The 144,179-nt window shown below is 40.6% G+C and overlaps 8 protein-coding genes and 2 long non-coding RNA genes across 15 annotated transcripts; 6 read left to right on the plus strand and 4 right to left on the minus strand.

The window, feature by feature from the left end:
• The first annotated feature begins 7,388 nt into the window (after positions 1–7,388).
• On the plus strand, positions 7,389–66,968 carry LOC309505708 (uncharacterized protein). 6 transcript variants are annotated; one of them, XM_082179165.1, is made up of 5 exons: positions 7,389–7,942; positions 8,524–8,595; positions 63,671–63,742; positions 63,844–63,909; positions 64,120–66,968. In XM_082179165.1, the coding sequence occupies exons 1-5, from the start codon at positions 7,919–7,921 to the stop codon at positions 66,553–66,555; spliced, it is 2,670 nt and encodes an 889-aa protein (XP_082035291.1). In that variant the 5' UTR covers positions 7,389–7,918; the 3' UTR covers positions 66,556–66,968. The 6 variants fall into 6 exon arrangements, 5 of the variants coding, with proteins under 5 accessions (XP_082035291.1, XP_082035292.1, XP_082035294.1 ...); XM_082179166.1 differs by having other exon boundaries at positions 63,847–63,909; XM_082179168.1 differs by having other exon boundaries at positions 63,674–63,742.
• LOC309505852 (uncharacterized protein) lies at positions 41,514–44,059 on the minus strand (the record flags this gene model as incomplete). The annotated part of the gene is made up of 5 exons (XM_082179316.1): positions 41,514–42,101; positions 42,644–42,863; positions 42,956–43,135; positions 43,511–43,705; positions 43,931–44,059. 5 exons carry the CDS (start codon positions 44,057–44,059, stop codon positions 41,989–41,991), a joined length of 837 nt encoding a protein of 278 aa, XP_082035442.1. The 3' UTR covers positions 41,514–41,988.
• Positions 45,676–47,534, plus strand: LOC309505853 (uncharacterized protein; the record flags this gene model as incomplete). Its single annotated transcript, XM_082179317.1, has 6 exons — positions 45,676–45,703; positions 45,805–45,846; positions 45,958–46,026; positions 46,107–46,193; positions 46,408–46,645; positions 47,343–47,534. The coding sequence occupies exons 3-6, from the start codon at positions 45,959–45,961 to the stop codon at positions 47,532–47,534; spliced, it is 585 nt and encodes a 194-aa protein (XP_082035443.1). The 5' UTR covers positions 45,676–45,703; positions 45,805–45,846; position 45,958.
• On the plus strand, positions 47,817–48,466 carry LOC309505463. Its single transcript, XR_014208448.1, has 3 exons — positions 47,817–47,921; positions 48,018–48,211; positions 48,308–48,466. It is a non-coding gene; the product is annotated as an uncharacterized lncRNA (long non-coding RNA).
• On the plus strand, positions 55,299–61,166 carry LOC309505703 (uncharacterized protein). The gene is made up of 11 exons (XM_082179160.1): positions 55,299–55,512; positions 55,668–56,635; positions 57,471–58,425; positions 58,671–58,729; positions 58,811–58,915; positions 59,006–59,137; positions 59,688–59,908; positions 60,040–60,119; positions 60,196–60,280; positions 60,361–60,456; positions 60,708–61,166. Exons 2-7 carry the CDS (start codon positions 56,573–56,575, stop codon positions 59,760–59,762), a joined length of 1,389 nt encoding a protein of 462 aa, XP_082035286.1. The 5' UTR covers positions 55,299–55,512; positions 55,668–56,572; the 3' UTR covers positions 59,763–59,908; positions 60,040–60,119; positions 60,196–60,280; positions 60,361–60,456; positions 60,708–61,166.
• Positions 66,969–67,980: 1,012 nt separating the features above from the next.
• On the minus strand, positions 67,981–81,781 carry LOC309506591 (uncharacterized protein). Its single transcript, XM_082180435.1, has 6 exons — positions 81,452–81,781; positions 76,746–76,799; positions 74,797–74,866; positions 74,466–74,590; positions 73,877–74,081; positions 67,981–68,227 (listed from the first exon to the last, which is right to left on the minus strand). Exons 1-6 carry the CDS (start codon positions 81,452–81,454, stop codon positions 68,130–68,132), a joined length of 555 nt encoding a protein of 184 aa, XP_082036561.1. The 5' UTR covers positions 81,455–81,781; the 3' UTR covers positions 67,981–68,129.
• Positions 81,782–91,389: 9,608 nt separating this feature from the next.
• Positions 91,390–93,349, plus strand: LOC309505854 (uncharacterized protein; the record flags this gene model as incomplete). Its single annotated transcript, XM_082179318.1, has 2 exons — positions 91,390–91,953; positions 92,109–93,349. The coding sequence occupies 2 exons, from the start codon at positions 91,390–91,392 to the stop codon at positions 93,300–93,302; spliced, it is 1,758 nt and encodes a 585-aa protein (XP_082035444.1). The 3' UTR covers positions 93,303–93,349.
• A 1,215-nt stretch (positions 93,350–94,564) lies between these two features.
• On the plus strand, positions 94,565–97,081 carry LOC309505471 (uncharacterized protein). Its single transcript, XM_082178844.1, has 3 exons — positions 94,565–95,930; positions 96,006–96,072; positions 96,471–97,081. The coding sequence occupies exon 1, from the start codon at positions 94,571–94,573 to the stop codon at positions 95,708–95,710; it is 1,140 nt and encodes a 379-aa protein (XP_082034970.1). The 5' UTR covers positions 94,565–94,570; the 3' UTR covers positions 95,711–95,930; positions 96,006–96,072; positions 96,471–97,081.
• An 8,232-nt stretch (positions 97,082–105,313) lies between these two features.
• Positions 105,314–110,788, minus strand: LOC309505522. Its single transcript, XR_014208471.1, has 2 exons — positions 110,564–110,788; positions 105,314–106,315 (listed from the first exon to the last, which is right to left on the minus strand). It is a non-coding gene; the product is annotated as an uncharacterized lncRNA (long non-coding RNA).
• Positions 110,789–120,075: 9,287 nt separating this feature from the next.
• LOC309505855 (uncharacterized protein) lies at positions 120,076–121,121 on the minus strand (the record flags this gene model as incomplete). Its single annotated transcript, XM_082179319.1, has 3 exons — positions 120,076–120,340; positions 120,467–120,621; positions 120,738–121,121. 3 exons carry the CDS (start codon positions 121,119–121,121, stop codon positions 120,076–120,078), a joined length of 804 nt encoding a protein of 267 aa, XP_082035445.1.
• Between the last annotated feature and the right edge of the window lie 23,058 nt (positions 121,122–144,179).

Raw genomic sequence — 144,179 nt, forward strand, 5'->3', positions numbered from 1 at the left:
TGAAGCCCCTGTAAACACACACACAGGTATCTGATGCACACGTTACTCAGTTAGGACAGGTATCTTGCATGAAGCCCCTGTAAACACACACACAGGTATCTGATGCACACGTTACTCAGTTAGGACAGGTATCTCGCATGAAGCCCCTGTAAACACACACACAGGTATCTGACGCACACGTTACTCAGTTAGGACAGGTATCTCGCATGAAGCCCCTGTAAACACACACACAGGTATCTGATGCACACGTTACTCAGTTAGGACAGGTATCTTGCATGAAGCCCCTGTAAACACACACACAGGTATCTGATGCACACGTTACTCAGTTAGGACAGGTATCTCGCATGAAGCCCCTGTAAACACACACACAGGTATCTGATGCACATGTTACTCAGTTAGGACAGGTATCTCGCATGAAGCCCCTGTAAACACACACACACACAGGTATCTGATGCACATGTTACTCAGTTAGGACAGGTATCTCGTATGAAGCCCCTGTAAACACACACACAGGTATCTGACGCACACGTTACTCAGTTAGGACAGGTATCTCGCATGAAGCCCCTGTAAACACACACACAGGTATCTGATGCACACATTACTCAGTTAGGACAGGTATCTCGCATGAAGCCCCTGTAAACACACACACAGGTATCTGACGCACACGTTACTCAGTTAGGACAGGTATCTCGCATGAAGCCCCTGTAAACACACACACAGGTATCTGACGCACACGTTACTCAGTTAGGACAGGTATCTCGCATGAAGCCCCTGTAAACACACACACAGGTATCTGACGCACACGTTACTCAGTTAGGACAGGTATCTCGCATGAAGCCCCTGTAAACACACACACAGGTATCTGATGCACACGTTACTCAGTTAGGACAGGTATCTTGCATGAAGCCCCTGTAAACACACACACAGGTATCTGATGCACACGTTACTCAGTTAGGACAGGTATCTCGCATGAAGCCCCTGTAAACACACACACAGGTATCTGACGCACACGTTACTCAGTTAGGACAGGTATCTCGCATGAAGCCCCTGTAAACACACACACAGGTATCTGATGCACACGTTACTCAGTTAGGACAGGTATCTTGCATGAAGCCCCTGTAAACACACACACAGGTATCTGATGCACACGTTACTCAGTTAGGACAGGTATCTTGCATGAAGCCCCTAAACACACACACAGGTATCTGACGCACACATTACTCAGTTAGGACAGGTATCTCGTATGAAGCCCCTGTAAACACACACACAGGTATCTGACGCACATATTACTCAGTTAGGACAGGTATCTCGTATGAAGCCCCTGTAAACACACACACACACACACACACACACACACACACACACACACACAGGTATCTGATGCACACGTTACTCAGTTAGGACAGGTATCTTGCATGAAGCCCCTGTAAACACACACACAGGTATCTGATGCACACGTTACTCAGTTAGGACAGGTATCTCGTATGAAGCCCCCGTAAACACACACACAGGTATCTGATGCACACATTACTCAGTTAGGACAGGTATCTCGTATGAAGCCCCTGTAAACACACACACAGGTATCTGATGCACACGTTACTCAGTTAGGACAGGTATCTTGCATGAAGCCCCTGTAAACACACACACAGGTATCTGATGCACACGTTACTCAGTTAGGACAGGTATCTCGCATGAAGCCCCTGTAAACACACACACAGGTATCTGACGCACATGTTACTCAGTTAGGACAGGTATCTCGCATGAAGCCCCTGTAAACACACACACAGGTATCTGACGCACATGTTACTCAGTTAGGACAGGTATCTCGCATGAAGCCCCTGTAAACACACACACAGGTATCTGATGCACACGTTACTCAGTTAGGACAGGTATCTCGCATGAAGCCCCTGTAAACACACACACAGGTATCTGATGCACACGTTACTCAGTTAGGACAGGTATCTTGCATGAAGCCCCTGTAAACACACACACACACAGGTATCTGATGCACATGTTACTCAGTTAGGACAGGTATCTCGCATGAAGCCCCTGTAAACACACACACAGGTATCTGATGCACATGTTACTCAGTTAGGACAGGTATCTTGCATGAAGCCCCTGTAAACACACACACACACAGGTATCTGATGCACATGTTACTCAGTTAGGACAGGTATCTCGCATGAAGCCCCTGTAAACACACACACACACACAGGTATCTGATGCACATGTTACTCAGTTAGGACAGGTATCTCGCATGAAGCCCCTGTAAACACACACACAGGTATCTGATGCACATGTTACTCAGTTAGGACAGGTATCTTGCATGAAGCCCCTGTAAACACACACACACACAGGTATCTGATGAACATGTTACTCAGTTAGGACAGGTATCTCGCATGAAGCCCCTGTAAACACACACACAGGTATCTGACGCACACATTACTCAGTTAGGACAGGTATCTCGCATGAAGCCCCTGTAAACACACACACACACACACACACACACACACACACACACACACACACACAGGTATCTGATGCACATGTTACTCAGTTAGGACAGGTATCTTGCATGAAGCCCCTGTAAACACACACACAGGTATCTGACACACATGTTACTCAGTTAGGACAGGTATCTTGCATGAAGCCCCTGTAAACACACACACAGGTATCTGATGCACATGTTACTCAGTTAGGACAGGTATCTTGCATGAAGCCCCTGTAAACACACACACACACACACACACACACACACACACACACACACACACACACACACACACACACACACAGGTATCTGATGAACATGTTACTCAGTTAGGACAGGTATCTCGCATGAAGCCCCTGTAAACACACACACAGGTATCTGACGCACACATTACTCAGTTAGGACAGGTATCTCGCATGAAGCCCCTGTAAACACACACACACACACACACACACACACACACACACACACACACACACACACAGGTATCTGATGCACATGTTACTCAGTTAGGACAGGTATCTCGCATGAAGCCCCTGTTAACACACACACACACACACACACAGGTATCTGACACACACGTTACTCAGTTAGGACAGGTATCTCGCATGAAGCCCCTGTAAACACACACACACACACACACGTTACTCAGTTAGGACAGGTATCTCGCATGAAGCCCCTGTAAACACACACACAGGTATCTGATGCACATGTTACTCAGTTAGGACAGGTATCTCGCATGAAGCCCCTGTAAACACACACACACACACACACGTTACTCAGTTAGGACAGGTATCTCGCATGAAGCCCCTGTAAACACACACACACACACACACGTTACTCAGTTAGGGCAGGTATCTCACGTGAAACCCCTGTTTACAGGTATCTGATGCACATGTAATATGCCATTTTAATAACTGACAGTAGCCTACATTATAGGTTTATAAGAATCATGCAATGAGTGTAAACAAGTGCAGTTCTTTTATTCATATTGTTAATAGATGGGTTGACAAATATTTCTGGTCAGTAGAGAAAGGTTAAGTTCATCCACTTTTCCTTTACTATAAGTTACAAAACAGTTTATTTTATATTTTTGTTAAAAGTGTGACCGGGGATTTTGTTAAAAGTGTGACCATGGTGTATTCCAATATTTCAGATTGATTTAATGGCGCCATTGTGTAATACATTAGCGTGTGACTTTGAAATAATTCACTTTGACATGACATAAATACTCAATTTGAACCTTGTTTCTATTAGCGGCAAAAAAGAAAACACCGACCGTTGGTGTATCCATAGAGACAGTGGGTGTTTCTCAAAACCAAGAATGCAAAGAACGGACTTGTGTTCTTGAGGAGAACGCTCTTGCTAGTTGTTCTTGGAAGAATGAACTCACAAGGTGACGAGCACACAGAACGCCGCTGACAGTTTGAGACGATGTGTTCTTGCTGGTATTGCGCAATAACACCCCCGCACAGACGCCGTCTGCTGTGCCCAAACATAACGAGAATTATTGACGATAACAGCCAGGCTTTATCGCCCAAGCCTACCCCTCAGCTCAAGGGATTACTCTACAACTGTACACTATGTAATGTATATTCATAACAATAAAGCTACCTACGCTGAAGATTCTCACTTCCGAAAACGTTTGAGCGCATTTTCGAAAAATGCCAATATTTGAAATCTACACAGTTGATTTCTCGCATCAAATGTTCTCAGAAGTGAATTTAGCGATGAAATTGTAGAAAAACGACTTGCTGTATTGACCTCTCGTTCCTCGAATGCCGAAATGAATGCTGGGATATTTCTGCCGTCAAGTTCACACAAGTTACCAACCAATGCATCCTCGGTAAAATGGGCGTGTCAAGAACACTTCCGGGATTTTTAACCGTTCTTGCCAAAATGCAAACTTGTGTATTGGGACGGTACTTGGGCAGCGACTGATGACGTTTCACAAGTCCACAAGAACGCAAGTACAGACAAGAACGCATATTGAGAAACGGCCAGTATATACACAATGTATCCTCGTACACTTAGTGCGCATGACCAGTGACCTATGCAAATTCGGAATTAGAGAAACGCCTACTCTACAACGTCACAATTTTTACGCTGTACTGAAACCCCTGGAAATAAGTGACAGTGGTACCGACATCGAGGGTTCCGTTCCAGAAGAAGAGAGGCATGGACGGAAGGAGAAGAAAATACACTGCACCTGGTTCAGAATATGAGATTCCATCAAGAACAAGGAGATACTGGAAAAGGAGGTTTGTGTTTTACTCCAGCCTAGTTAAGTTAACGTTACGTTATTAAACAGTTGTTCTGTATTTACTGTTGTAGTTTCGTGGATTGTGTGGGTTTTTACAAGCTTGCGGCTTAGCTAAACGTAGCTAGCATGTAGCACTCTGGCTCGCAAATAGGGTTGTGCCGATGGACGATATCAACGTCGATATCACCCGATGACACGAGAGGTGAACTAACTTAGGCCTAATCTGCATAGCCTGAAGACCCAGCCAATTTTTAAATATAATATAATATATAATATAATATAAAATATAATAAACATTTGCATAGGTAGGTACTAGATGTGTTGGGGCATGTATCATGTAACATTTTATTTATATTTATATTCAGCTATAATGAATGAAATGACTTGAAAAAGATTCGTTCATTTTGCTGAACGAGATTCAAAGATCCGAGTCAATAAAATGATCCGAACCAATCACTGATTGTGCTGTAGTGACTGACACCCGTAAGAGCCAATAGCAGTGGCGCATTCAGATCGCGCCGACGCCGCTGTCAGTGTGAGCAGGGGAGAGAGAGTCAGATGAGAGCAGATCTGATGAAACAGCAGGCAGCAGCACGGAGCATTTCTCCATTTCTTCTCTTAACAAAAACTGTGATTGAGTGCACTTGGAAAGTTGGACTTTGGATGCGTTATCTGGAGTGTTGTTGTCGGAGAGAGAGAAGTGAAGTGAAAGTCAGAGGAAGCGCCGTGAACAATCTTCCTTAAAGGAACACTCCACCGTTTTTTGAAATAGGGCTTATTTACTTTCTTTCCTACATTTAGATAGGTGGGCAAATGCATTTTTGTCTCAGTGCATGCATTGTTTTAGTTTGACAGGGTCGGCGCTAGCTTAGCTTAGCACAATGAATGGAATCCTTTGTTGCCAGCTAGCATGTCCTTAGTAAAAGTGATATAAAAAAATTTAAAAACCCACCTAATTACTTCTTGTGGCCTGCGTATTCACAACAAGTACAAATAGTGATGCAGATTAACACTAGGCGATTTCCTAGGCAGATATTGACTTATATATTAAGGACTATATTAGGGGGAAGCACAGGCGAAGCACTGCTACTTGGGCGTGATATCTCTGCGCCCAAGTAGCAGTGCTTCACCTGTGCTTCCCCCTAATATAGTCCCAAGTCAATATCTGCATAGGAAATCGTCTAGTGTTAATCTGCATCGCTATTTGTACTTGTTGTGAATACGCAGGCCACAAGAAGTAATTAGGTGGGTTTTTAAAAAAAAAATTATCACTTTTACTCAGGACATGCTAGCTGGCAACAAAGGATTCCATTCATTATGCTAAGCTAAGCTAGCGCCGACCCTGTCAAACTAAAACAATGCATGCACTGAGACAAAAATGCATTTGCCCACCTATCTAAATGTAGGAAAGAAGGTGAATAAGCCCTATTTCAAAAAACGGTGGAGTGTTCCTTTAAAGGCAGGGTAGGTAAAAAATGTATAAAAAAACTTTCTTCCAAATTTGTTTAAACTTTATATATCAATGCATAATTCAAATCTAAGTACTCTGAAAAAGAAAGTATAAAAATCGAGTGTCTGTAGACCTCTCACGACTGTTTTAAAGACAGCTCATTATTTCCATTCACTCCACCCCCTCCCTTCTGGGCTCCTTCCAAAGCCACGCCCCCAAAACACATGAACGCGCGACTCCGACCGCTGAGCTGGAAGACGCATTATTTACCTGAGACGAGCGGAGAGGAGCGCAGTGCATGTAGTGACATCATGTCAGAATCAAATGTAATAAAAAAATTGAACTTTATCATTATGAATATAAACAAATAAGATGTATTTTAGTACTCACTATCAAGCTAGCATATTGATATTGGTAAAGTTTAAAATATATATTTTTTGATTCGCTAACAAGCTAGTTATCTATAAGGCAAAGCTAAAAACAGGTTGCATGATACACGTTTTTCCATTACCATCAGTTACACTGTGATGAAGATGAATTTCGTGTAAGATTCATAACATATATGGTGTTCTGCATGTAAGAGTTTCCATGATGAAAACATTGTTGACTCTTGATGAGGACTAACGTACACTCCAGAGACAAGTACCGCATCGTCAGCTCGAGGACAGGTCCGGGGTCGAGGGCGAAGCAGAGGAGGTCGTGCAACTAGGGTCCGAGGATATTGACACGCGTTTTATTTCTTTGTTTATCCAAAGACTTTTTGTTCATTACCTTTTCTAGTACTGTCTTCCTTTTTTGCCTTGTTTGCCTTCGCTAACTGCATATGCCGGTAATGTGAATTTTGATTGCTCTTTCTCTGCCATTGTTTTGCTATTCCTAGGTTCCGTGCCTCTTGAATTCCTCAAATCAAACGGGTGCGCGCAAGTGGGCAGATCCTGTGTGGCAAAAGGGTGGTTGCCATGGTTGCGAGAGAATGACAGTCGCCTAAGCCAATCCTTTGTTTCGTCCCGAATGGAAATAATGAGCTGTGTTTAATGCAGATTAAACGGTCTAGAGTCACTCGATTTTTATACTCTTTTTTTTCAGAGTACTAACATTTTAATTATGTATTGATATATAGAGAAAGTTTAAACAAATTTGGAAAAAAGTTTTTTATAAAATTCCTACCTACCCTACCTTTAAAGGGATAGTTCACTTTAAAATGAAAATGCTGTTATCCTCACCCTCATGTTGTTTCAAACCTGTATGAGTTTCAAACCTGTAGGAATGCTATGGAAGTCAATGGGACAGAAACTGTCTGGTTACTGATATTCTTCTAAATATCTTCCTTTCTGTTCAGCAGAAGAAATAAATTCATACAGGATTGAAACAACATGAGGGTGAGTATATGATGTCAGAATTTTCATTTTAAAGTGAACTATCCCTTTAAGTGACTATGATAATGTCGCTTTGGTGAGTGAAATTTCAGATATTATTCTGATGTCATTTGGGAAACATGTCAAAGTCTCTGAAACGATTCAGTACAAGCTGAGTTTGAGTATGTCACGAAATAAAATAACGAAATTATAGTTTTTAAGAAGAAAAAATATATATTTATGTAAATTAAAAAGTGCTTACCACACCCTACGCCCTGGACAGCCTCTGACAATAGATATTATTTAAAATAAGGACATTTTTTCATTCTTATCGCAGGAAACTGACTGAGGCCATCAACATGCATCAGTCAAACCAGGAAACGGTGAGTCATGAACATGACCTTTTGTGTGTGTTTTGTAGACATTAGACAGTATGCTGCACTAAATGGCCACATTTTATAACCAGTTAATTGAAATGTAATCCTTCTTGATTACTATCTGTTAAGAAAATTGAGCAAATAAGTAGTCCTGGGTCAGACCAGATGTTGAGTGGGATAATTGGAAAGCCCTCCATTTGAGGCATTTGGTGGAAAAATCTTATCTTGCCATCCACTTTGCAGGTGGTCAGCATTGGACACTTATCGTCCTCCCTTTTTTAAGAGAGTTCCTTTGAGTACATTTTTTGCTAGGATTTATTAAATATTGATATATGAAATACAGCCTAATTATAATGCATATCAAACATACACCAGCAGAATATATATATATATATATATATACATACATACAGGAAGAGTTCTTTTCCAAAACACTATATTTCCATTTTCAAAAATATTCCAAAATGATGTTTTTTTTGTGTGTGTGCTTCTCAGTAAATATCAGTTAAAGCAAAGTTTTGTTGTCTGAATTGGGTAAGGACAAATCAGATAACATTAACCTAATTGCAATTGCTATTCTTACACAGCAGAACCTGGATTCCTCTGACCACGACTCTGACAGTGGCTCAGAAGACACACATGATGGTGGTGGGATTACTGTAAGTAATCTACTAATATCTACTACTACTACTAATCTACTGTTTTCTATGTTTGACTATTTCACTGAAAGCACTTCCTCTAAGACTTTATTCTCACACAGCAGAACCTGGATCAGGATTCCTCTGACAACAGATCTGAAAATGCACATGATGTTGATGACATTACAGTAAGTAATTTATCTCACATCTGATCTTCGTGTCTTCAAACTTTAACTATTTTGCTTGCCTAGCCTTTTTTTAAATTAACCTAAGCCTTATTTTTACCCTGTATACAACAATGCCACATGTTTAATATTTGTGTCAAGTTTTAATTTTGTGCAAAATTCCTAGTGTTTATGCTTGTCAAGGGCCTTACTTACTGTATTTTCCCATTACAGAGCCTGCACGCAGACCCTGAATCCAATGAACTACCACCAAATTTGAGCCAAACAACAGAGTCATCAATCTTCAGTTTTGAGGACAGTGTTGATTTTGGTGTGTTTGACCCACTATGGCAGTCTTTTACTGACTCTGAATCCATTGGCAGTGGAGAAGAATTTCCCATGGAAGACAGCACTGACAAGTCAGTAAATGAAGAATCACATTTGGGAGTAGGCATTAATGAAAGGTTTCCTCCAGTAAATGATGAGCCACTTTACACAGGCTCACAACTAACCAAAGCTCAGAGTTTTTTACTTATCCTTTCGTATGCTTTGAGACACTCACTTACTGGTGTGGCCCTGTCTGATCTTTTAGATTTGATTAATATCCACTGTCCAGAAAATGTTCTGACTTCAAAGCATCTGTTCTTAAAAGAGCTTAAACCAATACAAGGTCACCTAGAATGTCACATATACTGTCCCAACTGTGAATATTACATCGGCGACCAAGTCACTGAAGGGCAGTGTTCTGTATGTAACTCTACATGGGATAGAAACAGCTCACTGAAGAATGGAAATTTCTTCCTATACTTGCCCATCCAAACGCAACTGTAAAAACGCACAATAAAAACAAAGTGTTGTGCTTTTTGCCAAATAAAGAAAAATAAACACGAAGCGAGTTCTGCCTTCTCTCTGCCAGTGAAGTCCATTCTGAAACGCGTCCGAAAATGAACAATAACTGAGCGAATACTCAGTCAAACAGGCATACAGACACACAGGCATGAAGCTTGAATTCTCTTCTTTTAAATGAAGTAATTTATATAAAAAACTAATATTCTCATCTTGTGAAATCTGTATTAAAAGAGAGCGATTCCAGTCGAGCTCATCTCATCTCATTACGTTTTAATCTGCCCCGCCCACGGAGAGCGCGCGCTATTCAAACGCAAATGACTGAGGCGATCCCATACAAACTGTGAACGCCCACATATCAGCTCGAGAAAACACATCAAGTTTATTCAGATAAGTGTACTTGTCTACACTGTCTCGCAGCGCTGTGAGGAATAATAATAATGGAAAATGTACCTCAGAAGTGCTGGTATTTCGAGGAGCGGATGGAATACGTTTTTTTTTTCATTCTCAAGTAAATCGCGTTTCTGTGTGAATGAATGATCGGCAGAGATGCGCTGTTTACCACAACTCGCAAAAAGACAGTTTAAATTTGAATTGCGTTTCTGTGTGTGAATAAATGATCTGCTTTTAGCAAACTATTTTGAAAAATCGACTGAAATATGTTGAAATAAAATGTATTTGTATAAGCAACGTATTAAACTGCAAATTAACATTTATATTCCTTATAATAAAAACGAAAGACCTATGTTACAGACAAATGAAAGACAACATTTCGTTGATTAGTTTTGGATAGATTACACATTTTTACTGTAAAATATCTGCCACCTCAAATAAGCTTTTGTTTGCCAATTTTTGCTAATATGTTAAATATAGTATGTTTTGTCAATGTAGGCTATATTCGAAGTAATGAATCCTTAACTTTGAAATATGTATGATAAAATGTATACTTAGTTTTTACAAAGAAAGATTACACTTCAATTGTTGTTGTAATTGTAACTTTTTTAATGAAAAAATATATATTTACAAGGTAGATGTAAACAAATTTTAAAAGGTAAATATAAGCCTTTTATTTAAATAATTTTTATTGTGTTTTGTTATTGATAAATTTGGGGAGAGGATACATATTCCAAAACTGAAAATACAGTATGAGAATTAACTGCACAATTACTAGACATGTTTTCCTTGGATATTATACAATTTGCAAGCAAAATTTGTAAAAAAATGCTTCCAACTGTGAACCAATTTGGTAGAATATATATATATATATATATATATATATATATATATATATATATATATATATATATATATATATTGCTCTTGCATTCTTTCTTGTGGCTATAGGTGACACACCTGAATGAATGGCTCATTAAGTATGCGGGCCCCATTGTCTCCTCAGGTGTGAACCACTACATATGCATGATGCTGTTGAATGGTTGACGCCCCTTGCGCATATTGCCTTTACAAACAAAAAGTGTTTTACAAGATTTAAATCAATGTATTGTGTTATGTGAATGATAAGGGCAGGATGATTTTCACATCATTTTGAAGAAAAAACTCTAGGCAACAACATCCATTAGTCAAAAGTCTTATTGACACGTATTTAGTATGTGTTTTGTGGCCTTATTTCAGAAACTTTAGTTTTTAGTTTTTTCAATAACCATGCATAAACATTATTCTCTCAAAAATACAAACATGTACATGCATGTTGCTCACATATTATGGTAGCCCTGTTTGTGCTAAATAGAGTGTAATTATACCTTTGCCATTAATATGTTTATAAGCAACTGAAAAAAGCACAAATGTCAGGGCATGTCAGAACATCTCAAGGACCCCAAAAACCCCTCAGACCCCAGAGGGTTAAGTAGTTCAAGAGTCGTTTCCCCTTCAGATCCACATTCCGGGAGAAAGTTTCTATAAGCCCAGTTCCGGCTAGTTCCTTGAAGTGGACCGCCATGCCAAGTTCGTTGAACCTACGGCCACTCTTCCAGGAGGCATTTTATATCTCCGTCCTGGTTCACTTGTTTACGCTGTGTGTTGAAAGGTAACTTCATTAGACGTTTAACCTCCTCTAGATTTGCATCAGTTTGCTGGGACATCATCTTCAGTTTCTCTTTCTTTTCTCTCTGGCTCTCTGGGGACTCTCCAATGGGCAGGAATTCTAAATCCCAGTTAATACACCCATAAGTGTCCTGCATGGTTGCTCTCTGTTCTGGGGCCCGTTCTTCGTACGTCGCTAACTCAGTTAGCTGGATTTGATTGTTGACGATTTGGCATGATCTTGGATTGTTTGGTTCTTCGACGCTCATCCTGGACTTGCTGTCATAGCAACAGGTGCGCAAACTTGAACCTGCTCGTGAGCAGCTTATTTCATGTTAACAGGATTAGACTGCGGCTTCATAAGCGGAGCTGATATGGGAAGTCCAGCGCAGCGCGATAGTGCACTTTCTGAGATGTATATATTTTTTCGTGACTCGTGAGATTGTCGTTTACATTATAAAATTGTTGGAAACGCACATTTATTTTCGACTTGTCGGAGTCGGGCTTTAACTGCAGCACAAACTGTTTGCATTGCCCTAAGATTATTTGCGAGTGGCTCTTTCCTTTACACTATTGGAGATGCGGAGAACTTGATGGAAAGTGCTGTCTGTCGTGTCATTCGGAGTTTACCTGGCGCTTTTAGGTTTAAAAAACAGTTTTAGGTTTTTTTGTGGCATTTCCAAGCCACTTAAGACCCAATGTTGTAAAGCAGTTTTTTTTTTTTAGGCTATCATAATTTTTTATGAAGATCATGCAATCATGACCATGCCGATTACAGTAGCCTATGTGTCACTCAGGCTTCACTAACGTGATTGGTACCATAGACTATAGGCTACCATAGACCATCAAGGCCTCAATGAAGGGGATTATGTGAACAGAAAGGGGGTTCACAATGTAAATGTGCAGCCCAGTTACTATTGGGATTCTTAATATTCCAGATTAATAATATTATATCAAATGTAAAAAAGGCAGTTGACTAAAATCTTCCATATCACAAATGTGAAAGCAAAATGGCCAGGATCTGTGTATGACTTAAGCATTTTCAGAAATTCACATTTATGCACATTATTTGAAAGTGGTAAGGAAAGTTCCACAATTAAATATCAAGCTCACTGTATTACATACACTTATGCTGATCCTAACAGAACTGCATTTTTTCATAGGTGATTATGACATGTTCCTGCCTGCAGACCCCATTCCCTGACCCAAACCAGTTACAATGCAGCTCTAGCCAGGACAAGGCAACACAATGAAATGAACTTTGGCTAACTAAAGGGAAGATTTCAGTGTCTGATAAGTCTGAGGGTTGCACACCTGACAGGGCCTGTGACATTGTTGCATGTGCCATATTACACAACATTGAAAAAAAAAAAAAAAAAAAAAAACACTTTTCATTAAATGTTTCATAAAAGACAAATATGCTTAGTTCCTTGAGTTTTATTTCAATTGTTCTTTGTAAAGAAAAGCCAGTGGTCAAGTGCCTGCAACAAGAGATATTAGACACATGCCTCATGCAACAAATAAAAAGGAAAAGTTGTCTATCCACTGCCCACCTGTAGGCCTATGTCTCCTCTGTCTGTGCAGACTCTTCTGTAGGCCTTTCTGTAGATGTGGAATCCTGCAACTTATATTGCTGCCATAAAGCATACAAGTATAAATTAAGTAAAGTTATTTATGCACTTGCAGGTAGGCTAGTTCCTCCATATGACAGTTATCTGAGAGGGTTTATTCACTGTCCAGTACAATGGAAACAAATGGACATTACAAAGTCTTATACTTTCTTTCCTTTGGAAAGTTAGAAAATGTCCACTTACTGCACATATTTCAGCACCACTTTCTTGGGAACAGATACAAGTGTTGGTGTATTATGTAAAGGTGCACAAAAGAGGAAAACACAATGTCATTACAATGAACTACACTCGGGAAAAATGTGATCAATAACTCATGGCAAAATATTTTTACATTAACATAAGTTTATCAGTTTTCACTTTCACAAGTCAAAGCAATTCATCATTACTCAAGATTTAACAGTTGAAATGACTATACAACTAAGATCTTTTCTTTTTTTCCAGCCTTTTTCTTGGTTGCTTTTATAAACAGACAACCATTTATTTAACAGTTCCTTTTATAGAAGAGACTATAATAACTAAAAATTACCATTATGTAGAATATTTTTGTACTTCACTTTTATTTGTTTCCATGTTCTAGTGTGGTGACTCTGACATTACAATGAACAAAGTAATTATGCAATTATTAAAATACAAAAATATAGGCTAATAAGTGATAAAAACATCTAACATGGCCACTTCTAACGGATTTAAATTGTCTGCTACTTTTTGCCAGCCCTCTCTCCTGGCTTTTGCAGACTTTGAGGTGTTCCCTGGCGTTTTAATTAAACATTAAGATTCCGAATAAACTTTGACTATTAGTTCTTGCTCTGCTGCGGAGAAAAACTGTGCCCGCTCTTTGGCCACGCTGAGCACCCAATAGCAGCGTTGCTGATCAATGTTTCTACTATCGATACATATCCCCTTTTCAACCAGCGCATGAACGCGCAATTATCTCACTAACTCAATCCAGCTATACTAATCATAAACAACAGGTGTGTTCGAAGAACCGAGTTAGCCAGATCATGATTAGCACGATGATATCATCTTGGATGTGTCATTTGATCTCGGATGTAATAAGCAACGTACGAAGAACGAGCCCCTGGAGGGACTTTGTCTGAGTCAGACTCATCAGTGCGATGCTTTCCTTTCTTATTTTTGGGGTCGTAGAGCGCTTCGCATTATCAATCCTATATTACAGTTGCTTTACCAAAGAGTGGTACCCTGGCCCAATCACATCTCCCTCGATTACGTCTCGCAGAGATTTGGGATAATCCGCCACCATCATTTTAGCAACTTTGGTAGAACTCTTTTTACTTGGGCAAGGATTTTTTCGCATCATCTCACAAACCACAATCTGGACCATCTCTCTTCTTGTCCGTGGATGTTTTCCTCTCTCCAATAACTGCATCAGTTCCTCTGGTAACTTATCCCATGGTATCAGAAAGGTGTCCACCCAGTCTGGATTAGGGCTTTGGGAGTGGGCGGAAGAGGTTGACTGTGAACTTCTTGATAGAGACTCTAAGGTTGTGGGAGGTCTTGGCGAGGCATCAACAGATGAGCTGCTTCTTTCAGGAGTCTGGCCTACACACACACACACACACACACACACACACACACACACACACACACACACACACACACACACACACACACACACACACACACACACACAAAAATGCTGGTTTAAAAACAACCAAATTTGGGTTATGTGGCAACCCAGCGCTGGGTAAATATTGGACAGAACACATGCTGGGTTATTTTGACCCAGGAGGTTGGGTTTTATACATTAACCCATTTGCTGGGTTGTTTTTTAATCAGTGCTGGGTCAAACAACCCCATGTTACAGGTTATTCATTTTAGATGATAATAATAATAATAATAATAATAATAAAAATAAAATTTTTTTTAAAATATTAATAACAATAACACTACTGTTTATTGATTCAATTAAAGTTTATTCCCAGGAAATTAATATAATCATACATACATTCATGTGTAATCAACAATTAGTAAACTGCAGCATAAAACTCTGCATATAAACTGTATAAAATAGCTAAAGATTCTCTTCACACAAAGATACAATAAAAAAAACATTAATATATATCATTGCAATTCATTTAAATAAACATTCAATTAGTCCTGCACATTTTTCAATGAGGCACTCAAGATTCCAGTTGATGAGTTTTTGTTGAACAAAAACGTCCATTGCTGTAAAAGAACAGAAGGAAACATCTGATTAGTAATATATTTAGAAAGTCTTATACCTGCCATTAAAATTTATTTTTGTGCTTGTGTGACAGTATTAGTTAAGTGATTGACAGTTGTGGTGTCCTATCAGGGGAGAGTATGGTCTATTTAATGCGGGTTGGCTGTATCCTGAGATGCGTCACGTCTTTGCTCCGCCCCCTCGTGCGTCATCCACTAGCGCCTCAGCGTTTCATTTAAGCGCTTTTCCGACGGTGCATTTCATCAGCTCAGAATAGGTGTCTGCGCACCCTTCAGTTAATCGGTGGTTATGATGAGCGCGGTAAACAGTAGCCTGTGGGGATTATATGTGGGGTGATGTCATCTTTTGGCGTTCGTGAGGCGCGGGTCCTCCCTTTCGTCCTCGGGACCATTTTGCTGGTTCCCTGCAAAATTTCCTTTTCGTTCTTCCGTGTTTCTATGAACTTGAGTTCAGCCGGATAACCACGGTGCTTGCGCTGCCCCCCGTGTCGCGCTGATCGCGCCGGCGGGAGTTCATAAGGGCACAGGATTTGTATCGTCTACTTCCTTTCCCTCTTTTAGTGTGATAGAAATGTTGTGATTAATAATAATTGCCTGTTATTTGTACGAGAACCAGTGTGTGTGCACGCGCGAGTGCGTGTATGTGTGTGTGTGCTGCACCAGCTCTATTCTTTTGTTATTCATTTCTTTAGTTCAACTTTGTGTATTTTGTTTAGATTTATTTTGTTATCTAAGTGCGTGTGTCATTGTTTATCTTGATTATTGTATGTGTAATTTGGCTGTGATATTTTCTCTGGTTATTATTTTGGGGTTTTACTAAACTCAATTACTTTCTTTTTTGTCTATTCATTTTGTTTCTTCCAGGAACTGAGGTGGCCAGGCGGAAGGACCTTCTCTTGCAGTGTTGTAGTGATGGTGTTGCAGTGGGTGACACTTTTGAAGTGCTTGCATGTGTGATCCAAGTGCACGGTGACGTGTGTGTGTGTGAGTAGGATTGCGCTTTTGGAAAAGCCATTAAGTGGTCCTTCCGCTGGTCGACTCAGCCTGGTTGTTTTGTTTTATTTTTTTGTGTTTGGCTGAAACTCCTCCTACCCTCGTGGGTAGAGGACTATGTTGGTGTGTGCCATTCATATTGTCCCCTGCGAGCACCTGTTTTTGTCCTTTGATATTTGTGCATTGAGCGCTGAGCGCCCTTGTTTTAAGAAGATGTAAACCTGGAGATATTTCATAGAATATTTTTTTATTCATTCCAATGTATTAGTTTATTCATATAACGATTGCCTGAGGCGCCCATTGACTTATTTGATTGCAGTTTCAAGATAGTAAAAATAAAAAATAAATTTAATGATTGTGTACCAAAATGCATGACAAACCAAAATAATAAATTGTATTATTTAATATATAAGCCTGTTCTCTTACGAGAGGTTCTCTCGTATTGCGTAAGTAGCTTACGCTGCGGGAAAAGTCATCTTTCTCGAGATATGAAGCCAGAAAATTATCCTTAATTTTCTAAACTTGTTAACGCAGTGCAGCAGCACGCAGACCTAGAGCAGGCTATCTAGCGTGCTCATTGGCTGCCCTGCCGCAACTGCAGCAGCCTACCAGTGAGCCTGGCGTGACGTCACGCCCAATGGGAGCGCACAGCGCCCCAGCGCGTCACGGCCCGTAAGAGGGGCGTGGCTTTAGCTTATAAAAGGAGGCTCGGAGGCTGCTTTCTCTGATTTTTGTCTCTTCAGCGAAGCTCTCCGCATCGCTGGACTCTGAGGAAGCCGCCGTCGAAACAAGCGACCAGCAAGCCGAGGATCTCAGACTGAGGAAGTCGGCCGCATTCGCCGCCTTCAGCTTTCCCTGCCTGCTTCGCTATCCGGCGAATATATCCTTTATTTGCTCTATGTGTGTGTGTTGTGTGCTCGCCCCGCGACACACTTTGCATCTAAAAGAGCGCGAGGCGTTGTTTCAAATGCCTCGCTCATCCTGTGGCTCGTGCAGAGCCACGCTCAGCGACGGAGACCGCCTTGTGATCTGCGCTCTCTGCCTGGGCTTCTACCCGGGCGGCTGCGTACAGCGAGCCGGGTATGACAGCTGAGCGCTCGCCGGAGCCCCTCCCGCGAGCCTCGCTCTCTCCTTCTCCCCCGCCCTTCACCGACGCGCAGCGGCCGGCCATTGCCCGCACTGCCGTCGCCTCAGGGGACGAAGCAGATGATGCCGCTGACAGCTGCTCTCTGCTTGCTTCAGACCCCTCTGTCAAGCCGCGCAAACGGCGCCGCTCACAAGGGATGTCAGAAACGGACGGTCTCGGGCTATAGCTTCCTTTACGTTACAAGAAAGCTTACCCCCCCCCCGTCACTGGCTAAAGGAGAGAAGAGTGTTAGCCCCACCCAGGTCGGACTAACCTCCATTCCTGACATATTTCTCAGTCCCCTCCTAAGCTCAGGCGACTGGAAATACATATATTGCAGTAACGAGCCTGTTTTTACGCACGCACGCCTGCAAACAAACGCTGACGCAAAACATGACGACGCTCGCCCCTTCCTGCGCTCTCCCCCTCTGTTCGAGCCGCGCAAACGCGCCGCTCACAAGGGATGTCAGAAGTAGACGGTCACGGGCTGGCTTCCTTTACGTTATAAGAAAGCTACCCCGCGTCTCCTACCGGCCACCTCCATTTCTCAGTCCCCTCCTAAGCTCAGGCGACTAGAAATATCTATGTTGCAGTAAACGAGCCTGTTTTTATACACGCACGTCTGCAAACTAACGATGTCACAGCACATGATGACATCTTCCCGCTCTCTCTCCCTTTGTCCGAGCTGCGCAACTGCGCCGTTCTCAAGGGTTATCAGAGCGGACGTCACGAGCACCGGCGAAAAGAGGAAGTCCCACCCAGGTCGGACTAACCTCCATTCCTGACATATTTCTCAGTCCCCTCTAAGTTCAGGCGGCTGGAAATACTAATACTGCAGTAAACGAGCCTGTTTAATACACGCGCGCCTGCAAACAAACGCCGAAACGAAACACGACGCTCTGTCATATGCTCGCGCTAACTGAGAGCTTATGTGTGCCCCTGTGGCTCAGTGGCAGAACACTAGGCTTTCGCGCGGGAGACCCGAGTTCAAATCCGACTCTGGCGGCAGATAAATATATTTTTTCTGCTGGCTTCTCCGAGCTCGCGGCCAGCTTTCTTACATACAGAAAGCGAACCCGCATCTCGCACCCTCCCGCTCACAGGATGGTGCTTGAGTATTTATGAGCGTCTAAACATATGAGCCATCAAAGCATTTCGCTCTATCAGTTTCCTATAACGCCAATGGTGTTATAAGTGTAGAATATGTGCCCACTCCCACGTGCTCACTGCTACACACAAACACGGTCTCCCCGGTAACGCTCACAGAGCGCACTCTCATAGAGCGGGCATGCGCCGCTCGAGTGCTAAGCATAGAGAATGTGCCCACAATTCTGTGCCCACACCTACCCACTGCCCGCTCTGTTACACAGTTACCCCGGGTTGCAGATCCTCCAAAGCTCACAAACATTCCGGCTCTGGCCGAAGGTGTCATAAGTGTATAAAATGTGCTCACCACTACACACAAACACTATCCCCATGGTAACGCGCTCAGAGCACACTCTCATAAAGCGGACACACGCTCGAGTACTAAGTGTAGTAAATGTGCCCACAACCCTGTGCTCACAACTACCCGCTGCTCGCTCTGCCACTCAGTTACCTCGGGTTACAAAGCTCCCAAACACTGGCCGTGTTATAAGTGTAAACTCTGCGCCCGCTCACGAGCATGCGCACGCGCACTCACTTTCAGACATGATAACCCCCACGCCGCTCTCGCGCCAGGGGTGTTTAGCAGCAAAACGCGCTCCATCCGTAGCGATCGAGCCATCATATGCTGTACAGCCAGTCAGCACTGTTTTCCAGCCCCCGTGTTCGAGCACTGGCGGCGCGTCGCCGCCCCATCCTCTCTGATACAGGTTCCCCATCCCGCTCAGCGCGGCGATCTGAACCCAGAGACCATTCGACCCCTAGCTATGCGTGCAAAAGCATGGGAAGCTATTCAGGGCGCGTCAGAATGGGTGCTGAATACTATTTAACACGGCTATTCGCTTCAATTCGCTCGTCGCCCCACGCGCTTTCTAGCGCAGACGGAGACAAAAGTGACTTTAGAAGCAGCGCACCTGCTTCAAGCAGAAATAGCGAAGCTGCTGCGCAAAGGGGCTATAGAACAGGTTCATCCTTCTCTGAGCGAGTCGGGCTTTTACAGCCGTTACTTCCTCGTACCCAAGAAGGACGGAGCTCTAAGACCTATTTTAGATCTGAGACACTTGAACAAAGCCCTCGTGAGACGGCCGTTCAAAATGATTACAACCAGACAATCCTCGCGCAAATTCGCCCAGGAGACTGGTTTATCTCTCTCGATCTGAAGGATGCATACTTCCAGATACAGATAATTCGCCGTCACAGGCCATTCTTGAGATTCGCCTTCGACGGTCGAGTATATCAATACACAGTCCTGCCGTTCGGCCTGTCTTTAGCACCCCGTACGTTTACGAAGTGCATGGACACGGCTCTCGCTCCCCTGAGAAGCAGGGCATGCGGATACTGAACTATCTGGACGATTGGCTTATTCTAGCGCAGTCAGAGACAGAACTTGTGTCTCACAGAACAGCGCTTCTCAGCCATCTGGAAAGTCTGGGTCTCTCGGTCAACTGGACCAAGAGCTCGCCATCACCCCGTCAGTCAATTTCCTTTCTGGGAATAGAACTGGACTCGGTGGCTATGACGGCCAGATTGTCGGAGCAGCGCGCGCGCCGCATCCGTCACCTCGCCGCGTCCTTCGAAGTAGGCAGCCAGGTTCTGCTGAGGACATTCCAGCGTATCCTGGGGCATATGGCCTCAGCTGCAGCGGTGCTCCAGCTGGGCTTACCGCGCATGCGCCGCTTCAACGCTGGCTGAAAGCGCGCGTGCCCCGCCGAGCCTGGGAAACCGGCGGCTCGCGAGTCAGAGTGAATCAGGGCTGCATTTCAGCCCTGCAGCCCTGGCTGGCAGCCGAATGGTATCACACTGGAGTGACTATGGGAGTGATTTCACACCGGAAAGTTAAACTGTCTAGAGATGCTCGCGGTCAAGAAAGTGCTCAAACACTTCCTCCCATTCCTCCCAGGTCACCATGTTCTAGTCCGCACGGACAACACATCGGTAGTGGCCTATGTGAATCGCCAGGGCGGTGTCAGATCGAAGTCGCTCTGCACCCTGGCGGAACGCCTCCTCGTGTGGGCTCAGCACTCTCTGCGCTCGATGAGAGCCGCGCATGTGCCTGGCCACCTGAACGAGGGCCCCGACAGACTGTCCAGGGACAACGTTCCCCTGGGGGAGTGGTCTTTGCATCCCCAATCAGTCCAGTCACTGTGGCGCCGTTTCGGCAGAGCGAAAGTCGACCTCTTTGCGTCAATAGACAACGCGCACTGCCCAAGGTTCTTTTCAAAGAGCGAGGACGCGCTGGCCCAAGCCTGGCCCAGCGGCCCGCTATACGCTTTTCCCCCGGTCTCTCTGTTGCCACAAGTCATCAGGAGAATCAGGGAAGCGCGCCACATGGTGCTCCACATAGCCCCGTATTGGGAGAATCAGACATGGTTCCCGGATTTAATACGGCTGGCAGACACAGCTCCCTGGCCGATACCGGTGAGAAGAGACCTTCTCTCTCAAGCCCGCGGCTCGATCTTGCATCCTCATCCAGAGCGCTGGTCTCTGCATGCATGGACTCTCAACGGATACCCGTTGACTTGCCAACAGGGGTTGTGAACACGATCACACAGTCTAGAGCTCCCTCTACGAGGCGGCTCTACGCGTCTAAATGGTCTGTGTTCAATAAATGGTGCACCGCCAATAGGCTGGATCCACAAGCATGTGGGGTGTCACGTGTGCTTTGTTTCCTCCAAGAGCTGCTGGACTTGGGCAGGTCCCCATCCACGCTCAAAGTATATGTTGCGGCCATCTCAGCTTTCGCCGACTCGGCGCTGGGCCGCGCATTAGAGAGAAACGAATACATCATCCGCTTCCTGAGAGGAGCTAGGAGGATGAACCCCCCGCGACCCCCTTCGGTTCCTATTTGGGATCTTTCCCTGGTCTTAGAGGCCATGAAAGCGCATCCCTTTGAACCCATGGAAACTGTGGATATGAAATACCTTACGCTCAGAACCGTTTTTCTGATAGCTCTGTCTTCAGTCAAACGTGTGGGTGACCTTCATGCGTTATCAGTTAACGCCTCATGCCTGGAGTTCGGACCTAATGACTCTAAAGTCATTCTCAGACCAAGGCATGGTTACGTCCCCAAAGTTTTGGACACACCCTTCAGAGCACAGGTCATTTCTCTCTCAGCTTTGCCGGCAACCGGCAGCGAGGTTGACAGTAACCTCCTTTGCCCTGTCAGAGCACTGAGATATTACATTATGCGCTCCGCCGCCGCCAGGCGCTCGGAGCAGCTTTTCGTTTCGTTTGGTGGGCGCACTAAGGGTCTCGCCGCCTCGAAACACAGTCTGTCCAGATGGATAGTGGACGCTATCGCAGCTGCTTATGCGTCTAAAGACCTGCTGTGCCCCCTGGGCATCAGGGCCCACTATACTAGAGGCATGGCCTCGTCGTGGGCTTGGTCTAGTGGAATTTCCATTCATGACATTTGTACGGCGGCGGGCTGGGCCTCCCCCTCTACATTTGTTAGATTTTACAATCTGAAAGTTCCCGCCCTGCAGGCTAAACTTTTATCAGTCTAAATCTTGCATAGGCCGGCCCACTTCTGTGCGCGGGCTACTGCTGTTGATTTAGCTCTCCTGGTTGAGCTGTACCATACAAGGGTTTGTCAGTCAGACCGGCCGCGCCGCTCTGTATGCCCTATTGTGTGCTTGTGTACTCGCGCTAGCCATCGTATTGGCCGCCTAGCTCACACTCTTGTGTTCCCCGGACTTCCCTGGGACTCATTTAGTGGATGCCGGGCGCGCACGGCGTTGACAAAGGGGTTCCCGCAGCGTAAGCTACTTACGCAATACGAGAGAACCTCTCGTAAGAGAACGTATCGGTTACCTAACGTAACCTCTGTTCTCTCTAGAAGAGGGAACGAGTATTGCGTAACCTGCTGTGCTCGCGCCACGAGCTCATTCGCTTCAAGCGACAAAAACCAGAGAAAGCAGCCTCCGAGCCTCCTTTTATAAGCTAAAGCCACGCCCCTCTTACGGGCCGTGACGCGCTGGGGCGCTGTGCGCTCCCATTGGGCGTGACGTCATGCCAGGCTCACTGGTAGGCTGCTGCAGTTGCGGCAGGGCAGCCAATGAGCACGCTAGATAGCCTGCTCTAGGTCTGTGTGCTGCTGCACTGCGTTGACAAGTTAAAAAAATTAAGGATAATTTTCTGGCTTCATATCTCGAGAAAGATGACTTTTCCCGCAGCGTAAACTACTTTACTACTCCCTCTTCTAGAGAGAACAGAGGTTACGTTAGGTAACCGATACGGTTTCTCCTAAGGTTTCTTTTTCTCTCCATTCTGTCACCTGATGGAGTGTGGGTTCCTTGCCACTGTTGTCTCTGGCTTGCTTAGTCAGGGGCACTTAATATTCAACAATATTATTGATTTGATTGCACAGACCATATCAGATGAGAACTGAACTGAATGACTTTTTTTCAGAGCCGCCTTAAGACCAAATTGAACTACAGTTACTACTTCATAATTAAGCATCTTTACACAGTTTTTGAACGGAAATGAAGCAACACTGAACTGACTTCCGCTTAACAATGACCGTTTTTGATGAAAATTGTACAAGCTGGACGATGACTTTCTACAGAGCTGCTTTAAGTTCAAGTTCAAGTTCATTTATTTATATAGCACATTTAAACAGCCGCTAGACAGACCAAAGTGCTTTACAGAACAAGCATATAAAAATAAAAGCAGCAAAAACAACACAGACACACCTAAAGAACAACTAAGCTAAGATTAATTTTAAAACAAAGAAACAAATGTAAAATAGTAAAAACAGCCCAAGAAAAGTAATCAATATGCTAACGAGAATAGGTATGTTTTGACCAGAGACTTAAAAACAGAGAGGTTGGGAGCCGTTCTGATCTCTAGAGGCAGGGTGTTCCACAGACGAGGCCCTGCCACCGCAAAAGCACGCTCCCCTCTACGCTTCAGTCTGACACGAGGGACTACCAGCAGCGTCTGGTCGTGGGATCTGAGACTTCTGGACGGAATGTACGGATGAATAAGTTCAGAAAGATAAACCGGTGCTATGTTGTGTAAAGATTTGAAGACAAAGAGAAGGATTTTAAAATCTATTCTCTGCCGAACTGGTAACCAATGTAAAGATCTGAGGATGGGAGAGATATGATCATATTTGCGACAATTATGGATGAGTCTGGCCGCAGCATTTTGGACTAACTGAAGACGGGAAATTTGAGAATCTGAAATACCGCAATATAGTGAGTTGCAATAATCCAGCCGACACGTGATGAAAGCATGAACCGCCATTTCCAGGGTTATTGGAGTGAGAAAGCCTTTGATTTTAGATAGTAAGCGAAGTTGGTAGAAACCAGAACTGATTACAGATGAGATGTGTTTATCAAACTTTAAAGACTGGTCAACAAGAACACCTAAGTTCCGCACTCCTGTAGATTTAAAGGGAGATAGACTCCCCAAGTCTGGGCATGTGCACTGGGACCTTTCACTCGGGCTAAAAACAATGACCTCGGTCTTATCATCATTAAGAGATAGGACATTTTGAGCCAGCCATGCCTTCACCTCCTCTAAGCATAGCAGAAGAGAATTTAATGCTGCAGGATTATTGCGCTTGATTGGAATGTAAATTTGGGTGTCGTCTGCATAAAGGTGAAATGATACACAGTGTTTCCTAAAAATTGTGCCCAGCGGTAGCATGTAGAGAGAAAATAAAGAGGGAGCCAAAATGGAGCCCTGTGGAAGACCACAGCTCAGAGGTGCCATGGAGCTGGAGAAGTTTCCCATCTTTACTAAAAACTTTCTGTCAGAAAGGTAGGACTGGAACCATGACAAGACAGAGCCTTTTATACCCACCCATGTCTCCAGTCTAGCTAACAGAGTAGGGTGGTCAATGGTGTCAAAAGCCGCCGACAGATCTAGGAGAACTAGAACCACAGTGTCTCCAGAGTCAGTAGAGATATAAATGTCATTTAGCACTCGCAGGAGAGCGGACTCAGTGCTGTGGGCAGTCCTAAACCCAGATTGAAAGACCTCATATATACAGTTATTTGACAAAAAGTGTTGGAGTTGATCCAACACGATTTTCTCCAATAACTTGGAAATGAAAGGTAGGACAGAGATGGGCCGGTAATTTGTTAAAAGAGAAGGATCCAGTGAAGGCTTCTTGAGCATAGGAGTGACCGTAGCCACTTTAAGATTGGCCGGAACAGAGCCCGTGTTTAGACACTTGTTGATAAGGGACACCATACCTGGGCCCACCGAGTTGATGATTAATTTTAAAAATCTCGGGTGAATGATATCATTTGGGCAGAATGAAGGTTTGAGCTTGGCGCTCACATCCTTCAGTGTCTGGAGGTTAATGGGATCAAAAGCCTCCCAAACACAGGAGGTACGCGGCATAATAGGGGGGAGAGTTAATATAGGGCAAATACTGATCCTTAATTTAGTGATTTTGTTAATAAAAAATCTCTGGAAGTCTTCACATAGAGCATCTGAGGCAACAGACAATTTAACAGATGGATTTAAAACAGAATGAATGACAGAAAACAAGACCTTAGGGTTAGAGTGATTGGACTCAATTAAGTTTGAGAAGTATGCGGCTTTAGCTGATTTAGCCGCGTTCTGGTATGCTGTAAGAGAGTCTTTGAACATGCGGAAGGAGACAATTAGCCTGTCCCGTTTCCATTTGCGTTCGGCCTTTCTACATATTTGTCTTTGGTGACGAGTATCAGAATTTTGCCACATATCTGATTTTGGTTTGGGTTTGTGAGGCTTAAGAGGAGCAGTCACATTTGCTACTTTAAGCCAAGCAGAATTTAAAAGACTAAGATGCTGATCTGCATCCAGGTCAGATAAAGGTTGGTCCAAGTGCAAGTGAGAGCATAGTTCAGCAAAGCACAAGTCGAAGTTAGTGTTGAACTGTGGAGAATAGAACCGCGACATAACAGGAGCAATAGTGGGTTGAGAAAGCTCCAGAAGAGACAGTGAGAATAAAATAGGCTTATGATCAGAGAGAGGAAAATCAGAGACTACAATATCAGTGACATCAATCCCATAAGATAACACAAGGTCCAATGTGTGGCCCTGAATGTGGGTAGAGTTTTTGACCCACTGCAGTAGGTTAAAAGCATCTATTAAGTCAAGAAACTCCTGCGACAGGGAATTTGAATGACAGCAGACATGAATATTGAAATCGCCCACCAGAAGGAAGCGATCATAGTTTGTGGCAATGTTGCCAATGAACTCAGTAAGTTGCTGTATAAAATCCTTAGTGGAGAATGGAGGGCGGTATATCACCCCTATACAGATGGGACCATTCCAATCAAGGTGGATAAGCTGAGTTTCAAAGCTTTGGAAGGCCGTTGCAGGGACCAGCCGGCAGCGAGAGGAGAGAGAGTTATTTAAAATAGTTATAATCCCACCCCCGCGTCCATTAGGACGAGGAGAGTTAAAAAATGAACAGTTTGCTGGAACCAGTTCTGAGAAGGGAGTTAAATCACCGACCTTTGTCCATGATTCTGTGCTGAACATAAAATCCAAGTTGTGTGAGGAGTAGAAGTTGTTTAATAGAAAGGTCTTATTCACCACGGAGCGGGCGTTTATTAGCGCCAACTTAGATGGAGGAATAGTCACGTGAGATGACGGCGCTTTTCTCAATGAGCGCAGATTTCCGTGATTTGCTCCGTTCCGCCGGGCGCGGCGGCCAACACTACGGAGATCAACCTGAGTGACATGACTCAGATGTAGAGGGAAAACAGGACGAAGACATCGGTAAACCGCGTTCCGCGGGTGCCATACTGCAGACCTGCGTCCAAACGAAATGTCAGCTTGTAAATAAGCTTTCAGTTTCGTCATGTAACCTCCGCGGCTTCCTCGTTTCCTCCTTCGCTTTCTCCGCACGGTGTTTAGCGGCCACCGGCAGATATCGTGCAGGAAGATGGTTCGGGGAGGCTCGTACGGTTTGTGAAGTGGGCATTCCACGTCCATGGTGTGAAAGTTCGCGAGTGAATCCCCAACAGAGATGCGAATGTCTAGGAGAGCTTGACGGGCGTACACCAGCCGCATACAGCAGGTAAACGACACATCAGACAGACAGAGAAGAAAACACGAAAGCAGCAGACGGCAAGCCAAACACACAGGCGCCATCTTTTTCCACCAGATAATTGATAATTAATTATAATCAAGGCTTTATAGCCAAATTTAACTAAGGCCCACACACCCAAACACAGAGAACATAATGCAACATAATCAAATATTTATGTAAAGCTACCTTTCGAAAATGACTAACAAAAACAGATAAATAATAGGTAGACTTACAGCTTCTTTAGCTTGTGCAGCCGCTAGCCACTAGCCAGTGCCGTTACACTGCAATCCAACACCGAGTCAGTCAGTCAGTAGCCTCATGAGTAGCCTAGTCTGTTTCAAGTACAAGAAACCAGCGCACAAAATTTCTGGAGATAACCAACAACTGTATTTAGACATTGTGTGACCGTGTTATAAGTGGAATAATTGACAGACCGTGTAAAAATAATGAATGTTATGTGTAGCCTAACGGTCGCTAGTTCGACAGACGCAAAATCTAGAGCATTCGTGTTAAATAATGTAAGGGTCCGTCGTCAATAATTCACAGTTAATTTCAACATAACTTCTTATTGACTTGCCGACTACTTAACGTTAGGATAGTTTTAATAAAACAGTGTTACTCACCTTTACACTCGCTCCTGCTTGAACCTCTCGTCCTCCTGTTGATGTTGTGATTTGGACAAAAGCGCGCGTAGAGGTAAGCGCTGGGTCAAAGTTTCCAAAACAAACCCAAATGCTGGGTCATTGTCAGCTGATTACGGGGAAAATAACCCAGCAACATAGTCAAAATGCTCAACCCAGCATTTGGGTTTAAAAATAACCCAGCATTTTTTAGAGTACACACACACACACACACACACACACACACATCTGTCTCTAAGGTGGGAATTCCTCTTGGTGCAAAAGACCATTAGTTGTGTAGTTGGTCATGGTTTCTGAATCTGAGAACAGCTCATTCTGAGACAGTGCTTATGATTTATTGAGATTGTAAAAAAAACACTGTGTGGATTTTTATCATTCTAGGGTGGTTTTGCTCACACACTGCCAACACACATTTATGTTCAAACACCATGTAAAAGTGAATTTTGAATAATAGGTGCCCTTTAATTATATTAATGATAGAAAAGAGAGAATACAGGACAGTCTCTGACTCGATATGAAACACTTCTATAAAGACACAACAATATTACAAATAACTCTCTTCTGATTTCCATGCAAGCTCTGGTTAATATGTGTATATAAACTTAGTACTCTTCTAATATATTCTGTGCACTTTAAATCAAGTCTTTTTAGGGATAGTTCACCCGAAACTGTCCACTGACTTCTAATATATGGACAAAGAAATCTCTAAATATTGTCTTTTATGTTCCACAGAAGAAAGAAAGTTATCCAGCTTTGGGTCGACATGAGGGCATATGAACATTATATCAGTTTTCATTTTTGAGTGAACCATCTTTTTAATACATTTACATTGAATTATTCAGCAGACGCTTTAATCCAAAGCGATTTACAAATGAGGAGAACAATAGAAGTGAAACTAACAATATTCAAGTGCTGTGAATAATAGTGTGAATAGTAGTTATTTGGTAAAAGAGTATAATGTACATGCATTAGGAACACAAGCAAGACTATGCCATTAAACTACTTGATGTTGTTGATCTGTCAGTCTATCGGGGGAATTAATGAGAATAAACCGTGCTTTATACAACCCTCCTCTCCATCGTATGATAAAGTCCTGCTGATACAGAACGTCAGCAGAAGCATCAACGGCACATCAATACATCTTTAATAAAACTCTGTTTACCGTATGTGTTTAATGGAGCGCAAACAGAGCAATTGAGTTTTGAGTTTTATGAGTCAAGAGTTATCTCTAATAACCCTAAATGTCACAGAAAGGAAGGGTGTGTGCAGTGAGAAGAAGGACATTGACTTCATTTATTGAGTGCAGATGTTTAAACTGAACTGCAGGCGGTCTGTGAATGAGACGCAGGCTTTTGCATTGAAACACAGCAGGCAAACGCTGCACTACTGTCTGGAGAGTGTTCGTCCCGGCTGTGTGTCGAACTCTGATGTGTGTCAGTTCTACAACAGCAGTGAACAGACTTCATTAACCCTCCAACATCAGTTCTACAACAGCAGTGAACAGACTTCATTAACCCTCCAACATCAGTTCTACAACAGCAGTGAACAGACTTCATTAACCCTCCAACATCAGTTCTACAACAGCAGTGAACAGACTTCATTAACCCTCCAACATCAGGCCTCAAGAACATGTACAATACACAGTCAGCCAGTGGGTTCAGAAACACGAGATATCTAGACAAATGCACAAATATATAAAACAAAGCACTGTGTAGCTGTGTATTGTAGTACCTGTAAAAATGATCTATAATAAACCTCAGGATTACATAGGGGAGAATGAGAAAAGTGTAAGTCAGAAGCACCAGGAACAAACTGCCCAAAATTTTCTTGCGCTTTAGAGAAGTAAGTGATATTGCGCGTGAAAGACCGCGACAAGTGCCAACAAAACACAGAATGATTATCGGGTAGGGGATTAAACAGCCGATCGATCGGGACAGAGGGCTAATATACAGCAGATAGTGGTAAAAGTCTGCAAAGATCAGAGGAACAAACCAGATGATCACAGAAACGACACAGCAGACTTTCAGTGAATGATGAGATCTGTACCAGATAGGATGAGAAACCAGAAGATATCGTTCAAAAGCAACACATGCCATAAAATACAGACCCACAATCAAACTATAATAATATGCATTATTGGCATCCCCTGACCTTGTGATTGTGTGTGTTAATTTACTAATGATCTGAATGAGATCTGAAAGAATCAAATGAATAACAAACACTGGAGTGGAGCGATTAGATTTGATAAGAGCAAACAACGCAAACAGAGTTAAGATCATGATTAGAATCTCAATGGATGAAATGATCCTGATAATGAATGGTTCTGCAGAATAAAGTTTCCAGAGAAATTCCCTCATCTGATCATCATAATCTACTCCACTTGATCCGTTGCTGCTGGCGTTGATATAATAATCTTCACTTGATCCGGTGATACTGGCGTTTTGTTCTGCCATTGTTTCATGAAATCTTGACAGCAACACTAAATAACAAACCAGGCATTAGTTTAAAAACATGCATTCATTTACTATTTACTACTTTATTAAAAACATTAGGGAAAGATATATGACATAACTTGTTTTCTGTGTGATTGTTGAAATAAAGTTTCCTCAGTTTGCTCTCCATGTTCTTTAGAGGAGATGTGTGTCATGTTAGAAAGCTAAGATTAAAGTTTGGAAATCCTCCATTTGAACAATATCACAGAAGCAAGAATGCTGTTGTTCTGAATATTCAGTCCAGCACAGCTGCAAGTGTACAATGGTTTATTAAACTAGGAATAAATCTTGAAGAACTTACGTTACTGACAGGATTGTGTGTTTCGTCTGCAGGTCAAAGCAGAAGTTTGTGGAGCAACACACAGACTGACAGATGTTTCACAAGTTTCCACTGCCGTGTTTAAAGAGCTCTTCATTCACTGCACACACTGTACAAACACACATCTTAAAGCTTGTGGATCTAATGTAGGAAATGCCTGAGATTACAGACAAACGTGTGCAACTGTAATTACCTTAAAGACACAATTAACTAACAATGGTGGTTTGAGTGAAAAACCAGTCTAACTTCCCCAGACGCTTCGGCTCAACTACGACGACTGGAGTAATCTGAGAACGCTTTATATCTTCATTTATAAAGTTCACTCAGTGTTTATAACTCTTTCCCTGCAAGTGTCTTTGCTCATTTTCACTAAAGCTTCACGGCCCACAGAATATTTTGTTGTATGAATATCTGAACTAGGGCTGCAACGATTCATCGAGTTACTCGATTTACTCGATTACAAAAATTCCTCGAGGCAAAAACTCTGCCTCAAAGCCTCGTTAAATTCCTATGACGCTCACTATACGCGCAGGGATCTGATTTCACACGGACCGTTGTTCAGTGTTCAGGAAGCACACCATAGCGCGTGATACATTTTGAATTTAGTTGGCGCGATGGCGGAGAGTAAAGATGTCCATAAATGGCAGAGAATGTCTAAAGTTTGGGATCGCTTCCTTCCAGCGTCGCTGAAACAAGGTAACGATTCTGTCCCGCATTTTTTTTTGGACCCAGCGCCAATATTTCCGCCCGTGACTAAGCCTATATTGATGTTCACTGATTTTAATCCCATACTGTATTTGTAGTGATGATGTCGTGATGCGGTTTGACTAGATATGATGTTTAGCTTTGATGTTTTTAAGTAGTAAACGTATTCATGTTCAATTGCAAGAGAGTATAGCCTAAAAAAAGAACCGCTTCACACACACACACACACGCACCCTCGTCTCTCACACGCGCCAGTCAGACCAATTGCGGCAATGCATATGCTTAAACTTTTATGTAGCCACGCAACAATAATTTCAGCATGCATTCACTGTATACACCGGGACGTGATGGAGGAACAAATATTGTATTGCAGTCTTTGCGAGACCTTGTTTGTAGGCTATGTCACGTCTGCCAAATAGTTACAGACAACAACAAAAAATGAAACTCCCCAGCCTCTCCAATCCACTCGTACTTTTGGGGAAGATATAATCAGCTACCAAAGTAATTGAGCATAGAACATTTTCAATTAACAAAAAAATATAATACTACAAAACGTGATAATATACTTAAACTAGCCTAAGTGAAAAACAAAATGCTGTTCTTTTTCTATTTAACAAAATGCATATTTGCAATAAAACATTCCCCTTTTCAAAGCTACACTTATTTTTTTTTTATATAAATTGTATACATTGTGTACCTGTTGGGCTTGATATTTTATATTCATTTCATTTATTTTTGTTCTCCAGTGGGTAATTTGCAGAAGGTGCAATCCTTTTTTTGTAATGTTGTATTAAAGCTGCCGTCGGCAAGTCTGGCAGATTGGGTCGATTAGCCAAAATTTTGAATGTTTACAACTCTCATGCCCCTCCCCACTACCAGCGAGCACCCTCCCATCGAGGTCGTGCTCGTCAGTGCGTCACTGTGCGTGTGTACCTGATTTTCTGTGAACGCGTCCGTCTCTTCAGCATCTATCAACACCATGGACTCGGAGGTAGGCTGCCCTGGCTAATCTATCCATAGATAGCAATAACCGAGGAATTGGAAGCTTGTTAGTAGATTTTATCTCCGCCATCACGCTTCATGCAATCTCCAGGCGAACTTCAGGCGTGTCGTGTGATGTGATATTGTAACGTGCGCGTCTGCGCGAGGGAGAGGGGATCTGTGGCGTGTGCACGACCTGTGATTGACTGTCAGATCTCACACCCCCCTGCGCTGATTGGACCTGATGAAGCGGGAGCGCTGGATTTTTGCAAAACAAATAACACGCTCCAGGTGGAGTTAGAAGCTCGGGTTTTTTTCTAAAACCACCTTATTTATGTTGTTCTGTCGGATTATAGTGTCGATTACACTAAATATGATCAAAAAAATGTTGCCGACGGCAGCTTTAAGAAGACAAAACTAAGGCCAAATGGCCTTTACTATTTAAGTTTGTATTGATAGTTTTACATGTTATACATGTTTTACAGTAAGTTGACTTAACTGTCTTGTTATATAATTGTTGGCACTGGCACTTATAAACACTAAATGGGTCAAGATTGCAATAAATAGGCTTAGTTTTGGAGCCAAATGTTGGAGTTGGAATAAATACCTAATTTTCGTTATGCATTATTTGTTTTGGTTGTTTAAAAACACACACATTTTTTTTTAATCCGATTACTCGATTAATCGATCGATTAAGTGCTAGATTAATCGATTACAAAAAGAATCGATAGCTGCAGCCCTAATCTGAACATGTAATATATCGAAAGAAAGAATCGACACTCTGCTTTAAAAAAAGAAAACATGCACACAACACTACAAAACATTTTGAGCAAAAAGCTGAGAAAATCATGTTTATGTCAAAGACTTCATCCAGATCATATTCAGAATGATGATCAAACTCAGATGGATTATTTATTGAGTGATGTAATATTCATAGTGTACTCTTCAGTAATACAGGTATAACAGAAGCTCTACAGAAGTGTATAATATAGCTCTGCCATAGCATTTCACTGATCTTTATTATAATGTATTTTGTTCCAGAGATTATATCTGCTGCTGTACTTTAATGTACTCTAGGTATTTATTTTGCAATGTACAAGATACTATATTAAAGTTTTCTTGATTTCAAAGTGTATGTCTTCATATTTATATTTAATTATTTTTGCACTTTTAATATATCATTTTGAATACTGATTAAAACAGCTTTATAATAAAATATTAGTGTAATGCTAATATATTTCTAATGAGCTGAAATGCTATTAAAATATTATTGAAGTACATTAAAATATGATCACTTTAGTTTAAGAAATATGAAAGTATATTTTAAATGAACTGTTAAGAAATACACTTAAATGCACTAAATACACTTAAATGCACTAAACGAAATACACTTAATAATATGTTTAATACGCACTTAGTACAGTATAATTTAAATATATTAAGTATGCCCAAAAAAGCACAATTTCCTTTTCACCTGGAAACAGATTATGAAGTTTATGAGCTGATCACATCATCATCAAATCAATATCAAGAACCTGTAATGGAAACTGGTTCCTACAGGACCTTAAAGAAAACTTCCAAACCTGCTTTAAACAATTCCATCTTCATTTCTTTAATTTCTTCTACACATAATCAAGCACACTAGAGAGTCAACAAGCTGAACAACATGTGCTAACGTTTGAATAAAGGCTGAAACACAACGACACAATAATATGATCTTACCTGGAATCAGACTGAAGACTGAAGACGCTGTTCATCAGGAGATGATGGTGTTTATGAGCTGCTCAGCGTTCTTTTATAGCCTGAATTAACTCCAGAAACACCAAACAAAGATGCATTAAACATCATTAACAGTTAATGCACATGCAACCGCATCAGCAATCAGCAAACCAGACCAAACTCCACAATATAAAACCATTAAAAAAAGACAACAGAATGTGAACATCCAGAAATACAGTGATATAATACTAAGATTTTGTCATACTGTAAGTGGATCAAATTATGATTATGCAGTAAGAGCAAAATAAAAACAAAATATGGTAAAAATACAAAATATTATAACAACTTTTACTACCGGAAACAAAATCACTTTATTTCATTCCAGACACAGAAACCCTGCAGCACACAAAATATGAACACATTAAACACAATACAATAATAATAAAATCAATAAATAAAAAAGACACTGATGTTTGTGAATCTCCACATTAATCCGTCAGTAATGTTGAGTTAGTTTGATTCTGCACTACGCTTTAATAATGCTCCACTAATCTGTGTCTGATTCTAATTATGGACACTTGATGTAGTGATAAATGTAAAGTATATTAACTTTATCCACACGAGAAATTAGCATTTCTGTTAAAGATTTATTATTAATTACAAAATGTGCGTTCCACATGTTACATTATGTTGTTGTCACGGTCACTACATTTCCCATCATCCTCTCTGGCCCTCACCTGCATGCACTTCCTCTGTGTACAATGTTCAGTTTCCATGGTTACGTCATTATTAGTTGTTTGGTTTCAGCTGTGTGTCAGCTTTAGTCGCTCGTTTCAGTGTGTGATTTAAGCCTCACCCTTGCCTTCACTCTTGGTCCAGTCTCTGTTATGTTTAGATGTGTTTGCACTGTCTGTTTGCTTGCTTTTTGAAATATAATTAAACTTATTAGTGTTTTGTGAGAAAGAGTCTTCTGGCTTCAGCTTCCCTGCATACATCGTTACAGTTGTGTTAAAGGGGCCATAGAATGCATTGATTCAATATTTTAAACTCTCTGATATCTACATGTATGTATGTGGCTTAGGTAATGTCCCTGGAATGAATGGGCTGTTATTACCTTATTTGGAAGGCTCATGAATAATAATATGGAGCTCTGCTCTGATTGGCTGTTTCACAGATTTGTATGCAGGAGCTGTGATGTACTCTGAAATACAAACGTGCAAAATAATCATACTTCAGTTCGCAAACAACACAATATTTTAACTAATTGACTAGATGCATTGTCAAATGACAATCGTTTCAACTGAAGTGGTGAAGGTTGCGTTCGCTAGAAGGAGCGAGTGAGCTATCTGTCAGCAACCAAACTAACCTAGTTAGCTCCTGAGTTATGTGTTGTTGATGAAGATAGGCCACATTATAATACTACCCGACAACTGCCCCCTTCTTCAGTATCAAACGCTGAGCGAAACCTGCTTGATATTGTCCCAGGTTAGAAAAACTGGCAGAGCAAACTAACATAATATATGACAATATTGGGGGCGTAAATATTAATGATCCCGACTGCAACGTCACAGTCGGTGTTATGCTGGGATTCATCCGTTTTACATAGATTTACATACAGTATGAAGGAGGAAACAATGGAGTTTAAGGCTCACGGTATGTCAGTTCCATGTCCAGAACTCTTATTATTCAACTATGCCAAGGCAAATACAGTTTTCCATTCTATGGCACCTGTAATATTGGTGAAAAGCTAATTCATGTTCAGTTATTGTGAACATTAGACTTTTTCACAGTACGGTACACTTGAGGAACAATCAAACAGCATCTTAGCTTAATGTAAATAATGACAGTAATGAACACTTTCATCCACATGTTGATAGTGAACACAAAAGTGATGTGATGTTTCACATATGATGATTTAGAAGATTATAATAGCTAAAATAATAAACAATACAGTTATTATGCATTCTTTAAAGTGTCAGTCATGAAGGATTAAAGCACTTCTCCTGAATATCATAATTGATTTGGTTTCTTCCATTAGAAAACACTTCCCTATTGAGTGGATGTGAGTGATTTTTCCCTCAATTTTCAAAAGCTTGTTAGTTAGAGACTCAGTATGATTGCACATTTGATCATTTCCCATCAGCATTAATTCATTATGGATGATGCCACAAACCACCTCTAATATAACACGAATGTTAACTGTTTCCCACTGAAAGTATCTGCACAATATCTGTGACTATCTGTGAGTTGTATATGCTTATGTGGACTTAAATCCTGACTAGCATGAATTTAGTTGTTGATTTTGAACCAGATTGAACCAGATCACCACAGGTGCACCTGAGTATAAAAGAGCGCCTGTAGTGACGTCATCCACTTCTTTGTCTTGTAACAGGCTCAGACCTGTTGCCATGTTCTTCCGTACTGAGTGTACTACTACTACACACCACCAGAGGCGTTTATTTTTAAATTGACGCGACCCATAGGCCTATATAGGCCTATTCTTAAGCCAAGCATACAGAATACAATGGGGCTAAAAGCGCATTAGACTTTATTCTCATTTAAAAGTGCTCTGTTGTGCACAGCTGGCACAAAAATTCAGCTCAGCACTTTTCTTAACAACCGCTTTTGATGATGCACGTGCAGTGGCTTATCCGTGACGCGATCGCAACGCAAAGTTGATTCTGCACTCTTTTGATCTAGCTAAAGCTACAGGGATGCTAATTAACCGGTTAACCATTAACCATTGTAAGAATTTTAACCAATTAATAGCCTACTATCGTTTGCTGTATGCTTAAAAAATACACAAAAATATTCCACAACAAATCCTTTAAATTTAATGATATTCAGAACAGAACAAGAATGAAAAAAATATCTATAAACAAGCCAAAACAAAATAATTTAAAGCGAAAGTGAACATAAGCGGCGTTGGGCTCGTGTAACTCTCTCATTCCAATACATTTTTTTCCATATTCGCGATTTATTTGGATGCTAAACTATTATTTAGTATAGGCTTCTAAGAAAAAATGAAAATGATTATCCCCCCAAATTTTAAATATTTATTAGGCTTCAAAAAATATAACAACTTTTAATTTAAGTGAACTTAAAACAAACCTTACATAAACCCATTATAAATGTCATATTTAATATAGATAAATCCTTATTAAAGCTACAAGCATTCTTTAGTCAAGAGCAGTGAGTGATTTTCTCTGTTTTCTTTGTCCTTTGGTTAACTTTACTGACAGAGAATTAGCTGCTGCCACTTTAGGACCAGCCGCTGCTGACGATCTCACGCATCCCATTCTCTACTCTTTACTTTCATTTAAGATCTTATTTAACTCATTTAAGACTGTTCTTGTGAGGATACTCGACAAAACGGACACTTTGGCATACATGTATGTTGTTCCTTCTAGCGCGAAAGAGAACTTGATACTGGCGTCTATCTGTGGGTCGTGTGCAGAGTGTGCTTAACCTAATGTTTGGCCCCGGGGCTGAGAGGTTTTGTAGGCCCCCCATCCCCCCGATTTATAGTCTCATTTTAATATTGTTATTAACATATTACTGAGCACATAAACACAAGACACTTTATTTAACAACCACACACAACAACTAAATTTCAACTTTATGCAAATGAGAAGCGATTTTCGCGAGCGACAACCAATAGGAAAGAAGCCTTTCAGTGGAGCTCAGCTCCCGTCACCATCTCGAGTGAAATGCAGGCAAGACAGAAGGGCGATTTCACTGTTTTATATGATTTGACTGTAACTAACCACAAACGAATAAAATGATGCATGGAAAAGAAACTGTCGACAGTCTCAGTGAGTTTAATTCATACATTTATAGTTCGAGTGTTGTAGTTTTATGATGCAAGTTAACACTGCTGCAGTTCATTTTACAGTTTCCCCTGCATTATGTTGACTATTAGGGACAAGAAAATGGATTATTTGTCAAATTCGGATGACGTTTTAGTAATTTATGACAGTATGAGTGAGTTTAATTTGTAGATTGATCGATCGTTAATCTAGTAAATGATTTAATCCCTGAACACTGCTGTGTGGTAATATAAAAACACTCTCCCAACAGCATAGGCTACTGTTTCTTTTGAGCCTAATTACTAGTCAAATTAAAATGATATAGTTGTATAATATCACTTGTGATGGTGTATTGTATAGATGTGGCCAGACGAGCAGTCTAACGCCTCATTCGCGCCGCGGGACCTCTAGACGCGCGTAAACGCGTCTTTACATCATTGAAATCACTCGCGCCAGACGCTCTATTCGTGTTTGGTGTGAACGCACCTTAACAATAACATTAGAGCGACAGCACTACCAACGTCCACAAGCGACTAGCGACATACAGCGACAAAATCTGACAAGTTAAAACAAAATGACCTTTTCAGCTCATCATGAACCTGAACATGGGAGGCCCCTGAACTTGGGAGGCCCCTGGGCTTCAGCCCAGGTAAGCCCGTGCATTAATGCGGCCTTGGTCGTGTGTGTGTGTGTGTGTGTCAGGAGGACATTCACTGACAGCGCGTTCTCTTTTGTCTTGTCGCGCATTAATGGTTTAAAAGCATTTGCATGAATAAGAGTGGGATCATATAACAATAGTTTAAAGTCACCTGTTGTTGTTTCTGGCATTTCATTGCCTGTGCCGACACTGCGATACACGGAGGAGCAGGACTGAGCCTATGTCGATGTGCGGGTCCACGTCCAGGAACATCGCGTGCACACTATGGGCCCTATCTTGCACCCAGCACAATTGACTTTTCCCTCCACAGACGCACATCGGTAAATTAGGGAATAAACTTGCACTCCCGGGGGCGGTTAAGCGAAAAGAGGAGGCGTGTTCCGGCGCAAACGTTCCCTGGTGCTATTTTGCAGTTTCAGAAAACAGTTCCGCCACTGACCAGTATGGAAGTAAAATAATGTCAAATGTTTTTGAAATAAAAAGCCTGTTGAATTGCACTACTTGAAAAAAAATAGGCATTGCATTAACCATGCTTGCATTTTAATGCATTGTATTTTTAGTGCTTACATTTTTATGCGCTGAAATTCAACATGGTTGAATATTTAAGCTGTGAATATTTCAATTAAAAACATTTCAAATACCTTTTCATTATTAAAAATTCAATAATCCATATTCACCTTTCATATTTCACTTCCAAAATATTCAAACTGTTTAAAAATACAACCAATAATATTCAACAGGCAATTTTCGGTCCATTTTATTTCGCTTTGCAAATTCGCTTCCACAAATTCAGTGGTTCAAATTCGACAGTAAATTCAACATTGACGTCCAGGAACTGCAGGAAAAGCAGTAGATTGCCGAGCATACTCTCCATCTGCTGTTAGTCGACCTCACCAGCAGGGGGTGCAAAAGCGCTTGTTGAAGACCAGCAACAGTTAGAACAAGTCATTCATTCATAAAACTCATTTACAGCAATGTAAGTGTATTTGTGATTATTATGACGGCTGTTTTATGTTAAATTCAGTGCCTTCACGGTTACTTTTCCTGTGTAGCCTACATGCATCTTTCTCTACCGTGAACGAGATTATAATGTTATTCCCCGATGCGGATATACAGATCCAATGTTACATTTTTGAGGTTGACATATATTTCTCTTGGTTGTTTAGTTGCCTTAACTTTATATTGTGGCGATGTGCTGCATGCAGGCTATTAGGGTTTCCCTCAATACTGAAGGATTCCCCTGCTGGACATATACAACGCTTAATGTAGCTTAATGGACTACAGTGATGTAAAAGACCAAACTCGCAGGCAAGCAGATGGACTCAGAATAACGCGCAAAGCTTAATGCTGAGCGTTTCCCAGTGATAGATTGGCATAAAGATGGCTTGATGTTGGACATTCGCACATTTAGGGACCGTCTCTAAAGTGTATACGACTTTGGTATACACGTTTCTAACTCCGATAGCATTTGAATAGAACGACTTACAGTCATAAAACCAACTGTAAAGTGTTCATTTAGTGTTAGTCATAATGCGCACCCTTTGGATTTTTGATATTTATTCAAATAAATTTAAGTTTGCTATTGAAGTTAGACGTGTATGCCAATGTTGTATGCAATTTTAGAGACGGTCCCTAAATGTGCTAATGTCCAAAATCAAGCCAATTTTACATTTAGTTATTTAGCAGACGCTTTTATCCAAAGCGATTTACAGTTAAACTAACAATAGGAGGACAATATGCAAGTGCTGTGACAGTTTAAGCTAATGCAATACACGTATGCATACTATATATATGTATGTGTTGATTTTATGGCAGTATATCACGAAACGCTCAGCATGAAACTTTGCGCGTTAAGTTCATATTCTGAGTCCATCTGCTTGCCTGTAGCCTATATAATAGCCTACAGCCTACTTCCCTTATAAGGTACAAGATTGGTCTTTCATATCACTATCAACGGAAGGGAAATCCTTGAGTATGAGGTATTGAGGGAAACCGATTATAATCCTGTTCATGGTAGAGAAAGCTGATGACATGTAGAATACACAGGGAAAGTAACAATGAAGTTATTGAATGAAACATAAACACAGCTTTTGTGTGTTTATCATCTTTTCCGCATATACTGACACAGATAATCATTTTCATTTTATGAATGAATGTCTTCGTCAGCAACAAGCGCTTTTGCACCATCTGATGGTGAGTTCGACTAACAGCAGATGGAGAGTATGCTCGGCAATCTACTGCTTTTCCTGCAGTTCCTGGGCGTCAATGTTGAATTTACTGTCGAATTTGAACCACTGAATTTGTGGAAGCGAATTTGCAAAGCGAAATAAAATGGACCGAAAATTGCCTGTTGAATATTATTGGTTGTATTTTTAAACAGTTTGAATATTTTGGAAGTGAAATATGAAAGGTGAATATGGATTGTTGAATTTTTAATAATGAAAAGGTGTTTGAAATGTTTTTAATTGAAATATTCACAGCTTAAATATTCAACCATGTTGAATTTCAGCGCATAAAAATGTAAGCACTAAAAATACAATGCATTAAAAATGCAAGCATGGTTAATGCAATGCCTATTTTTTTTTCAAGTAGTGCAATTCAACAGGCTTTTTATTTCAAAAACATTTGACATTATTCTACTTCCATAGACCAGGAGAAACCTAGTCTAAAGTCAGTGGCGCGTTGCGCATGTTATTCATATGCTATTTTAAGGGCGCATGCTTGACCATAATGTAGCGTGTGCACAACGCACATACACTTTGATTCTCTCATCTACACACAGACGCAGCAGTTCTCGTTTTTGTAAACCATACATTATTACAAGGAAAAATATTCCACACGAGGGAAATCGTTGTGTCCATGAAGATGTGAAGATAGGCATAAATCTACCCTTACGCAACAAAAATATATTTCTCAATATATTACGTGACAATATATTTCATGTGTCTCCATATATTGTGAAATTTACATAGTAATATATCATATGATATATTATATAATAATATATTATATATATTCAAGTTATATATTGCAATATATGGGACAATACTGCAATTATTGCCGTTTTCATATATTGAATAAATACATATTATTATACTATTTAATATATTGTTATGTATATTGAAATATATCCCACATTATATGAAATTATATATTGGAAGAGGCATTATATATATGTAAATATATATGTAAAATTATATGAGATAATATACCTCAATGAACAAGATAACATAATCAGATTTATATGGGAACATAATGTCTTAAATTGTTGAAAAATATATTGATTTATATTACATAATATATTATATATAATTATCATATTATATATTGTATACATGGTAAATATGAAATAATCTAATGTACAATGTCTGTCATATATTTTAAAATATAATAGATTGAATAAGACATCAATATAGTTCACATTAACTGAATGAGGTTTATTTCAAAAGCAGCAGCTGAAGGGACAGTGACCTGAGAACAAACAGAATGAAAGACATGTCACCATGGTTCCATCTGAAGCTTATGTACACATAATGTACATAATGTGCTCGGCAAACGGCAAGCTGGTTTGCTGGTAGGGATGTTCCATATATGCCATATCATAATTAGTTCCAGGCTATATATATATATATATTTTTTTTAAACATGTTATATTTTTATGTGATCCAATAGATGGCAACAACAACAACTATAAATGAACAAAAATACATAAAATAATTAATAAAACATTTCCTAAAGGACAACTGTTCTTCGTTCAAATAAAATAAAACAGTCTTCAGTGCAACAAAAACAGAACAATCCCTCAGTGGAAAAAAACAGGACAACAATCCTTTAGTGCAGTGTTATGGATCCCGCATAACTTATCAAGACCCACTCTGATTGGCCAGCCTTGGCCAGTCCTTCAGTTGTCCATGGACTTTTTCTTCTCCTGGTGTCTTAACTCACAGATCCTTTTGTTTATGGCCGTTCGTATGTCTGGAATCTTCGCCCCTGGGTGTTGCTGAACAACTGCATCTGTAAATAAGAAAAAAGATGCAAAAGATGAGGTGGATCCTAATACTGGTAATATTTTTCTTATATGCCAAGTCCTCGCTCTTCAGTGGGTTACCTGTAAATAGTTCAGTCTGAAATCAGAATTGGCTTCTCAAGGAACCAAGGAAGGAGTTAGGAAGGTTTTCCAAGGGGCTTTTAGAGCGAGGAGGTTATACTACTGTATCCACTTTGTTTTCCAGGAAGTATTGTGGTCAGTGAAAGCAACTGTACTTTGCCGTAGCCAAGCGTATGCCTATGGGAGGTGAATTGGTGCTGGTGCTGGGATTTTAAAGCTGCTACAGGGGATCTATTTTGATGCTAAAAAATGTTTGATGTATTCTGACTAGATAGAGAAATCGCTTTATATCTAAAAGAATATCAAAGCTGTTAAAGCTTTTTATTCGTCCATCTGTTTCGCTATTAGTTGTGTACATTTCAGTCCTAAAGTGTTTGTTACCCTTTACCATTTACAATAACTTTGCAAAATATATTAATCCATTAAAAATAAATTCTTATTGTCTTACTGAGTAAAGCTGTAAGCTTCTTGGGGTCCAGAGGCTGGCGTCTCTCTGCAGATGGATCGACCTTGTTGACCCCTCCCGTCAGGTTGGACTTCAGTAGGACATCAATGCTGAACAGGCCCAGCAGGAGGGTGCGGGCCATTCCTTTCGCTGTAGGTTGTGCTTTTGCAGTCTCCCAACAATGGGCAGACACTCTGGTGGAGTCATCATTCCCTAGTGGCACCTAATTAAGAAGGAAAGACAAACCAGAATAAGAAAATCACCAGTGACAGAATGTTTTATGTTTTTAATTGACCATTACAAAAATGTACTTACTGATGTTGGTTTGGTAGATGTGGGTTGAGGAGGTGATGGTAGAGCAACACTGGCCTCATATTCGCTTTCACCTCCATTGCTTGAGCTCTCTGTGATCTTGTCCGAAATGAGGGTCCTCACAGCTGCTAAGAGTGATGGAATTTCTGGAAAATATGGCCCACCGAATTTACCACAACAGGACTCCAAACAAGTTGTAAATACATAACATGTAAAAAACAAAATACACCTCTGCTAATTTTTTTGTGTCTCAAAGTGTAGCAAAATGTGTTGGTGAGGAATTCTGAAAGCGTTACAGGGTTTCTGCCAGACCAATTTTGCCTCAGTGGCGCTACAGTGTTTAGCCCTAGGCTAAATTTTTCCTACAGGAAACCCTATACTACATCAGTAGATATCCCTTAAAAATGTAGACACAGATACATCTCTAACAATAACACCAAAAATAATGAGACAGAGATTTATTCAATCTAAAAGAATCACTATTTTAATCTACAAGAGATAGTTGCCTTTAACTGCCATTTTGCGCAGCCTGGTGTTCTCCTTATGTAAAGCCTTGACTTGGGTCTCAAGATCTTTAGTGGCTGCAGAAGATCCTACACTCTGCTGGTCCTGCAGTCTTTCATTCTCTTCCCTGAGGGCCCTGATCTCCTCCTCAAGTCCCTCTAAAGCAGTCCCCACTGGGCTGAGGATAGGTTCTTCTTGGGTAAGAACCTCTAATTCAGACTGTCTTGCAGCTATGAGTCTGTAGTTTTTCTGTTGGGTAAAAATGATCAAATCAATTATGTATGAAACTATACAAAAAAAAGTTAGGAAAATGAAACCAAAAACTGATTAAAATAGGTTCCATGGCTAGACTCTGTTTAAATTCATAGCTGTAGTACTATAGTTGCCAGGAACGTTCTTGTACAACCCAGCAGCGCTAACATATACAGACACACAAACACCTATGGGCAATTTAGAGTCACCAAATAACCTAACATGCATGCAACCTTTGGCCTGTGGGATGAAGCCAGAGTACCCAGAGAGAATAGCAAACTCCACACAGAAAGGCCCCAGCCAGCCAGCGGGTTTGAACCCAGAACCCTCCCAGCAAGCAATTGCCGTCATTTCACCGTCTAGGTTAACTATAGACCAATACAGTCCGGCAATGATTTACACTTCTAGGCAAAATAACTTTGAATTTGGTTACATGTCGCTTCTGCCAAAATAACTTGCGAGATGTATGATATTCCATCATGTACGCAAAGTCAACAGTGATTACAAGGTGTTTGGTTTCATTTGGTCTATTAAATTTTCACTGACAGCCCAAATTTTGCCTTGTTTTAGCCTAGACGTCTGGGCTGTGTACATCTTTTAAACACAAAATTGCTTGCTGGGCTCTTGCTGTGAGGCGACAGTGCTAACCACTGTCAGAAATGTACAAATATATACAAACAGAAATGTAAAAATATATTATCAAAATAGCTGTCATGAAAAGAACCCTATTACCTTTTTTGCAACTTGTTCTACAGTTTCCTCCTGTGTGTCAAGGTAAAGTTTGTTGGGTACCCTCTTTCTCTTCTTGCTTTTTGGTAGGTCCTCTTGCAAGAGTTTTTGCTCAGCAGTCTTAAAGGGACTATGTGTAGTTTTTTAGGTATTTTATTTTCTAAAATCAATATTTGTATTCATAAATATGTCCTCAACGGTGAACAAACACCTCGGCCAATTATCTGACTTATTCTCGTAAACGAAGAATATATTATCTTTACATACATGGGATGGGTAAGTTCGTGGAGGCTTCCATGTAGTTCCGCCATCTTGCAAAACTATAATAGCAGAGAGGGACAAAAAGTACTAGGCCAACGCGTTTCCACAACGCGTTTTCATTCAGAGCCAGCATCACGTGACTGAAGACAGCAGAAGCGGAGGAGCAGAGCAGTGAGAGGCGCTTTGAAACTGCCCCGGCAACTTTAAAAGGCTGCACTGTTAATTTTAATGGCGGACCATACATATGCCGAGCCACAGGAGAAGAAATCCTCGTCGCCAAAAGAGTCCCGATTAGAACGTAAAAGGAAACGTGAAAGGAAAATACAGAGAACACGAGTTAATGTCGGGATAGCTTTTTCCAGGTGGAAAGAGCTAATGCTGGAGAAAAATTTCAAAAGAGACGCTGAAGTTGCTTTCTCCTCGACAGGTAAGTCAATGTCTTAATTACAATGTTTTTTTCATTGCTTGGTTGTGTACTTTATTATATAGACAGACGAACATTTATAGTTAAAAGTTAAACGGGCTCTTTGATTAATAGCAGCTATTGAGCAAATTAGAGAAGGCGCTAAAAACAAGGTTTGTGAGTTTTACTTTTTGTAACCTAGAAATTCGATAATAATATATTTTAATAAGGCATATGATTGTTCTTGCATTGTTTGCACACCTAAGGCTACTCCAATTTTTATGTTATCTGACATTTTCTGTTATTTATCATTTATACTGTGTCCTCACATTGAATAATACAGACGCATACATTAATTCTGCATGTAGCCTATGCGTATAGTGTTATTTGTGAACATGTTGAAGAGGGTTAACAACTGCTAGATACAATTTCTTTTTACGTAAGATTAATTGTCCAATTAGCCATGATCTGATTTTTCCATCTTATTTGTCTAGTTATGAGAGTACGCTTTTGATTAGGAACACATCAACCCCCATCAAGGCCAAACGTTCTCAAATGGCAAATGCTCCAGCATTGTCAAGCATTTCCAGTGGGACAGATAGGTAAGTCATTGCATGTAAATAATGTTGTAATTGTTGTAGTAGTTTCATATAAAACTTGTTTCGTCCTATACCTCATAGTGTGTTTTGATTATTACTTTTAGAGATGAACCAAGTGCACCGGAAATTGAAACTCTTGAGCAGAGGTAACCCATAAACTGTTATTGTTTTTAGCTCTGTAGTCTGTGTCCCTTCTCAATACTCTGGTTGCATGTTTTCATCTGATACATGTTTTAAATTTTCATTTATTCTCATAGTATGCATGACATGAGTATTGTTGAAGAGGAGTTGAACGAAAATGCCTTCAATGACCCCATGAACAGTGTGTAAGTGGGCTTCTATTCTATTCTACCATTGGATTTTTATTGAGTTGTTTTTATTCATTCCAGTTTGTTGTATCTTACAGGATTGATTGGGAAGAAGAGGGACCCTCATTTCATGGTTACCCGGATGACAGCTCTGATGAGGAATACCTTCCAAAAATTTCATTGCGGTGAGTCATTTTCTATCACTACTTTTTACTTTGTTTATGTGCTGAGTTTTTACATGTAAAATATGTTCAGGGCTATTTTGAAATGTTTTTTTTTTTAATTCTTTTAGTTCACACTGATGTTTCGGGTGTTAAATAAGATAATGGTTATATGCCGAAACGTCATGTAAATAATTTAATTTAACTGTGTATGATTCTTGATGTTCTGCTTTTCCAGAATGGGTGGTGCACTAAAGGGAGCACAGGTAATTGATAATCTGCCAACTATTGGGATTGATGAGACTGTGCATGATTTGCCTGACCCTGAAGTCCCTCTTGATGAGCCCTTGAGTCCCGAGCTGCCAATTTTGCCAGGCCCTCAGAAGGTCCTCAGTGAGGATGACATTGTTGGCGTCAGAGCAGCAGTGCACTATGAGAACTGCTTGAGGCAGCTTGTCACATTTTTAACTCTACCCGTGAACAGATGCACTGGTGTCTTGAGGACTGGTTTAGTGTGTGACAGTGTTGCCCCCTTTTCAACAAACATAGCCATCAGGGGCACTGCAATGAGTGTTGAATGGGTAAGCCTTTCACATCACATCAAAATGTATGGTAACAGATAGCACTGTATATGCCTTATGAATTTATAAGTCTACCCTTATCTTATCCAGATCTGCCCCAATGGACATTGCCTATGGCGGTGGAACTCACAGCCTGTGTTGAAGTTTGGCATGCAGGCTGGGGACTTTCTTCTTTCCACAAACATTTTACTCTCTGGAAACAACTACACTAAAGTTGCTCTCCTATTTAAATTCATGAACATGAGAATGGTAAACCCTAACACATACTACACCATCCAGGAAACCTACTGTGTTGACCCTATTAAAGATTTCTGGGAAGAGAAGAGGTCTGAGGCTATCAGCCGACTAAAAGGGAAAGATGTTGTGCTCCTAGGTGTGTTTATTTTTAAATTTGACCTTGTTCTACATACATTTTTATGTTATTATACAATTAAACTAATTTTGCAATCATCTATCATACAGGTATTTTATTTATAAATTACCTTTTTTTTTATTTTTTTAAATGTTCTTTCTTTTCTTTAGGTGACGGCAGAAATGACTCACCAGGGCATTCTGCCCAATACTCTACACAACCATGGAGCTTGACTCTAAGGAAATCATCCACGTGGCCACTATAGACAAGCGGCAGACCAACTGGAACTCCAATGTCATGGAGAAGGAGGGTTTTATCCAGACAGTAGACAAGCTTACCCAAGAGATAAAGGTAGTGGAGTTCTGCACGGATGCTCATGTCCAGATTGGAGCCCTTTTGAGTAAGTGTTCATATAATAAAATGTTTGAATAGAAATATTAAATTGCAGATTGAGACACTTGGGAATAAAATGATTACATACTTCACAGACCCAGACAAAGGCAGATATAAGGATCTGAGAATTCACCACAGCCTGGACATGTGCAAAAAATCTGTGCAAAAAAATATACCAACCGTAAGTTCTAAAACATCGAATTTCATTAATAATGAATTGTACCTTCCTGCATGTTGATGAAATAATTTTATGTTAAATCTCCATAACAATATTTAGAAGGAATAACTTCCATCATTTGTGTTCTGTATAATCTCCATAAGGCAGGAAAGGTGAAAGGACAGTCTCTTCTCCTTCACTGGCTGAGGGATATAGTAAACCATTTCTGGTGGTGCTGCAAGACAGCAGAAACCTTTCAGCAGTTTCTTGTAAGCAGGATGAATGTTATAAAAAAATTAATTATAATAATGCCATGATTCAAATTCCTGTGATATGATCATGTTTATTTGTTTTACTTTCCTCAGGCACTTTGGATTGGAGTTCTGCATCATGTTTGCAACAATCACACCTGGGAAACCGGACGCTGCCAACACAACCACCTTGAAGACACTCATGATAAAGAATGGATTGAGAGAGATTCCAAGAGCCATAAAGCGCTAGTGGCGATCGTCCTCAACAAGCGCTGGCAGAAGGATGTCCACAAGTATCTGCGCTTCAGGTAAAGTGTGGGGACATGACATTTAAAAAGAAATGTAACAGTGCCATAAGTCATGTGTGGGTGTTTTTAGTGTCAAATATTTTTTTATTCATCTAGATCGACAGCACATCTCGAGTCGTTTCAGAATCACATTCTGATGTATGCCAGCAAGCGCCAGGCCTTCACTCCCCGAGTGTATGACACGAGAGTTGTGCTCGCAGCACTGGACTACAGTTTCCACCGTGAACGGCCAACATACAGAACGGCTGAGGGCCAACAAGTGTATGTCAAACTCTCATCTCAATTTTTTTTATTCAAATAATTGCATATTCACCTTATAAATTATGTATTCAGATGTATGACAGTTAATTTCTCAGAATGACTAAATAACTGTTAGTAATTGTCTTTTGTTAATTTTAGTTATAGGAAGAAATACAATAAAAATGCAAGGCGATATAGCACTTATTACAGGCGATATTACATCCCTGAGTTACAAGCACGAATCTTGAAAGGGAGAGTCACAAGTGGAATTGGGATGCCGCGAAAGAGGTCCCTTAGAGCTGATGACCCAAGGCAGCTTGGTGTTGTGCCACCGATACCGCCACCACCGACATCAGAGTTGGTACTTACACAGGTCAGCAGAGGTCTGGGTAAGTGACACATCTACTTGCCCTTATTTTAGCCCATAAACTTAGCCACAAACTAATACTGAATTGTGTGCACATGTCTTTCACAGGATCAGCCTTCCATGCTGTTTCCAACTTGGAGACAGATTGAGATGTTGTTTTGCTGGTAGTTGTAAATACATCATAAAAAATCATTGTAAATAAAAATAAATCTATATTTGTGTTTTCAAACAAACTACTTTTCAATAATTTTGTGTATTTTTTTTCCATGTAATTCATGACATTTTTCACTATCCCTATTGTAGAACAAATACAGCACAATGAGTCCAATTACAAATCTTTTATTTTTTATCATAAAGTTTTAAGACAACATAACTTCAAAGAATACAAAATATATAAATAGATATAACTATTTATAATATTTACAAAAATGTTATTAGATCCCTGGAATGTAGCCGGTGTATTGTCCAAGAGGGTCTGGGAATTTTTGCCTAATCCTGCAAACACAGCAGCTGGGAATGACTCTCCTGTTCCCCTGTCCTAATGAGCCATGCTGCCAGAAAATAAAGTGTCTGTACGCTGCATGCCTGTATTCACGATTATCATCACCGGGCTCCCTTACATTTCCAAAAGCAGTGAGATCCTCCCGGTACTGCCTATGTATCCGCAGATATCCCTCATCCAGGCACTATTGTGTAAAATGTGGAAGGAGGCTCACACAGTGGGCAGGGTCTTGTCCACAGCATTTCCGCTCCCTGTCCGTCGGCATGTCTCTGCAGTGGCTACAGGTACACCAAGGTACCCCCGGTTCCTCCGCAGATGTAGGGACACCATGTCTTTGCTGATGCTCCATCAATACATCAAAGACCAGACCCGGCTGCCTCTCCAACAAGTCTACCTGTGAGGTGTATGTGATCCTCAAGACTCATATTCTGCAGAAGTCTCTGAATAAATAATAGGAAATAAAATAGGGTTAGTCCATTCGATGTAAATGTAGGTATTAGATACACCTATAGTCACAAGGTTAAACAACATGTTTTGCAGTATATTAAACGGGAGGCATTTCAGGGATCTCATGTTTTAATGTTGACCAAATAAAACTTTATTTGTGTGCAAAAGAAAACATTGTTCTCTGTAACATTTTCTATAAATCTTATTTTTCATAAACAATAAATGAGCTCAAGCTGTGATTATTTTGCTACGTGTAAAGGATTGTACAGAGAATTCAAATTCATTGCTATTGCTAGACATAAATTATACAAACCTCGGTCGCTTCTCTTCTCTGCCTTTGGAAATTTTCAATTCTATCGAGATCGTCTCTTGTAGCTGCGGGGCATCTTTGTCGTCGTGCTATTGACTCTCGCTCTCCTCCTCTTCCTCGTCGTCCACCTCCTCACCTAGATCCCACTGATCCACTGCCTCTCTGTCCTCTACCTCTACCTCTACCTCTACCTCTACCTCTTCCTACAGTTGAATCATCTGATGATGATATCTAACAACAATGCACGTAATTCAGAAAATATAATGAATAAAGAAGGCATAACTACTAATTATAATAGTTCATGTTTTTCACAGTCAGTAATTCATACTGTAACATTCTTTTGTTCGTTGTGTCATGTTGCGGTTTGTTTGAAATAACAAACCTGTTCACTTGAAGGAAAACTCGACGAAGTGCTATTAGAAGACATCCTGTCAAAGCTTTTTGGTACATATCGGCTGCCGTAGTTGCAACGCGCATTTAAAAACGCGAGGCGCTGGAGAGCACAATTCGTTTGAATGCAAAATACAATTTCACCGCTAGATGGGGGTAATTCCTACACATAGTCCCTTTAAGTGTAGACTCCTTTTCTGTTAGTAAGAAATAGTAGCAAGACAGAATTGAATGCCTAGAAACAAAACTGTGGCTTACGTTACATCAAATACTGTATTTTACTGTCAAATTTTGTGCTGTTTTTACAGTTTTTTGTATTGTTTTCCCCCTGCAAAATTTAACATCTGTTAAAATGAACAGACTAAACTTATAAAAAAGTTTAGTCTGTTCCACACATGTTAAATTTTGCTGTCATGTACAGCCGCTAAACTGATTTTCACTGTACAATGTTATCTGACAATGTTGACAGTTAAGTATTCTTATTAACCCAAATATTAGCTGACAATCTTCAATTTAGGACTTTTAAAGTAAGTGTTTAATTAATGTTTCACTCCTAAATAAAAATTCATATTCGTGTGACTATGGCCCTTAGCTAGCTAAAAGTTCAAATTTAGCGCGGGACTTACGTGACGGCCGTTAGCTAGCTCGTCACTGTCCCGAAGCTAGCTAATAGCCTACAGCGAAGCTAGCTAATAGCCTACAGCGAACGTTACTTGGCCAATAATGCAAAACCTCAACAGGATAATTGCTATCAATAATGTTTCATGACTAACCAAGTAAAAAAATAAATATATATATATACATAAAAAGCACTGTACTTGCCTGCCAACTGCAAAATGTGTGCTGTTTCAACCGGCCACCCATTAGTAGGCCTCTTGCCACCCATGCTGCGGCACTCGATAAGATACTCCTTTTTAGAGTTTTCAGGATCGAAGTCTACGATCCAATTTACGGGGACTATACTGAGAGCATCTTTATCCTTCCCCTTTGACCAGCTCACTAGCGCAAACTTCATCTTTTTTTTCTCCTCTCACCGCTGAGGCACGTACGTACAGACTCAGAGTAGCGGTGGTTATGCGCATGCGCAATATTCGCGCGGTGCAAAGGTGCGCAAGCGTGGGATCGTGCAGTGTCGTAAACAGGATTATCATCTGCGCATGCGCATAAGTCGTGCAAGCAGCAAAGTGGTGGGATTCACTAAAGTACAGGGGTTTCAGTACCGCGACGCACACGGGGCGTTTCCGAGGGTGCGGCCATCACACCCCTTTCCAAAAAAAAATATAATAATTTGCAGGTCATCGCACATGCGCAGAATATAGTGCCTTCTTCCCGCGCACTTTCAAATTGGAGACCAAACTGAAGGACGATGAAGAGCAGACTGGTCGACATTAAACAGCCATGGACAATCAAGAACAAAACAGCGAATTCGGTAACTATTTTTGAGCTTTTATTATGATCAAGAGGCAAACGGTTTTGTAAAAGATGCAATAGGATTCAAATGTAAGGAGTGGTTTTACGTGATAGCGTTACCTGTAATGTTACTAACTGAGTAACGTGCACCAGATACCTGTGTGTGTGTGTGTGTGTGTGTGTGTGTGTGTGTGTTTACAGGGGCTTCATGCGAGATACCTGTCCTAACTGAGTAACGTGTGCATCAGATACCTGTGTGTGTGTGTGTGTGTGTGTGTGTGTGTGTGTGTGTGTTTACAGGGGCTTCATGCGAGATACCTGTCCTAACTGAGTAACATGTGCATCAGATACCTGTGTGTGTGTGTGTGTGTGTGTGTGTGTGTGTGTGTGTGTTTACAGGGGCTTCATGCAAGATACCTGTCCTAACTGAGTAACGTGTGCGTCAGATACCTGTGTGTGTGTGTGTGTGTGTGTTTACAGGGGCTTCATGCGAGATACCTGTCCTAACTGAGTAACGTGTGCATCAGATACCTGTGTGTGTGTGTGTGTGTGTGTGTGTGTGTGTGTGTGTGTGTGTGTGTGTGTGTGTGTGTGTGTGTGTGTGTGTGTGTGTGTGTGTGTGTGTTTACAGGGGCTTCATGCAAGATACCTGTCCTAACTGAGTAACGTGTGCGTCAGATACCTGTGTGTGTGTGTGTGTGTGTGTTTACAGGGGCTTCATGCGAGATACCTGTCCTAACTGAGTAACGTGTGCGTCAGATACCTGTGTGTGTGTGTGTGTGTGTGTTTACAGGGGCTTCATGCAAGATACCTGTCCTAACTGAGTAACGTGTGCGTCAGATACCTGTGTGTGTGTGTGTGTGTGTGTTTACAGGGGCTTCATGCAAGATACCTGTCCTAACTGAGTAACGTGTGCGTCAGATACCTGTGTGTGTGTGTGTGTGTGTGTGTGTGTGTGTGTGTGTGTGTGTGTGTGTGTGTGTGTGTGTGTTTACAGGGGCTTCATGCAAGATACCTGTCCTAACGTGTGTAATGGAAATTTTTATTCTAGCCAGCTAATACCATACATGGTGTTAAAGAAACTGCAAGTTGCATATCATCTTCCTTACTGCTGAAGAACAAGGTCAAAATGATATTTACAGAAAGGACAGTTTGTTCTTTCTAAATACAGATAAGCTCGCTTGCACTAAGAGCAAAGGTGTTGCATTGGAAAAGATATACTCAATTGTTTTTAATGACATATGTGTGTAAGTGTGTGTGCATAAAGGGGTGTTAGAATAAGTGTGATAGGTTTTCTGTATATAAGCTGGGCAAAAAGGAGAAGTCGGCGCGCTTCTCTTATCAGACTCTGACTGATGGGTGAACAGCCTTTCTTGCAAGAAATAAAGATCTTTTATAACTTTTGAAATTTCCAGCTGTCTTCCAATTATTATTTAAAGTCATGAAATTAATTTCCACGACACGTGTGCGTCAGATACCTGTGTGTGTGTGTTTACAGGGGCTTCATGCGAGATACCTGTGTGTGTGTGTGTGTGTGTGTGTGTGTGTGTGTGTGTGTGTGTGTGTGTGTGTGTGTGTGTTTACAGGGGCTTCATGCGAGATACCTGTCCTAACTGAGTAACGTGCATCAGATACCTGTGTGTGTGTGTGTGTGTGTGTGTGTGTGTGTGTGTGTGTGTGTGTGTGTGTGTGTGTTTACAGGGGCTTCATGCGAGATACCTGTCCTAACTGAGTAACGTGCATCAGATACCTGTGTGTGTGTGTGTGTGTGTGTGTGTGTGTGTGTGTGTGTGTGTGTGTGTGTGTTTACAGGGGCTTCATGCGAGATACCTGTCCTAACTGAGTAACATGTGCATCAGATACCTGTGTGTGTGTGTGTGTGTGTGTGTGTGTGTGTGTGTGTGTGTGTGTGTGTGTGTGTGTGTGTGTGTGTGTGTGTGTGTGTGTGTTTACAGGGGCTTCATGCAAGATACCTGTCCTAACTGAGTAACATGTGCATCAGATACCTGTGTGTGTGTGTGTGTGTGTGTGTGTTTACAGGGGCTTCATGCGAGATACCTGTCCTAACTGAGTAACATGTGCATCAGATACCTGTGTGTGTGTGTGTGTGTGTGTGTGTGTGTGTGTTTACAGGGGCTTCATGCGAGATACCTGTCCTAACTGAGTAACATGTGCATCAGATACCTGTGTGTGTGTGTGTGTGTGTGTGTGTTTACAGGGGCTTCATGCGAGATACCTGTCCTAACTGAGTAACATGTGCATCAGATACCTGTGTGTGTGTGTGTGTGTGTGTGTGTGTGTGTGTGTGTGTGTGTGTGTGTGTGTGTGTGTGTGTGTGTGTGTGTTTACAGGGGCTTCATGCAAGATACCTGTCCTAACTGAGTAACGTGTGCATCAGATACCTGTGTGTGTGTGTGTGTGTGTGTGTGTGTGTGTGTGTGTGTGTGTGTGTGTGTGTGTGTGTGTGTGTTAACAGGGGCTTCATGCAAGATACCTGTCCTAACTGAGTAACATGTGCATCAGATACCTGTGTGTGTGTTTACAGGGGCTTCATGCAAGATACCTGTCCTAACTGAGTAACATGTGCATCAGATAGCTGTGTGTGTGTGTGTGTGTGTGTGTGTGTGTGTGTGTGTGTGTGTGTGTGTGTGTGTGTGTGTGTGTGTGTGTGTGTGTGTGTTTACAGGGGCTTCATGCAAGATACCTGTCCTAACTGAGTAACGTGTGCGTCAGATACCTGTGTGTGTGTGTGTGTGTGTGTGTGTGTGTGTGTGTGTGTGTGTGTGTGTGTGTGTGTGTGTGTGTTTACAGGGCTTGTGTAAGAATGTTTTTATGCAAAATTCATCCTTCACTTTAATTAGCTCGCAGACTTTACACAAGTTCTTAGAGAATTTCAAATAAAATGTATATTCTAAGACATATTAGACTAGAATATACAGATTTAATTTGAAATTCTCTATTAGAATAATTTTTTTATTTGACATTATCTTAGAACTTGTGTAAAGTCTAGAGTTAAACCTAGGTTTTTACTAATTTACTTTTACAAACTTTTCTACTGCCATCTAAAGACAACATACTGACAACTATTTGTTCATACTCAACTTTATTAAAAAAGAAAATATCAAATATTGACAGCAAGCAGAACCAGGCAGGACTTCAACTTTTGGATGTCTCTGGACACATTCTTTACAGGATCGTCTGATGTACTATCTCCCACACCATCACCTTCCGTATGACTGGAATGTCACACTATATGAAGAGAACGATCATGTACAGACAAACTTTGATCATGGATTTTGACCCAAATTAAAAGCTTTTGAAGATTCATCGAGTGTCTGTAGACCTCTCACGACTGTTTTAAAGACTAAGTGCCCCCTAGCTATTCTAAATGATATGTAAAACACTACTTCATCGGGGCTTAATGCTTTCATTTACCTTTAGACAAAATTGTAGGCATATCTATTTTTGTATTACTACTATTTTTGCCTGGCCCTAGAAATGTAGTGATAAAGAAATAATTAGTCTTTCAATCTGCAGCATACTGAACATGAATATATCAGCAGAAGAAGATTTCACATTCAAAGCAGCAAGAAAGTTGATTGCCCAGCAAAACTATATGTCAGATATATACTAAGGTAAATGTAACTGTCATGGCTCATTTAAATGCACTCATTTAATATTTATAACTTTATTACCATTATAAAGGTAAAGTTTTGCAACCTAATACATGGGACTACTTAACTGGATATTTTTCAGACAGATACTCATTATGGTATGTTGTTCTTGGCAGATATGACAACTTTGCTGTTGGTGACAAAAGTTCTAGAAGTGAAAAACATGCAGCTATAAAGAGGCTTATGGAGTCAATAAAAGAGAACCCCACTGTCACTTCTGAAGTAATACATGTCAAAATACCTTTGGAAGAAGCACACAAAAAGCACAACACTTCAGAAAACTGTCATTTCTCAAATAAGATCCATCAAGGGGTGCGTGACAAAATACATGAATCTGTTTCACTTGGAATGACCTCTGTCCCTTTCCTGAAGAAGGTTCTGAAAACCTTTGTCCAGAAAGAGCTTTCTTGCATGGGAAGTGTTCTACCACACCCACAGGACCCATCATACTACCCATCAAGCCATGTTATTCAAAACCATGTGCACCAGGCCTTACTTGCTGGAAAATACTCTGGCTTTGATCAACTTCAACTGGAAAAGAAAATTGATGAATGGAAACTAACAGATTCAGGTGCCCAGTTTTTCTTTAGGCAGTGCACAGAGAACTACAGACAGACAGAAATTCATGTTGAAGTGAATGCACAAAGAAGTGGATTTCCAGTCACTGAAGACTCTGATTTTGAGGAGATACACACACCGGAGATGACCACATCACAAGAAACATTCTTGTTTATTCATCAGAACATACAACAGCAGCATTTACTTAAGCGTTATGGAGATATGGTCCTACTTGATGCCACCTACAGAACTACCAAATATGCTTTGCCCCTGTTTCTGGTTGTTGTTCGGACTAATGTTGGCTACAAACCGGTTGCTGAGTTTATATGTGAAAACGAGACAACCACAGCGATAGCTGAAGCTCTTACCATCCTGAAACAGTGGAACCTGCATTGGGAGCCAAAGTACTTCATGCTTGATTATTCACAACAGGAATATCAAGCTCTGGACCATACATTTCCAAATGCACAGAAGTATCTATGCTCATTCCATCATGAGCAAGCTTGGATACGATGGACTAGACAAGGTACAGTCCAGCTGAAGTGAATTATTACTATCATTCTTTTTATATATACCAGAATTCCATTATAGTCTTTGTTTTTCATTATAATCCTGGATATGTGGTGATGTACATTTCATTATAAGTAAACCAATACATCCTTAAATTTACATTTGAGTTTTTCAAAAACATCTTTGAAAATACTTTCAATAGTGTATTACATTGTTTTCTTAGTTTTATTAATTTGCATTTAATTTGTACTGTTAATTAGTCATCTGAAACGTATAGGTAATTCCTATTTTTTACAGTGTTTAATATCCCATATACTCTCTTTCTGGCAGCCAAGAACAAGTTGTCCCTCTCTGAGCAAAGTGAACTACTTGGCCATCTGCGTGAGATAGCTAGTGCCCCAAGTGAATCTTCATGTGATAGGGAGGTTGACAGACTGAAGGAGAGCAATGTTTACAAGAAGTCATTTGAAGTCAGACATTATGTTGATACAAGGTGGCTATGTATTCGGGAGGTGAGGTACTGCACTGGACATGTTCCGTGTTCAATTGTTGTACAGTACATTTAGATTGGTATAAAAGGGACAGGCCAGCATTTAGTTTTCTCTAAAATTATTACGCCGTCAACACCAGATAGACACAACAAAAGCAAGTCATCTTCATCACTGATTCAGTCTACACTTGATTATGGTAGTTCTGCTGAGTCTAGGAAATAGATGCCTCAATCTATTTTTCCCACTGTCTGGACTGTTTAGGATATTCGCTTTTATGCATCCAGTATAGACTGGGTGTAATGTTCCGTTCTTTCTGCTTCGACTACCTTTATCAAAGTAATATGTTCTTTTCTTTTTCAGCGGTGGTGTAGGGCCTTTGTGCCACAAGGATTCTCTGTGGCAGTGACCACCAACAATGGAGTTGAGGCTCTCAATAAATCATTGAAGAGCTTCTACCTCAAATTTTCTGGAACAGGAAGTCTTACATCTCTGCTTGAAACTATGATATGTGATTTCATCCCTGAACAGTTGCTATCCTACAGGAGACTCAACTTCATCTACAGTAGTGAATGCAAAGCATACAATCCAGATGTGCCAATGTTCCTGAGAGACAGACCCAGGAGTTTTGTCAAACATTGCTTAAATAGCATCCAAGCAGCTTCCATCTATACAAAAGAGCATGTCGAGGTACTTGGAAAGGAATCTTTCAAGGTGAAGAGTGAGACCACCTCTGCATGGTACAGAGTAGACCTTGGAGACTCGGAACGGTACCCATCTTGTGAATGTGTCCTCTTCAAAACAACGTTCTTACCATGCAAGCATTTCTTCGCTGTTTTTAGCCACTCTGACAAAACATGGGGAGACCTTAGCCCAGTCTATTGTCAAAGCCCATATATAACTCTGGATTTCAGTGTTGCTCTAACAAATCCACCAATCACTGAGAACAGCACTCAAGAAGACTTCTTTAGTGACTTTTGTGTTAGTCCTTTTCCTTACCAAAGTAAACAGACACACAACAGTGAGCCACAGTCAACTGGTGTAGGAGCAGATCAGCAGCGCTTGTGCGAAGAGCTCAAACAGTTACATGATGTGTCATATATGTGCACTGACAAGGAGGCAATTCAGAATGCATCTTGTGTTGTTCATGAGCTTTGTAAAACACTCAAAGACAGTTTACCTAAGGATCATGGCCTGGTTCTCCAGCAGCGAGAAACTGTCAAGCAAAACCTTCGGGCTTTACCAAGTCGCTGTAAGAAGGCCAAACAAAAAACTGTCAGAAAACGCAAAATGAGAGCGATGGCAGTTGCTAATGAAGGTTTGTTATATTACAATTAAATGTTGTATATAAAATCTAATAAAAATGTTTTGATCCTGTAGCATTACTGTGCAATTTATTTTTGTAAATTATGTACTATTTTATTTCCTGTTTTGTTGACCTGTCAACTTGGTGTATAGTACATATGACTTGTCTTGGCATTTGCCAACCTTTTTAAAGTTCATTGTTGAAAATATCTCTATGCTTTTTATTCCTTTTTCATATTCTGTTTATTTCCTTATCAGGTGATGGCCATTTCCATAACAAATCTAAGACGACAGAGATGGACAAAGACCCGCTCCAGGCAATATACAGTTACTATATACTATTAATGAATCTGCTATTAATGGTTGAAATGTAAGTTGTTTGTGATTTTTCTCCTCAGTCATGTGGTGTGGAGGTCTCTGTGGAAGAAACCAGGAAAGCTTCCACACTGATACACTCTGACAATCTTGTGAACCATGGTGAAAACTTACCTAGGTTAACACAGGTGAGAATATGATTGTGAAATAAAATGTTCTGTCAATAACATCTGTCCACTGAGTAAATTCTTTGAGCTATGTACGTTGCATTTTTTTAGGACATGGCATCAGAGGTGAGACATATTCTGAAACAAGATGACCCAAACATGGTGATAAGCACAGCTTTCAAACTATGCATCAGACAGAGCGACCTGGCAACCCTGGAGGAGGGTTCCTGGCTCAATGACATGGTAAGAGTGTAAGTGAACATACAGTAAGATTAAATCTGACCTTATTTATCCAGTACACTTTCTTTCTCAAAAAAGTAAATATTTATGTTCATAATGAATCAAATGGAACTACTTGCTTGATGACTGCGCAAATTTCGCTTACTTTTTAACCCCTCCCCTCTGACCAACTACCATCTCAGTTAGGTACATCACTTTTGATGAATAGATTAAATTACTTCTGTCTCATTCACAGTCTTGTAATTGGGTACATTCACATTGACCTCATCCAGCATAATTATTTTAGTTAACTTGTCATGCTTTTTATCGTTCAATAAATATAAATGTATTTTTTGGGATGAATGGTACTAATAATATTGTAGCTAATAATCTTTGTTGTATATCTATCACTGTTTTGCTTGTTTGCATTAAAATCCCACAGACATCAACACAACAATCTCTGATTTCTTTAAATATTGGCATTGGTCTGATTAATCTGAGCATTTTAAAAAGCTCTAATGTTGGCCGTCAGGGATATGTGTATTATGATTATTTTTACTCTTATGTTTTCAAGGTTATCAACTTCTATTTGTCTCTGATAATGAAGAGGAGCAATGAACAGCAGGAAGGCATTAAAGTGTATGTTTGAGCACATTTTTCTACCCAAAGCTTCTGAGTAGTGACGGACATTTTGCAGGCCATGCAGCAGTGAAGAAATGGACAAAAACAGTGGATCTCTTCCTCTGTGATCTTGTTCTTGTTCCTTTGCACCTTGGCTTGCACTGGGCTTTGGCTGTAAGTCATTTCTGAATAGCAATGCCTTTGTAACACATTGTTTTTCCATATCTATACACTATTAAAAGTATAAGAATGGTGTATATACTTTTTCACTATTTAAAAAAAAAACTCCATTTGCTTATCACCAGGTAATTGATTTCAAATCCCAGACCATCCAGTGCTATGACTCCATGGGTCAGAGACATGATGACATCTGTCACATATTGTTGTAAGTTATGTCCAATTGCAAACCTCAAACTGCTTTCAAGGCTTGTATACATGTCTGATGTGTGATTAATTGACAGGAAATACCTCATGGAGGAAAACAAAATCAAAAAAGCCTGCTGCTTTGAGGCTTCCAGATGGACCATCGGCCGAATGAGAACCAACGTATGCATACCCTCATATAAGAAGTTATACAAAATTTCTTTAAACTGTGTCCTTTTATTAACCGTTATACTTGTTTCTAGGCAATTCCCAAACAGACAAATGGAAATGACTGTGGTGTGTTTATCTGCAAATATGCAGACTTCCTTTCTCAAGGAAAGCCACTTACTTTCAGACAGGTACATGATCAAGCTACAATATTTATATTTCTCACAAACTTTATTTTTAACACTTGTTTGACTTTATCAATAACCATATAAATAACCATATCTATCCACTAACACACTAGTTTATACCTCACTCAAAACTTAGGACTAACATGGAACACCTTAGCAACTATATCACTCACTGATAAATCTTCAAAAGCTTTTAATTTGGGTCAAAATCCATGATCAAAGTTTGTCTGTACATGATCGTTCTCTTCATATAGTGTGACATTCCAGTCATACGGAAGGTGATGGTGTGGGAGATAGTACATCAGACGATCCTGTAAAGAATGTGTCCAGAGACATCCAAAAGTTGAAGTCCTGCCTGGTTCTGCTTGCTGTCAATATTTGATATTTTCTTTTTTAATAAAGTTGAGTATGAACAAATAGTTGTCAGTATGTTGTCTTTAGATGGCAGTAGAAAAGTTTGTAAAAGTAAATTAGTAAAAACCTAGGTTTAACTCTAGACTTTACACAAGTTCTAAGATAATGTCAAATAAAAAATTTATTCTAATAGAGAATTTCAAATTAAATCTGTATATTCTAGTCTAATATGTCTATTAGAATATACATTTTATTTGAAATTCTCTAAGAACTTGTGTAAAGTCTGCGAGCTAATTAAAGTGAAGGATGAATTTTGCATAAAAACATTCTTACACAAGCCCTGTAAACACACACACAGGTATCTGATGCACACGTTACTCAGTTAGGACAGGTATCTTGCATGAAGCCCCTGTTAACACACACACACACACACACACACACACAGGTATCTGATGCACATGTTACTCAGTTAGGACAGGTATCTTGCATGAAGCCCCTGTTAACACACACACACACACACACACACACACACACACACACACACACACACACACACACACACACACACACACAGGTATCTGATGCACACGTTACTCAGTTAGGACAGGTATCTTGCATGAAGCCCCTGTTAACACACACACACACACACACAGGTATCTGATGCACACGTTACTCAGTTAGGACCTCTCACGACTGTTTTAAAGACAGCTCATTATTTCCATTCACTCCACCCCCTCCCTTCTGGGCTCCTTCCAAAGCCACGCTCCCAAAACACATGAACGCGCGACTCCGACAGCTGAGCTGAAGACGCATTATTTACCTGAGACGAGCGGAGAGGAGCGCAGTGCATGCAGTGACATCATGTCAGAATCACATGTAATAAAAAAATTGAACTTTATCATTATGAATATAAACAAATAAGATGTATTTTAGTACTCACTATCAAGCTAGCATATTGATATTGGTAAAGTTTAAAATATATATTTTTTGATTCGCTAACGAGCTAGTTATATCTATAAGGCAAAGCTAAAAACAGGTTGCATGATACACGTTTTTCCATTACCATCAGTTACACTGTGATGAAGATGAATTTCGTGTAAGATTCATAACATATAGTGTTCTGCATGTAAGAGTTTCCATGATGAAAACATTGTTGACTCTTGATGAGGACTACACTCCAGAGACAAGTACCGCATCGTCAGCTCGAGGACAGGTCCGGGGTCGAGGGCGAAGCAGAGGAGGTCGTGCAAGAGGCCGTGCAACTAGGGTCCGAGGATATTGACACGCGTTTTATTTCTTTGTTTATCCAAAGACTTTTTGTTCATTACCTTTTCTAGTACTGTCTTCCTTTTTTGCCTTGTTTGCCTTCGCTAACTGCATATGCCGGTAATGTGAATTTTGATTGCTCTTTCTCTGCCATTGTTTTGCTATTCCTAGGTTCCGTGCCTCTTGAATTCCTCAAATCAAACGGGTGCGCGCAAGTGGGCAGATCCTGTGTGGCAAAAGGGTGGTTGCCATGGTTGCGAGAGAGTGACAGTCGCCTAAGCCAATCCTTTGTTTCGTCCCGAATGGAAATAATGAGCTGTGTTTAATGCAGATTAAACGGTCTAGAGTCACTCGATTTTTATACTCTTTTTTTTCAGAGTACTAACATTTTAATTATGTATTGATATATAGAGAAAGTTTAAACAAATTTGGAAAAAAGTTTTTTATAAAATTCCTACCTACCCTACCTTTAAAGGGATAGTTCACTTTAAAATGAAAATGCTGTTATCCTCACCCTCATGTTGTTTCAAACCTGTATGAGTTTCAAACCTGTAGGAATGCTATGGAAGTCAATGGGACAGAAACTGTCTGGTTACTGATATTCTTCTAAATATCTTCCTTTCTGTTCAGCAGAAGAAATAAATTCATACAGGTTTGAAACAACATGAGGGTGAGTATATGATGTCAGAATTTTCAATTTTAAAGTGAACTATCCCTTTAAGTGACTATGATAATGTCGCTTTGGTGAGTGAAATTTCAGATATTATTCTGTCATTTGGGAAACATGTCAAAGTCTCTGAAACGATTCAGTACAAGCTGAGTTTGAGTATGTCACGAAATAAAATAACGAAATTATAGTTTTTAAGTAAATTAAATTGTAAATTAAAAAGTGCTTACCACACCCTACGCCCTGGACAGCCTCTGACAATAGATATTATTTAAAATAAGGACATTTTTTCATTCTTATCGCAGGAAACTGACTGAGGCCATCAACATGCATCAGTCAAACCAGGAAACGGTGAGTCATGAACATGACCTTTTGTGTGTGTTTTGTAGACATTAGACAGTATGCTGCACTAAATGGCCACATTTTATAACCAGTTAATTGAAATGTAATCCTTCTTGATTACTATCTGTTAAGAAAATTGAGCAAATAAGTAGTCCTGGGTCAGACCAGATGTTGAGTGGGATAATTGGAAAGCCCTCCATTTGAGGCATTTGGTGGAAAAATCTTATCTTGCCATCCACTTTGCAGGTGGTCAGCATTGGACACTTATCGTCCTCCCTTTTTTAAGAGAGTTCCTTTGAGTACATTTTTTTGCTAGGATTTATTAAATATTGATATATGAAATACAGCCTAATTATAATGCATATCAAACATACACCAGCAGAATATATATATATATATATACATACATACAGGAAGAGTTCTTTTCCAAAACACTATATTTCCATTTTCAAAAATATTCCAAAATGATGTTTTTTTTTGTGTGTGTGCTTCTCAGTAAATATCAGTTAAAGCAAAGTTTTGTTGTCTGAATTGGGTAAGGACAAATCAGATAACATTAACCTAATTGCAATTGCTATTCTTACACAGCAGAACCTGGATTCCTCTGACCACGACTCTGACAGTGGCTCAGAAGACACACATGATGGTGGTGGGATTACTGTAAGTAATCTACTAATATCTACTACTACTACTAATCTACTGTTTTCTATGTTTGACTATTTCACTGAAAGCACTTCCTCTAAGACTTTATTCTCACACAGCAGAACCTGGATCAGGATTCCTCTGACAACAGATCTGAAAATGCACATGATGTTGATGACATTACAGTAAGTAATTTATCTCACATCTGATCTTCGTGTCTTCAAACTTTAACTATTTTGCTTGCCTAGCCTTTTTTTAAATTAACCTAAGCCTTATTTTTACCCTGTATACAACAATGCCACATCTTTAATATTTTTGTCAAGTTTTAATTTTGTGCAAAATTCCTAGTGTTTATGCTTGTCAAGGGCCTTACTTACTGTATTTTCCCATTACAGAGCCTGCACGCATACCCTGAATCCAATGAACTACCACCAAATTTGAGCCAAACAACAGAGTCATCAATCTTCAGTTTTGAGGACAGTGTTGATTTTGGTGTGTTTGACCCACTATGGCAGTCTTTTACTGACTCTGAATCCATTGGCAGTGGAGAAGAATTTCCCATGGAAGACAGCACTGACAAGTCAGTAAATGAAGAATCACATTTGGGAGTAGGCATTAATGAAAGGTTTCCTCCAGTAAATGATGAGCCACTTTACACAGGCTCACAACTAACCAAAGCTCAGAGTTTTTTACTTATCCTTTCATATGCTTTGAGACACTCACTTACTGGTGTGGCCCTGTCTGATCTTTTAGATTTGATTAATATCCACTGTCCAGAAAATGTTCTGACTTCAAAGCATCTGTTCTTAAAAGAGCTTAAACCAATACAAGGTCACCTAGAATGTCACATATACTGTCCCAACTGTGAATATTACATCGGCGACCAAGTCACTGAAGGGCAGTGTTCTGTATGTAACTCTACATGGGATAGAAACAGCTCACTGAAGAATGGAAATTTCTTCCTATACTTGCCCATCCAAACGCAACTGGAACATCTTCTTCAAAGAGAAGATATTGCATCTTGTCTTAAGTCAGGAAATGGCACATGTAATTCAGACGATTATGATGACATATGTTGTGGTAAAATGTATCATAATCTGAACAAAGATGGCGGCCCACTAGATAGTCCTCATGCATTCTCCTTAACATTAAATTGTGATGGAGTTCCAGTATTCAAATCATCCCAGTATGGAATTTGGCCATTACAAGGGATGGTAAATGAGCTTCCTTATCTTGTCCGTAAAGAGAATGTTTTACTTTTTGGCCTATGGTTTGGTACTAAAAAGCCAAATGTTAATACATTTTTAAAACCATTCACAAAAGAGTGTCAGTCATTGTCAACTGTTGGCTTCAAGTTACACAGCAACAACAATGTGAATCATTGTAGAGTGATAGCAGCTGTTATGATGTGTGATTCAGTTGCCAGGCCCATTCTGCAAAACATGACCCAATTTAATGGTCATTATGGGTGCAGCCTCTGCCTACATCCTGGTGAACAAGTTCCAAAGGGAAATGGAACTGTTAGGGTTTATCCATACAGAGAAGTTCCCAAAAGGGATCATGCTTCAACCCTAAATGATGCAAGGGAGGCTGTGTGTACCACACAATCTGTGAGGGGCATTAAAGGGCCCACATGTCTTGTCAACATCCCACACTTTGACCTCATATCTGGAATGCCTCCTGACCATATGCATAATGTACATCTTGGAGTTGTTCGGCAAATGACAAACATGTGGCTGGATAGTGAACACCATGAGGAGCCATACTATATTGGTAATCGTGTTCCTGAGCTCGACAAACAACTCTTGAGAATTAAACCACCTTGCAATATCACAAGAGTGCCCCGCTCTTTTCAGCAAAGGAAGTTTTGGAAAGCCAGTGAATGGCAGAACTGGTTACTTTTTTATAGCATCTTTGTGCTAAAGGGAATACTACCCCATGCATTTTACCAGCACTGGTTAATCCTTGTCACCTTCATGTTCTTGCTATGTAAGGATACTGTCACATCAGAGGGGTTAAAAAGATGTGAAAAACTAGTTGTTGAGTTTGTCAAACAGTTTGAAACACTGTATGGAAAGGAAAATGTGTCATTTAACGTACATTTGTGTCTTCATTTGCCGGACTCTGTGAGAAATTGGGGACCTTTGTGGGCACATTCAGGATATATTTTTGAGTCTTTTAATGGGGAGATACTGAAAATGTTTCATGGCACCCAGTGTGTTCCCTTACAAATAATGAAACAGTTCACATATAGACAAGTGTTGCCTCTTTTGAAAAACAATGCACTGAGAAATGCTGTGCCTAGATGTATACAGCTGTATAACAACTTGACTGGTGAAAAAAAGCTGAAACAGTTTGAAAGAGTAGCAGATCAAGTTGTGACCCTTGGTTTACACTATGTACGAAAACTTACTAATGAAGAGATACTGGCTATGAGAGAGAAACTTTCAGTCACCACGGATACAATTGTGAAAATATTCAGTAGAACTTTCGTCAAAGGAGAACTGTATTACTCAGAGCAGTTCACTAGAGTAATGAAAAGGAACAGCTTCACTGTTTTGTTGGATAATGGACACATAATCACTGTGTATTATTACATTGTGGTAGAGAGACTTGATGACAGAAAATGTTTTGCTGTTGGAAGACAGTATGACAAATCACACAGTTCAGTGCTACATTTAGAAAATGTAGTTGGCTTGAAAAGAGTGTTACAGGGCAGGAAAAAGGTTTTTGATGTGATGCAATTCAACAGGAAATGTATGTTAGTTGATCTGCCACATTATGCCAACCTTTATGCATGTATACCTCCACGTTGCAGTGTGGAGGACTAAAATGTCATGCTGATGATGAAATGTCATGTGGAGAAATAAAATGTTGAGGATGAAATGTCATGTGGGGGAATAAAAAGTGGACTCAAAAAAAAAAGTTGTAATTGTTGCTGTTAATGATAATTTAATTTATAATACTCTCATCTACATTTTACAATATATGAATCAATACATAGCCATATATGGTCCATCCATATGGCTATATAATGTAAAATATAATGAATGTCATGCAAAAATTTGATTTGGACTATTGTTAATCAACCTCTCTGTAAACCTATGCATGAGCTTGCTTAACTCATAAAAAAATACTGTTTCAATAAACATACATGCAATAATGTAATACAGTGTTGTTTGTATATCAATGTATTTTAATATATGAATCAATATATAGCAATAGGTTGTCCATCCATATATTGCTATATATTTTCAAATATATGAGGAAGTTTCTGATACATTGAAATATATTTTCTAATGTATTGCAATATAAATTCTAGTATATTGCAATATATTTTTGTTTCGTAAGGGTAGCTTACACTTTTACCCAAATTATCATACGCCTGTTTAACCGAAGCTAATTTGGGTGTTTCTCCATCCCCAATATCACTTCTCTGTGTTTTACGGCCCTGACGAGAACGTCGGTCTCCTCGGCTGTGAACCGCTGCTGGCGTGCGTCTAGCAAATCCGCCGTTATAATAGTAATCCGCCATGGAACAAGCGCGCCTGCTCTAAAAGGGAATGTGAGATGTCGCTCTGATTGGTTTATTTCACGTTACGCCCAAACCACACCCTGGTGAAAAAAAAATATGTTAAGTATACTTGAAGCCAGACTAATTATTAGTATACTTCAAGTGTGTTAATGATTAGTTAACTTTAAGTGTGCTATTTTGAAACAACTAATTTTGTACTAAGTATATTTTAGTTGTATTTAAATTGTAGTAAAGCATAACTTTAAGTGTATTTAGTGTACTTTTGTGGGCTAAATTGGAACAACTTCAAGTATATTTAGTATACTTTAAGTATATGCCTGTGTAGGGACTAGTTACATACTTGATTAGTGATAATAAAGTGTACTTTATCTGTGTTACAAGTACATTACAAAATCATTACGAGCAATATACAAGTCTATTATTTTTGAGTAAAAATGATATTCTCCGTAATACCTTTGGCTTAATCCAAATAGCACACTTTGTCTTCAATAACAAATGCACATTAATAAACAAATATTACTTAGCTATACTTTGTACAATATACTTTAAACATTACATCGTCACAATGCAGTATTTTAAAAATGTTACCAGAATACTGAAAACTGAATTTCTTGGGGGAATTTTTACACAATACTGAATGCACTTGTTTTCAAGGCCCTTAGTACAATAAATAATATAACTTTAATAACAGAGACACATGGTATTGACAACACAAACAGTGTTTATTTAAATCTCACACGGTTTTATTATTTTAAAACATAATAAAATGTACCAACCATGTTTTTAAATTAAAAGAACACTGAAGAAAAAAAAAAGAGAGAAAAAAAAACATTTTGGAACAGCGGCCACACACAAACTACACATTGTTATTTACTTTTTCTTGCTGAAATGCTCGTTGTTACACTTGCGTCTGATGGCCGCTCGCACATCAGACACACTTGTGTGTGGAAACTCTGCAAGAACAGCATCTGTTAAAGTGAACGAGGTAAGGTCAGAGGGCATGTTCATACAACTTTTTTTTCCCACTACTTCAGTCTGTTAAAATCCTGTATTAAACAAGTATTACTAAATAAAAAGTACACGAGGATTAGCAGTGAGGAATTTTATCAGTATGTCATGTCAATAATGCTTTCAGTATATACGGTAGTCACACATACTGTATGCAACAAAAGCGAGTACACACATGTAAGATCATTTTGATGAACCAATGTCGTTTTAAAATCCCAATAATACATTTTTCAGTCTAGCTTTTTTTATTTGATGAATGAACAAAAAATTGCAGTGTACCTCTTATTAAAAAAATGGCAATAACAGTTGTGTTTTTTATTATTGTTAAGGAAAAGTCAATTTCATTATGAATTTGACAGATTGCTGTAGTGCCTCAGTTCATGTGGCATGTGAACCAAATCATCTCTTCCTCTTTACTACTAGGTTCATTCTGAAACGCAACAGAAAATGAACTGTAACTTGTATGTGGGCGATTCCACAGTTTAGGCCTAACTGCAAGGACAACAGCCTGCAAAATCAATCTTCATGGAGAAAGCCATTGTCTTCAGGTTAACATCCTGAGAAAACCTGGGGTACAGCTGTGTGAAAGGCAGGATAAATCTGGCAATGGTAAACTAGTAAACTTTGATCAAAGTTGAGTTGATGTAAAATTTAACGTATGTAACATGGACAGAAAAACAGTGCAAGTTCAAGCAGAAAGTGTACTTAATCTAATTCAGTTTAATAAAATTCTGGTTGAATCCCAGTTCATGTTTTGCTTTTTTCCTAATTTGGTGTAGTTTTGAGTCATGTTTCACAAAACTTGTAATATGACTTCCATGCAGGCAGGGTGGCCATCTAATATTATCTGTTCTATAAACTTAAAGGTGCATTTTTGAGTCTGGTATGTTCATAAACTGAAAGCCAGCAAAATGACTAACAAATACCACTGGTACATTTTTCAAATTTATTTGCCAAATGTAGAAGACAAAGGAACACCTACAAGTGTGCAAAGTTATAACGTGTGTAACGTGAACGGAAAAAATGAGTAATTCTGCTGAATAGAGCACCAATAACTCTTTATGCAAAGTAACCCTGAATATTTGTTAACTAAAGGACAATTAATTTACTCCAGAAGTAAATGGAAGGCTGTTGAGGCAGATAAATGTCAGTTAAGCAGCGGTCAGGGTGAACCTGATATCTGCCTGGTGACAATCATGGCAGTCGGTATAACCTCAACTTGAGGAGACCTGCCATCATTTCTGAAAAAAGTAAATAAAATAAAGAAAGGCCATATATATACATATGTAAGAATATATGAATGATGACTGTTATGCTGCATGAATGGTGGCCTACAAAGTATTTGGAAAAGTTTTTTGATTTCATATTAGGCCTGACGGTGTGTTCCTTTTAAAATAATGAATATAGGCTACTTTAGACATTTATTAGGCATGGTGTGCTAAATATGATTAGGATAAACAATACACAAAACTATAGGCTCATTCTACAGAAACCTCATCTTTTGGTATGACAAGATGTCTTATTTATTTTTCTAACATTTAAACTTACACCACATTATTAGATTACCCTTTGACTTTATGAATATGCATAAATGACAGCTTAATGATTTTTTTTATATTTTTTGTGCATTTATTTAAAGACAGCATGTAGGCTACCATTTTTTGTCACTGGTGTTACCCTACTTATTTGGCAATATTAAAGGTTTTTATGAAATATTATTTATCTTTTTTTTTCAGCACATATAGTCGTAGTTACCGAAAAATGTTTCGTGTTCGCATTTATGAGGAAAAAACAATGTTACGGACTAGACCGCTCTGAAAGCGGCACTAAAAGCATGCTTTAAAACTTTCACAGAGACCTCAAACAGAAAGCACAAAGCCTTTCTTTAAAGTGAATTTCGTTTTGTATTAATAGTATCTTAATTTTAATCAGTGTTTCATCAACCAATTGCCTGGATTTAATAAATAATAAGTAAATATAGCCAGTGCTTTAAGTGGCCCGGCGCGTACCGGCCCACTTAAAGCACTGAATATAGCAGATGAATAAAGCCGACGCTTGAACTGGAGCGCGTCTCATAAATGAAACTGAAACTCAGCATGCCTCACAGAACTGAGAAATATATCTATTATCTACAGAAGAACGCTTGAAATCATACTTTTAAACAGAACAATTCAAAACAAAAGAAAATCTGCGTGTGTTCCTTAACATGCCCAGTTCACTGTTGTTTAAAAACCTATGCGATTGACGCCGACAGTTTATTCTAATGGCATAAGTGAGATTGTGTTAACGCACTATTAACGTGTTAACTTCGACAGGTATAAAACCACCATTCATGCATGCTTTCACGATGAACAACTCCGCTTTCGGTCCGAAACCACTAGCAATCATCCGACTTGCGCACTCTTTTATCCTTTCTCACCACAATGATCCTATTTAATGTTTACTTAACCAAAGTCTACCACGTTCGTATCATTTTAACGTTCGTAAACTTTTGGACAGAATCCACAAACTTACCCACATTCATTGAAATCCGTGAAATCCTGTTAACTCTTCCTCTCACGCAGAGCGACCGTGACCTAGACAATCTTATTTCTGACATGAGAACCGTTGAGACATTAGGAGATGGAAATTCAGCGTCAGAATAAAATGTACGAGCGTTATGTTTTTTTGACAGAAAATCTCGGCCCCTGTTTTATCCCGATTTATTAACAATTGGTCATGTAGCAACGCATATGAGAATTTAACCCACACAAGATGTTTTTATCGTTTTGCTACTGATATAATTAAATGGAAAAATTATTGATCTGCTTCCTTTAGAATCATAGTTTAACGTGCGGAACTGCTTGGACAGAAAGTGTAACGGACGTTAGTAAATGTTTCCATTGCATCGTGGTGGATTAAGGGAATTATACTTTCAGTGTTAGTACTAGTATTTTGTAGAAGACACACCAAAATAAATGTTATGCGCCAAAATTCAGGATTTTATTAAAGGAAATGAAAGAAATGACTTAGGAAAAATCCAGATGCACTGAATTCCCACCCTGACATCCGCAATTTCTGGGGACGGAAATCAAATAAAGTCTCATTACACGATAATGCCAAGACTTAGTGGGATAAAAGTAACTTTATTATTTCTTACATCTATCTAACACAAAATAGTGAACTAAAAATAAAAAAAATACAACAAATGGGTATTATTCAATCTATATTGTTCATTACACCCCTTGTAGACAGAAACTGTGGAATCGCCCATGTCTTAAAGCTTTAAGTCTCTATTTTTAAAATACGTAAATCATATCAAAACCAAATATTCTCTGTTTAAGTAATCCGTATGAAAGCAACGAGAGGTACAGTTTCTCAAACGCATGCTCATTATCTCTAATGTCACCAGACCCACATGCGCACAAGCGATTCACATGCTAATCGTCCACGTGAAGGAACGCAAAACCTGTAAACTCCCTCATCAGTTTAAAACAAAGCATGAAGAGAGAAGAGAAACTTCATCATTCCTCTGCTTTTCATCGAGTTTGGAAGACACGCTATGAGTTTACCTTGGATTTACCTCAGACGAAGAAGAATGCGGTTTGAAAATACGATTTTGAAGGTAAGAAATGTATTCTCACATATATTAGCTAGAGTGTTATTGGTGCATAAACTGTACATTGTACTAGTTGAACTGGTGCCAGACTGAACTTTATGAAATCGATGGAAACATTTTAAAATATGAACAATAGACAGGCAGGCAACCTTTCAATGATAAATAAATATACATGTATGATACAAGGATGTTTTTATGTTCGATAATAATTAAACAGCATGATATAAAATTAGGTTGATATGAGTGTTTACTCTAACATGATGAATTTTATAATGTTTAGACCAGTGTTTACTGTTAAATACTGTGTTTGTGGATATCTGCTCAAACGTAGATATGTATAATGTGGTAACAATAATGTTTAATAGTTTGGAGCGGTCGGTCGGTCGCTTCAGTAAATGTTCTCTGCACGCGCTGTGCGTTTCAAAAGCAAAACGCATCACACATTAGGCTTCATGGTTTTACTCCAATCTCATTTTGTAACATCATAACGAATGAAAACATTTGAAGTAACATGATAATCCATATATGTTTCTCTAGTGTAGTGTACTGAAGTGTTCCTTTTTATTGATTTATCGCTATAGGCTGCCTGTATTTATGTAAAATTAATATTATTATTATTATTTTATGCAGCCGTATAAGTATATGCCTACAAGGCACAGCAAACCGGGTTTTTTTCTTTTTTTAAATAGCAATTTTAATCAGAAAAATATAATTAGATCTAAAATAATTTTCTTCCCCAAATCTGGCAGGTTTCTCTTGATATCAGCATGTTCACATTTGTCTTTTGTTACTTTTTTTTTTTTCACAGGGACCAGATGGCACAGATGAGCCCTGCTGACTAAAACATTCACACAAAGTTTTGTGTTTTTAACCTGAAGCAAATACCTTGGAAATGATAACTAAGATGTGTGACTGTTCACGTCTCTCAGTTTTTTTGTATCTTAGGACTATGTTGTGTTGTAAATAAATCCATTCTGTTAGGGTGCTTTCACACTGGCAGTTTAGTTCGGAACGGGGCACGGTTCGCATGAAAAATCGCTAATGTGAACGCTGTCATGCGGCCCTGGGTGTGTACTGGGGTACCGAACCCGAGACTAACTGGAGGAGGTGGTCTGAGTTTGGTTGCTCCCGAACCGTGCCGCGGCTCGCGTGAATGTGAAAGCAACACGGACTCGGGTGCACACTTGTTCAGGAAGTAAAGTGACCTGCGCATGCGTTTTAGCTGATTATTAAGTATTTAGTTAAATAAAACACATGTAAGGGATGATAATGTTGATGATTTACCTTGGATACGAGTGAGAGTGAGCCTACAGTGTATTCGCACATATCGCGTAGAATCAGGGCACCAAAATAATGGAAATCCACTGTCTCCTCAAAAGAGTCAGTTTGCAAGCAGCAGAAGGCCACCTTATGTGCATACCTGCAAACTCAGAAGGTCTGAAAAAGGTGACACATTTCTCCTCAATTCAGTACTTGCGCACTGTATAGGTATGGCTGCACGCTTCGGGTCGGGTCGGGTCGGTTGCGCACAAAAAGATGAGAAATGAGACATGCAGCGCATGCCAACTCGTGTCCCGCTGGGTAAGTTACATCAGCACGTTACAGTATCTACCACAAACGCAGGACATCAGTTCTGAATGGATCGCTTCCCAAATGACTCGCGTGATGTACTGAGTGGGCAGGAAGATTTTCACATAGTTTTGAAGCAAAATGTGTAGACTACATGATAATAACGTGACCAATAAGTCAGTATGGGTTTTATGGCCTTATTTTAGTGACTTTTTCAAAAACTATGCATAAACGTAATTTTCTCAAAACTACAAACTTTTACATACATGCTGCTGATATATTATTGTAGCAGAGTTTGTGGTGAATACAGTGTAATCAGACTTTATCCATGGAAATATTAAAAGTAACAGAAATAAGCACAAATGTCAGAGCATGTCAGAACACCTCCAGGGCCCAGAAAACACCTCAGACCCCAGTGGGTTAACTCAAGAAAATTACAAACCTGTTATGGCCTGCACTTTGGCAACATCAAGCTGACTTTTTTGGGAGTCCACTTTCCCAGATTTCCCTGTCAGGGTGGACTCTGCAAGGATTTCCTTAGTGAAAACCAGAACAGCCAGCTCCTGGGCAAAAATGGTCATACGAGATCTGTTCAGCCGTTGAAAGGCCCTCTTTGGGACTATCACTGCAGTTCCAGCCAAGGGGTGCTGTATAGAGAGATGTGTAGGGAGAGAGAAAGAGAGTCCACTGACAAATTAATACATAGTTGGGACATCCATCTCTGAGGAATGAATATTATTCCAATGTGAAAATATGCTTAAATCAAGCTTGGTTTTGAAATGTTTTTGTCATGTTTTTTTTAACCTTGCCAGTTTAAACTTTCAGTCAACTATAAGCCATTCAAATTCAATTAAATGGGAAAGGGACTCGGTAGGGAATTCGGTACTTGTTTGCTGTTCCGACAGATAAATCACTTTAAGATTGATCCATTTTACCATAAAGTTACATGGTGGAAATTCAACATTCTAAACACCCATGAATTCATGATGGCTGTTAAGTGATAGACACATTAGCCCTTAATTGTAACATACCATATCAATTTCATTGACCACTGTATTAGATGACATTGCCGATGAGGGGGTTCCGTCAGGTGAGCAAATCAATGACCGGACACACTGCACACACTCCTTCATTAATTTAACCATTTCCGGGAGCTCTACGTGAAAATAAGGGGGAAAGTTAAGTTAGTGTTGTTTGACTAGAAAGGACTCTGCATCTGTAGTACATGACAGATGGATGAAATGTAAAAGCTAGCCAGTATTACAGGGATAATGTTACTAAAGTTAAGCAAAGGGAAATCATGCCCATTGTGGGACTTTGCAATGTAATGTCAACCCCTCCAATGCCAACCTGAATACCTACCACGAAGGGATGCCATGATTTCTTCATCCATTTGGGGCAGCGTTTTCTGTCCAGTGTTAGCATCCTTTATCTGCTTACAAACAAGCACACTGAAACTTTTGATTACAGTAACATTATACCACATTTACATGTTTGTTACAATACAAATAATAATAATAATCATCATGGGAAAGTAACAGAAAAGTAACAATTAATGATGTTCTAATTTTAATTCTGCATTGAAACAGCGGCAGGCCTTAACGCTAAGGACTTTAGCTACTGCATTTAACTTAAAATACTCTGTCATTTTTTATCATACAGATCAGAGTAATGTAAAGGGTCTACTTTTATTTTCTGTAAACTCACAATAACAACAAATTGTTGAGCTTTTGTAAAAAAAAAAGAAAGAAAAGAAAACAATCAGGATGCGTTTTCTGCCGTCCCGTTCTCAGTGAGCTGAAACTCAGCGTACACTTGCCTTACAGACATGAGAAATAGATATATAGAAAGCTTGAAATGTCTACTTTTAAATGAAGCAATTCAAATGGAAAATAAATATTCTCAGATTATGTAATTCGTAGGGCTGGACCCGTATATTCGGATATTCAAATATTTGTTCGGTGGGTTGGTATTCGATTTTAAAATTGAACATTCAAATATTTGTTTTTTATTTTTATTTTTTTGCACACCTGGCATCCCCCTCGAAACGGTTCTCATTCGTACTTGAATATGTTTTACACTATAAAATCTGGCAAAATACAATACAATTTTTTTAAATTATCTTATATAGCCTAGCCATTTTTAATAGGCTGGACAGTTGAAGGAACCCAACCTCGTTATACTTAATAAATATATTTGCTTCTTCTTAGCCTACTAAAGTGTTCCTCAAACTGGAGTATTCTCTGGCTAGAGCAGAACAGCAGAGTTTGTATGGACAGAAGTGCATGCCTGAGCTTGTATTTTGTGTTAAGCTATTAGAGGGTTAGAATAATAGAAACAAAATGTATTAGCCTTTTTTTACCCGTTATTATCAATCTAAAATGAACCTACTGCGAAATATAGGAGCTTTTGAGATTTTACGTCATGTCATTTAATCTGTTTGTGATGCTGATTATGCTACCATGTTCTTTATTTATTACAGTTCGTTCATTTATTTTTCGTTTTTCCTCAATTTTTCCTCAACTACTGGCGGTGGCGCGGTGGTTGTTTTGAAAAATTATTTTTTATAATAATAATAGGCTAAACAAGGCTCAAACATCCATTTTGTAACAGACATACTGTTTATTTGAGCAATTTTGTCAAAGAAACAACACACTAAAGCCTGTAAAGCATTGAAATACATATTAGGGATGGGAATTTCAAGCGATTTTCGAATAATAATCAAATAATAACCAGCGATCTTCGAATATTATTTTTGCTTGAAATTCACACAGTGCAACTAACTAATTGAGGTTTTCTTGAAACTTAATGTTTAAATTGGCAAATCTAAAAAATACACATAAATGATTAAATGTGTGCTATTATTAGGTCCATATTTAAATGTTTGTTTGGAAAGTGCGCTTACTGAATTTGGACCTAATAATAGCACACATTTAATAATTTATGTGTATTTTTTAGTGCAGCCAAAAACAGAAAACATTAACAATAAATTATTAAAATGTTTAGACAGTCTCCTTCTGTTTTTTCATGACACATTCATAATCATTACATTTGCTGGTACACTGTAGCAAGCTTTATGCGTGCGTTTGAGCTCTGATTATGCTATGTAATAGGCTATATAGACAATTAAAGGCTTGTTATTAAGATTTATGGATTATTAATATTAACGCGCAATATTAGTGGACTAATTGCTTAAATGAACGACTACTAATTGACTGCAAAAGTCTTTAGTCGAGGGCAGCCCTACAAGGAAACCAAACCCCATCAGGTGACAGAAATGGAGAAATAACCTTTGGAGAAAGTCAACTTGCCTTTGTTTGAGTTGAGGGTAAACCACACTCTTCATCCGAGTCATTGGCCTGAAACTTTGAAAAAACGAAAAGAGATCAGTGAAAATCTGGGGTAAAATCTTTGCGTGACCGGGGAGCTGCCGCTCAACCTGTCACTCAACCCGTCACCGCTAGAGGCAGCTGTCACTCGACCAGCCACCGTTTTATGCGCCTGCCACTCGACCAGCCACCGTTATATGCGCCTGCCACTCGACCAGTCACGGATATGTGCGCCTGCCACTCGACCAGCCACCGTTATATGCGCCTGCCACTCGACCAGTCACGGATATGTGCGCCTGCCACTCGACCAGCCACCGTTATATGCGACTGCCACTCGACCAGTCACGGATATGTGCGCCTGCCACTTGACCAGTCACCGTAATATGCGCCTGGCACTCGACCAGTCACCGTTATATAAACCTGCCACTCGACCATTCACCGTTATATGCGCCTGCCACTCGACCAGTCACGGATATGTGCGCCTGCCACTCGACCAGTCACCGTAATATGCGCCTGGCACTCAACCAGTCACCGTTATATAAGCCTGCCACTCGACCAGCCACCGTTATATGCGCCTGCCACTCGACCAGTCACGGATATGTGCGCCTGCCACTTGACCAGTCACCGTAATATGCGCCTGGCACTCGACCAGTCACCGTTATATAAGCCTGTCACTCGACCAGCCACCGTTTTATGCGCCTGCCACTCGACCAGCCACCGTTATATGCGCCTGCCACTCGACCAGTCACGGATATGTGCGCCTGCCACTTGACCAGTCACCGTAATATGCGCCTGGCACTCGACCAGTCACCGTTATATAAGCCTGCCACTCGACCATTCACCGTTATATGTGCCTGCCACTCGACCAGTCACCGTTATACGCGCCTGCCACTCGACCAGTCACGGATATGTGCGCCTGCCACTTGACCAGTCACCGTAATATGCGCCTGGCACTCGACCAGTCACCGTTATATAAGCCTGTCACTCGACCAGCCACCGTTTTATGCGCCTGCCACTCGACCAGTCACCGTTATATGCGCCTGCCACTCGACCAGTCACGGATATGTGCGCCTGCCACTTGACCAGTCACCGTAATATGCGCCTGGCACTCGACCAGTCACCGTTATATAAGCCTCCCACTCGACCATTCACCGTTATATGTGCCTGCCACTCGACCAGTCACGGATATGTGCGCCTGCCACTCGACCAGCCACCGTTATATGCGACTGCCACTCGACCAGTCACGGATATGTGCGCCTGCCACTTGACCAGTCACCGTAATATGCGCCTGGCACTCGACCAGTCACCGTTATATAAACCTGCCACTCGACCATTCACCGTTATATGCGCCTGCCACTCGACCAGTCACGGATATGTGCGCCTGCCACTCGACCAGTCACCGTAATATGCGCCTGGCACTCAACCAGTCACCGTTATATAAGCCTGCCACTCGACCAGCCACCGTTATATGCGCCTGCCACTCGACCAGTCACGGATATGTGCGCCTGCCACTTGACCAGTCACCGTAATATGCGCCTGGCACTCGACCAGTCACCGTTATATAAGCCTGTCACTCGACCAGCCACCGTTTTATGCGCCTGCCACTCGACCAGCCACCGTTATATGCGCCTGCCACTTGACCAGTCACCGTAATATGCGCCTGGCACTCGACCAGTCACCGTTATATAAGCCTGTCACTCGACCAGCCACCGTTTTATGCGCCTGCCACTCGACCATTCACCGTTATATGTGCCTGCCACTTGACCAGTCACCGTTATATGCGCCTGCCACTTGACCAGTCACGGATATCTCTCTCTGTTTAAAGTTGCCAGACACTTAACTTGATGCACGTAAAATGCACAGTAAAATACTGCTCTTGTTTGCCATCTTATCTTACGTTTTATTCGCTCTTTTTGTTTATAATGGAGCGCGTGTCGGCTCCACCGAAGCGTCGTGCCTGCCACAAGATCTCTCACTGTTAACATGATGTACCAGACACTTGATGGACATGTGCAAACAGACAGTGCAATTCTGTTATTGTTTATCTATTTGTCATCTCATCTTATATTTTATTCCCTCTCTTTGTACATAATGGAGCGCGCGTGTTGGGTCCTATAAGCGCCTGCCTCAAGATCTCTCACGAATGTAGTAAATGCGGGATGCATGTCTAAATGTCTATTTGATCATATGCATCAGTCGGAGTGTCTGGTAGATGAAAACAGTGAGAGATCTCGTGGCAGGTGCGACGCTTAGGTGCTGAGACACGCTCCATTATGGTCAAACGAGCGAATAAAAAATAAGATAAAATAGCACATAGGAAAATAAGTAAATAGTTGCACTTTTTGTTTGGAGTGTCTAGATGTAAACAGAGAGATCTTGAGGCAGGCGCAAGGCTTATGTCACGGATATGTGCGCCTGCCACTTGACCAGTCACCGTAATATGCGCCTGGCACTCGACCAGTCACCGTTATATAAACCTGCCACTCGACCATTCACCGTTATATGCGCCTGCCACTCGACCAGTCACGGATATGTGCGCCTGCCACTCGACCAGTCACCGTAATATGCGCCTGGCACTCAACCAGTCACCGTTATATAAGCCTGCCACTCGACCAGCCACCGTTATATGCGCCTGCCACTCGACCAGTCACGGATATGTGCGCCTGCCACTTGACCAGTCACCGTAATATGCGCCTGGCACTCGACCAGTCACGGATATGTGCGCCTGCCACTTGACCAGTCACCGTAATATGCGCCTGGCACTCGACCAGTCACGGATATGTGCGCCTGCCACTTGACCAGTCACCGTTATATGCGCCTGCCACTCGACCAGTCACGGATATGTGCGCCTGCCACTTGACCAGTCACCGTAATATATGTCGGTTATGTCACGAGACTCGCGCTCCGGATTAAAACAGCAGGGGGCAAATAAGTTAGATAAATAAGAGAAGCGAAATGTCTGGTAGCGAAGCGCGTTTATTAAATGGTGAATAATGACATATTGTGCGTTCTGTTCTGGCTCCTACTAGTGTTGTCACGATACTAGAATTTCTAACTTCGATACGATACCTTGAAAAATATCGATATTCGATACCATTTTCGATACCACGGAGAAAAAACCTGCCACAATATTAAGTTTTTTTTTATTATTTAAAGCTAAATATAACAAGTCTAGAACATGACAATGAGGGATATTTTACATGAACAAAAATGTCCTGAAGTAGTGCACTTGTTCAAAAGCATTAATGCTGGTTAATACATTAACGTTATTTGATGAACAGATTTAAACACAAACGTGTGTGCATTATACGCGAAAACAATACTATTAGTGCTTTTAACAATACAGATTGTGTCAAAGCACTTAACAGTATCAAATTGGAGGATATAGTGTCAGTAATGTATAATAATAAGATAAAACATTAAATTTTCAGTTAAAGGCATTTCATTATTGAATTCAAAGATGTCATTCAATAGCTCAGTTTAGTTTAATTAGTATCTGTGTAATCAAATTGATGAAAAGATATGAAGGCAAATTGCAGAATTAAATACAAATTTTTGAATAAAGTTAAATAAGCAAAAGTTAATTTACATTTGACCACAGTTAAAATATTTAACGTTACTTGTCTAAGATTTCTCAGTCAGATTATATTAACTTTAAGAATTACGGTGAAAAAACGAGACAACACACACTCATATCAACAACAATACTAGGTCATCTTGGTTAATGTTTCAGAAATGTTAAAATGAGAAGAGTTACCAACCTCTCGAAATTATTTATATAGATCCCGGTGTCGGTCTTTCAGGTGCTTTGCTATATTAGGCCCTGATCACACTAACGCGTTTTTCAGGTTCGAAAACGCGAGGCACACAGCACTCATCACACAGAACGAGCAGTGCGCTGCATTTGTTATGTTGCTCGGCAACCACTGAAACAGCTGTCCTGTCAGTCAAGTAAACGTCAAATCAGCCTTTTATTAACTTTATTTACTTTCTGTTAACATTGTGGTAGTTACGGTTCGTGAAGTCGTTAAGCTCCTGGTAACCCGCGAGAGCACCATAAGTTTATCCTCCATCATCGCACTCTCCGGGCGTTCAAGCAACTAGCTTTCATCATTAAAACGGAAGACCCGCGAGGCGCATAAACAGCGCGCAGAACGCTCGCTGGAAACCAATTGAAAATAGGCGCCTCTCACTGCAAAAAACAAGTCAAGTGTGATCGGCCCCATTTACTACACTTTTGCTATTTAACCAGAGCGAGTGAGACGAGTGCGCGTGTGGTGTTTATCAACGCGCCTTTGGAGAGAAGTGAAAGTGACAGCTCGGCTAGTATCGATACTTCAGGAAATTAGTATTGGTACCGTTCAGATATTTCAGTATCGATATTTATCGAAATATCGATATTTTTGACAACACTAGCTCCTACTGACTGGGGATACGATTTTGTTAAAAAACACCTTACATATTGTGTAAGAACGCAAGGCAGGCGCCTAAAACGATGTCTGGTCTAGTGGCAGGCTCACATATCCGTGACTGGTCGAGTGGCAGGCGCATAAAACGGTGGCTGGTCCAGTGACAGCTGCCTCTAGCGGTGACGGGTTGAGTGACAGGTCCCCCTGTCACGCAAAGATTTTACCCCCTCTCGAAAATCAATAGAGAAAGAATTTTAAAGAAAAAAACAAAGGACTTACCATTTCAGGACTCCCTATGTTTGTAGCATCATCAGAACTGGTGTGATGATCTGGACAGAGATGGCTCGCTATGTTTGTGGCCTCATCAGATCTAGTATGATGATCAGAAGTGAATGCCAGGGGTCTGGCAGCCTTCTTAATCGTTGCTTGCTTTACATGGACAAAAATGTTAATAAGTGGTGGGTGAGGAGAGACTCCTGATATGATTGTAAAGCTTTGGGTGTAGAATAGTACATATTAAAGTGATATGCTATAGAGCTGGTAAGTCTCTTCCGCTAACCCCACTGGACCTCTAGGTTGAAAAATCGTCAATGCAAGTGAATGAGAGAAAATAATCATTTTCTGGTCCCGTTTGAATTTTGCCATGAATGTGAACATATGTTGTCTGTGAATTTTTTATATAATTTCTCGTGTAAAGAATGCTACAATTTAGAATTTTGATACGGTTAGACTTTGTGTGAGAGCACTTTGTGGTCTACAACTCTTCTCTGCTTTCGACATGTTTGACGCGTTTCTACGCGTTTGATCTGAAGAAAGAACAGCCTATTTTGTTTGAATGGTGACATTTGGGTACAAAACACACAGGCTTCTCGATCTGTCTCCATAGATTATCGCACCGTGATTTGTGGAGGTAAAATGTGTTATGGGGTGACGTCGTCACATATGCGACATGTAGTCTTTCTCGTTATGTCTTTTCCACAACTGTTAGCCAAAGAATCATACAGTATACTGTCAAACTCGTTACATTAAAAATTATATAAAAAATTCACAGACAACATATGTTCACATTCATGGCACAATTCAAACGGGACCAGAAAATTATTATTTTCTCTCATTCACTTGCATTGACGATTTTTCAACCTAGAGGTCCACTTGGGGTTTTACGGATGGGCGGGACTTACCAGCTCTATAGAAATGCTTCATTGTTTCTAAGTAAATGTCGCCTAGTTCTGTTTATAAAGCATAAAAAATGCTCCGCGGACCTCGCACCATCTTCTCACCCGCCCTCTGGGAAGAGAGCCAGCATTGAGGCGGAGCTTATGCGTCTGCTCGAGCAGGCCGTCGAGAGCCTCGGCCTTGAGTGGTCGACGCCCCAGCAGCCTGCACTCAACCGCCTGGACGGCTGTTTTCTGCAAATGGACTGTACTTCGCAGCCTTCAAGACCAGCCCCCTTCCTTCCTGAGCTTCATGAAGAGGTCGCTAAGTCTTGGAGCGCTCCCTTTTCAGCCAGAGTGCGTGCTCCCGTGTCCGCAGCATTCTCCGTAGTCGACGGTGCTAAGGACAAAGGGTACCACTCTCTTCCTCCCGTCGAGGAAGCGGTAGCCGCCCAACTTTGCCCGCCCTCTGCTGGACGGCGTGCTAAGACGGCGCTGCCATCAAAATCCTGCCGCACTACCTCAGCTTTGCACGGTCGCGCTTACACCGCCACCGGGCAGGCTGTTTTGGCGCTTCACTCAATGGCCATACTCCAGGTCTTCCAGGCCAACCTTCTCCGCAAAATGGACGAGGAAGGACCGGAAGCTGTGAGCCTACCGGATTTAAGGAGCGCGACGGATCTCGCCCTTCGCGCCACTAAATCCGCCGCGCAGGCCATGGGGCGGAACATGGCTTCTCTCACCGTTGCTGAGAGACACCTCTGGTTAACACTCTCGGAGATGTCGGACTCGGAGCGCTCTGCGTTTCTCGACGCCCCTGTCTCCCCCACTGGTCTCTTCGCATCGTCTGTCAAGGACTTCGCAGACAGATTCACCGAGATTCAGAAGACATCGTAGGCCATGAAACATTTCCTGCCCAAGCACTCAAGCTCCGCACCGACAGACCAGGGATCAGAGACCGCGCTCTCGCTCCGCCGGCCGCCGCGTGGGCCACGGCCGAAGATTGAGGTAAAGCCCGAGGCCTCTAAGTCTTCCTAGCCAGTCTACGGAAGCGACGGTGTTCAAGTCCCGCTGCGGCCGGACTTCCACCGAAAATTTTCGCTCACTCAGTTCCAGTAATTGCGACTGTTCCAGCGTATTCTGCAGTAAACAAGTCGGCAGCACAGCCCGCTTGCCTGCACACAAACGCCGTTTTTACGGCGACCCAGATAAATCCCAAAAAGAGTGTATTTTCTGGTATTCCGGCCACGGCCGATGGTGTTATGAGTGTAGTAAAAATGCCCACTGCCCAGTGCCCATTCCTACACACAGACACGGCCCGCCACACACGGCCCGCACAAATAAAATCAACTCATGTCGGTTGTGCACCAAATGTAGTGATTGTGCCCATGTCCCAGTGCCCGCAAACACTACATGCTACATGTCTCACGGTTTCTGTAAAAACGAAACCAACACACATACAGTCTGCACAAACAGACGGTGTTCTCAGCGTTATGGATGGGCCCGTTGTCCCGCGCCCTCATTCGCTCACAGACATATTAAACCCCACGGGGCTCACCACGCTCGCTCTCTCTCAGCACACCGCTGCAGGAGAACTGAGCGCGGGCAGGCTGCCCGCAGTGATCAGCGCGCACCCAGTCTCACACGCTGCAAACGCGGCGCTCATGTTACAGCACACCGCAAAAATCCTCTCGCAAATTTGCCAAGGGGACTGGTTCATGTCGATAGATCTGAAAGACGCTTATTTTCAAATACAAATAGCGTCACGTCACAGGCGATTTTTGAGATTCGCCTTCGAGGGCCAGGCATATCAGTACACAGTCCTGCCATTTGGCCTATCCCTGGCACCTCGCGTATTCACAATGTGCATGGATGCAGCGCTCGCACCCCTCAGGCTCCGAGGCATACGAGTGCTGAATTATTTGGACGATTGGCTGGTTCTAGCTCGATCACAGTCGGAGCTCATAGAACACAGGACCATATTACTCGATCACCTCGAGAATTTAGGTCTCACAGTCAATTGGGTGAAGAGTTCGCTGTCTCCCAGTCAGAAAATATCTTTTCTGGGCACAGATCTGGACTCGCTGTCTATGACAGCACAGCTGTCGCCGCAGCGCAGACTAAGTATTCAGCGCATGACAGAGATTTTTCGCCACTGCGCTTTAGTCCCGCTCAAAAAGTTTCAAAGGATGCTGGGTCTCATGGCTTCAGCATCCTCGGTGCTTCAGCTGGGTCTGCTTCGCATGCGCCCGCTGCAGTATTGGTTGAAAGCGCGCGCGCCGCGCAGAGCTTGGACCTCCGGTCTCGCGCGCCTCAAGGTCGATCAGAAATGCGTCGCAGCTCTGAAACCTTGGACAGTGACCGACTGGTACCGGTCAGGTGTAAGCCTGGGGACTTCCTCGAGTGTGAAGGTGGTGTCTATGGACGTCTCAACCTCGGGATGGGGAGCGATGCTCGAGGGCAGACCGTTATTCGGCCAGTGGTCGGAACGGGAGAAGCTTCTGCATATAAACTGCCTGGAAATGATGGCAGTCGACAACGCGCTGAGGCGCTTTTGTCCCCAGATAAAAAGACGCCACGTCTTGGTCCGTTCGGACAACATGTCAGTGGTGGCTTATATAAATCACCAAGGAGGTGAACTAAAACATCCAGAATCCTTCACAGGCTGACGGAACGCCTCCTGGTCTGGGCTCAGCACAATCTGCGCTCGCTCAGGGCAGCGCATGTGCCCGGCCATCTGAATGTGGGACCAGACAGACTGTCCAGAAACAATCTGCCGACAGGAGAATGGTCTTTACATCCACAGACAGTCAAAATGCTATGGAGGACATTTGGCAGAGCGGAAATAGACCTATTTGCGTCTCAAGAGAACGCTCATTGTCAGGAATTCTTCTCCAAGAGCAGGGATGCGCTGGCTCACGTCTGGCCCCGCTGCCCGCTCTATGCGTTTCCCCCTGTCATGCTCCTACCCCAGGTGTTAGAGCGAATCAGGGAGAGCGGATGCCCAGTGCTACTCGTCGCCCCATTTTGGACAAACCAAGTCTGGTTTCCAGTCCTGATGCAGCTGACGAGTACCGCCCCGTGGCCGATACCGGTGAGGAGGGATCTCCTCTCGCAGGCAAACGGCTCGATCTGGCATCCTCGCCCGGAGCTTTGGTCCCTACATGTGTGGGCCATCAACGGGTACCCGTTAACCTCCCAGCAGGAGTGTTAAACACGATCACACAGGCTAGAGCTCCATCTACGAGGCGGCTCTATTCCTCAAAATGGTCTGTGTTCACTAGCTGGTGTACAGCGAGTGGCACTTCACCCTCACACTGTGTGGTGCCGGAGGTTCTCTCCTTTTTACAAGAGCTTCTGGATAAGGGCAGAACCACATCCACGCTCAAAGTTTATGTGGCGGCCATAGCAGCGTTCGCTGAACCACCGCTTGGCCAGTCATTAGGAAGGAACGATCTGGTCATTTGCTTCCTTAGAGGAGCTAAGAGGCTGAACCCTCCCAGACCACCCTCAGTTCCCGTTTGGGACCTTTCCACGGTTCTGCAAGCCATGAAAGGTGCCCCATTCGAGCCAATACAGTCAATAGACCTGAAACTCTTGTCTTTCAAAACAGTGTTTCTTCTGGCTCTCGCTTCAGTGAAGCGCACAGGGGATTTGCAAGCACTCTCAGTGAGCGCGACGTGTATGGAGTTTGGGCCGAATGACTCGAGAGTCATACTCAAACCAAAGCATGGATATGTTCCTAAATCCCTCAATACACCGTTTAGGGCACAGGTTATCTCCCTGTCGGCCCTGCCGGTATCTGAAGAGGAAGGGGACGCAGGCTTCCTTTGCCCGGTCAGGGCGTTAGGAGCCTATGTGTCTCGCTCATCTGTTTTCAGACAGACGGAGCAGCTCTTTGTTTTGTTCAGCGGACGTTCTAAGGGACTAGCTGCGTCAAAACAGAGTCTATCCAGATGGATAGTTGATGCTATAGCGCTAGCTTACACATCCAAGGGCCTGCAATGCCCGATAGGTGTCAAAGCACACTCCACAAGAGGCATGGCCTCGTCGTGGGCTTGGTCCAGTGGGATTGCCTTGCAAGATATCTGTATGGCGGCAGGCTGGGCCTCCCCGTCTACATTTATAAGGTTTTATAACCTCGAGGTTCCCGCTTTACAAGCTAGGTTGCTCTCGGTTTAATTTTTCAGTATTGCCCGCCCGATGCTATCGGCTCAGGATGCTGAAACTGCTAGAGCGTCGATCACTGATCGTCTGTATACTTCTGTGGGCAGTGCGTAAGTCCCCCATATTTATCAGTCCAGGCCGAGTTCGCCCTGGCTGTGTGGAACACTTGATATAATATGCTCTTATCAGAGCTCTATATTACAGGAATGATGCTATTCTAGCCCCTCTTCCCGGATTCTCTGTGAGTCCCTTGTGATTAGGCACTGTATGAGCCCCGGGCACCTGCCCTTGGGACTTTAGTGTTATGTCTCAAGCACGCACAGCGTTTTACACTGTGTTCCCCTAGCGTAAGATACTTACGCAAGTACGAGAGAACCTCTCGTAAGAGAACGTACTCGGTTACTAATGTAACCTCGGTTCTCTCTAGAAGAGGGAACGAGTACTTGCGTATCTTGCCGTGCATGCGTCACGTTCTGATTCGCTTCAGCGATGAAAAAACTGACCAAACCAGCCTCTCTGGGCCGTATTTATAGCCCTAGCCCCACCCGCTTTCGGCAGGACATGACGTAATGGGCGCGAAGCACCCTCATTGGTTATGACGTCATGAGGGGCCTCTATCGATAGGCTGGTGCAGTTGCCGCAGAGCAGCCTATGGGCGCGCGAGCTGTCTCGCCCATGTCTGCATGCTGCTGCAATGCGTTTTACATTATTGCAAAATTAAGGATAATTTTTGGCTTCAATATCTCGAGGAAAAGAGGTTTTCCCCTAGGGTAAGATACTTACGCAAGTACTCGTTCCCTCTTCTAGAGAGAACCGAGGTTACGTTAGTAACCGAGTACGTTTTCGTCCTTGTTCCATATATCGCTTCCCAAAAGGAATACATTTTTCTTTGAGACGAGATCTTTGAAAGAATCTAATATAAGAATAAAGAAGTTTAGCCTACAACAGCTACACATAAAATGACTCAATAACGCAATGAAATAGTTGAAAGTGTTTAAATAAAAACCGGCTTAACGTCAACTTACCTCCAAATAGCAGGACTTTAGCAGGCACCGTTTTCTCTGGTTCTTTACGTGTAGGACATTTTATTTCAAGCCAATCGTCGTCTCCATCAAGGTCAGGTTTTGATGTAATTTGACTTAGCTGGTCTACATTGGATAGAAGAATAGATGTGCTCTCCACTTTTAACGATTTGTCAAACAAGTAATAAATTGCGAATTGAAACGCCATCGTGTCTTCGTAACGTCTCCTGCTATGAAAAACCTCACGTTAGCAGTGTTGCCAACTATTTTCAAAGGAAAGTAGCTAACGCCTCCCCTAAAAGTCGCTAAATGTCGCTAGATGACGTCATACGTCAATTAGCATATTCATGACGTCATCGCGGCATTTTGCGTTCTGCCTGCCTAATGTTTTTTCTCGTTAAAATCATGCTCACATACTGTGTTTTTATATAACATACTATAATATAATATAGCCGAATTGCCAATAAAGCTGTTCTCATTTACTATATTTTTTTGTCAGACAATAGAACAAGTAGCTGTTGAATGACAATTTTTTTATATGTGTAAAATTATCTGAATTGAGAGAGTTCGGGAACTGGTTGAACTAAAGCATTGTGATAGTGAGTATTACAAGTGATAAGCACAAGTAATAAAATAAAATGGTCAAACTAAATTCTTTAAATATAAAACAAAAGATAAGTGATAAGTCCGTCCGTGGAAACAACACTGCTCATTCACGTCTGCCGTGCTGCTGCTCCTCTCTCAGCCATTCACTGAACAGGGTAGACGCAGAGAGAGGTGTGTGACGGCAAAGAGAACGCAAACCTCGCGCTCGCAGGACTGTGCTGGCAACATTTGGAGGTTACTGAGGTTTGTCCAAAAAGTAGCTAGATTTGTCGCTAGTCGCTTTTTTGAAAAAATGTCGCTAAAGGGGTCTGAAAAGTCGCTAAAAATAGCGACAAAGGCGCTAAGTTGGCAACACTGCACGTTAGCGCGGGAGCTTCACGCGAAATGAGTAGGCTACACTCTGCAGCTCTGATTGGCTGAATTCAACACTACGAGACATGATTGGTCAAATACCGTGGCGCCAATTTTTCTCAAATTCAAACCCATATACCGGTAATACAGATATAACATTTTCATTTTGGTGTACCCTGAAATAATCATGGCATCAAAACGCAAGTATAAGACACATTTGAATTCCGTTGGGACTCCACCAGATATGTCAAGAACCTCAAAACACAGAAAACTTCAACAGAATCAGGTAAACAAAAAACATTATATTTTTATTACAGTATTACCAATCGTAATGATTAAGGGTATCCTTGTGAGACCCAGACATTTTTTTTTAACATAGTATTTTTGTCATCATTGTTAGCATAAGAAACAAATGTAAAGATGTTGATGTTTTTTAGATTTTTTTATTCATATGTATAGCTATGTTTACTTTAGTGTACTTAAGACATGACTTTTTTTTATCACCAATCAATTTTTATGCTTCAGGATATATATTTTTTTTTAACAAAGTCTGTATAGGCTACTTTTAATTGTCATGTTATAAAATATATAAAGGAATTAATTGATATACCATTTGACTTTCTGCAATATGTGGGTAAAATGGCCATAAATGGGGTTTCCCATCTAAAACAATGGATATGCTATATCTAATTTGCATAAATGTGTACATGTACTGTATATTAACATGTGATAAAAAAATAAGTTGAATAATGTGAGTAATATTTGGCTAAATTTTCATAATAATATCTAATATTTCATATGAATATTGCTATATAGTTTCTTTCCCTATTCACTTGCTGTGTCCTCCCTAAGTGCAGAGCCGTCGCATAGACTGTGCGAACTGTGCAACCGCACAGGGCCTCGCGCCAATAGGGGGCCTCGCAATCCTGCTGTTTTTTTTCTTTCTTTTTTTTCTTTTTTTTCTCACCACTTTTTAAAACATCTCGCGGCACGAATGTAACAATTCTACAAATAAATAAAACATCTCCAGTTAACTGGCAGAGCATTCATTTCGTTCTTTTTTTTTTTAAAATAAGAGAAGATCTAGCGCTGAAATGTGTTTTTTAAATCAAGTGATCAAAGTGCGGACGAACGACGGACGAAAGATGGACGCGTGAAGTCACCGTCTGGTTGCCGATCGATATCAAGCGGCCACGTGGACGCCCTGCAACACGATGGCGCGACTCGCTATGACAAGATCTGGGACACAATTGGATGAGGCTCGCCCAGGACCGACAGACCTGGGCAGATCGTTGTGGTCTGCGCTGAAGACCGGCGAAGACAGACCGATTCTGGATTCTGGATTCTGGATCAAAGTGCTCGTTGCAGCTGCGCACAAGCTGCATTATGCACACAAATGTGTCCTTGCTTGATATACAACCACTGATGAACATAATCGGTTTTGATAAAAAAAAAAAATTAAATAACGTTATACAAGGAAAAAAAAAAACTTTACGAGAGCGAATTCGAACCCAGAACCTCTGACACGCTTGGCGAGAGTTCTACCACTGGACCATTAAGATATACGTGTGGCGCAAGCGGATCTATGTATTAATTCACACGAATTCTGGAGCTGCCTTGATGTAAAGCCACTCGTTGCACAGTTGATTTTTTTTCCCTCTGAAATAAATAGCAAAAAGTCATAGCTGAGACTATCTGCATGATTATGCTGTATTATTCTACTTGATAAAAACGTATTGCAGCGAGATTATGCGTGCAATAGAACTAGAACAACAGCTACGTCCGTGTGACTGTTATTCATGCGCAATTGTGCATCCACATCAAAGAGCAGGGCCTCGCATTTCAAGTTCGCACAGGGCCTCGCACCCCACCTGCGACGGCACTGCCTAAGTGCCTGATACAAATTATTGAAGTCCTGGTGTCGTTTACAGTCACGACCCTGTTTTGTAACAGAAAGTCATATTTTGATTAGAAACAGCATATAATTGTCCTGAGATGTTGATGAATGACAAACATGTTTAAAATAATTCAGATTTAAATGATAATTACAAAATATTATTGAGTGGTACATTTAATCACCAAATTATTGTCAGCCATTTTTTAAAGACAAATGAGAAGTTGTTGTATTAGTATTATTTAGTATCTCTGAAAAGCCCTGAATGTTATCTTTACTGGACATCCACTTGTCCTGTAAAACTGTGACATGTATGGTCTCAGAAAAATTCACTAAAATATAATGTCCACTACAGTGGACAAAAGTATATTCCTGGGTCCGAGGAGGATATTATTATTTATTACTTTTTTATAACTATTTTACTATTTATAACTTTTATGTAAAAAAATAAATAAAATAAACTTTTGCCCAGACAAAATATGCATGGAGATAAAATGTTTATTCAAACTCATTTGAGCAGTTTTAACTGAAATAAACTTGCACTGACATATCTTAAAATGTGTCATAGCCATTGTTTTGTCTCAAGATGCACACTATTAATGTTTGTTTTTTTCTAGGGCATGTTTAAAATTGTTACTTAAATGCCTTAATTTAACTAAGGACTAGTCCTAGCTTAGTCTAAGCTCTGTTTAACAGAGTCTAAGTTACTTAATTTTGTTTGCACTGTATCCACAGAAACAGACGAAATTGTACAAGAGATTTCTTCATGGATCTCCAATTACATGAACAACTCTGTTTAGAAGAAAAGGTTATAAAAAAGGTACGTAAATGAAAAAAACAAATGAATGAGCCTTGCACACCTCTGTGCCCCAGACTCTGTTGGTGGGCTGTTTATACAATGATATTTTGATTGAATTACATTTGGCCTATATCTAAATACTGCTGTTTGGTTTTTGAACTTGTTTTGTGAAGCTGCACTTACCTTTTGTGTACATTTGTTTCAGATTCTTTTTACAAATCCTAATGAAGAGAAGAGCAATCTTGAACGCAAAAAAAGATAATGAACAAGAGGACAGACAGGAAGATGATGGAAATGTTCAAGAGTACAGAGAAGAAGATAATGGAAATGGAAAGGAGGAAAGTAAGGAGTACGGTGGAAGTGTAAATGAAGAAGAAGAGGAAGATGATGGAAATGGACAAGAGGACAGAGAGGGAAATAATGGAAGTGTAAATGAGGAAGAAGAGGAAGAAAATGGAAGTGTAAATGAGGAAGAAGAGGAAAATAATGGAAGTGTAAATGAGGAAGGTGAGGAGGACGATGGAAGTGTGAATGCGGAAGAAGATGAAGATGATGGAAATGAGCAAGAGGACAGAGAGGAAATTAATGGAAGTGTAAATGAGGAAAGTGAGGAGGATGATGGAATTGAGCAAGAGGACAGAGAGGTAGATGATGAAAGTGAACCAGAACACCTTGAAGAAGATGGTGGAAGTGAACAAGAGTCCAGAGAGGAAGAAGATGTAAGTGGACAAGAACAGAGAGCAGGAAAAGAGAGGAACCAAGGAAGTGAAGATTCAAACCAAAGGAAGGTACGTAATTATAGATGATCTATATGCATGGTGTTAATTTATGTTGACTGTGTAATCCATCTTTCTTCAAAGAACAACACTTTTAGTTATATTTCTTCTTATGTTTTATACAGTTTTGTAGCTGTTAATGTGATCCGCCTTATCTTTTATTACAGAATCAACATGGTGATGATCCTGTATACCCTGGTGCTCCCCTCACAAAGGGACAGAGTCTGCTTTTACTCATGTCATATGTACTGAGGCACAATTTGACAGGAGTAGCTCTTCAGGATCTTCTTACTATGTTCAATGAACATTTCCCTGGCTTGGTGCCAGCAACCTCATATCTTTTTCATAAAGCATATGGACAATTTGGCCAGTATGTGCCACATTTTTATTGTATCAACTGTGAAAACTACATGGGAGCTACTGAGACAGCACCACAAAACTGTTCTTCTTGTAAAGCTGAATTTGACATAGAGAACAACCTAAGGTCTGGATCTTACTTTCTTGTACTTAGTCTATCAGCCCAAATAGTTGATGTTTTGGAAAACCCGGAGATACATTTGAATAAAAGGGAATCAATTCCAGGCATTGTTTCTGATATTCAGTGTGGGGCAGAATATCAAAAGATCAAACAGAGTGGAGTAATGGGAGCTGATGACATATCCATCTTGTGGAATTGTGATGGAATTCCTGTTTTTAAAAGTAATAATGTTCAGATATGGCCAATCCAGTGTCAAATTATTGAGCTGTCACCAAAAGATCGTCAAAGGAACATATGCATACCATGCTTATGGGTTGGTAACAGCAAGCCAAATATGGTCACATTTTTAACTGCTTTTGTGTCACAGCTCAAGGAACTAGAACAGGTTGGAATCAAATGGAGGGACTCTGAAAACGTAGAGCATACAGCCAAAGTTCATTGCCTTCTCTGCTCCTCAGATTCAGTTGCCCGCCCCCTCCTGAGAAACACGAAGCAGTTCAATGGAAAATATGGGTGTGACTTCTGCCTCCACCACGGTGGTGGCCCATATATCTGGGAAACACCAGAACCACCTTTAAGGATGGAGACAGATCATTTCCGGCATGCTATGCTGGCAACACCTGCTAAACCAGTAATGGGTGTAAAAGGACCATCCCCTTTGATGGAACTTGAGAGCTTCCACATGATCAATGGATTCGTTCCAGAATACCAGCACAGTGTCTGCCTTGGTGTCACTAAACAAATTACATCCCTGTGGCTAGACAGTAAGCACCATAAGGAAGACTGGTACCTGGGCTCAAAGGTCAATGACATAGACCAGGGACTGATGGCCCTTAACCCACCTTTGGAAGTCACAAGGGCTCCAAGATCATTGAAAGATTGAAAATTCTGGAAAGCATCTGAATGGAGGTCTTTTTTGTTGTTTTATGCTTTGCCATAAAAGTTGTATAGAGATGTTCAGCTCAATATATCATCAACATTTATAAATGAAGTGTCTCATACCAATTATGTATTTGCTGTCCATCCTCAATCACTCAAACGTAAATGTGTTATGGTTAGGTCTAAGGACAAACTGTATGTCATTCCACTTCCAAACAATATTGAAAGAGACTAAAAACTGATTCCTGGGGAACTACTTCTGCAGCTTTACAGATATCAATGCCAATTATTTTTCAGCTTTTCTCCCTAAAGTCAATAATGATTTGTTACATTTTTTTGAACACTGATTATGCTTCTAATGTGTTAATGCAGTGTGAGTGAACTTCCATTTTTGGCCATGCAATATAGCCAGTGTTTACTTGGCTGTAGTGGTTAAACTGCCACTTGTGACATCACAATCCAGTAGCTGCCACTTTCTGTACAGTAGAAAACACATTTTCTTGTGTGTTCCAATGGTGTGATGTTGATGTAAAATTTGTAATGGATTTGTGTTTATTGTACATTGTGCCTATCTTTAACATTGTATAAACTTAAATTAAAAATACTTAAATCACAATTACAAAAGTAGCCATTTGTACACTGCATACTCAAATCTATTTTAAGTAGAGCAACATAAGTATGTTTTCTTTAAATACACAAAAATTCAAAGTACTTGTAGTGTACTTTTTAGAAATATATTAAAAGTGTGCTTGTGTTTAGCATATTTCTTAAAAGTGTAATTAAGCATATATTTATTACCAATGTACTTATAGTGCACTTGTTAGAAATATATTGAAAGTATGTTTGTTTTTAGCATATTTCTTAAAAATGTAATTAAGCATATATTTACTACCAATGTACTTATAGTGCACTAGTTAGAAATATATTAAAAGTATGCTTGTTTTTAGCATATTTATTTAAAAGTGTAATTAAGCATATATTTATTACCAATGTACTTATAGTGTACTTGTTAGAAATATATTAAAAGTATGCTTGTTTTTAGCATATTTCTTTAAAAGTGTAATTAAGCATATATTTATTACCAATGTACTTATAGTGCACTTGTTAGAAATATGTTAAAAGTATGCTTTCTTTTAAATATATTTTTTAGAAAATATACTAAAGTACTATTATTTTAAAGTGTGTTAAAAGTGGTATTATAGAAATAGATAAAAAGCATGATGCTAATATACTTTTAATATATTTAAAGATAGTATGGAAGCAAAACAGAAAATGAAATGGAAAGACTTCGTCAAACCCTTGGTACACGCTTACAATTGTACAAGGAATGAGACCACAGGATATACACCATACGAGCTGATGTTTGGACGTTCTCCCCGTCTTCCGGTCGACCTGGCTTTTGGATTACCTCTGAGTGGGGAAAAACATCAACCTCATTCACAGTATGTCCAAAATCTGAAGTCCCGGTTGAAAGAAAGCTACGATATTGCCTCGAAGAATGCTGTTAAAGCATCTGAAAAGAACAAGGTCCGCTTTGATCAAAGAGTTATTCCTTCAAGGCTGGAGCCTGGTGATCGAGTGCTTGTCCGTAATGTTCGATTGAGAGGTAAACACAAGCTCAGTGATAAGTGGGAGCAGGACATCTACGTTGTGGTGGATCAAGCTGGGGACCTACCAGTCTATACAGTGAAGCCAGAGCGTTGTGATGGTCCTAAACGTACTCTTCACAGAGATCTTCTTTTACCATGTGGTTTCCTCCCTGCTGTTGAAGAGCCGTTCATTGAGGCCAGTTCAGTCTCAAGGCCAAGAACGCGGCAGCAGCGTGAGATCCCTCCTGACTCTGAGGTCTCTGAAGAGGAAGACTCTCCACCTGAACCAACAGTTCTTGGTCTGGACTCAAGTCCAATGAAGTTCACTGTGGAGAAGTTTTATAAAATGGCTTCATCCCCAAGTGTTGCCAACGACTATCTTTCTCCACCAATGACACCTGCGAGTGAACCAGCTGTTGTTGATGAAGGATCAGAGAGTGAGCACTTACCTGAAGAAGAGACGTTACCTGAACACCCATCTGAGTCTGAAGCCGAGGAAGAAGAGTCTGTCGAACTACCTGTGGAAAGAAACTCTGGAAGTGTCAGTCCCGAATTTGTTGAAATTCCACTCACTGAAGAATCTGTCGATCTTGAGACGTCGGTTTCTAGTGTCTTTGAGCCCCTAAACTTTGATTTAACTCTTGATTCTGTAGAACCAGAACCCGGTCCAAGACGTTCTGTGCGTCAACGATTACCACCTAAAAGGTTGCAGTACAGTTCTCTTGGTAATCCCCTGATATCTGTGGTTCAAACCCTGTTACATAGTATATCTGAGGCATTAAATCCTGCTTCTACCACCAGTTCAGTTATTCACGTGGTTTAACATGCAACGGGACGTGCATGGGTTTAAAGGGGGAGGGTGTAACCCAGGTTGAAATCTGGTAATATATTATTAGTTCTGCTGCCCCTTTAAGAAGTGATCTCATGCCACCCCAGTCATGTGACTGTGCTTGGCCAATCGCGCAGTAGAGTACAAGTTTAATTAGGCTGCAGCTTCTTCCTCATTCAGAGGTGTGGGAAAGCTGATCGGCAGCTGTGGACAGGTTTGTGTTCAACAAACAATTCACTCTTTTGCTTGATTTATTCTTTTAAGTTAAACACATCATTGTAACTTTTAGAATAACTTAGTGGCTGCAGGGGATTGTCACCGTCACCAGATTGCCATATGTTTACTTAGAGGAACTGGTGAGTACTCTGAATGAATGAACTACATGCTGAAAGCTAACATATTAGCCAAATATTCACCAACTGGTTTTGATTAATTTTATGCTTTTGTGACATTTGCATTTGTGGGTTACAAATATATTTGTTTTCAGTAAGTGTGTTTATATGTAGTAAGGAAATCTGACTATAGTACTGTTGAATTTATTTGAACTTTGTGCAGCCAATATAACTTTAACATTGTACTGTTTATTGTGTTGTCATGCCCTTAATGTTTATTATTTGTAGTTTGTACATTTATTGATTCATTTTGTAATAATTTAGAATTGTGTGCACATGAAAATGATATCTGAGTGTGGAATGAGCTGATGCTTAGTTTCAATTTAGCCCTGTTATTTACTGGTCCTGTTGTTGTACTACAGGCCAGGTTTTTTCTCTCTGTCTGGAGACGAATGATGGCGAGCCGAATTTCTATTGCTGGGAGCCTACCATCCGTGTAGCATCCACTGAATAGCCATCCTACTGGTCTGGTAGGAAGGTTGTCCACAGCCTGTCCCCCACACACTTCTCCATAGACTAGTGCTTCAACCCCACATACACATCCTTCACATTATGAACAATAACTTACGGACTTATCACTACAAACTTCCATAACATCCTTGTGGGTTGTCGCGCTGGTCTTGTATACCATCTATTGCTGGGACAGTTCTTTTTCTTTTTGGTTTTTGTGTGTGTGTATTTGCTGTAATTTATATTAGTATGTACTTGAACAACAACTACCAAGTGCACTTAACTACAAACCGGTTCAACTGCAGTCTGTAAATATTTTGGGATTCTTTTCTTTTTCTTTCCTTTCATTATTTCTATTTGTAAATATTTTGTTTAATTATTTTGCAATATATGGTACCTGCACCAAATTTAAACTTAAGTTTCTGTGTTGTTACTGACCACCAGCTCCTGTAGACGAATTTAGACTTCTGTTATTTTACTAGCCTAAGACATATTAATATCGGTTAACCGTCTCAAACACCCGTTACATACAAGTATACAAAAAGTATACTTTTTTTTCACTAGGGTTCGTTCATCTTCAGAACACAAATTAAGATATTTTTGTTGAAATCTGAGAGGTTTCTGAACCACCCATAGACAGCAACGTCTTTGCAACTTTTAAGGCCCAGAAAGCTAGTAAAAACATTGTTTAAATAATCCATGTAACTAGTGCAACCTTAAAGGAGAACTCCGGTCAATTTTAACATTGAGCTCATTTTTTTGTAAATTTGGAGTGCTGTCAATACAGAGAACAACGACAAAAATCGGTGTTGCCTACACCGTGTTATCCTCTTTTTAAAATTTGCACCCTGTTGACTTCAATGGGGCAAGTTTTAAACCTGCTTTTAGCCTCTTAATATCCTTGATGTGTCATACAAGTGCCCAGCCATTGTGAGTGATTCCTTCAGCGTGAACACGGGTGAATCTGACTGCAGTAGATGTGAAAGATATCTTGTTGAAACATCTACAAATGTCCATATATGGGTGAAAATGCCCCTTGAAATCAATTTAAGGTGGCAAATATTACCCCTTAATAAAAAATGTTAATTTCTGTCACTGCTGTAAACTGACCACTGCATAGAATATGAAAAATATGAATATCTTTGTCAGTCAGCTGTCAACAGGCCTAAACAAGCCATGGCACCAAGCACAGAAACACAATCAGTAAAATGTTATCTAATTATTATCAAGAAAACTTTGAAAATATTGATCGAGACATATTTTGTCAATATTGCGCACCCCTAATGCATGGTATTCATTTTGATTTCTTCGGGTCTTAAAAAGCCTTAAATTTGACTTTAAAAAATGTGCAGAAACCCTGCTTCATAATATTTAGGTTGAACCACTGTAGCTATATATTTACCAATGTTTTTACCACTTTTCTGGGCTTTGACAGTTGCAATGATGTTGATATCAATGGAAGGACAAAACTATCAGATTTCATCAAAAATATCTTCATTTGTGTCCCGAAGATGAACAAAAGTCTTGAGGGTGAGTAATAATGACAGAATTTAAATTTTTGGGTGCAAACATGCATTTTAGTCTGGTAAATCATGTTGTCATATATGCAATAAACATTGCAAGGCTTGCAATCAAGTTAAATTATTTCTGTCACAAATGTTTGGGCTGGATTCTGGCAGTGTGTGCTCTATATAAACGGAGAGTCAAAAGACTGCCTTTCCACTAATACTCTGATGGACCTGATGAGGGGATGATATTGTTAATGAGCTGGGTGATGAGTAGACAAAAGTTGTAGAATAAAACTTTAAATCTGGCAACCCCACTTCCAAAAATTTAGTTAGTTGACAGTGTGCATGTAAACAGACACATTGAGTTGATGTATTTTACCAGGGCAGAAAAAATATCAGTTATTGATCACAACATCCAACATTGCATTTTTTTTTTTTTTTTTTATGTTGTTCAGTTTTAGACAGCTTTTGTGCTGTCTCTCTTTGTCAAAATATATACACAGTTAATAATATTTCATTGTTGTTTTTTTCTGCCTTTTAGACGCTTTCTTGACATCAATCCTGAACGTGGATCAAAAACAAAGAAAGGACAAGTAACTTCAAAGAAAACTGGCCAAGTTGTGCAAAACAAGAACACCACTGTAAGCCTACAGGTGTCCTCACTTCTGTGAAAACTTGCAGACTTTGAATGGGATTTCGTTTGCACTTTTATGGACTTCAAAAAAGAAACAGAATTTCACTGTCGTTATAAAGCTTGGAAGAGCCAGGACATTTTTTAATAGAACTCTGATTGTATTCGTCTGAAAGAAGAATGTCATATAGACCTAGGATGACTTGAGGGTGAGTAAATCATGTGCTAATTTAAATTTTTGGGTGAACTATCCCTTTAAGTGCTAACTGTTACCTGTTTGTTGTTAAGTGTTAAAATTGCATTTTATGTTTAAAAAGTAATTCAGCCAACATGTTCACAGATGGCATTTTAACTAAATAAATGTTTTAAAACCCAGAAAATGTTGTTTTCTTTTTCCTAGTGTGACTACTCTTATGAAACCTTAAAGTATAATATTTTAATTATGTAATAATAAAAGCAGTATTCCCTGTAAAAATACAATTTATTGCTGTCGACAAGTTTAATAATGTAAAATGTGGTATATACTGTATTTGGTAATTACAGTGGAGTACTGTAAATGCTGTTTACTGTAGTAGTGTTGTAAAAATACAGTATGTGGATGGCAACCCAGCTGCCAGTATTTTACTGTAAATTTACAGTGAAAAGTTTTACAGTGTACATGCATGTGATACTGATGCATTTTTAAAGCTGTGGCATATGGTTATGGTACTTTGTGGATGTATTTGTCAAAAATGACAAAGAAAACACTGCATTATTGTATTAAAATACTATATTTGGTATTCACACAATAGACAAAATCTCCAACTATAGGCATTTAATTTCAAGGCATTCAGATATAAGATTTGTATCCCTAATATATGTGAAAGTATGTACTATAGAAATAAGTACATATATGCATGTATACATATATGCGTCATATATGCATGGATACATATATGCGTCATATATGCATGGATACATATATGCGTCATATATGCATGGATACATATATGCGTCATATATGCATGGATACATATATGCGTCATATATGCATGGATACATATATGCGTCATATATGCATGGATACATATATGCGTCATATATGCATGGATACATATATGCGTCATATATGCATGGATACATATATGCGTCATATATGCATGGATACATATATGCGTCTTACATATATTTCACATTTATGTGCATATACGGGAAAATATATGGCACTTACATGAAAACGGCCATTTTTGCTATATTTTGAAATATATGTTTCATATATGTCTATGTGTTTTACATATATGAATTTTGCATATATTCTCATATATGCAGCAGACATACATGGGCACTAACATTATATATGTAATTTACATATATTGACATATATTACATTTCTGTATGGGGGGTCGGCTGCGCCCCTGCTTTCATCTTCAGGCGGGATTTGCAGATTCCGTTACCCTCGCATTGCTTGCTAAGGACGGGGCCTACGCCAAAGACTTTATAAAATTATGCTTGCTGAGCTATTAATAAATTTACACTTGTTATATCATTTTTATCTCCCGAGTCTTTCTGGTAGAACTACATTTTGTGACACAATAACAGTAGTATTTTTAAATTTCGCGGCCTTTCTCCTCTGAAAATAAAAATAGTAAATGAAATACAACCAGAAACAAATTTTCAGTTTTGCTTGTGAAAGGTAATTCCCTGAGACCTGTTTTCAATTGTGTGGCGATTTGTAAAGCCCCAAGCAGCACACGAAATAGGCATTTTTCTCAATTCTCGTTATGAGAGGTATGGGAAAGTTGCCCTCCAGAGTATGGCGGCGCCGTTGACGTACGATCCAGCGGCCAATAGGGCGTCTATGTATTTATTATGTCTATGGGTCTAAGCGTCTCTGGAAGCTCAGGCATTGTATAGCCGAATAACTCTGTGAGGTAAAGTATCAGCAAATGTTTGTTTTTGACAACTGTTCAAGTTTATTATATATTCGCAATATATTCACAACTGTTATTTACCGGTAAATGGTCTAGACGAAGTAATTGTCACTGTTTATTGTGGGGATGTTAATGCACGGGTCTGTTAACTTAAGCAATAGCCTACTTTTAAGGTAGTCTAATATTTTTCTGACTAATAAATTACTGACACAGTAAAGGGTAGATTTAAATAAAGAATAACGAATTTTAAATAAAGAAAAACAAAATTTAAATAAAGAAAAAACTACATTTAAATAAAGAAAAATGAAATTTAAATAAAGAAAAAACGAAATTTAAATAAAGAAAAATTACATTTAATTAAAGAAAAAACGAAAATTAAATAAAGAAAAAAAACGAAATTTAAATAAAGAAAAACGAAATTAAGTTAAATTAAAAACGAGATTAATTTAGATTGATAACGGGTAAAAAGGCTAATACTTGTTGGGTCTGTGTACTTTTTCGTTCATTTCGGAATGAAAGATGAAATGTAAAAAAAAGGTGCAGCTTGTTTTCTCTTAACTGTCACCGTCCCGTATACGGGACGCCTACGTTTACGTCACTATATTACAATTAAATCCTAATTTAATCATGACAAACTATATATTGTTGGAAAGGTCTAAGACTCCTAAATAGATATTTCAGCACTGTTTTTTGTTACAATTTATGCAGGAACAGTAATAGATGAATTTATGACAAGAGTGCACCTCAAAAAATCGACATGATAACAGGAGTTATGGCGTTTGTCACAAAAAGTCGACGCACACACTTTTAATAATTGAAACTTTGGTTTTCATGCTAAAAGTTCATAATAAAACATTTAATCTAGTATTTGTCAATAAAAAAAATAATAAAATAATATTATCTTCTAAAAATTATGACATATATATTATCCTCTAAAATATTATATTATATTTTTTTATTACATTACATATTTTAGTAGTTATCATAAATTAGGTATCATTTGAAAGCTTATGATCTCAGAATTCATCCTGTGAAAACTGTTTTGAAATTGGACATTGTGTTACCATAGAAACGGTACTCTAAATTATTTTATCAGGCTCCTCCCCTTTTGGGCATTATTATGTTTCATAATTTATGATAAAAATATTTTCTAATCTTGACAAAACACATATTGTCAGAAAGGTCTGAGTCTCAAGGTTCCATATTTTGTGACAGAAGTGATATTTGGACAGAATTTTTTTAATTTGTTATGTTAGAATGCATACAGTTAAATTCAATGGAATTCAATGACACCCGGTGGCTATTTTTGGTAATACGCCTAAACAAAATCTCATGGGAACTTCAATTTTTGTGATATCAACTTCAAATTTGGAACACAACTTGGTTAGATATATGGCTTTCATTTTATAGTAATTTTTTTGTAAAACATATTTTGTAAAATATATATTTTATATAAAATAAAAATATTAAATAAATTATATTTGATTTAATGTAAATTTAAACTTCCATAACTTTTTCATACTTAAATTTTTTGAAGTGCTTTCACTTCAGCAATAATCTGCTATTTTTCCCCTTTAAAACAAGACCAATCTTAGGTCTATACTCCAAAGCATTCTTGAATTACAACCATTTAAGCTTGAATAGTGCATTTTAATGTACATTCTCAAAAAGGGGGGTGACAGCTAAGGGGTTAAAAGAAAAAAACAGAAATGGCTGTATTTTTTTGTAGGCTACATAGCATAGCCTACTTTGTTATGATTTTAGTATCATAATGATTAATAAATGCACGCACAATTAATCCGTGAACTTGATTTGAAGCCTTTCAACTTGTGTGTGCAAAATTCAGAATTAAATGAATGTGCAGCAATTTGTACAAATAGGTCTACTTATACTGTTGTAGCCATTAAATGAGCGCATTTAGTTTCATATTTGTTAAAATATTATAATTAGGGGTGTAACGATACACCAATGCCACGGTTCGGTTCATATCACGGTTTTGGAGCCACGGTTCGGTTCGGTTCGGTTCTGTTTGCTGTGGGGGCAGGGTTCATGGCAGGGCACCAGCAATAATAACGCTAGATTAACTTTAACTTTATTAACTGAATTTTATACAGTGGCTTCAGCCTTTCTTTAGAGCACTTAGCACACCTGAGTTAACTAAAATGAAATAAATGCCTCCACTGACTAGTCAGAAATAAACTGCACACCTGAGTAGGGTTGCCAACTTCAGAAAAGTAAAATGCGGGACAATCGTGGTTCTTTATAGGAAAACAAGGGACACTCAAAATATTTGTACTGCATCGCACAATGTACATCATTTCATTGTCTGCAGACAGTTAAGTATATGTTTAAAAGGTTATCAGACAAACACATTTGTATTGCTTAACCTATTTATGTACAATTTAATTCTAAAAATTATTGTAAAGTCATACAAACAAAATGTCACATTACAAACAAACCACCATTCAAAATAACAGCATTTATCTGAAATAGAAAACTTTTTTAACATTATACATAGGCCTACAGTTCAAAAGTTTGAGGTTTGTAAGATAATTTTTTGGGGGAAAGAAATTAAAGAAAGTAATTGCCTACTTTTATTCAGCAAGGATGCATTACGTTAATCAAAAGTGACAGTAGCCTACATTTATAGTGTTACACAAGCTTTCTATTTCAAATAAATATCTTATGATCTTTACATTCTTCATAGAATCCTGGGGGGGAAAAAACAAAACAGTCTTAAACATTAATAATAATCAGAAATGTTTTGTGAGCATATTATTCCCTCAGGTAGATTACATGTTTTCTTGCGTGGCTGGATGTTGGACTCATGAACAATAATCACGTTGTTTGCATTCGCTAAAATTGATTTGCCGAAATCAAAACGTGGACAGTGAAAAGGAATTACCGTTAGCGCGAGACGAGTCCGGCTTGAAGCGGAAGCGACCAGACGGCAGAGGATAATGTTCGCAAAACAAACAATGATTTGTCTCAAAACGATGATTAAAAAATGCTGTGATATGTCATCATATTGGATGATGACAGGTGTCGGTGATTCGTGATCAGCACTGCTGCTGTTGCTGCTGTATCAGTCAGTGGTTGTGACCGGAGGGTCTTCAATCTCAATATGAGTTGCCATCCTGAAGTGCGTATGTAAACTCTCGAGCGTGATCGATCACCCAAATCACGTGACATGCACTTTATTTAGTAAATAATATTATAATAATATTTAGTAAAACTACAGCTCTTATTAGTTGTTAAAAGTGTACTCATTAATCATTATTTAATCAAATGTCAAGGAAGAAAAAAATAGTTTTGTGACAAAGTGATGTGAGAGTTGGGCCGGGGCAGCAGGGGGCGGGGCGCGTTCGGTTCGACATGAGAGTATCGCGGTTCGAACCGTGGCTGTTGTATCGCGGTTTGTCGGTTCGGTTTGAATATCGTTACACCCCTAATTATAATGTTTTTTTTCTTCCATTTTTGTTGATTTATGAAAAGTGAACAGCACGAGTAATAGGATGCACAATTTGAGACATGGAGTGGGTCAGACATGATTTTGACCACTTCATTAAGTTTTGTTTTGTAGAAAACCTTTCTTTAAAGTGAATTTCATTTTGTATAAATTGTATCTTAATTTTAATCTTAATAAATTTTTCATCAACCAATTGCCTGGAGTGGATTTAATAAATAAGAAGCAAATATATAGCAGATAACATAATCATGGAGGCGCCCGCGCGGTCACTTGCATTGCACGTTAACTGGAGCGCATCTCATCCTAACTTAACAGTGTATGCCTCACACAGACATGAGAAATACATCAAATGCACAAAGCTTGAAAAGTCTTTAAACGAAATAATTCAAAACGAAAAGAAAAAGGCTACTCTCTGAATATGTATGAGTATATGATCATATAGCCTAGCCTATTTTGTGAATTGTTCATTCCTGGTTGGCACACATTTTGCTGCCCTTACAAAAGTGCCGCTCTAGGCAATTGCCTAGTTCGCCTATATGGACGCGCCGGCCCTGGGTTCAGCAGTGTATTGATTCATTGTCCCTTCATAGTTTGCAAGAGACATTTAAAGGGTAACTAAACCCCTGGTCAGAGCCTGACTCCACCCACTGGCAATATTTGAAAAATGCTGGAAAAGTAGGCAGAGCCCAGTGGAGAGGGGGCGTGCATCTGTGACATATCTCTCTGCAGGCAAGGGCGTGGTTAGCTGGTACCCTCTGATGTCAGAGGGTACCACAACTTCCAATAGGAAAATTCAACTGCAGTAGCCACTGTTCAACCTGAAGAGGGCAGCACTCAGACGTTTTTACACCATATTTTGTAAAATTAAAACACTTTAAACACAAATGTCAAAAAAATTACTTGAATCAATGAACAGCACTAATAAAGCCCCATTCTTAAAGACCATTAACTAAAAAAAGTTGGTTTAGGGTTTAGTTACCCTTTAATAAACTGAGAGTATTTAATAAACTGAGACGTAGGCTATTTAATAAACTGAGCGTAGCCTATTCATCTGTTAATATGAAACGCGACTTGGCCATTCTAATTAATGATCGGAAGAACGTGTAACGACCACCGTTACTGTAAAATATGCACGTATGTCCATTTAAACTCGATTTTGGTCAAATGTGGATTATATCATTACACTGGCAAGAATATGGTGTTGTGAACTTAGAATCGAAAGACCAGGACCACTTGGTTGTTTCTTCAGCAGGATTCTTTATTGAGAACACGAGCTGTCGGTAGATGCAGTCACCAAGTCTGACGTGAATGTTCTCTTACAGTTTATATACATTTAGGGGCAGGAACCGAAAAAGACAGGTTTAGGAACCGGTTTTAGACTGAGAGCTTTGCCCACCCTAATCCACTCAGCATATCTATTCAAACACTGAGACCCGAGTACAGGACTGGCTGGACTTTCTTGCTAAAACACAAACTCCAAGAGTTTCAGTAAAACAGGACTGACCAGAGTCTTTTGCTAGAAAACTCTGATAATCATAATTTATACCTAACCTTAACATGCTAAATTCAATGTAAACCTAAATTAAACATTTTAATAAATTTGCATTCCCACATTTGCCCCTTTGAGAGTCTTAAAAAAACTCTCACATAATATACAAATTTAAACACTTAAAAGTTCATTCTTGTAACTTTTGATCGTCACAGGCACATATAACTTATTCTGTGTCATAGTGTCATAGTTCTTCTCAAAACCATAACTGTTGACACATTCGACGCAGGGTGTAAAATGTCGTATAAACTACATGATTGCACAGAAAACCATGTAGCATAAGAGTGGAAGTCTTGAAAGTCCATGGCGCCTGAATAGCTGTGAAATATGTTTCCTGTAGAAAACAAAGAAACGGCAGAACAGCAATATTCATGCATAGACTTCATTCTTCCATAAGTCATTTGATCGTATAGTGGTTTTAAGTCTAACTTTTATCAAAGTACACTTAAAAGTTCATTCTTGTAACTTGAAAAAGTTACAGGCACAAGCATGATCTGTGTTGTTCATCTGTAATTGCATGCTGACACAGAAACAAAACATGCAATTAGGGTCCGCGTTGTGTATTTTTTTCTTTTTCTTTTGTGATAGTTCGTTCAGCAGTGGGTCTAGTTGTCTTCTTGAGGTTGTGGCTTCATATGCAGGTGAGACGTCGTTGCATATGGATTTTTGGAACCAGCCATCAAGTGGTATCTGTAGAGAGGAAGAAAGAAAACAGAAAACAGAGCAGTATTTCTTCAAACACTAGGGTTGTATGGTTTTTAGAGTCTGCTGTTGTTGTTTCATTCTTTCCCCATTTCTTAATTGTTTTGACACCTATGGACCAGTGAGGTAAGGATGGACTAAATGGGGAAGGGCCTATGAGGTAGTGTCTTCACCCTGGGTTCACCCCCGAAGCCTGTTGCGTTCAGTTCTTCCCAGGGCACCGCACTGGTCTGTGTCCTATTCTGTCCCTGTTATGTGCACACTGTACAGTGTGTGAGAAAATTGTCACATTTCCATTCTCCAGTGAAACATCAGTCCTAATAAACATCATTAACAGAGGATGGTGTCTGATTGTAATGTTCTGCAGTATAACATTTGGCTGTGAGTATTCTGAATGTCCCCCAAACAAAGGCTGTGACAGTCACTTTCCTTTTGTTCTATTAAACAAAAATAAGTCTTTCATCTTTGTTGTGAGTTACTGGGGAAATTAAGCACTCACAGCCTAAATGGTTAACACCGTATCAAGTTGCCCCACGAGTTTAACGAGGAGGGGAGGGGCTGCTTCAGAATATCAAGCAGGCTAATCAGAAGCTGGTTAACCTTGTTAACTTGTCTTAAGTTATTTTTGTTTTTTCTACATTGTTTTCCAAAATGTCCGTGCTTGCCACAGTAAGAACAACTGGCTTCTCTGGGACTTTTGCGTTTCTTTGGCTTCTCTGAGTTGACCTTAACAGAAACTGCTGCAATTCTTACTCTCTCTTTGACATCAGAATCTCTTTCCCAAATAGCTAAACTTTCTAAGTTACTTCTGAGAGTTCTTTTAGCCCACGTAATATCTAGGAATGGCAAGGCTGTTCTGTACTCAGCTACAAGACCATCTGCCCAAATTCGGATTAGAGCTCCTTTGTCAGCTAACACACTTTCGGAATCATCCACTATTCCACTGTACGTTACCGCTACCTGACAGAACCTCTCAGTATATTCACTCACAGTTTCTTCTTTCTCTTGTACACAGCTAGTAACTCTCGACCAATCGATTTTGGGTCCTAAGATATTCTTTAGGATTTTCAAAACACCTTCTCTCAAATCGCCTTTACTGACATGTTGCAGTTCGGAAGTAACAGCAGACTCAAAATTGTTGAATTCAGATTCAGTTAGAATTTGTGACATCAGCTGTGTGACTTCAGGCAACGACATGTCGTAAAGATGCATTTTACTGAACAATGCTCTTCTAAATTCAGAAAAATTTGTGCGTGCTGAGGGTAAACTCTGGGAGAGTCTATCTATATCCTTAGGACCTAAAGATGTTTTGGCAACCGTTTGTATTTGGACAACAGAAGAGTTTGGAGTAACACTTTTAGTTCCCTGAGATCTTCTCCTAGCCCCACAAACCTGCACTGAATCTACAGGCTGATCAGTTACTGATTGGATGGCTACATTTGTTTCAAAGAAAGCTTTTAAGTCAGGATAATTGTTATCAGGCTGACTAACTTCTTCCACATCAGTTTTTTCTGCATCTTTGTTGCGGTTTACTTTCTTGGTCAACGAAGATATTCTAGAACGGAGCTCTTTGATCTGTTTCTCTAGCTCAGAGTTGCGCTTAGACTGTTCTGTAGCTAGGGTTAACCCTCTGAGGTCTGAGGGGTTTTTGGGGTCCTTGAGATGTTCTGACATGCCCTGACATTTGTGCTTTTTTCAGTTGCTTATAAACATATTAATGGCAAAGGTATAATTACACTCTATTTAGCACAAACAGGGCTACCATAATATGTGAGCAACATGCATGTACATGTTTGTATTTTTGAGAGAATAATGTTTATGCATGGTTATTGAAAAAACTAAAAACTAAAGTTTCTGAAATAAGGCCACAAAACACATACTAAATACGTGTCAATAAGACTTTTGACTAATTGATGTCTTTGCCTAGAGTTTTTTCTTCAAAATGATGTGAAAATCATCCTGCCCTTATCATTCACATAACACAATACATTGATTTAAATCTTGTAAAACTCTTTTTGTTTGTAAAGGCAATATGCGCAAGGGGCGTCAACCATTCAACAGCATCATGCATATGTAGTGGTTCACACCTTAGGAGACAATGGGGCCCGCATACTTAATGAGCCATTCATTCAGGTGTGTCACCTATAACCACAAGAAATAATGCAAGAGCAATATATATATACAGTATATATATATATATATATATATATATATATATATATATATATATATATATATATATATTCTATCAAATTGGTTCACAGTTGGAAGCATGTCAATTATTTATTTATTTTTACAAATTTTGCTTGCAAATTGTATAATATCCAAGGAAAACATGTCTATTAATTGTGCAGTTAATTCTCATACTGTATTTTCAGTTTTGGAATATGTATCCTCTCCCCAAATTTGTCAATAATAAAACACAATAAAAATTATTTAAAGAAAATGCTTATATTTACCTTTTAAAATTTGTTTACATCTACCTTGTAAATATATATTTTTTTATTAAAAAGGTTACAATTACAACAACAATTGAAGTGTAATCTTTCTTTGTAAAAACTAAAGTATACATTTTATCATACATATTTCAAACTTCGAATATAGCCTACATTGACAAAACATACTATATTTAACATATTAGCAAAAATTGGCAAACAAAAGCTTATTTGAGGTGGCAGATATTTTACAGTAAAAATGTGTAATCTATCCAAAACTAATCAACGAAATGTTGTCTTTCATATGTCTGTAACATAGGTCTTTCGTTTTTATTATAAGGAATATAAATGTTAATTTGCAGTTTAATACGTTGCTTATACAAATACATTTTATTTCAACATATTTCAATCGATTTTACTCAGTATAGCAAAATAGTTTGCTAAAAGCAGATCATTTATTCACACACAGAAACGCAATTCAAATTTAAACCGTCTTTTTGCGAGTTGTGGTAAACAGCGCATCTCTGCGTTCATTCATTCACACAGAAACGCGATTTACTTGAGAATGAAAAAAAAAACGTACTACATTATTCCATCCGTTGCTCCTCGAAATACCAGCACTTCTGAGGTAAGTTTTCCATTATTAGTATTCCTCACAGCGCTGCGAGACAGTGTAGACAACTACACTTATCTGAATAAACTTGATGTGTTTTCTCGAGCTGATATGTGGGCGTTCACAGTTTGTATGGGATCGTCTCAGTCATTTGCGTTTGAATAGCGCGCGCTCTCCGTGGGCGTGGCCGATTATAACGTAATGAGATGAGATGAGCTCGACTGGAATCGCTCTCTTTTAATACAGATTTCACAAGATGAGAATATTTGTTTTTTATATAAATTACTTCATTTAAAAGAAGAGAATTCAAGCTTCATGCCTGTGTGTCTGTATGCCTGTTTGACTGAGTATTCGCTCAGTTATTGTTCATTTTCGGACGCGTTTCAGAATGGACTTCACTGGCAGAGAGAAGGCAGAACTCGCTTCGTGTTTATTTTTCCTTATTTGGCAAAAAGCACAACACTTTGTTTTTATTGTGAGTATACACAAAAATAATACACATTTAACAGAATCGATTGATGTATGAAACTCCTATGGAAAATCAAAGTCAACAGAGTATTTATGAGTTTCTTTTACATTGATAAAAAAAAAGCGAGCTGGTATCGCCGGCGATACCGTAGACCTCAGGGGGTTAAACCAAATTCTCTGTGACAACAGATAAAATTTTTCACACTGTTCTTGCGAATACTTTCTCCTAGTACATTCTTACAATCTTCAATTGACCACACTTTCTCTGGATCAATGCCAAATTTCTTTGTTAAATTCAATCTGACTTGCTCAGTCACTATTGTGTCCATGTGCTCTGATAACAAAGACTTAAACTCATTGTCTGTCCATAAAGGTGTAATCTGTCTAGTACTTTTCCTAAACATTTTGTGAATTTCTATGTTACCACACAAACAAACACTAAACTTCTCTGATCAACAGAGGGTACACGTTAACACAGATTATGTATTGTTAACCTTCCTTGCCCAGAGCAAAGGATAACACAAATACAAAACTAGCACTTTACGCTAATCTTCCCTGCCTGACAAGAACAGAGGATAAATTTCATCTCTAAAAGACAACTTTAGAGGATAACTTAGTTAACAAAACCCTGCAGCTGTTTGTTAACTTCTTCTCTGTCGGCACAGAGGAAAACAAATTTGTACTGGTCTGCATTGGTTCTTTGAATAGAGTGAAACTCACCGAATCTTTGGTTGTACAGAAAACATTCGTCTGGAACTCAGTCAGGCTTTGAGTTCTTTTTTTGAGCTTGAAGTTTTCAGTCTGGAGGAAGCTGGAAAGATTCAGTCTGGCAATCTTTGTCAGATCTTTGTTGAGCTTTGAAGTTTCAAGATTCAGATCTTTGAGCTTGAAGTTCTTTGTTGAGTTTCAGTTTCTCCATCCGGGTCACACGGCACCATCTGTTGTGAACTTAGAATCGAAAGACCAGGAGACTTTTGGGATCACGTTCAAGAAGTTATTTCTTTATTGAGGACTTCGCGTTGACGTGGCTGCAGTTCTTCAAAAGTCTGACGTGAATGTTCTCTTACAGTTTATATACATTTAGGGGCAGGAACCGAAAAAGACAGGTTTAGGAACCGGTTTTAGACTGAGAGCTTTGCCCACCCTAATCCACTCAGCATATCTATTCAAACACTGAGACCCGAGTACAGGACTGGCTGGACTTTCTTGCTAAAACACAAACTCCAAGAGTTTCAGTAAAACAGGACTGACCAGAGTCTTTTGCTAGAAAACTCTGATAATCATAATTTGTACCTAACCTTAACATGCTAAATTCAATGTAAACCTAAATTAAACATTTTAATAAATTTGCATTCCCACAATGGTTACCTTTAAAGATGCCGTACCAAGTATGACAACGCTACGTTCAACTGCTTTTGAATTACGGTGTTTTTTTCACTTCCTGAAAAGTAACCGTTTTGGACATACGTGAGTTTCATCGGGCAGCGACGATATGTAGCTTTTGCTAATGGCACCCGATATAGCGTTAGCGAACTATCAGTAAACAGTTAGTTAGTTTAGACTTGTATGCTATCAGTAGTTTAGCCTTTTATTTTTGCTCGCAGATGATTAAAACAAACAAATGAAGACTGCATTTTAGTGATGGGGTTATAGTACCAACAGTATAATTACTACGATGTCCTGTGTGTTTATGCTGGTCAACCTTCAATTATGTATTACTGACCCGCGGCGGCCCTTCCCGTTCCCGTCCGATGTCTCGGTGTGGCCGGGTGTGCTCGGTCCCTCTCCCCCGCCGTTTGGCGGTCTCCCTCGGGGACCAGGGGAATCCGACTGTTTAATTAAAACAAAGCATCGCGAAGGCTCGCGGCGGGTGTTGACGCGATGTGATTTATGCCCAGTGCTCTGAATGTCAAAGTGAAGAAATTCAATGAAGCGTGCATAAACCATACCTGTCAAGTATCCCGTTTTGGCCGGGAAAGTCCCGTATTTTACCCTTATTTCCCGCCGTTCTCCCGTATTAGTATTTAAAAATAATAATAATACCCCAGGCCCGGGCGGAGTAAAAAAAAACAAAAAACATTCCCAATCTGAGCTCTGTCACTAGCCTCGCGATGACTGCCACCTGCAGTAGCCTACTACAGGTACTGTAGGTGGCAGTTGTCGCGAGATTAGTGTGTGAGGTCAGATGATGAGTGACAACGCGGGAAAAAAAACCGGATGATGGACGCTACGACAGAGACGAAAGGCACTCCTGCCAAAAAACCAAAACCCTCATGTAAATACCACGATCAATGGGACAGCGAATGTCAATGTCAATGTTAACAAAGGTAGGCCTATCATTGGCTTTATGCACAGCTGCACTACTTCCTGAACTTCAGCCAGCTCCTTTGTTTCCTGTCTGCCATTATTGGACAAACTGATTAATCCAGGTGTGCCTGACCTCAGTAGTCACAACAACAACAATAATCAGACACCTGGATTAATCAGTTTGTCCAATAATGGCAGACAGGAAACAAAGGAGCTGGCTGAAGTTCAGGAAGTAGTGCAGCTGTGCATAAAGCCAATTGTAGTTTAAGTGGTGGTGATTTTAGCTTTCTTTTACACCTGTCTTAAAATGTAAGGGATACTGGAACTTGGTTGGGGTGGTGGGACTATTCGCGGTGGGTGCCGGAAAATTTCCCTTATTTTCAAATCCAAAACTTGACAGGTATGGCGTAAACGGCAGGAGTAACTATGACTCTCTTAATTTTTCCCCGACACAGAGCAGATCGGCACACAACAAAAACTGCTGTTCGGATGTTCCCGTTTCTGATATTTCAACATTCGTGACATTTTAATTAAAACAAATACACTAAAGTTTGATCAGAAATAAGAATTTTATTATAATAAGCGAAAATTAACAGTTACCTCAGAGATCACCTACCGCTGCAGATGTGTACGGAAGTGAAAAACGTAAATGCTTAGACCTGTTTTCCGGTTCGAACGCTGGGCGCGCCGCATAACCCCTATTGTGCACCACCAGGAGAGGCCACAAGTTTCTTATTTTACAGGAATTTATTCACTGAATTATTATATTGTTATATTCATTTGTTAAAAAATAATGTTATTATATCGTTTTTTTCCTGGTAATATGTGGATTTAAGCACTTTTTAAATGTTCTTTGAGGGTGGGTTGAGAATGTTCTGTAGGCTACTAATCAAAAATAAGATTTACAAAATTGTAAATTTGTTTGAAAATGTACAGACAATGCAATTGAGATGCTTATATTTTCTTGTCAATTGACAATAAAGTTACCATTTGAATTGGCATAATTACATACATTTATTATTAAAGGTTGGGTAGGTAGGAATTGTCTAAAAAACTTCTTTTCCAAATTTGTTTAAACTTTATTTATATATCAATACATAATTAAAATGTAAGTACTCTGAAAAAGAAAGTATAAAAATCGAGTGTCTGTAGACCTCTCACGACTGTTTTAAAGACAGCTCATTATTTCCATTCACTCCACCCCCTCCCTTCTGGGCTCCTTCCAAAGCCACGCCCCCAAAACACATGAACGCGCGACTCCGACCGCTGAGCTGGAAGACGCATTATTTACCTGAGACGAGCGGAGAGGAGCGCAGTGCATGCAGTGACATCATGTCAGAATCACATGTAATAAAAAAATCTAACTTTATCATTATGAATATAAACAAATAAGATGTATTTTAGTACTCACTATCAAGCTAAGCTAGCATTGGTAAAGTTTAAAGCTGCAGTAGGGAGCTTTTAGAAAACGTTGACTTAGCCTGAAATACATGTAATGTAACTTCATAACGTTGCACTCTTTCTATAAGTTATAAATAGCTAGCAAGATAATAATGGTAACGTTACAGTATCTAAGTAATTATTCTAGCGATGTGTAATGCTAAATAAGGTTTGCTAGTACATTATTTCAGCAACATGACAAGCCAGTGAATTAGCAGGTTTCTATTGTTGCTTTGCACAGTGCGTGACATTTTATCTGTATGTTATGCGGCTAGAGTTTTGACACTGAGTCAATGGGCTCCGACGGGCTTGTTTATCGTCATCGGTCTTTTTCCGTTTACCTGTCTTTGTTGCATGAGCAGGTGCCACTCGAGAAATTGGCAGTTTTGGTTGTTTGTCCGCCATTAGCACAGCTGCGGCACACCGGCTATCTTGATTTTGAACAACGGTACGCGCTGTGCGAGAGAGGGGGGTGATCAGCGCGTACACAAGCATGATTGACACTGCTAAGACACTCCTCCTGGCTCTGATTGGTTGTTTCTTACCGGGAGCGGTGTATTTCTGCAAATGGCAATAGGACCACTGGGAGGAGCCTGGGGAGCTTGATTTTTTCACAGATTATCTGTCTCATATTCTACTGTCAGGACATAATGACAGTTTTAACAAATATGTAAAAAATACATTTTTACAGAAGTTACCAACTGCAGCTTTAATACAATCTTTAAAAACGTATTGCACTAATTGTACTCTGATTTTTATTAGTAATCTGGCCCCTTCTTATAAAGGACAAAAAAATGCTGGCCCTCTGGTCATGCAAATGCTGGTCATTACCAAAGTTGCCCATCCCTGATCTAAGCCATCCAGTTCCTCTGCTCCACCTTCGCTGGCTCCCTTCAGTCCCTCAGATCCTCCTCTGTTGGCTCCACTCTGCTGTTCAGATTTTACTTGTGCCTTCTGGTCTCCAGCTCTGCCTTGGTATTTGGATCTCCTATCTCCGCCTCACGCCACTGAACCCATTACTTCACCTCGGCCCATCGACCAGTCGGTTCCAACTTGGCTCCTCTTCCCCTCGGCTCTACCTGGAACCATCGTCCTTATGGCTCCACTGGGCTCCCTCATCCCTCTGGCTGTTCCTTGGTCAGTTGTCGCTCTTCCTACCCCATGAACTTCTGGACCCTCGGCTGAGCCTCGTCCCTCCACTTGTTGAACTATGTTAGCACGAGGATGCGCCTTCCGTATGCCTGTGTTCTTGTTCTTTGTAAGTTTCTGTGGTTGCTGATTTAGTTATTCTAATCAGCACCTGTTTAATGTTCTCCTGATTATCTACCCTGTGTATTTAAGCCCTTAGTTCCCTTTCGTAGTCACTCCGAGTTACGTCGGATGACGACGAATGGGGTTTCGCTTAGAAAGCCTATCACCTTCGAGTATAGAAAACGAGCCAATGCCATGGGTCTGCGGAATTTGCATAGCGTATCTCCGCCCCACCTTGGGGGTATATAAGGAAATACGCTGGCAACATGCAGATATGTTTTCGCTTGGAGCCAAGAGTTCTCTTCACTCCTACAAGCCATTCTGAATCATCTTCATTTCACGAGACGAGCGGCTCTTCAGTGTGTTTGTGTGATGGCGCGTTCCAGCGAGATCGCATTGCCTGCTGCTGTTTTGTGCAGTGATCTGCCGACAGTGAGTGTTTCTCCCTGGGCGCTTCAGCACTCTGCTGAGCTTTTTCCTCTCTAAAAGAGCTGCACGCGGCACGTCTTTTTCAAGACGGTTCGCCCGTGTATTTACTGGATGTGGGCGTGTGATTCATCTGCCTAACGGTCATCTGCCTAAGCGCTGTTTCGCGTGTTGGGCTTAATCACGCTCGGCAGCGCTCGTGGATGAGTCATGTTTTCATTGCGGGAACATGACCATCGCGATGTTATAGATCGAGACTCAATGATCTCAGTGTGGGTAGAGTCCCCTCTGCCACACCCCAATCTATCTCTTCCTACGGGATGCTTTGGGTGGTGGCCAGGGTGATCTGAGGGTTACAGTGTGGTACAATACAAAAAAAAAAAAAATAATTAAAACCACGCCCCCCTCCACATCGCAAACCGTGGGGCTTCCGTGTGTGCCTGGTTCCTCTCGGGGACCCAGTGTTTCATTCGGGGCTCCAGTAGATGGTGTCATGTCACTCACAGCATCACAAGGCGGGCTTGATTCCTCTGGAAATGAGGATTCGACTACGTTGCCTCCCTCAGGAGTGTCAGTGTTGGTCGAGTCAGATCCAGAGCTGATGGCCATGCTTTCCCGGGCAGCTGAAAGCATCGGTTGGAGTGGCGCCACCCTCCCCCCGAGCGCTGTAGGCTTTCCCGGATGTGCATCAGGACATGAATACATTCCTCCGCCTTCGCTGCCCTTGATCGTGAGGCGATCTTGGTCTGTATGTTCTCTGTCACTATTGTGACACAGGCATGCAGTCCTGTGTGTCGCCTTCGCCTTTGAGGCAGTGCTGACTCGGGAGTTCTGTCAGAACCGGCCGCAGTGGAACGCTAGTCCTTCCCTGGCCAACACTGACAGAACGCGGAAACTCGACCACGCCCCCTTGCTGGGACGCTATGCCTCCCATGCCCGGCCTGGTCGTTCCGCCGCGCACACTACTGACCTCGATCTCGGGCGACATCGGTACCTGCGTGATCCTGGGCCAGGTGGTGTCCACTAGAGTGGTCCAGACATGGGCTTAGCCAGGTTGATGTGAGGGGGTCTGAGAATTCATTTTCTCAGCTCCCCCATGTCCCAGGCTGGGCTCTTCGGCCACCAGAAGCAGACTCAGGTCCGTCTGCACTGATGGTCATCCATCCGTGTGGTCTCCTTAGTCTGCTTCCCGCCAAGGCCACCTCCATGCGGCTCCTCCCCTCGGGCCTTCACCGGCCCTGAGCAGGAGGAGGTCGCAGGAGGGCGGCGCTGCCCGTCTCCGCCCCTTAGACTGCCACGCCAGCCTAAGCAGCACTCTTGAGACGGGCAGCTTGGTCGGCGGTGTGGTTGAGGACTGCGCCCAACAGTCTTCGATCACTCCAGAAGCGGACTGAGGCTTCTGCACTGACGGTCATCCATCCGTGTGGTCTCCTTAGTCTGCTTCCCGCCGATGCCACCTCCATGCGGCTCCTCCCCTCGAGCCTTCACCGGCCTGAGCACGAGGAGGTCACTGGAGGCTGGCACCGCCTGTCTCTGCCCCTTAGCCGGCTAACACCTGGCTAAGCAGCACTCCTGAGACGGGCAGCTTGGAGTTAGGGCTCAGTTCTTTTAGGAGCTGGTAGCAGGACCACTCCTTCCCCCGGTGGAGGGCTGGGGGAGAATCTCGTTCAAAAGAACTGATGCTCTTTCTCTGAGCTCCAAGAGGCTGTGGATGACAGCACGCACCGCCCACGGGCCACGCTCCTCTCATCCCCCTCTGTCGCCAGACCCCTGCCAGAGCACGCCCCCGTGGGACGCTGGTCCTCCCCTGGCCTCCTCTGGCAGGACGCGGCTAATGACCATGCCCCCGCACAGGGCCGCTATGTCACCCTCGCCTGGGCCGGTCATTCCGCCTTGCTGCACCACCGACGGTACGTCTGTGGTTCGAATGACCCCGCTGGCGCAGTTCTGGGAGCCTGGCTAGAGCTCCCCAGACTGTCCCGCTGGGTCGCGAGAACCATCAGGCTCGGCTACGCGATTCAGTTCGCGCTGTCTCCTCCCCGCTTCAGGGGAGTCCACTTCACTATGGTCAGTGGCAATGCCCCTGTCATGAGAGCGGAGGTCGCCACCCTACTGGCGAAGGGTGCGATCGAGACTGTCCCTCCGGCCGAAATGAAGTCCGGGTTTTACAGCCCCTACTTTATTGTACCGAAGAAATCTGGAGGGTTACGACCGATCCTGGACCTGCGCGTCTTGAACCGCTCCCTTCACAGGATGCCGTTCAAGATGCTCACGGCCAAACGCATTTTCGAATGCGTGCGGCCGCAGGATTGGTTTGCAGCGTTCGACCTGAAGGACGCCTACTTCCATGTATCCATTCTTCCTCGACACAGACCGTTCCTGCGGTTTGCTTCGAGGGGCAGGCATACCAGTACGCGGTTCTCCCTTTCGGGCTAGCCCTGTCGCCTCGCGTCTTCACGAAGGTCGTTGAGGCAGCCCTTGTTCCTCTATGGGAACACGGGGTTCGCATCCTGAACTATCTCGATGACTGGCTGATCCTAGCTCACTCTCGAGACCAGGTTTGCGAACACAGGGACCTAGTGCTCCGGCACATCATGACGCAGTTGAAGGTAAGTCCGTTGGAAAGCACGACCTGATCATCAGGTTCCTGAGAGGAGCGAGGAGACTGAATCCTCCTCGCCCTCCTCTCGTTCCCTCTTGGGACCTCTCAGTGGTTTTAACTGCCCTGCAGAGTGCTCCCTTTGAGCCTCTGCAATCAGTGGAGCTTAAGTTCCTGTTGATGAAGACAGCGCTCCTGGTTGCATTGGCCTCCATCAAGAGGGTAGGGGACCTGCAGGCATTCTTGGTTGACGAAGCGTGCCTGGAATTCGGGCCGGCTAACTCTCACGTGATCCTGAGACCCCGGCCTGGATATGTGCCCAAGGTTCCCACCACTCCCTTTCGAGACCAGGTGGTGAACCTGCAAGCGCTGCCCTTGGAGGAGGCAGACCCAGCCTTGGCACTGCTCTGTCCAGTACGTGCCCTCCGTGCTTACGTAGACAGAACGCAGTGTTTCAGGACCTCAGACCAGCTCTTTGTCTGTCATGGTGGGAAGCTGAAGGGAAAGGCTCTCTCCAAGCAAAGGTTGTCTCACTGGATAGTGGACGCCATTGCTTTGGCTTACCAGCAGCAAGGTCGACCATGCCTCCTTGGTGTGACGGCCCACTCCACCCGGAGTGTGACATCCTCTTGGGCTCTAGCGCATGGTGCCTTGCTAACAGACATTTGCAGAGCTGCAGGCTGGGCGACACCTAACACATTCGCGAGATTCTACAATCTCAGAGTGGAGCCAGTTTCTTCTCATGTACTCGCTTCAACTAGCCGGTACTAGATTCTGCTCAGGTGTCTTCGCTTGCTCACCATTCCTCTCCTCGGACGGGATACGTGCGATATTCTCCTCAGGTGAGCCTCATAAGCCCTGAGTCTCCTCCAGCACTGTTGACGTCAACGCCAGAGTTTTGCCACCGGCAGCTTTCGCGCTTGGCTAGGTGCCTCCATGTGCATGGTCCCCCCTCTGGGCGACCCCCACATGTGTATTCCACTGTAAGCCTCCTTGAGCATGTGTCTTTCCCTCGGCAAGCCACCTTGCCACCCCTGGGGTTGAAATATTCCACCTGCGGCTGGACACCCCAGTGATTCTCCATATGTGACCAGTCACGGAAAGTAGGGACACAACTCGGTTCTGGGGCATTCTGAGTTATTCACAGATTCTGAAAGTGTAGTCTCCAAGCTTTCCAACGATGTGTAACACATGGAAATCTGATAATATTTGGAGAAGTTGTGGCCATTTGAAGGTAGGCACTCAAAAAAGCACAAAGGGGAGAAAACAGCCTCTAAAGATTGTGCAGTTCTCACCTCTCTCTCCAGCTGGGAGTGACAATAGGGCTCATTTACATCTCATTTACATAAGCCATGCCCCCTGTAAAGCACAGGGGGGAGCAGAAAGGTCAGGAAAATGTGCCATCAAAGAAAAAAAAATATATGTTTGCAAACAGGTAATATATAAATAAATGTCTTTTAGCATCTACCGATTAAATTGTATAGCCAACTCTTATGTACACTGAATAAAAATTGTTTTATACGCAATGAAAGGTTTCACAGACTAGGAATAGGGATGGGCGATATGGCCTACAATCCATATTGCGATATACATTGCAGCCTCTTGCGATAACGATATCACGATATATAAATTATAATAAAACCATTTCAGAACAGGTTACACAGACCCTGCTTAACAACTGCTAAATGTAGTTTTAAAAGAAAGAAAGAAAGAAAGAAAGAAAGAAAGAAAGAAAGAAAGAAAAAAAGAAACGGTGCATATAGTTTTGAGAACATTTATTGTGCAAAACTGTAATTATACAACATAATGTTGCAGATAAATAAAATTCAAGTACACTAGCTGCAGAGACTTTAAGTAGGCCTAATGTTTATATTATGGCGTGGAGCTTATGAAACCCCAAATTTAAAATTTGAATATTGTGAAAAGGTTTTCATAAAGCTGTAAGCCATAATCATCAAAACTATAACAAATAAAGGCTTGAAATATCTCTCTTAGTGCCATGCCATAGACAGTAAAAAGTGCAAAACAGTGCAGAATTCACCAAATGTAGTTTTAGTTAAGCTATTTTCTTAAAGTACACAAATAAAATAAAAATGTATAATAAAAAGAAAAAAAATATATCAATCAAAACAGAGCTGGCCCTCCTGACCACTTTTACTTGGTAATAGCAGCATAAGACAAAGGTCTTTGTGACACAGTCCAAATTATATCACATTTGCATCCTCTTCAGTGGACTCTTCTGTGTTGTGACCCTTGGCGCTGGGCATGTGATGTCTCTTGCCTCGTCAGCACAGAATGGCCTGATTTTTTCATACAGATAGGTCTGCCTGTCAATGTTCAGTCCAGGTGGGGCCAGGACAGGAAGACCGTCGATAGGGGGCAGATCTGCTCCGTTGCGCAGTAGCTGATATTCGACAGGTTGTGCATCACAGTGAGCTTTTGCAAGTACCACACCTGGTCTCTTGGCGTCAAAGCTGTGACAGAATAAGCACATAAGACATTTTAAACATGGCAAAGTATTTTCTCATAAAAAAACTGTCATGTGTATGTTGTTGCTATGTTATATTGTATGTACACAATGTGAAAGTTTCAATAAGTACCTGAAGTGCTGATAACTCTTGATATGTGGGAGTCTACGGAAGTGGCGAGTCAGATGCTGCTGCCAGTCAAAGGTCTGGACTAAAACTTTGCCCTCTGCCATTCCAACAAGCTGTGGGATATTGAGGTGACTCACAGGAGAGCTGTTTTCCACAACCTGATGACAAAAAAAGAAGAGAGGAAGAAAAAAAAAAAGATCTTCAGTTAAACGTTTTATTGAAGCAGAACAGAAAACAGCACTGAAGTCATTAAAGCAAAGTAAAGTTAAAGTACCTCAGCGATGTCTGCCAAAGTGTTGACTCTTGTCTTCATGTAGGCTTGCTTGATGAGTCCAAAGCCACAGTCAGGGGAAAACTTGGTGTGGCCAACAATAAGGAAGTGGATTTCAATTTTATCGTGAAGCTTGTGTCCAACCCGCCAGGCAAGGTACCAGAGCATGAAGTTGTTCTTGTTCTGCCCACTGCAGTTGTCACAATGAAGATCCACCTCTGTTTCTCCAACTCCAAAGTTGCAGAAGAAATGATGCATGTAGCTGATGACTTCATTGCTTCCCTTAGTAGATGACATGCCTTCATCAATCAGGTAATTCACCTGTTTCTGCAGCCCTTCACAGGAAACACCAAATAGGCCACATTTCCGTGGGGTCAGGAAGTACATTGGTCCAGTTATTCAGTCTCGGCTCCTCAGCAAAGACATATCTGCATGTTGCCAGCGTACTTCCTTATATACCCCCAAGGTGGGGCGGAGATACGCTATGCAAATTCCGCAGACCCATGGCATTTCATTGCCATTGGCTCGTTTTCTATACTCGAAGGTGATAGGCTTTCTAAGCGAAACCCCATTCGTCGTCATCCGACGTAACGTCTCCGTTCCCTACTCAGGGAACGAGGGTTACATACGTAACCGAGACGTTCCCTTTGTTCAGTGTTCAGTGTTGTCTTAGTTTATGTGGTTGTATTCCTCCTATACTGTATATTCCTCCTTGTGATCCCCTTGTGAGTGTTACATTTTGGATTTGGACATTTTAAATACACTGTACACAAATCATACATCTAATTCAACTTGTTTTCAGTTGCTGCCTGTCATTTAAAAAAAAAAAAAAATGTCTTGTTGAATCTCGTTTATACGCAAATTTTTAATTTAAAAAAAAAAAAACATAAAGTAGAAATTGGTTAAATTATTTTGATCAGTTAAAGTAATGGAAAAAATATATGTTGCCATGACTTACTGATAATATATATATTTTTTATAAATACACTTCATGAGCATCTATCTGTGCATTTAATCTTTAATCATAATAAGCTGATTTTAGACAAGACTTTATCACAAACTGAGCTCTTACTCGTAAAATCAGGTTTATGTTTATGTTTGTCAGGTTTATACAGGACAGTTTCATCTTGTTTCATTTTTGCAAAACAGTTTATCTTAGAGAGGAAAGTAATTACCATGTTAACCTGACAGATGGAGGGGTGACGAGCAACACATGGAGAAAAAAAATCACATCTTTGGACAGATGCAACACACACTCTATCAATTAACCAGGGCATGGTCAGGGTGTGTGTGTTTCCATCTGCTGCTATTGTAAGAAAAACAAGCTCTGTTCCCAAGCACTGAGCTGCTTTCTATATTAAATATAGAGGCTATCTTCTCAGAAGCATCCTAAATTAAACAGAACCTTGTAAGTGACTGATTTGGAACGCTCTATAGCAACTCTTTGTGTCATACTAATAGTGACTGAGTTTGGCATTTGCATGTTACTAAACTAATGGCATAATACTCTAATAAACATAAAACATTTTTAATGTAAACTATTTGTTTATTGAGTGTATCAGATAAAATAAATAAATAAAAAAGCCCTGGGTGTAGCAACTTAAAATTATATTTTATATGTTACAAAAACAGCCTTTCTTCCACATCAGAAGCATTGCTAAGCTACGGAACATGCTATCTGTTTCAGATGCAGAAAAGTTACAGTACTTCATGTATTCATGACCTCTAGACTGGATTACTGTAATATATTTCAAGCTGGTTGTCCTGCATCCTCAATAAACAAGCTACAATTAGTCCAAAATGCAACTGCTAGAGTTCTTACCAGGTCAAGAAAATATGCTCATATAACACCAATTTTATCATCTGGTTTATCATTAGCCGCGTTTCCACTGTCGGGCCAGGGCCGGGCTAGGGCTAACAGCGAGCCGAGCCGGGCCAGTGGCCTCGGGCCTCAAGCACCGGGCTTGCGTTTCCACTGCCGGGCCATTAGCCCTGCAGCGCTGCCCTAAACCCCGCCCTTAACACGCCTTCCTGGATCAAACGTCATACAACCCCACCCATTTCAGCGGGAATTATGATGTTCATTCAGGCAGGAAGTTAGAAAACTTAGATTTTAAGAAGATAGCATGTATTAACTCACCGTCCGCGGCTGCCATAGTGTCCCGACTTGTCTCTCCACTAACAGATGGACGGTGACCCAGCACACCGTCCATCAAGTCGAACCATGGAAAGTTCCTTCTCTGGGCACCGCTTTGTCCATTGTGCGTTTTAATCGCCTTGTACTGCGCCCACAACTTTTAAATTTTTTCCCGAACTTGAAGCGTTGTTCACTGAATGCTTAGCTTAGCAAGTTCAGCAACGATGTATTTTATAACGTCCTCGTTTCTGCACAGAGGAAGCTCCCGAAAAAAAAGTTGCTTTATTTTATGATAGTCCGGTATAAAGAGACGAGACGTGGGCTACTGACAGATAAAATAAAAACATGACTGTGATAGCCTTTATGATTGGTCGGATTTCTTCAAGCGTATGTTTTTTTACTATGCGTATCTTCAAGCGTTTACTATGTTTACTATGGTAACGGTTAGCGCGCATAGTCTTTTGCATCACAAACACAAGGCATTCAAACATGAACGCGAGTTAAATTATTTTAAAAGTCTTTAATGCTGACAGAATCATCCGGCGCTGCCGTCTCTCGACTCAGGTATACTCCGCCTCTGTTCGTAACCACTCCTCTAGCCCGAGCTGGCCCGCTCTGGCCCAAGGTATTCGACGGGCCAGAAATCCTGGCCGTTGGCCCTGAGTAAGCCCCGATCAAGCCCCGGAAGTGACAGTGGAAACGCGACTGGCCCTGGCACGCACTAGCACGGCCCGGCCCTGGCCCGACAGTGGAAACGCGGCTATTAAGTTTCCGTATCAATTATAAAGTCTTGCTACTGACCTATAAAGCCCTAAACGGTTTAGCTCCCGTGTATTTAACACGGGGAGATCAGATCAAATGCACGTGATTATCTTTTCTTTGCTTTTCTGTTTTATCTCGACTCGGGATGCCCAAACTGAGGTAACTAGAAAGTATGTCAGCTCCAATTTGGATCCAGCCTCTTATGAAGACTTCAGATGCCCAACACATATGAAGAGACGGCGCCAACTCCTAAGAGGACTTCAGATGCCCCAACACCTGCATTGTAAACCCCAATGTTGTCATTAATAAAGACATCAAGTTATCATAACTTAACATTACTTGAAGCAAGTTTTGGCATAAAAAATTAAACAGGTTAGTTTAATGTACTCATTTGGCAGCAAAAATCTTTCAAATGAAGATTTTAAGGGCCCTATCTTACACCCGGCACAATGCAGCTCCAAGCGCGATGCAAGTGTTTTTTGCTAGTTTCAGTCCGACGCAGTTATCATTTTCACGTCCTGTGCCATGTTGTTTAAATAGCAAATGCATTTGCGCCCATTTGTGCGCCCATGGGCGTGATGGTCTGAAAACGAGGTGTGTTCTGGCGCATTGTTGGCGCGTTGCTATTTTGAGGCAACAGAAATAGACTGCGCCATTGACCAACTGAAACCTGGTCTAAAGTCAATGCCGCAATTTTTTTGTTTGTTATTTAAAGAGCGCGTTAGTAATGTGCGCCTATAGGCGGGTCCACAACGCGTGTACATTCTGCTTATTAAACACACAGGGACGCACAGCAGCACACAAACATGCCAAATATTAAAATTAAAAGGATTACAACTTAAAAGATTATTAGTCAAGTCAAGTCAAATAATCTTCATTTATATAGCGCTTTAAACAATGTAGATTGTTCCAAAGCGGCTTAACAGTGATAATAGGAAATTAAAGTAACAGAGATTGTTTTGGCTTTATAGCAGCTCTAGAATAAAGTTATTGTTCAGCTAAAGTTAACACGACACCGTTTTAACAGAAAACTCTTAAGTTCTCTCTGCGCAAATGCGAACCTGTGAGAACGCTGATAGCGTGCACATGCGTATTATGAGTTCAGTCTATAGGTATGCGCGTTTTAATATATGTGTGCGCAGGCGTGTAGTCCCTCCCTACAAACCAACCCTCAACAAACTACTTGTCTGGCCTTAAAATTTATAATACAGAATTTTATCGCTTCCGCATAGCCACGCAAACCGGAATTATCCCGACAACGCTTTATCTGTAGAGAGGTAAAGGGACGGGAGGGAGGCCTTCATAGGGGAGAGACTAGTTGACACTTCAGGACTGCGTTGTCGTTGCGTCCAGGCGCAGGTCCTTCATCAGATCTGGATAAGAGCATTACAATAATCTAGCCTTGATGTAATGCACGCATGAACTAATTGTTCTGCATTTGTCAATGAGAGCATATGACGTCATTTAGATAAATTTTTAAGATGGAAAAATGTGGTTTTACATATACTAGACACGTGACTTTCAAATGAAAGATTGGTATCAAAGAGCACACCCAGGTTCCTAACCGACGACGAAGACTTGACAGAGCAGCCATCAAGTGTTTGACAGTATTCTAAGGTTATTACGTGAGGAAGTTTTTTGTCCAATAATTAGAATCTCTGTGTTTTTTCAGAATTAAGTAGTAGGAAATGACTAGTCATCCAATTTTTTATATCAGCTATGCATTCCGTACATTTTTTGAATTGGTAAGTTTCGTCAGGGCGTGAAGAAATATAGAGCTGAGTATCATCAGCATAATAGTGGAAACTAATTCCATGCTTCCTAATGATATCTCCCAAGGGTAGCATGTACAGAGTGAACAGCAACGGTCCTAGTACTGAGCCTTGTGGTATGCCATACTGAATTTGTGATTGATGAGACATCTCTTAATTTACTGCTACAAACTGATAACGGTCAGATAAGTATGATTTAAGCCATGTTAATGCAATTCCACTAATGGCAAAATAATTTTCGAGTCTATTTAAAAGAATGTTGTGGTCAATAGTATCAAATGCAGCACTAAGATCGAGTAACACTAATAGCGAGATACAACGATGATCGGATGATAAGAGCAAATCATTTATAACTCTAATGAGAGCAGTCTCAGTACTATGGTACGGTCTAAATCCTGACTGAAAATTCTCACAGATATAATTTATTTCTAAAAAAGGAACATAGTTGTGAGGATACCGACTTTTCTAGTATGTTTGACAGAAAAGGTAGATTCGAGATCGGCCTGTAATTGACTAATTCTGTACAATCAAGTTGCGTTTTTTTAACAAGCGGTCTAGTCATAGCCAGCTTAAGAGTTTTTGGTACGTATCCTAATGACAAAGATGAATTAATGATATTAAGAAGAGGATCTATGACCTCTGGAAGCATCTATTTCAGTAGCTTAGTCGGTATAGGGTCTAACATATATGTTGTCGATTTAGATGATTTAACGAGTTTAGAAAATTCGTCCTCTCCTATAGCAATGAATGAATCAAATTTTTCCTTAGGGAGACTACACTGCACTCCCTGATGCGATACTGTAGTAGACGGTTGCATAGTTATAATTTTCTCCCTGATATTATCAATCTTATAAGTGAAGAAGTTCATAAAGTCATTACTGCCTTGCTGCTTGGAAACTTCTGGGCTTGAAGCTTTATTTTGTGTTAGTTTAGCCACTGTTTCAAATAAATACCTAGGATTTTGTTTATTTTCTTCTAATAGGGTTGAAAAATAAGCAGATCTAGCAGCTTTTAAGGCCTCTCTGAATGCAATCAAGCTCTCCTTCCATGAAATGGGAAAAACCTCTAGTCTTGTTTTCTTCCAATTGCGCTCCATTTTTCTGGCTGCTCTCTTAAGGGCCTGAGTGTGCTCGTTGTACCACGACGTTGGACTATTTTCTTTAATATTCTTTTAAGCGCAATGGAGCAACTGTGTCTAAAGTGCTGGAACCGAGAGAGTTAAAAGTTTCTGTCACAATATTGTGATTTATCTTTTACACTATATATTGTTACATTAAGCACCAACACTTCAAAATAATTATATTTGAAACTAGACTTAAGTGGTTTTGAAAATATTACTATAAATTACAGCAACACCTCCCTCTTTGCCTTTCAGACGAGGTTCATGTTTATAACCGTAATCTTGTGGGGTGGACTCATTTAAAGTAATGTTACCGTTTGGTTTTAGCCAGGTATCTGTCAAACACAGCACATCTAGGTTATAGTCTGTAATCATATCATTAACAATAAGTGCTTTTGGAGTAAGGGATCGAATATTCAGCAACTCAAGTTTTATCATCTGGTCATTTGTATTATATCTGTTTTTTATTTGTTGAACATCATTAAAAATTTTACCCTTAGATGGGTTTGGAAGTTTTTTGTATTTCCTAATTTGGGGAACAGACACAGTCTCTGTATGATGATATTTAGCTTAAAAAGGCTCTATGTGATGGGATTTATCTGACCTTGGTGACGTGAGACAGCTGGCAGACGGTCGGTTTAGCCAGTCTGTCTGCTTCCTGACCTGAGCCCCAATTCAAGTTTGAGCTCTAAGACTATGTGCCATATTACTAGAGAGAAGAGCAGCACCATCCCAGGAGGGATGAATACCATTTCTTTTCAACAGGTCAGGTCTGCCTAGCCCAGAAAACATTTCCAATTGTCTATGAATTCTATATTATTTTGCGGACACCAATTAGACAGCCAGCCATTGAGTGAGGACAATCTACTTGTCAGGATATAGGCAAGGAGACAGAGGTAAGTGAATCCAAACACAGCTTTATTCAAGGTGACAAGAGTGCAAGGTGAGTATTCAGTGAGTTCAAGTGCAGATTCAGTGAAGATCACTCAGTGCGGGGCGGACAGCAGGTAAGCACGTTCACTTCAGGTATGTTGATACCAAGCAGTCACAGTTCATTAATACTAATATTTTCTCTTACAGATGCGGTCAATAGCAAGCAAGCTCGGAGGACACACTGGAGGTTCGGGAGAACACAGGATCACAGGCAATAGGAAATCGAACAGGAGTCCTGGAGACAGCTGAACAATGACACAGAGGTTAGTGTTTCACAGGTGAGTATACGTTAAGTCTTGGTAACCTGGATGCATCAGAGGCTCAGAAGACAAGGGCTAATGGTCTGTTCCTGTTGGAGGCTTGACACTGAACTGGGGCTATGGTGAGTGTTTTATAGTGCTTGTTGATGAGACTGCTGAGGGTGAACAGGTGTGTGTGATTAGTATACCGGAGAGAGTGATCGTTGTGTGGTGGATGAAATCAAGCTTGATTGGTCCCTGACACTACTAAGGGCGTTTTTCCACTGGGTTCGTTTGCTGCGGTCCGAACCTGAGTGCGCTAGTTCCCGGCGCCCCCCGCAGCGTTGGTCTGGTTTCACACTCAATTAGTTGTATCGAACCCAGGTGCGTTTGCAGTGATCTTACGTCATCGCAAACGCACACGGAAAACGCATGGAGAATACAACTCGACTGAGCATAGCTGTAATTTGTCTGTTTTTTTGGTGCTATTATGCACAACATAGTGAGAGACAACTACGTTTATGTTCACGGCATTGCTCGGTAGTTCTATGAAAACCCAACTGTTTTAATTTGGCGCTGAGTAATGCAAAAACGTCTGCATTCTTGTGTGTTGTATTTAACTGCTCCTGTATGGTTTGTTCTCCCCAAATTTGAATGAGGCACCTCACCTCTTCAGTGTCCCACAACGTTCCCCTGCCACTCATGGTTGTCGTGTGTGAGGAAACAATGATATCGACAGTGATGCGCATGCGCGGGATACTATACTTCCTGAACAAGCGCGCACCCGAGTCCGTGTTGCTTGCACATTAACGCGAACCGCGCCACGGTTCGGGAGCAACCGAGCTCAGACCACCTCCTCCAGGTAGTCTCGGGTTCGGTACTCTAGTGCGCACCCGGGTCCGATGACAGCGTTCACATTAGCGATTTTTCATGCAAACCGTGCCCCGGTCCGCACTAAACTGCCAGTGAGAAAGCGCCCTACGTATCTCTTCACTCCTGCGAACAGGAAGGGGGCCAGAGCAAATTACAGTGGCTGACATCGTACTTGTGAGTTCACACACCTCTTTAACATTAATTTTGGTGATCTCCGACTGGTGGAGTCGAACATCATTAGTGCCGACATGAATAATAATCTTAGAGAATTTACGATTAGCATTAGCCAGCACTTTTAAATTTGCTTTGATGTCAGGCAAACATGTGACTATGGTGGCTGGTGTCTCTATTTTCACGTTCCGTGTAATAAAATCGCCAATAACTAGGGCACATTCAACAGGATTCACAGTGGGTGTTTCACTGAGAGGGGAGAACCTGTTTGTTATGATAATCGGAACGGAAGAGCGGTGTTTTGTCCCGCGACTACAGCGACCTCACCGTCACCCAATTGCCCTGCTGCACGGGCTCTACTTCATCTGGAACCGAACAATGTACAGGGTTCACTAAGCTAGTCACATCCAAAGCAGTATCTACAGCCCTCGATTAAAGTTCGGATGCGTGTCTCTAGTTCTGAAATCTTCTCTGCCAGCCTGACTATCTCCCTGAATTTATCACATGTAAATCCTGTGCTGGCAGAGAAGGCTATGCTATCAAGGCTGGACTGGCCATCGGGCATACCGGGCATTTGCCCGGTGGGCCGACGTGCTTTTTGGGCCGATACATCTCATACATCATGAGAGTAATGTTCAGTAGTAATGATTTCATGAACTTCTTCACTGAGAAAATAGAAAGCATCAGAACCACAATTGTAAACGTTCAATCTTCAATCGCGCCTTATAATTCAGCTTCAATTATCACCCCGCAAGAACAATTACAGTGCTTTACAACTATAGAACAAAAAGAGTTAAATAAACTTATCACTTCATCTAAAACAACAACATGTTTATTAGATCCTATACCAACTAAACTACTGAAAGAAGTGTTACCTGTAGTGGAAGAGCCTCTCCTCAATATTATTAACTCGTCTTTATCTTTAGGTCATGTTCCAAGAACATTTAAACTGGCAGTTATAAAACCTCTCATTAAGAAACCACAATTAGATCATAATAATCTAGCAAATTATAGACCCATTTCAAATCTTCCATTTATGTCTAAAATATTAGAAAAAGTGGTGTCCGCTCAACTGGGCTCTTTCTTGCAACAAAATGATATCTATGAAAAGTTTCAGTCTGGATTCAGACCGCATCATAGCACTGAAACTGCGCTCGTTAAAATCACAAATTATTTACTTTTAGCTTCTGACCAAGGCTGTATCTCAATACTAGTTTTACTTGATCTTAGTGCTGCGTTCGATACTATAGATCATACATTACTCTTAGATCGACTACAAAATTATACTGGTGTTCAAGGACAAGCACTAAGCTGGTTCAAATCATACCTATCTGACCGCTACCATTTTGTCTATTTAAATGGAGAAAAATCGATCATAACTCCAGTAAACTATGGAGTGCCGCAGGGATCTGTATTAGGCCCTCTGTTATTTTCCATATATATGATGCCACTTGGAAATATTATAAGGAAACATGGAATTAGTTTCCATTGTTATGCTGATGACACTCAAATATATATTTCATCACGGCCGGATGAAAACGCTAAATTTTCCAAATTGACAGAGTGTGTTAAAGATATAAAAGATTGGATGACGCGTAATTTTCTTTTATTAAATCCAGACAAGACAGAGGTAATACTTATCGGTTCAAAAAACCGCCCACAAAACCTCGCAAAATACAACTTTAACATCATAGGATGTCCTGTTACTTTACAGTAAAAGACCTGGGTGTTATACTCGATTGCAACCTGTCTTTTGAAAATCATATTTCATATGTTACAAAAACAGCCTTTTTCCACCTTAGAAACATTGCTAAGCTACGTAATATGCTATCAGTTTCTGATGCAGAAAAGTTAGTTCATGCATTCATGACCTTGAGACTGGATTACTGTAATGCTTTATTAGCTGGTTGTCCTGCATCCTCAATAAACAAGCTACAGTTAGTCCAAAATGCCGCCGCTAGAGTTCTTACGAGATCAAGAAAATATGATCATATAAACACCGATTTTATCATCACTGCATTGGTTACCTATAAAGTTCCGTATTAATTACAAGGTATTGCTACTGACTTATAAAGCCCTAAACGGCTTAGCTCCAGTCTATTTAACGGATCTTCTATCACCCTATAATCCATCGCGCTCTTTAAGATCACTAAATTCAAGGCTTTTGGTCATACCTAGGATATCCAGAACCACCAAAGGAGGGAGAGCATTTTCACATTTGGCTCCAAAATTCTGGAATAGTCTTCCTGATACTGTTCGTTGCTCAGACTCGCTCTCCCAGTTTAAAACTAGATTAAAGTCGCATCTCTTCAGCCAGGTTATTCATATAATCCCACAGTTCAAACTACAATCCGGCCTCTAGCTCATAAATGCCAGAGGAGAACTGGCCCCCGACTGAGCCTGGGTTCTCCCAAGGTTTTTTTTTAGGACACCATTAGGTCACTTGATGGAGTTTTTCGGTTCCTTGCCACTGTTGCCTTTGGCTTGCTCAGTTGGAGATATTTTGGGGATATTTAATTTAATTTTATCAATCAATAAATTCCTCTTGAAACAAACTTTGTTGTATTATTTAAATGTAATACTGTGAAGCTGCTTTGATACAATCTGTATTGTGAAAAGCGCTATACAAATAAACTTGACTTGACATCTTTTTTTTTTTTTTTTTTTTTGCCCATAAAATTTGTACATCGGCGGCCCATTCGTTTTGTTTTGTTTTGCTTAATTGGCGGCGCTGGGTTTGTGCCGGTGCAATGCAGTGGTCAAAAAAAGTCAGTGTTAGTTTTTTTTTTCTGACAGACCAGCCCATGAAACACGTAGATCAGCGGCCCATTGGTTCTTTTCTTGATTGACACTGGGCTGGCCCAATCACAACTTTAAACAAGTGAGCGAGCGTGCAGCAGTGTCAGTTGTATCTGTCAAAATAGTCTGCGAGATGGAGAAGAAACGCAAGGATTGTGCAGAAAAATAGCGTGAAAAAATAGAACCAGGCCCTTAAAGCAGACACTGTAAAATGTGTCAAAATATATGCTTTCTGCCCTTCATCAGTTCCAGTGATGATGATGATAGTGAGGAGGATCAGGAGAGAGATGAGAAAGTGTAGAGCCTGCGGTAAGCAGAACTACTTTCAAAACACTTAAGCTATTTTCACTCGTTCCTATAATCACTCATTACATGGCATTAGTGGTTTTAAGGAATAGGAGTTGGTATGCATATAATTAAGGCCGTGCAAAGATGGGTGGTGTTTATGATCATATAGTGGGCCAGTCTGGGCCAAAATGCCCAGGCCGATTTTTTTGTCCCAGTCCAGCCCTGTATGCTATACATGTTACATGAAGTGCAAGTGACAATAAGAGGAGATGACATGACTCACCGTGTTTGTTGACTGATCCTACTCACCTAAGTTTTGATGAACTCGTAAAAGGCGCGCGAGAAAAATAAATAAAGAGTGCACGGATGGCACGCTAACAGGCTAGCGAATTACTAGCGTGTTGTGCAAGCAATAACGATTTAGATTGAAGCTAGCGATGTCAGCTTAATGTGTGATGTTGAGTATTTAGCAGTATAAACAACAAGGAATGATATATTCAAAACAGAAAAATATACGAAGCTTACAGACGCAAGCCAACTCAGCAGCTGCAACGAGGCAGGCAGGAGCTATCAATCAGACAGGAGTAATCGATATTATTGTGTACATAAAGATATGGTGGAATCCGGTTTTTCCCGTAGATGGTCTGCTTGCACACTTTTACCTCGCACACGAGCAGTTCCGTTTGCGCTCTGGAGACGGCTTCGGTCTTTCCACTATCAAATTCCGTCATGTAAATAGCGAAAATGCCATGGCACGAGCGCAACTGGCATTTAAAGGGAATGGGAGATGACACTCTGATTGGTTTAACGCACGTAAATCCCAAAACACACCCATTACTCATTAAGAGAATAGGGACAACCCTTTTAGACCATGCGCGCTGACCATTTTTCCCGTCGTTAAACTAGCAAAAGTGGATTCGGACACGTTCTAAGTGAACTTGCACCCTGCGCTTTAGACCATGCGCATAGATTGTTAAAATTTTGTTAGAAAAAGATTGTTAAATCTGACATTGGACATTTCAGTGAAACTTATGGTGTATCACGCACGGACATTTCAGGCCTCGCATTTGGAGCTGAATCACAGGAGACTTTCAATTCCTGACGCCTCTAAATTGATTAGTTTTTTTAATCGACTACTGTCTCTACTCTGGAGCCTGTTGTTTCCCCTCGCCCGCAGCCTCACTGACTGCAGTTCTTGCCCGGTATTTTCTGAGGCTGAGAAATCGTAAATGGTAAGTGTGAATTCATAAAACTATTTTAAATAACATGTTTGCCAGAACATATCAACATTTGTTCAATATTGTAACAGTTTTTTTAAAACGGTATTTTCCAGCCCGACGTTGTTTTCGAGCCGTTTATTCCCGCTCCTGCTCCATTCGAATCTTGGGTGCTGACAGCATCCGGTATTTTCTGTGAGATTTACATCAGACAAAGGTAAGTGTGAATTCATAAAATCTTTGTAAATAACATGTTTACCATAACACAACAGCAAAGTTTTTCAATGTCATGTTTTTTTCTGAACCATAATTTCTAGCCCACTGCCATCAATTACTGCGTGCGCTGACAGCGTCTTGTGTTTTCAGAGATTTATATCAGACTAAGGTAAGTGCAAATTCATAAAACCTTTTTAAATAGTTACCAAAACATAAGATTAAGTATTGTTGATTTAAATTGAGTGTGTTTATGTTGAAAGATTTGTCTAGCCATCTTAGCTACTTTGGTAACTGCTAACTGGTACTTAGTTATCAACTGCAACATACATTTCTAAGAAGTTAGCTATTAGTTAAATATTCACGTTTATTAATTAATATTAGCCAAGCTAGAGTGTTTTAGTTGTTAATGTATTCCCCTTTGACAAATCACAGACACTTTAACTGTCACAGATGTAACTGTGTTAAGGAAGATGTGCTGTCCTGATGTGGAAGTGCTTTTCCTTAACTGTAAGCCGTTCTACTCGCCGCGGGAGTTTTCCTCGCTCGTTCTCATCAGTGTTTACATTCCACCGCAAGCACACGTGAGTACGGCGCTGCAACAGCTGGCTGATCTGATCACAGAAACAGAACAACAACACCCGGACTCTGTTCTTATCATTCTCGGAGACTTTAATCAGGCAAAACTCACACGTGAGCTGCCTAAATTCAAACAGCACATTACATGCCCCACCAGAGACAATAATATTTTGGACCATTGCTACACCACAACAAAGGATGCATATCGCTCCGTTGCCAGAGCAGCTCTAGGACTTTCCGATCACTGCCTGGTTCATCTTCTACCAACTTACAGGCAAAAACTTAAAACTGCTAAGCCAGTAATAAGGACTGTAAAGAGATGGACCAACGACACAGAGCAGGTCTTACAAGCCTGTTTTGAATGCACTGACTGGAGTGTTTTTGAAGCTGCTGCCAGCGATCTGGACGAGCTCACAGAGACTGTAACATCATACATCAGTTTCTGTGAGGATTTATGCATCCCTACCAGGACTTACTTATCATTCAACAATGATAAACCATGGTTCACACCAAAACTCAGACAGCTTCGTCAGGTCAAAGAAGATGCCTACAGGAGTGGGGATAGGATCTTGTATAATCAGGCCAGGAACACATTGACAAAGGAGATTGAAGTGGCTAAGAAGAGCTATGCCAAAAAGCTGGAAAACCAGTTTTCCTCCAACGACCCTGCATCAGTGTGGAAAGGCCTGAAAGACATTACCAACTACAAGACACCATCCCCCAGCATCGACAGCAACAAGCATCTTGCGAACGAGCTGAATGTCTTTTACTGTAGATTTGAGACCCCCGATCAGACACCCCATACCCGCCCTGACCATCTCTCTACACAGCCATCAACACCTCCAGCCATCTCCCTCCCCTCCCTCCCTGCACTTCAGATCAGTGAGGATAATGTGCGTCAGATCTTCAGGAAACAGAAGAGAAGGAAAGCACCAGGCCCAGATGGTGTTTCACCAGCCTGTCTGAAAACCTGCGCTGACCAGCTGGCCTCTATCTTCTCACTGATCTTCAACAGATCACTGGAGCAGTGCAAAGTCCCTTTCTGCTTTAAACGCTCCACCATCATCCCAATCCCGAAGAAACCAAAGATCACAGGACTCAATGACTACAGACCTGTTGCCTTAACATCTGTGGCCATGAAGTCATTCGAAAGACTGGTGTTAGCATATCTGAAGGACATCACTGGACCCTTGCTGGACCCCCTGCAGTTTGCCTACAGAGCAAACCGGTCTGTGGATGATGTGGTCAATATGGGACTGCATTACACCCTACAACATCTGGACAAACCAGGGACCTATGCAAGGATTCTGTTCGTGGACTTTAGTTCTGCCTTCAACACCATCGTCCCATCACTGCTCCAGACCAAACTGACCTAGCTCTCTGTCCCTAGCTCCGTCTGTCAATGGATCACCAGCTTTCTGACAGACAGACAACAGCTAGTCAGAATGGGCAAAATCACGTCCGACAGCCGCACCATCAGCACCGGTGCTCCACAGGGATGTGTTCTCTCACCACTGCTCTTCTCCCTGTACACAAATGACTGCACCTCTAAAGACACCTCTGTCAAGCTCCTGAAGTTTGCAGACGACACTACTGTTATCGGACTCATCCGGAACGGTGACGAGTCTGCGTACAGACAGGAGGTGGAGCAGCTGGCTCTTTGGTGCAGTTATAACAACCTGGAGCTGAACACGCTCAAAACAGTGGAGATGATCGTGGACTTCAGGAGAAACCCCCCTGCACTCCCTTCACTCACCATCATGGACAGCACTGTGACTGCAGTAGAGTCATTCAGGTTCCTGGGCACCACCATCTCTCAGGATCTGAAGTGGGACACTCACATAGACTCTATTGTGAAGAAAGCCCAACAGAGACTGTACTTCCTGCGTCAGCTGAGGAAATTCAACCTGCCACAGGAGCTGCTCGTACAGTTCTACTCAGCTGTCATCCAGTCCATCCTCTGCACTTCCATCACCGTCTGGTTCGGCTCTGCTACCAAAACCGACCTCCGTAGACTACAGCGGATAGTTCGGACTGCTGAGCGAATCACTGGCACTACCCTTCCCACACTCAAAGTACTGCACTCATCCAGAGTGAGTAAAAGGGCTCGCAAAATCACTCTGGACCCGTCACACCCAGCACACTCTCTGTTTGAACTGTTACCGTCTGGTCGACGCTACAGAGCACCGAGCACAAAAACAACCAGACACAGGAAAAGTTTCTTTCCCCAGGCCATCTACCTCATGAACACTTAAATGTTCCCCTACTGTGGAACAAACATGTGCAATACTTCCCTCAGACATTTCATTATAGCACCTTATAACTTTATATATATTTATAATTTATAATCTTTTTATTTTATTTTTTCTATTTTTTTTTTTTTATTTTTTATTTATACCTGTTACTTGTCACTTGTCTTGTCACTTTGTATTGTATGTGTACTGGAAGCTACTGTCACCAAGACAAATTCCTCGTATGCGCAAGCATACTTGGCAATAAAGCTCTTTCTGATTCTGATTCTGATTCTGATTTATTCTCAACTGTCCTCAAAGGCTTCAAATACAGTACTGAAGGAAGAACTGCAGCTGACTTTTGATTTACTAATTCACTTGTAATTATTTTTCTCCCTTTATTTAGAACTTCTGGGCAAATATTTGATTAAGAATGTAGAAATATAAAATATGAATGAAATATAAAACAGTTTTCAAAAACAAATGATTACAGGCCCAACATAAAATGTGACCCGATCTGGCGAAATGAGTCGGAAGTCGCAACGTTCCATTTTAAGATATGGGCCGATTATGTGGAAAAACAATGAAATAATATTTGTTATTTTATTAATTTTTTTGTGCTAAATTTCAAAGAACAGACATTCAAAAATAATCTCCTAAAGTTTCGTAGTCCAGATAATTGAGTAAAGGTATTTAAATGACTATTAAAGTTTACAAAGTTTTACTAAATTCGCTGGAAATGAATATTGCTTTTCTCAACTCCTCTCATCACCTCTGAGCATTTCCCGGGTATCCCCTGAAACGTCTCTGCTCTCCAAATATGGTGTTACACGTTGTATAGAACCAATCAAAAAGCTTAGAAATGTACACAAACGCTGATCATTTCTCAATAGGTGTGTTCGACATCGGCTGGATGTAACTGATCGGCGAGAGTAGCCGCGTGCAGGCGGGGAGGAGCTGCAAACGGAGACGTGAAGCCGGACACTTTCTGGTTCCCGTAGTGATCGCTCACGTGGTGTTTGCATAATACTTTACCACAGCTGCAGTGAAATAAATGCAATATTTGCCAAATAATACACAGATGCTTCAGAGACATTTTCATTCAATAAATTTATGTACTGCTTCATACAGTGTCTGTTTGAACAAGAATAAAGTTCAACATAAGCTACTATCAACGAAGTGGAGTCTACGTTTTTTAAGCAGTTTTAATTTGATAAACATGACACAATATAACATGACAACGACATGAAAAGAGTGTTCACTGTTATAATAAACTGATTTGAGAGCTTTAGAGGAACTAAAGGTGTTCGAATAAACACGAAACACACGTGATCGTTGTCATGCGGTGAATCCGGCCAATCGTGGAACAGATGTGTCGTCATCAGCCCACTCGCAGCCTAGTGCAGCCGCTCTTGAGAAGCTGCGCTGGCTGAGTTCTCCAGCTACTCTCGAATCGCTCTCGCGGTACTTTGATGGCATACGTCACAGTCACGTGTCGTCGGCGCTGTATCAAGTCGGACAAAATTTCTAACCGGCATGCACTGCTTTAAGTCAGCCGCCGATCGGTCTGCGCAGAGCTGCATGAAGTCGAACAAGCCTAATGGGAAGCCCCATTTCGACTGACCGGCAGGCGATTGGTCCAGCCATCCTCCTGTCAGACTCGCAGCGCTCTGTGTAAACAAGCTAGCAGATCTCCTCAAGATTAAATATTATTAATTTGAGAAATGTCGCTGTCAAAAGAGAGCAAAGTCACCAAAAAGTCGGCAAAAGCGTTGAACTCCCTGGAGGCTTCTAACCTAAGCTCTGCTGCTGGTCATCAAGAGTGGCTAAGGCTAGTCAGTGATTTTTTTTAATTTGGAGAGTGACAGCCCTGTGGTATTAATCGTGTATGGATGTGAGTGAGTGCAATTATTCTGTGAGTGTATTTATCTGCAAGGAAAATCCATTACAATGTGTTTGATTTATTTTAACCCAATATTTAACTGTTGGTATCTCCGTTATGAATATGTTACACTGTTATTGTCAACTAGCCTACACAAAGATATGATTGCATAGGATAACATTTTGTTCTCTGTTTCCTTGTCTCTCTGCCTCTCTCACTTTCTCTCTCTCTCTCTCACACACACACACACACACACACACACACACACACACACACACACACACCCTCTCTCAAGCAAAACTGTAGCACCTCTGTTCAATCTTTCTGATTTTAGTAAATGTTTGTAAAAGTGCCTTTTAAATTATTTATTCAAATAAAAAATTTAAAATAATTTGAGCTTCAGCCTGGCATAATAGCATATGTCTTTGGTCAAATTAAGCTGCACTATAAATAGTTCATCCCTTTAAATGCAATGGATTTTGAAAGATATCAACAAAAAACAGGCCAAAAACTTAAAAAGCGATTTTCTCAGGTTTTCAATTGGAAAAAGAGGGCAGACGACCATAATTCAAATGTGTATATCTTTACAACCATTCAAGGTATGACTTTGACTAGGATATCAGTTGAAACCGCCTCTCCGTCTGAGCCCAGTGAAGAGCCTGCTAAAGCTGCGAAGTATACTCACCTCCATTCTCTCCGTTTGAGTCTAGTGAAGAACACACTAAAGCTGTGAAGCATATCCGCCTCTTCTTCCATTCGAATCCTGTTGAGGCGAACGTCGAAACTACTACAGTAGTTGTTTTAAAGAGATGTTTTAATTAAATAAAGAGACTTTTGTACTTGCTTTTGGTTGTCCTGTCTGCTGTGTCCTGCGGGCTAGCTCCTCACGGTGGTGTGTAAGTCAGGGGTCGACGGCCGGTCGTTAAGAGCCCACCCCGACCTGTGACATAACTTCTTTTAATGAAACTGTTTGAGATCGAATTAATGCTAGATGTTTTGATATAAATTAAAGACATGGCATCTGAGGACTATTTCTAATTTTTCTCAGTTATTTTGCTTTTTTTCCAGACTCAGTCTTTGGCTCATTCTTACATAGCAAATGTGTCCATTTGTTTTGATTAAATTAAAATATTATTATTATAACCTGAAGAAAGCCTGCAATATTTGTATTACCATATTAAAAAGAATCTTAACATTGATAAAGCAAGGGTAACACAAATGCTACTCATTTTCATAAATACACACGGTAAGATAAAGATAAAATTATATGAAAATAATGTCTATAATGAAATGAAATGGGCTCAGTGTGCACTCCTGGGCCTGTATTCATAAAGAATCTTAATGCAAAGAGTAGCTCCTAGTGACAAAATTCTAAGAAAATTCTTAGAAATGTGGGCGTTTACTCTTAAAATTAAAGAAAAAATCCTAGTAAAGAAAAAAGTCATTCAGAAAGCATCTTAACCCTTAAAAGAGGTCTTAAGGTCAAAATTGTTAGGAGCACGGACGAGGACTTTTAAGAGGCTTAAGAGTTTCTTTAGCAGAGGAGAAAATGGCAGAAAGACGAAGAGGGAGAAGAAATGTGTTGCAGACAATGAATAACAGTGAGTTAATAAGACGCTATAGATTAGATCGTGCAGGGATCATGTTTGTGACTGATCTTATTAGAGACACGCTAACATCTCCGACACAGCACAGAAATGCCATATACTTAAAATCACTTTTTTTTTTTTTTTCTTGGACAACCAACCAATCACAGTCTTCAAAAGATTGTGTCATACATAGCAACGGGGTCAACCCCGCCTCCTCACTAAGATGAAAGTTTTTGTCTTTTCCTTACTCAGAGTTGCTCTCAGATCGGTCCCGAATCGCTTTTAAGCTAAGACTCCTACGTAAAAGTTTTTAAGCTAAATTAAGAGTTTTCTTAGAGGATTCTTAGAATCTTTATGAATACGGGCCCTGGGCCCGTATCCCTAAAGAATTTTTGTGCAAAAAATGGCTCCTAGCGGCCAAATTCTAAGAAAATTCTCAGAGTCATGACGTTTTCTTAGAATTTCCCCTAAAAGTGACACGAAAATCCCAGTTAATATAAAAGCTATTCCTCAAGATTCCTAGCGCTTAAAAGGGCTCCTAAGGCGAGATCTGCTAAGAGCAGGGAAGAGGACTTTTAGTGGCTTAGGAGTTCCCCTAAGCAGCTGCACAAAACCTTTTTTTCTCCATTTTCTGTGTTTGTAGGATATTTGTTAACAAGCCTTCATAAATAGACCAGCCAGCAATCACAGACATTGATAAAAGCTGAGCCGTGTTACCCTCGTTAAGATCACACTGAGTTGTAACGTTGCAATTTCTACTTCATTAAGGACAGCCCCTTGAGATAGGCCATCTTGTTTTCAATGGGGTCCATATGGGAGTGAAAGTACAAAATATGCTAGCTAGGATATTAATATGAGCAAATAAGACATGAATCATTATTTGAACAGGGTGTAATGAGCTTAAGTTTTCACATATTTTAGATTCTAATGTTAGGCTATAACCCCTACAGCTTACTATTCATTTTCCAGATATTTTCTTGAATGTGAAATATTATTTACAATTACAGTCTGCATAAGATTAGAGTGTATAATTATGTTTATTGATTTGAGGGTACATCCTTTGCTCATTATCACCAAAAGTTAATTTTCATCAAACTTGTAGGATCAACCAATCACGGCTTTTGAAATGATGACTCATACCTAGCAACGGGGTCAACCACACCTCCTCACTAAGATAGGATTTTCCATCCATTCCTTGCTCAGAGTTCACTGAAAATGTTCTGGAATCACTTCTAAGCTAAAACTCCTGGCAAGGAATTTTTAGGTTAAGTTAGGAGCTCTCTGAGAGGATTCTCAGAATCTTTAGGGATACGGGCCCTGAAGTTTAATGGTTTGGCACACGAAAGTCTGTGTGTATATATACAGTGGTAGCCAAATTTATGAGAGCGGTAAGATTTCTTTAATGTTTTAAAAGAAGTCTCTTCATTTATTTGATCCAAAATACAGCAAAAACAGTAATATTGTGAAATATTTTTACAAAACAACAGCATTTGTCTGAAATAGATAGCTTTTGCAACATTATAAACGTCTATACTGTCACTTTTGATCAATTTAATGAGTCCTTGCTGAATAAAAGTGTTAATTTCTTTAATTTCGTTAAAAAAAAAAAAAAATAAAAATAAATGCTGTTTATTTGAACTTTCTATTCATCAAATAATACTGAAAATAAATTGTACACAACTGTTAATAATCATAAATGTTTCTTGAGCAGCAAATCATCATATTAGAATGATTTCTGAAGGATCATGTGACACTGAAGACTGGAGTAATGATGCTGAAAATTCAGCTTTACCAACACAGAAAAAAATTGCATTTTAAAATATATTCAAATAGAAAACAGTTATTTTAAATTGTAAACATATTTCACAATATCACTGTTTTTGCTGTATTTTGGATCAAATAAACGAAGCCTTGGTGAGCAGAAAATACTTATTTTAAAACATTAAAAAATCTTACCGTTAAAATAATTTTGGCAACCTCGCTCTGTAATATGGTGCTAAGAATATCATGAAAAGAAACACAAAACGCTTATAACCTAGATTCTTGTATAATGAAGAAGTGCACCTTGAAGAAGTGCATTCAGTCCTGTTTGACAATCACTAAAGAATTACTAAACAGCTGCCATGAAAACACACTTCTTGTATGATAAATGATACAAATCGTCATTTTGCGTCATCAGAGGATTTTTTGGCCAGAGGCTAAAGACTATAGCCAGTAGGAGGGGCTGCCCTGCTTGTTTTCAACCCGCCCATAGAGGGTGGGATCTCACTCACGTTTAAGCAATCTTTCTTTGGAAGCTAAGCTAGCAGGCTCTTGTTCTGTGGAGAAAGCTGAGTACTAGTAGCCTAGCCTTGTTGTTTTCAACTGCGCTCTGTAACCGGTAGGCGTGGCTTGGGAGTGGCCTCCTAGGGCAGTGAAGCAAGTGCATTCTGGGAGTTGTTGTCTTTCATCCACACACAGTAAGCCAAAAATACATTTTCTGGCTTTTCTCAGTCTAGAAAGCTCCAAATTCTAAAATAATTTCACATTTCTTCTACATAAATGACCTATTTTAAATACACATTCATCTTTCCAGAGGTGAAGTATCCCTTTAAGTAAGATTTATTACAAAGTGCATTTTAAAAAGTGCACTTAAGTGTGTTTAAAAATATTGTCATTAAATTGTACTTGTTTTAAGCACACATAAGTGGCCTTTAATTTTAATTATATTACATTATCTGTAAGTGCACTTTTAAAAAGTATACTTTTAAGATTTGAAGTACACAAAAAGTACACTTTCAATATAATTAAGCACACTTATTTTTCACAAGGGCAATATCAACGTGAGTGAAATGCCCACGCTCAGCTGTCAAGTCATCATAGGTAAGTCACAATGGCAATGCACTGGCGTTAGTTTTACTGAGGATATACTATATGTCACCAAATGTCAAACAATTAGGCCTACATTTCAGTGAAAATTAATAGCAGGTAATAGGCAGCTTTTTGTTTTTTTGAAACCAGCGAAAATTGCAGGATAGTGTAGAACTGGGGTTTTCAAAGTGGGAGCCGCCAGCTAGGGGGCGCCGGGGGCCGCAGCAAGTAAAATTAAATAAAAATAAAAAAGAGTTAGAAAACTAGTGTTGTTTTTGGCGGCCTGTTTTAATTTTAGTTTTAGTCTAGTCTTTGTGTCAAGCTGTCGTTTTAGTTTTTATTAGTTTTAGTTTTAAAAGTTTTAGTCTACGAAAACTGATGACATTTTAGTCTAGTTTTAGTCGATGAAAACTGATGACATTTTAGTCTAGTTTTAGTCAATGAAATGTTAGTATTTTAGTCTCTTTTTAGTAATGCAATTCTGTTTAACCCAGTCAATATAGTATTTCCAACAAGGTTATCTTTTATTATATTTAGGGCTGTGATGGTGGCAGTTTTTTTTTTTACCACTGCGGTGGTAATGGACCAACTACCGGCGGTGGTTGGGGGGTTGTTTAAAAAAATAAAAACTCGTTTTATATTTCCACACAAAAGACGCATGATATAGCCTATCACTCTGCGCTTTGAGAGGGATGTGGGACACGAGCAGGAAAGAGACCATCGATTTCTTTTCTGATATCTTCATGTTTTCTACTTGATGTAAATTGGTCTGAAGAGCGAATTTTATCTTCCACAAGGGCGAGATATTTAGGCTATGTTTGAGATTGCGCTGCCAGAGAAAGTGAAACTAAAAATCATCCGCGCGTGTGAAACGCGCTTTACAACTAAACGTGACGCGCCTTTCCATGTCTAATAACAAGCACAAAAGAATTTGACATGCAAGTACAAATGTAGGCTATCTGTCCTACAGCGTTTTTCTACTTTACCACAGTAAAGAATACGAATATAATAGGCCTAATTAAAAGCGAACCAATGAAGAAACGTTTAATCCCCTTAGAAAATGGTGAGACGTGAGTGAAGATTTAGGAAAGGAAACAAGAGATTCCATGCAGGGATGAGTCACGATTTTTGAATATTCGATTAGTTTATTTAATTACAGAATATCGAATAGGTTGTGCGATTATTCTCTAAAATAAAATCTCCATGTTCTGGTGCTGATGCGGTGGTGACGCGTTCATGTAACCGGAGGGTGACGCTGCCAATAACGCACATAACAGCTGTCAAAGAACCGGCAAAAGTAATGATTATGAATGTGTCAAATATATCAATGAGACATTTTAATGGAATAACTAATGGAATAATATTTTTAAATTCGCTGATAATCGGGTGACCAGATCGCAAACCAGAATTTAAAGCCGACAAAGCTACAGATGGTGGACAACCAGAATGCCTATCACCGCGGCGAAAATAAACCAGCCGCATTTCAAAGTCGTTCCCGAAATGTCCGCCAGGTGGCGCAAAGGGACATTGTGCAAAACAGCAGCAATTGCCGTATTTTAAAATGTAAGTGGGTTAAATATAAAACCCTAAGCCTAATAGGCATATTGTTCATATATATAAATAGGCCTATTAGGCTACAACAGAATAGAACCAAAGATAGAATCAATTTTAGAACTGAAAAAATAGAATCAAAAGTTAAAAATGGAGACAATATTAGGAGCAATGACGCTGAATATTTGTACTATTCTATTGAGGAATTAGATAAATGAAGAGCTCTCGTGAGCGATACA

The sequence above is a fragment of the Leuciscus leuciscus genome (genome assembly GCF_965113295.1).
Source record: "Leuciscus leuciscus genome assembly, chromosome: 9".
NCBI classification, from domain to species: Eukaryota; Metazoa; Chordata; class Actinopteri; order Cypriniformes; family Leuciscidae; genus Leuciscus; species Leuciscus leuciscus.

What these genes read in the sequence shown, in the direction of transcription:
- LOC309505708 (XM_082179165.1), top strand. Translation starts at nt 7,919, where the DNA reads ATGCATCAGTCAAACCAGGAAACG. An exon ending in ATGATGGTGGTGGGATTACT is followed by an intron (nt 8,596 to 63,670) that starts GTAAGTAATCTA and finishes ATTCTTACACAG; the next exon opens with CAGAACCTGGATTCCTCTGA. An exon ending in ATGATGGTGGTGGGATTACT is followed by an intron (nt 63,743 to 63,843) that starts GTAAGTAATCTA and finishes ATTCTCACACAG; the next exon opens with CAGAACCTGGATCAGGATTC.
- LOC309505703 (XM_082179160.1), top strand. Translation starts at nt 56,573, where the DNA reads ATGCACAGAAGTATCTATGCTCATTCCATCATGAGCAAGCTTGGATAC. An exon ending in GATGGCAGTTGCTAATGAAG is followed by an intron (nt 58,426 to 58,670) that starts GTTTGTTATATT and finishes TTTCCTTATCAG; the next exon opens with GTGATGGCCATTTCCATAAC. An exon ending in TGGACAAAGACCCGCTCCAG is followed by an intron (nt 58,730 to 58,810) that starts GCAATATACAGT and finishes TTTTCTCCTCAG; the next exon opens with TCATGTGGTGTGGAGGTCTC.
- LOC309506591 (XM_082180435.1), bottom strand. An exon ending in TACCCTCAACTCAAACAAAG is followed by an intron (nt 74,867 to 76,745) that starts GCAAGTTGACTT and finishes GTTTGTAAGCAG; the next exon opens with ATAAAGGATGCTAACACTGG. An exon ending in AATCATGGCATCCCTTCGTG is followed by an intron (nt 74,591 to 74,796) that starts GTAGGTATTCAG and finishes ATTTTCACGTAG; the next exon opens with AGCTCCCGGAAATGGTTAAA.
- LOC309505471 (XM_082178844.1), top strand. Translation starts at nt 94,571, where the DNA reads ATGAAATGGAAAGACTTCGTCAAACCCTTGGTACACGCTTACAATTGT.